Source organism: Amphibalanus amphitrite, unplaced genomic scaffold, assembly GCF_019059575.1.
Source record: "Amphibalanus amphitrite isolate SeventyFive unplaced genomic scaffold, NRLGWU_Aamphi_draft 000769F_arrow, whole genome shotgun sequence".
Classification (NCBI taxonomy): domain Eukaryota; kingdom Metazoa; phylum Arthropoda; class Thecostraca; order Balanomorpha; family Balanidae; genus Amphibalanus; species Amphibalanus amphitrite.
In genome coordinates this window covers 213,256-342,828 of record NW_024882263.1, presented here as the reverse complement: position 1 = coordinate 342,828, position 129,573 = coordinate 213,256, and the positions used below count along the sequence as shown (strand labels likewise).

The 129,573-nt window shown below is 50.8% G+C and overlaps 9 protein-coding genes across 23 annotated transcripts; 7 read left to right on the top strand and 2 right to left on the bottom strand.

The window, feature by feature from the left end:
• Nucleotides 1-13,475: 13,475 nt before the first annotated feature.
• On the top strand, nt 13,476-56,527 carry LOC122365869 (NADPH oxidase 5-like). Of its 6 annotated transcripts, none has more exons than XM_043337456.1 (21): nt 13,476-13,596; nt 32,181-32,275; nt 32,594-32,705; nt 32,968-33,059; nt 46,217-46,337; nt 46,704-46,854; nt 47,159-47,369; nt 47,666-47,889; nt 48,098-48,286; nt 48,548-48,753; nt 49,027-49,227; nt 49,747-49,867; nt 50,261-50,444; nt 50,985-51,151; nt 51,369-51,504; nt 51,688-51,781; nt 52,269-52,304; nt 52,734-52,955; nt 53,536-53,745; nt 54,970-55,173; nt 55,441-56,527. In XM_043337456.1, the coding sequence occupies exons 4-21, from the start codon at nt 33,028-33,030 to the stop codon at nt 55,636-55,638; spliced, it is 2,907 nt and encodes a 968-aa protein (XP_043193391.1). In that variant the 5' UTR covers nt 13,476-13,596; nt 32,181-32,275; nt 32,594-32,705; nt 32,968-33,027; the 3' UTR covers nt 55,639-56,527. The 6 variants fall into 6 exon arrangements, with proteins under 6 accessions (XP_043193391.1, XP_043193392.1, XP_043193387.1 ...); XM_043337452.1 differs by lacking the exon at nt 13,476-13,596 and adding an exon at nt 30,511-31,027; XM_043337457.1 differs by lacking the exon at nt 52,269-52,304.
• Nucleotides 39,964-41,671, bottom strand: LOC122365870 (chymotrypsinogen A-like). Its single transcript, XM_043337458.1, has one exon. It carries the CDS (start codon nt 41,651-41,653, stop codon nt 40,322-40,324), a length of 1,332 nt encoding a protein of 443 aa, XP_043193393.1. The 5' UTR covers nt 41,654-41,671; the 3' UTR covers nt 39,964-40,321.
• Nucleotides 56,528-59,461: 2,934 nt separating the features above from the next.
• LOC122365868 lies at nt 59,462-66,469 on the bottom strand. The gene is made up of 9 exons (XM_043337451.1): nt 66,260-66,469; nt 65,430-65,612; nt 64,448-64,612; nt 63,846-64,025; nt 63,336-63,473; nt 62,757-62,896; nt 62,000-62,144; nt 61,552-61,689; nt 59,462-60,976 (listed from the first exon to the last, which is right to left on the bottom strand). The coding sequence occupies exons 1-9, from the start codon at nt 66,321-66,323 to the stop codon at nt 59,928-59,930; spliced, it is 2,202 nt and encodes a 733-aa protein (XP_043193386.1). The 5' UTR covers nt 66,324-66,469; the 3' UTR covers nt 59,462-59,927.
• Nucleotides 66,470-74,149: 7,680 nt separating this feature from the next.
• Nucleotides 74,150-79,839, top strand: LOC122365879 (tachykinins-like). Its single transcript, XM_043337476.1, has 2 exons — nt 74,150-74,303; nt 78,648-79,839. Exons 1-2 carry the CDS (start codon nt 74,296-74,298, stop codon nt 79,123-79,125), a joined length of 486 nt encoding a protein of 161 aa, XP_043193411.1. The 5' UTR covers nt 74,150-74,295; the 3' UTR covers nt 79,126-79,839.
• Nucleotides 79,840-83,437: 3,598 nt separating this feature from the next.
• LOC122365867 (MFS-type transporter SLC18B1-like) lies at nt 83,438-102,437 on the top strand. Its single transcript, XM_043337449.1, has 15 exons — nt 83,438-84,546; nt 89,361-89,448; nt 89,715-90,246; nt 90,969-91,092; nt 91,607-91,702; nt 91,885-91,958; nt 92,193-92,320; nt 93,231-93,319; nt 93,590-93,680; nt 94,095-94,243; nt 94,762-94,878; nt 97,194-97,366; nt 97,743-97,817; nt 98,466-98,559; nt 102,005-102,437. Exons 2-15 carry the CDS (start codon nt 89,388-89,390, stop codon nt 102,140-102,142), a joined length of 1,941 nt encoding a protein of 646 aa, XP_043193384.1. The 5' UTR covers nt 83,438-84,546; nt 89,361-89,387; the 3' UTR covers nt 102,143-102,437.
• Nucleotides 102,438-103,546: 1,109 nt separating this feature from the next.
• LOC122365862 (tetraspanin-13-like) lies at nt 103,547-110,608 on the top strand. 3 transcript variants are annotated; one of them, XM_043337444.1, is made up of 5 exons: nt 103,547-103,705; nt 105,929-106,318; nt 106,587-106,736; nt 107,461-107,566; nt 109,353-110,608. In XM_043337444.1, exons 1-4 carry the CDS (start codon nt 103,646-103,648, stop codon nt 107,533-107,535), a joined length of 675 nt encoding a protein of 224 aa, XP_043193379.1. In that variant the 5' UTR covers nt 103,547-103,645; the 3' UTR covers nt 107,536-107,566; nt 109,353-110,608. The 3 variants fall into 3 exon arrangements, 2 of the variants coding, with proteins under 2 accessions (XP_043193379.1, XP_043193380.1); XM_043337445.1 differs by lacking the exon at nt 107,461-107,566 and having other exon boundaries at nt 103,548-103,705; XR_006253806.1 differs by having other exon boundaries at nt 103,554-103,705; nt 106,587-107,566.
• A 1,602-nt stretch (nt 110,609-112,210) lies between these two features.
• Nucleotides 112,211-114,303, top strand: LOC122365880 (solute carrier family 22 member 7-like). Its single transcript, XM_043337477.1, has one exon. It carries the CDS (start codon nt 112,424-112,426, stop codon nt 114,047-114,049), a length of 1,626 nt encoding a protein of 541 aa, XP_043193412.1. The 5' UTR covers nt 112,211-112,423; the 3' UTR covers nt 114,050-114,303.
• Nucleotides 114,304-116,623: 2,320 nt separating this feature from the next.
• On the top strand, nt 116,624-124,880 carry LOC122365873 (sex-lethal homolog). Of its 8 annotated transcripts, none has more exons than XM_043337465.1 (6): nt 116,624-116,644; nt 120,953-121,125; nt 122,342-122,517; nt 122,741-123,009; nt 123,336-123,769; nt 124,205-124,880. In XM_043337465.1, the coding sequence occupies exons 2-6, from the start codon at nt 120,967-120,969 to the stop codon at nt 124,277-124,279; spliced, it is 1,113 nt and encodes a 370-aa protein (XP_043193400.1). In that variant the 5' UTR covers nt 116,624-116,644; nt 120,953-120,966; the 3' UTR covers nt 124,280-124,880. The 8 variants fall into 8 exon arrangements, with proteins under 8 accessions (XP_043193400.1, XP_043193399.1, XP_043193398.1 ...); XM_043337464.1 differs by lacking the exon at nt 116,624-116,644 and adding an exon at nt 117,280-117,553; XM_043337463.1 differs by lacking the exon at nt 116,624-116,644 and adding an exon at nt 117,300-117,432.
• A 1,001-nt stretch (nt 124,881-125,881) lies between these two features.
• Nucleotides 125,882-128,689, top strand: LOC122365878 (inositol oxygenase-like). Its single transcript, XM_043337475.1, has 6 exons — nt 125,882-126,034; nt 126,223-126,402; nt 126,679-126,882; nt 127,281-127,417; nt 127,588-127,722; nt 127,955-128,689. Exons 1-6 carry the CDS (start codon nt 126,026-126,028, stop codon nt 128,157-128,159), a joined length of 870 nt encoding a protein of 289 aa, XP_043193410.1. The 5' UTR covers nt 125,882-126,025; the 3' UTR covers nt 128,160-128,689.
• The last annotated feature ends 884 nt before the right edge of the window (nt 128,690-129,573 follow it).

Here is a 129,573-nt window from a genome sequence, read left to right as displayed (position 1 = left end):
ACAATTCAGATAAACAATTAATGCCATTTGCTCGTATAGACACAAAACTCACAATTGACAAAATTATATGCTTAACACTCACCATGCGGTGCTGCCGGTTACAATGAAAAGTGGCGATTCTGCCGGTATTCCCGACTTTGCCGATATTGCCAAGCTGTGCCGGTTTTGCCGACTACACGGGCCGCTCAGTCTCGACAGCGAGAGGTGTGACGAACCCGGCCCCCTTACCAGCGGCGGATTAGCGCCCGACCCCGACCCATCGTCAGCTCGTGCTCCCGGCTCTCACTCTGGTAACTGACCAGCGTCCCCGAGGGTGGAGACCGGCCCCCCGGGTCGATCTGTACCTGGAGGGTACGAACGGCAGGGTTTGATTGACATTTTAAACCTATGGCAATCCTCGATCTGTTACACATTTGGTGATAACGAGCCAAATCCCCGAAATTTCGGACCCCTGGAGCGGTTTCCCAGGCTCGGAGTGTGGGATATGTCTCGAGGAAGTAACAGAACGCTCTGGAAGGGGGTTCAGAGGGGCACAGTACCCCAGTTGCGCTCGTGCTGTCGAGGAGTGAGGACGTCTTCAGTGTCTTGTGGGCGTTCATATTTGAGTGTGGTGCATCTCAGACGGCAAGATGGAGAGCTTGACGGACGTGTTCCAGTTCGACGTCGACGATTTCTTCAAGGTAAGACTGCGTGATTGACATGTTGCTTTTTAACCGTAAATCCCGGGCCGTCAGCTCCTATCTGACTGTATTAAACCAGTTATCATTGACAAGCAACATATTTTGCATGACGTTTTATTTTTGTCGGTATATCCATTCGATATGTTGCACTTAAATCTGCACATCTTGATTATGTGTCACTGGCGGCTTTACTCTCCGCAAACTGAAATCTAGCAGTAGAACCTGCGACAGCGAAACTAACAAACTGTTCTCTTTTCTTTGCAGAAGCTGCGCTGTTGGGGGAACAGCCCTGGCTTCAGCGGTGACGGGACCGGCGAGAGCTCCTCCCAGCTGCCACCGCCGCCGATGTCACCTCTCCGTGAGGACAGTGAGGACTCCTGCCAGCTGCCGCCGCCGCCGCTGTCACCTCTCCGTGAGGACAGTGAGGACTCCTTCCAGCTGCCACCGCCGCCGCTGTCCCCTCTGTCTGACGCTGGTGGCGAGATGGAGGGCAGTGGAGGCGCAACGTCGTCTGCATCATCTTCTGAGTCCGACTCCGACTCTGACAGCAGCAGCAGCAACAGCGGCAGTAGCAGCAGCAGCAGCAGCAGCAGCAGCAGCGGATCATCCTCAGAGTCGTCCTCCAGTGGTGATTCTGACAGTGACTCTGACAGAAGCAGCGACTGTGACAGTGACTGTGACAGCGACAGCAGCGGCTGGTCGTGGTCGACGTCCTCTGAGGAGGAGCAGCCCGAGCCCTGGGAGCCGGACGGCGACGAGGCGGCAGAGGCCTACGAGAGGGCCCGACGCTGGATGCTCTACGTCTACAACAAGAAACTCGAGCAGAGGGTCAGAAGGAAGAGGAGGCGCTTCGCCCGCTGGCTGCGGAGAGACATCAACCAGCGCTTCGCCGACTCCAAGGTCAGGTACACCCTGCTGGACGAGGTGCTGCTCAGGGAGACGTACCGCCACTCCTACAGACGCGAGTGAGGTGACCCGCGGTGGTGGCGAGCTTGTGATTGTCAGAATGGTGTGGCCTCGTTTGCTTAGTCGTTCTTTATAGTGTGTGCTTCGGTATGAATGTCGCTGTTTTTCAGTCACGATTTTCAGTTTTTAGCGCCCTGTGATATGCGTAACGTAACTTTATCAATTGTCATTTCGGGTTCATTTGCAATTGCCGTGTCAGTAAGGCTACTCCCGTGATAATGTGCATTGTGCAATGATGGGTGTGCTATACGTGATCGAATCGATCTCATTTTATGTGCATTTTTTTTTTGTACAGTGAGATGTGTAGGTGCCAGGCGCATTTTTTAATTTGCAAGGATTTATAAGTCAAGCATTTATAAGCTCAGGGCATCTGCATTGTGTGCACTGATCTAGATGAAGTGTCTAGAGGCCTGCTTCATGCCTGCCCACCTGTTTTTAGCCTCAGACGAAATGTCCTGTGATGAATATTTGTGATACAATAAATGATAATATAAGAAACTTGTTTGTTTCTCCAGGGCCCAATCTTACCAATGCCGTGAATAGGCAAAATGCCGTGAATGGAGCCCATTCACGGCAACGGCATATTACCAATGCCGTGGATAGCTATTCACGCCATCTCATTCACGGCATGCGGTCGATGTTTATCCACGGCATTTTGGCAGTGCTTTAACATGGGCAGTGGCACAAGCTGCCGCGAGAGCGGCAGAACAAACGCAAATAATCAGCTGTTTGCGCTATCGGTGGCCGTTCCATTCACGCCACCTTTTAGTGCCGTGAATGGCGGGTGTTGTGAAAGGAATAGGTCGCTGGGAGGATGTTACTATGCAATATTTGACACTATTATTATTTTTTAAGTAAAGAATTCTTCATATAATGCCCTTGACATCTTAGAGCGACGATTACACGCATAGTTATTATTTCAAAAACATGTATTTTCCAGGGATAAAATCACACTCAAATCCATAAAAATAAAAATGTTTTTTCATTACATGGTCTTATTTTTCAAATCCATACGAGATCGTGGAGGCGATTTTAGCACCTGGGCCCAATCTTACCAATGCCAAACCTATCTATATGCTATAACATGGGTGTTTCAGTGTTCACCCCGTCCGGACGTCTCACAAACATACTTCATTATTTCTAAGTAAATATTTAAAACAATTAAATACCGTAAACTTGTTAACCCTATTCCTGGCGGGGGGGGGGGCCTCAGGAGCCCCCCCCCCTGAGGTTTTTTGGTTATTTCTCCCAAACGCGTTGAGCTAGGAAGCTCAAATTTTCTGACTTTTCCTAAAAGGCTTCTACGCAACATGTCTGAAAATTTTGAGTTGATCTGACCTCAGGTCAGGTCACCAGAGGCGGTTTGGTGACCCTACCTCAGAAAAGTTTGCAATCACGCCAGAGCTAGAGTTTTTGACCGATCAATTTCTTCTCTTCAGGGTTTAGTTAGGGTACCAGTATGTGCAATTTGTATATCTCGGAATTTTGATATCGGTGACCTAAGGTCAGGTCAATTTCGCGACCTCCCCATTATAAGTCAATGGGGGGAAAATCAACTCCCTGTTCTTACCACTAAAACGGGTCGGAATGGCCCCATATACCATACATGACTTCATATACGATCAACCTTCACTACCTTGAGGTCTGTTTTGCTGTTGGGCAGCTGTGAGGTCATGTGACGTCATCAAAGGTCACCAAAGGTTTTTGGCCAATAACTCCGTACAGGAACAAGATATAGACGCGTGGATGGTCTCATTGTGTTCAGCTCGTCAAGACGCATCGAATGATATACATGATGACCTCGAGGTCACGTGACCTGAGGTCAACCTTTGACCTTGACCTTTCGAGGTCAACATATATATCATTCGATGCGGATTGACGATAGGATCACGATGATGCCCTTAGTTTGTTCCTATCTTGACTAATTCGAAAGTTATTCGAGAAAAACTCTCCATATCTAGCGCCGCCATTTTGACTTTTTCGACCCCTGTGACGTCATCTTTGACCTGACCTGAAAATGACCTTAGTAAAAATTGTAGATCTTGGCCGTGCGTATCCGATGCCGTTTACCGCTTGTCGCTATCTTGCTTCGTTCTCGAGATCTCAGGGGGGGGGGCCGAATCGGCCCCCCCCGCCAGTTTCTTGTCCCGGCGGAGCCCGCCAGGAATAGGGTTAAACAATTATATCAGCACTCACAATGCATATTTTACCACTTTCTGTCTGGCACAGACAGCTACGAAGCATGCTGTCTTCATGCGTCTCAATCTGACTTCTGAACTGGAAGCCTTTTTCTTGATATGGTTTTGAGATGCAGAAGAGTTTCTTCAATATTTTGAGAATTCCTTTTGTTATCATGCTTGTAAAAAGCAGAAAAATAAGGCTATAGCTTGAGCTGGCCCGGTGCATGAACCCAAAGTTTAAACTTTACAAGCTGCATTTCAATTGCATTATTCCAATGACTTAAAAACAGCAGCGGAGCTATCATTAGGTCGTTACTTCAATAATTTTATCTAAAATTGTTGCAATATCTTAACAGTAAGTAAATAGAAATGACTAGGGTTACCCGCGTGCTCCGCAACGCTAAGGGGGGATTTTTTGACCCGTGGGTTGGTCTGTGTCGATTTGGTTGGTAAATATCCATTTCGTTCGATTGCTTTTTGACGGCCAAGCATTTTAATAAGAGATATTAACCTTACTCTCATATTAGCCATATTTACTCTCATATTTGGCTAATATGAGAGTAAGGTTAATATCTCTTATTATATTCATAATGTCTCTCAAAACTGTGCTAAAAACCGGCCAAGCATTTTGTAAGAAAACAAAAAGATACATCGCATCGAGGTGCCCGTGTCGTATTATCATGCGTTCTACTTTAGAATGATTCGAAAACTGGCGTGAAGTCTTTTGAGGGCCATCGATGAATTTCGCTAAAAATGACAATGTAATGGTTTGGAACATTTACATTTTTAAGGATACTGTTGCTAATTATGCAAAAATGAAGAGTGAATATTGGACAGAATTGAATGCTCTATCCAATGGTACCATATTCAATTGCCAAAGGTATCAGGTTATGCAGCAAACCCCGTGTGATTAATAAAGTGGCACAAAATTGACAAACACCATTTTCTCCTGTGATTTGCACCACCTTGATTTGGATCAATCAGCTTTTCATAATTTTTATATGAGAGGCGGTACCTTTCTCTTGCAAATAGGCGTTGATTCAACTCGCTCCATTTAACGGTCACCTAAAATTAAATTAATTCCAAAATCCCTCAAAAACCGCAATTTTTCAAATAAAAGTGCCCTCTACGGTGCACGTGGCGCGTGCTATCCTCTGCATTGCACACCATTCAATAGCCCGTTCAATTCTGTACACGATGCTGTTTTCCCCGTGCCGGTCGGATCCCTGGTCACCAAGATATTGCACGGGAACTGGACCCGTGTCGGCCAAAATTAGCCATTTTCGCCCGATTTCGCACGCCGATTTATACATGTAAAGTCTATGACGCGAATTTGCACTTTTTGAGCACGCACCACGCGCTCCCTATCGACCCGATCGAGCTGAGACCCCTCAAAGGCACGTCGCGCATCCTTGATCTATGAGTTGTGCAAATTTCACCGGGCTAGGTGCAACGGTCTGGCCTGCAGTCCACGCAAAGCACCACCAAGTCGGGACCTCGGTAACGGACAGACGCACCCTCCTCAAATAGTAATATAGACAAGCGGCTGCGCCACTTGCTTTGCTGCGTGGTAGGAAAAAATTGCGGCACCGGCCAATTTGCTTTCGAATGGTGTTCGATTCAAATCGATGTGTCGTCTAGAAGCATAGATATGGACGGAAATGTGAAGAGAATAAAAAAACTGTTCTGAGGGCTTCGTTGGATGAAAGTGGGGTGATACGGGGTCAAGACGGGTCAAAGGGGTCAGCCCCGGTCACTTTGGGTTAGGCCAGGTCACCTAGGTCACCTCTCGTCCGATGGGATCAGCCCGGGCCACTGTTTAACTTTTGCCTCCACCACTACCCCTACCACTACCCCTACCACTACCCCTACCCTTACCCCTACCACTACCCCTACCACTACCCCTACCACTACCCCTAACCCTACCCCTAACACTACATCTACCACTACCACTACCCCTACCACTACTACTACCCATACTCCTACCTCTACCACTACCCCTACTACTACCCCTACCACTATCCCTACTACTACCCCTACCACTACCCCTACCCCTACTTCTACCCCTACCACTACCCCTACCCCTACCACTACTCCTACCACTACTCCTACCACTACCACTACCCTACCCCTACCCCTACCCCTACTACTACTACTACTACTACTACCCCTACCCCTACCACTACCACTACCCCTACCCCTACCACTACCACTGCCTACCACTGGGTCATGTCAGCTCACATAATAATTGGATCCATTTAACTTTTTTTTAAATCAGACTTTAAAAGTGCTTCTAGCCCTGCTCCTATTCGTGCCATTCCATTAGCCTTAGTCGAGTTTGTCGGAAATGGCGCCTTGTGACAAAAGTGGCGCATTGCGGCAAACGCGGCGCATTTTTACCCGGTGGATGAGCATGCATCTTTGCACCAAATTGCACCCACATCGGACCATATTTGACAAAACTGTGCGATTCGGGGCAAAATGACGCCCTGTGACCAATGTGACGCCTTGCGGCAAACGCGGTGCATTTTTATACTTGTATCATCAACTGTTCCCATTGAATGAAAATCACCACATTCTCTCGCCACTTTTCATTCAAATTAATAACCTGCCCATCTGCCAATGCGAGGCACCCGCCACCGATCGGCATGCATTTAGTCCACAAAGTTTGTCGACCCCGGCTCTCAGTGAAGATCGGGCTACGAACCGATCAAAATTTCATTGGCGTTCTTCCGGCGCCCGCCACGTGCCAACCGTGCACCCCAGCGAGTCGAAACCTAGAAAAGGCGCTGACCCGTGACGTCACCTAGAAGGTGTGCAAATTTCAACCCCCTACGCCGTACCATCTGCCGTGTAGGTGAGGTTAATTGAACCCACTACACGATGTGCGGACACACAGACTCACAGACAGACGGATTCTGTTTGAATAGTAAGTTAGATGAGTAGCGACACGAAGTTGAAAACTAATCCACTCGATTTTCTCAGCGCAAGAATGTCCTCGCGGAAGTTTATTAGGCCAGTAATCCGCTTTTCAGGAGAATTATTTAGGCAGGCTTTAGTTTTTCATAGTTTGCTATCACGTTTTCCACAAATAACTTATCCTTCACGCATATATATGTCTCTAAAACAAATAAACGCCCGACAAAACTTTAAATAGAGAGCTATACCTGTTCACAAGCAATACGCACAATTTCCAACAGCGAAGGTGACAAGAATTGACCAATCACATTGCGTGTTTTCTGCTGGCGCTGAATTGTACCGTGGGCAAAATGCGGTGAATAGAAATGCCGTGGTACGGCATTGGTAAGATTGGGTAAATGGAGTGCCGTGGATCAGCCGCCGTGGTTGGCATCCACGGCCTCTGCATCCACGGCATTGGTAAGATTGGGTAAATGGAGTGCCGTGGATCAGCCGCCGTGGTTGGCATCCACGGCCTCTGCATCCACGGCATTGGTAAGATTGGGCCCAGGTGTCGCATATGAAATCACAACTGCCCATGGTGCGAATGTAGAAAACAGTGAACACATTGAGACGAGCTAGTAGTGTGGGAAAACATAGTGAGAGAGAATGAGAGGGAAAAGGAGAGAGAGAGAGAGAGAGAGAGAGAGAGAGAGAGAGAGAGAGAGAGAGAGAGAGAGAGAGAGAGAGAGGAGAGAGAGAGAGAGAGAGAGAGAGAGAGAGAGAGAGAGAGAGAGAGAGAGAGAGAGAGAGAGAGAGAGAGAGAGAGAGAGAGAGAGAGAGAGAGAGAGAGAGAGAGAGAGAGAGAGAGAGAGAGAGAGAGAGAGAGAGAGAGAGAGAGAGAGAGAGAGAGAGAGAGAGAGATAGAGGAGAGGAGAGGAGAGGAGAGGAGAGGAGAGCAGAGCAGAGGAGAGGAGAGGAGTCTGAAAAGTGTTCAGCGTTTGTCAGCTGTAGGACTAAGAAGAATATAGAAGCTAATGGGCTTCCAATGGGAGCCGACGGCCGCCAGTCGTCAGCGCCTCCTTCCGTCCCAGTGAGAGCTCAGGGGTGCAGAGAGGGCGCTGATGTCGCGCACCTCCCTGCCTACACCGGCCGCTGGGGTGGCCTCTGACGCTTCCCGTCACCTATTGAGCTCTGTCTGTAAAGTTGACTACAGAATGATGTTTCACTTTTCACAGGCAATCAGTTGCCCTGGAGTGGTAGGCTGTGCCGCATCGCACGGGCCAAGTTCATGCTGTGACTCAATGCTCACTATCGACACACTTAATTGCGTGATAAACGGCACAACTTAGTGTTCCAGTAACTGATAGCTTCTGAGGAGTGGAACATCATTCTGTAGTCAACTTCAGTTCAGCAACCTGCTCCGTACCAGCAGTGCCCACTGCCACCGCAGAACAATCCGCGACAAATCTCAACGAGAATGTGAGTGGAAATGGGAATTGGGAAGGCCCAGCTGCGTCCACTGCGGGTTCGCTGAGTCCAAAACACAGAGACCTCCGCCGCCCCTAGCTTCCAGCCGGCCCAGGGCCTGCGACGTCGCAATGAGCGTCTCTAGACTGGGACGGGGTAGCGGTGGGGTTGGCCTTATCATGGAGGCGTTATCGGCGTGAAGGCGGCGATCCCAACTGGGGACAGAGCTGGTATAGCTTCCCTAACACTTCAGGTCCCAAATGCTGGTGCGCAGAAGATTGCGTTCAAATTACTACTTACAAAAAATATCCGGCTGGATAGGGTTGGGACCAAGATTAAACATATACTTAATAAGATGTTTATTTATAATGAGCATACAACATCGTTACTACAACGCAACAACCATATAACTAAATAAGCGCCTAAATAGTTTCAGCGAGTAGATATTTAATTTCACAGTGAGCGAAGAGCAAGTCTACCTGTGTAAGACGTTGCATATTGTATCGTCATGTTCAAAATCGCCTCTTCCTGGAACCAATAATTCACAACGATTCATTCTATGTGGCTAGATACCACTACCTCGGTAGCGGAAATTTACTGTGATACACAACACCGTCACACGGTCCGAATTTTCACGCGTTATGCCAATCCATCACTGCGCATTACAAAAGCTAAAAACACCATTTACCCGGTCAAACATTTCATCAGTGGAAAAATCGGTCGATTACGTGAAGCGCGCGTAGACTGCCCGGCTTTCCGGTTGGTTGCAGACGGCGTTTTCACCGGACGACGTGGCGCTCCCACGATACATCAGACGGCCCGTGGAGCCGATCCCTTCCCTCGGCTGTGGATGGACCGGTGAGACAGAGTCCCCGGGCTGTGGGTGGACCGGTGAGACAGAGTCCCCGGGCTGTGGATGGGCCGGTGAGACAGAGTCCCTGGGCTGTGGGTAGACCGGTAAGACAGAGTCCCCGGGCTGTGGATGGGCCGGTGAGACAAAGTTCCCGGGCTGTGGGTGGGCTGGTGAGACAGAGTCCCCGGGTCTGTGGATGGGCCGATGAGACAGCGCCCCGCGCGGCCGATGGGATTCTGACGCCCACATCGGCGCCCGACCAGGCAGGCGCGCGATGGATCACCGCGTGATCCGCCGGTGGTCGTGCTGACTGGAAATTGGCCATTTCGTGTCAACGGTACGGATTGTTTAGACTGCGTTACTAAATCGCATATTTCGGACATATTTCAACCATACCGCGTCAGTTTAGCATTAAAGAGCTTATCAAGAGCTTATCAAAGCTCTTGCTGCTATTATTAAAGCTCTTGACGTAAATATAGTTTTGTTGGAGACAAGGATTTGATGCTGCCATGTCACCAATGGACAGGAAAACGGTTCGGGAAGCACAAAACATCAGCGCTACACGTCGTTGTTCGACATGGCATAACAGATGCATGGTTACCGATTCGTGTTTTTATTTACCAACTCTTGCTGACTATATGCCGCATTAACATACTTAAAATTACCTTTTTGAATTATCCATCTTTAACAAGGCTGGTAACCTGACCCACATTCCAGCGATGTTGGGATAGGCTCGGTTATTGCCCAGTGGCTGTTGGACACAGCACTATAACGTCCGAAACACGATCTCGGCAGGTCATACGACCACTATGACTGACTTTACTGCGCCAGACGTCGTTAGGGCCGGCATTTCAGAGCTCTACAAGCACCAGTTGCATGTTCCTGGCAGACCATAGCGCTCTGGAGCGCAGTTTAATCCACACCTCCGACCTTACCCGGCCTTTACTTCTCTCCGGCAATGGAAACGGTTTATACGCGAGTTTAATGGGCTAACCCATCACAAACAGCCGGCCAACTGCTAATGAAAAATTTAATGATGGCTGTAATTAAATACCCAGTGTGGAGCGCCACGTGATCATCATAAATTACCCACCGTAAGGTGGCGCGGCAATCGTCTCCCTGGAGCGTCAACACGGGCCGATTCCCCGGGGACCTTGGCTGGGACTTACACAATTATTCGGCCTCCCGGGCCGCTCGTGCGTTTACTCAGCGCGCCAAGTCACGATCGTAAACGAAAAGGTTAGAGCAGACGCGTGACCCGTGGCGCTTTACAAACCACGGCGCCCTCCGAGCCATCCACCTGGAAAAGGAGTCGTTTTGCCGATATCTGTGATATATTGATGGCGGCGCCGGGTCAAACACCATGAAAAACGCTGCGTAACGGGGCGCTTTTTGGAAAAACCGATTGATTTTACAAGCGTGAGTCGGTGGATTTATCCAGTGCGTCGTCAGGATCCAGGGCGATGAAGAGTATCTAGGTGTAACTAGATAGCCAGTACCTACAGCTCTCCACAATTAGCCTTGCATCAAACTTAAATAATATCATTTAGTTCGCTATCTTCCAAGGAAAAACAAAGCGTTCAGGAAGAGGAATCGTTACTTCGAGCGGTGCTCGAACCCATACCCAGCTTTGTAGCTCCACGTAGACTCATTCTCTGTAACCTTCGACCCCACGTCGCCCCGAAATTAATCTGCGCCACAAGCGCAGCAGAGTGACAAGGTGGCGCACTGCGCCGTTACGTCACTGGCCCGATCCATCAGCGGTCCCGGCGCGGTGACACGCCGCCGACACGAGCGCTCGTGACCGACGTGGGTCCGCCAGCGCCGGGAGACGGCGCCGCGCCGATCCGGCCGCCCAGGAGGGGTATATCATTAGCGACGTGACGAAACGCCACAGAACGAGAGCCAGAGGTGGGGGGGGGGGGGGGGGAGAGCAAACGGCACCGTCAGAGAGCATGGATGGCTGTAGGGGTGAGGGGTGTCGAACGGTTTAAAATCGTGGGTGTCAAAATAAAATCAGAAATACATTTATGTTTGTATTGTAAGAAAAAATGTCTTCCATAAAAATTTATTACCGAAAGATTTGCTGAATCATTTAAAGATTAATATAGCAAAGTGAGAGTATCAATCCAGTCCTCTTCTTTGGATTGAAAAAAATTCCAACGCTTTGTTATAATTGACGATATGTAGGATGGCTAGGACAATCGTTTTATTACAAAGTAATTAAGTGCTATCTGCATTTGCTGCTATTACAAAAATAAAACAAATACAAAAACCGCAAAAGTGGCTTTACCTTGCCAGCTACCAACCAGGGGCACCCAGCTTCGATCTCAAGTTTTAGGCATCCAAGGCCCATTCAGAAAAAAAAATGCATGTCTAGGTCACCGTCAAAATGCCGAGCGATGCCAGCTGTACCATACTACGACGATATTTTGGGGTTTGGCTTTGTCTGGCGAGACAAACATAATACGAAATATATAAAGGAACTCCGTAGTGAAAGCCGCTGGTTTGATCTCCATGACTGTCATTTACACTCAATTAGGTAACCTCGCATTCTGGCACTGTGAGATGGCTAAAGGCCGCCCACAAACGACCCTAATGGAGGAAGCCATCGGGGTTTCGGAGAAATAATCGACCGCCCGATTGCGAAAGTCGTCTTCGGTGACAGAGGTGCCCTCGGGAGCAGCGCACAACAGCCTGGCGTTCGGCGGTGGCTGCGCTGCGCCGTTAGCACAGCTCACGAGCAGCGGCGGAGTCCCATGGGGAGACAGGTCGAGGCAGAGCTGTCCTCGTCTGGATTGGATCAGTGTCTCACAGACTCGTCCACCACATGGCGCGCCCTCCGACCTCACCAGTGACCGACACAAGATGTGGGCTCGGGCGACAGATAATGGTGCCATATGGCGTCCAGACGAACCTTCGAAACGAGCACCAGACGCCGAGCGAGCCATCAAAGAACTCGCCGAAAGGCCATACTATTTCAATACAGCTATACATGTCGAGATACATTACGCTTCGATAAATGGTGATACAGTATAAATAATTGCATTGCGAAATACGTTTTACATAAAATAGATAAAGAATGTCTTCGAGGAAACAAAGTTCCCTCATGGCAAATTATTATGGTTAAATTTTATATATGCCGAGATACACATTTTAGCAGATAGCAAGAGAAGCACGGGTCCGTGTTCGTTGGATTTACCTTTGAACTCTTTCTTTAGAAGCAGAAATGACTGGCAAACTTTTCTTCCGACCGCTTGATAATATCCGTTTTGACGACGGCTATCTGGTACAAAGTTGGTGCAGATTATGTGCAGCTTTGGTGCAGATTTGGTCAAATTAGGTCCATTGTGTTTCTTAGAAGTTGTCAGTTTGGGTCGCACAGATACTTATTGACCTCATTTTTCAAATTATGACATTATTTTCGTTTAAAACACTGAAATAAATTTATGATATGAAAATATTTGTTGTAAAAGAGATTTGGTGTAGATTTGGTCAAATTACATGCATTCTCCAGATAGCCCGTCGTGAAAACGGCTAGTGTAAATGCGGCGTCAAATGTCTCTCACCTCAAAACTGAGCGAGCCAGCACTCCATCTAACGCGGACCGGCCTCTCCCCACTCGCTGCACAGGGGAGCAGTGTTCGGTATCCGCGGTTCACCACCGAGGGAGCGGCTGGACGGTTCACCGGTCAGAGGTTAGGCAGCGCCACAGGGGCTCTCATTTGTCAGTGGAACCGTTCGGTCATCCCAAGCGCGTCTTAATCGTGCGCCACACAACTTAATTAGGGCCTGCTGAGACGCGCGCATTAACTACTAGATCTTATATTAATTGAGAGGCTCCTGAACACACTCGATTGGTGAGCGGCGCCTTCTTGCCTAACCTCCACGCACGGTTTTTTATATAGCTCGAGGATCAACATTCAACGGTACTGAAGAGAAGCATCGAAACGGCTACATCCATTGCCTAACAAAATGCTTTTGTGTGGTTCAAGACAACAATGTTTCTTTATATTCAAGCCGTTTTTTATGTTCGCTTGTGCCTATAAGACATTTTCCAATCAACCCAATAGTGAGTTGGTTATTATAACCAGCATTTTCATTCGCTATGTAACCACGTAACCATGCTAGAATTTAACTGCAGGGCTCGTAACCACTGGAACGTAGAGCTAACCAGCTTTTCATAGTCAACTCAACCACATCAACCACACGAACAACATGTCTAGCAACGGTCACCACCCACACAGAAACACACAAATCTCAACTCCCAGACGCCGCCATTGCTGGATCCCCTATAACACTGCCCGCGATTCCAGACCCACGGAAGGTCACCGTCGCCGCAGCCACCGCCGCCGCCGCCGCCGTCGCGCCGGTCGACGGTCGGCTGACGGCGGCCACGGCTCGCGGCTGGCGGCGGTCTCCAGTCGTTCGGCAGCTAGTGTCGAGTGCGGGCGTCGGAGTCGCCGGCGACTGGACGGCAGTGCGGCTGACGGCGCGTCGGGCGGGGAGCGACCACAGCAGGGGCACACGGCCACAGACGACTGGCCAGGTGAGTTATCAATGTGGCCTGCTCGGCGGTGTGCGTCCGAGCGGACCGCGCCGCCCGCCGCAACGGCCGATCGCTGTCACTATCACCGGCTGCCCGAGCCGCTTCACCGACATCGACATTCGACAGTGGATTTCCATGGGTGCTGAGTGATGAGCACACACTAGTATTGATAGTAGATTGATAGATAGATGTAACACAGCATGGTGCTCTTATATCGGTGTAGAGTAGTTCAGGAACATGGTGGTCCATTGATTTATTGAAGAAATGAGTCAATAATGTAAATATTGTCAAAAGCAGTGCCCGCACCAATAGCTCTGTTGAAGCAGTGCCCGCACCAATAGCTCTGTTGATGAAGCAGCTCCGGATTCTCAGTGGTTGTTACGGTGGTCCCATCGTTCCGACTCTCGATTGGAATATGAGACTCCTAACGGGATGGTCTGCGGTTGGTGGGAATGGTCACATTCAGTTGAAGTCGATCGAGTGGGTCATACCTTGCTCGGCTTCGATGGGCAATGGGCATGCTAAACTTATGTATCAAATTCTTCCAACAACCAGGAATTTTTGACTGGGTCAGGAAGGTCGGCGCACACGCAAAAAGCTCTGCATAGTCTTGCAATCACACGCGAAACATTCGAGCTAAAAAAAAAACAAAAAAAAAACGTAAAATGAGAATGAGCAACAGGCTGAGTCAGGGCAACACATACAAGATGTGAAGATTCCAAAGGATTGTCTCAACACCACTTAGCCTAACTTCAGGCACAACGGCTATTACAGTTAACAGACCGAACACCCCATTAACAAGACACACCCATCCCACATCACCTTTCCGTCTTCCTCAAACACCTTCTCTTCTCTCCGTCCCTTCTCTCTCCTCCCCAAATCCAGCAGCCCCGGCAGTGCGCACTGTGTTTATTTGTACCTATGTTTGCATCATAATTCCATATAAACTCAGCCCGCGCTACGCCATACAGGCTGCAGCAAGGGCTCCGACCACAGCACGGCAGACCGGCACGGCTCAGCCGGGGGTGAAATGGGGCGCCCACCGGCCGCACAACTAATCACCGCACATTTCAGGAAAGCCACTCCGATGCTCAAGGGCAACCTTTTGGCCTAGATATCGGCGGTGCCGCAGGCTATCACCTTCGGTGACTCACGGGGAGCGTCACGGAGTGGTGACCTGGTGCGCAGCGCGTGGGCTGGTGGTAGACCCGATCATGAGTTGGTGATCAACGTATTCATGGGATTTGGCGGCTTTTGGATTGACATTCATGGATCAGTTTGTTCATAAATAGGTGATCAGTTGGGGTATTTGTTGTTGACCAATGAACACGCAACTGAATTGATGATAAGTTCATTCATGGGAAGAAGATCAGTTCGCCTATTGGTTTATAAGATCGTTGATCATTCAGCATTGATGAAGCGGTTTGTAATTGTCCCAATTTAACTCATTGATGATAAATTTCCCGTAACACTGCTCAGGTTTATTCCTGACCTGTGATCAAGGTGACCGATGACATTCATCCACTCATGATCCACTTATGAGCAAACATCCGCTCCATTCCACGACACTAATTGACAACTTTGCTTCTGTAGCGAGACCAGACACCCGTTCGCCACCGCGTGCTGCCGATCGACGATCAAAGACTTATAGGGAAATGTAAGTGTCAATGAACATTTTATTTTTATGTATTCTTCAGCGTATCATTTAACAATTGGACAACGTAAAGACTTGTAAGCTGTCTAGCGAGCTTGCCACGTCGACCTTCTCAAGTCTAAGGCATAGTTCACACTCACACTTCACATGCCAGTTCCACAAGCATGCGCTTGCCTAACAGCGTCTGGTCCGGGTCGAGGCTCATTTCTCTTTGTAACAGCCAGAGAAGCGCGTCTGTTTGTAAACACTCAGTCAGAGACAGCTGGAGCTGTTTGTAAACGCTCAGTCAGAGACAGCTGGAGCTGTTTGTAAACACTCAGTCTGAGACAGCGCCGTGGGCTGGCGAGTTAGGTGTAAACTTGGAGAGTTTGGTACCGTTCCAGCACAATCGTGTCGTCCGGACGTAAGCCGCCTGCACAATATGGGACGTCGAAAATAACCCGCACATATGCGTGTTATTCATGCGAGTCAACACAAATTCGGCGATATGTGACTTATCTGCAGTATAAATGAAGCCCTCCTGAATTTAATTGTTGTTGTGTTAAATTCGGCTCGAATGTCGAAAATGAAAATGTGCTGGGACTATGTGTGCTGGCGCCTGGCAGAAGTGCTACAAAGGAGGGCTAATAAACAAGAGCTAAGACAGAAAAATCAAAATCTCGTCAAAATAGACTCAACGCTATCAATCAATCTAATCACATAGAGCACCTGAGCTTCATCAAATACATGCTACCCTGTTGACACGACAACTAGGCACAATCCATTACCAAACCTATTGCATTCCTCACAGCCACAAGCCCTTACATAACCGTGCAGCACCCAGACCGGGTACTGAGCCGAGGCTGCCGCCGGCCCTGGGCGTTCCCGCCTCCAAACAATTAACCCTATTAGTGGCAGGGGGGGGGGGTTGTTTTTATCCACCCCTCAGGTTTTTCAGGAATATCTCCGAAACCGCTGAAGCTACGATGCTGAAATTTTCTGACTTTTCCTAAAACTAAATTGGGCACATTCCCTGAAAATTTCAAGTTCATAACTTTACCAGGGGCGGCTCCAGAGCACTGGGAATTGGGGGTCCTATTCGTGAAGCGAGTCATTTGGGCGAAGATCACGATGCTGCACCAGTTTTACGAACAGTGAATGAAAGGTATCATGTGATAACATATACAAAGTTATTGTGCATCCTCTTTTGACACGTTTTTGCTATAATAGGCGGATCCAGGCGTCCAAAAAGGGGGGTTATTTTTTACCTCCCAACATAGGTGCCCTGACACCGCCTATGCATGACCAATACAATTTTAGTCGTTCTCTCATAAGAAAATTGTAACATAACAAGACCATTGCTACCCTTTTTAGAAACAGTACCAACAAAAACCTTATTAACTATACTTTTTGTGTACCCCCAATCTCAATGATCTGTATCCGCCTATGATTTTTGAAAATGCATATTTTTAGGATCCATGTGAATTCCTGGTTCATTCTCTATCGATCGGCAAAAGTTGCGTTAAGGTTGGTTCAGAAACCTGGCCGTGATAAACAGTCTAAAATGTATCTGCAATTTGCCCGTTTTTACCCCCCTCTACCCCCCTATTGACATTTTTTAATTTTATTTTTTTTAGAAATGTAGATCTCGTTGAGCCAAATCGAATGCCGTTTGAATTTTGAAAATCGGCCGGTTAGATCTCGAGATATCAAGGGGGGGTCGTAAACAGCCCCCCCCCCCCTGCCACTAATATGGGGTAGCCAGGAGCCTGCCACTAATAGGGTTAAAGCTGGCAAAAAGCGTGCTCCCTGGAGCCGAGAGAGTTCCGCTCTGTTAACGACATCGCATCCCATAAAACTACCTGGCGGGGGAGGCGTCCCGTCCGCGCCAGCCCAGTGGGTGCCACGCGACGCGGCTCCGCTGCGCGGTGGGTGCTGTGGCTCCAGCGCGGCGGCGGGGTGGTGGAGCGCGTGGGTGGTGTTGAGGGAGCCGTGGTGTTGGTGGTGGCGGTGGTGGCGGCGGGGTGGTGTGGGTGGTGTGGTAAGGGCGGCGGCGGCGCGCTCAGTCGACCGAGCGTGAAGTGCCAGACCACATGGAAGTCCTGCCACCGCTCGTAACTGCAGTAATTGTAGCGCGGCAGAAAAGGAAAACAACACACCACGGCAGACGACCCTGACCCACATGCGGCGGTAGGAGCAGACCGACAAAATAAATCAACGATCTTACATCCTGAGACGGAGGCACGGTGATTGGTTCTTTAACAACCTGACTATTGTGATCGGTAAAGACGCAGATAAGCCGTTCAAAGTAGTACTGTGCTTATACTCCGATATGTAAGCTTTATCTCAAGACGGAGGCTTTTGACCCAAACGTTCAGCTGCGAACTCATCTCATTTCATGCCAGCTCATTGCTTCGACAGCGTCTCGGGCTCAGCGTTATATACCTACTCCTTCATATCGAGCACAGCAGAGAAACAACACGTTCAACACTTTCAACAGCCAATCGTTGGAGAGTGGAGGGACACTATTCATCTAACCATGGACGGCCTGATTACGCCTCCAGTCGATCGCTCACATCCCACACCTCGTCGGCTTTAAATCAGGCTCCCAGCCGCCTCAGTGCGCCTCCCGAGTCGGGTGGCTCCCACGGCCGTCTGGCGTCTGGCGGCCACTCAGACTCTCCTCCCACACTCCAGCACACACTCCAACACTCCCACACTCGCACACACTCAGTGCGACGAGTGGTGCGCCCGGCATTCAACAAACATCCCCTCGGGACTCGGCTGGCACCCGACTCACACCCGAAGAGAGCTCGCGGCGCGCCTGGCAGGCGGTGCGTCTGTGCGTCTGTGAACACGTCGGACCGAGCCACGGCTCACTGAGCCCGCCCCGGTGACGGCTCCTATGAGCCATCAAGGCCGCGGGAGATGAGACCACTAATTTGATCGGCCCAGACGCTGCTCGGCCGGCGGCGGCGGCGCCACTTTACGACATGCGTGCGCCCATACAGGCCCACGGCTTACCGCTACGCTGCGGGTCATTTAATAGCTGAGCGTTTAACCGCGCAGCGAAGGAGAGAAAGAAAACAAGGGTGCGGCCGCTTCTAAAAAGTTTAAATGAAAAATACTCTCTTGTAAGAAACTAGACTAAGATACATAAAGAATTAGGCAGAGCCTTCATTACATCACTGCCGCTTCTTAAATGACCAGGGTTTCGTTACAATAAAGACTGAGAAGGAAGACTGAACACTGAAATGTGCCCCTTCAATCTTCATCTGAACGAAACTGAAAGCAACCATGGGAATCCACCCCAACGTGGTGTTTTCTTCTCTCTTCTCTCAATCCAATTAGGCTCACTTCTCTCCCCAGCTTGCTTATCAGAACTAAAACTCAACGAGCTGAAAAAGAACGTCGCAGATGCAAACTACATATATTTCCTCATCCAACCAACAGAATAATTACTTGAATCGCGTTAATTGCGGGCATTTCCGAGGCGCTGTAATTCAGTTTTGTTTTATTCATGCCGGCTGGGGTCGTGGTGAGGCGCCGCTCCACCCACGTCCATCCGTCTCCGGCGCCGTGCTGGAGTTTACTCAATCCGCCGATCGACTGCGTGTTCACATGCTGCTGACCGCTCGTGAAGCGTGTTCACTTTCGCCCCACGGCGCCCTCTTGGCCTTGTCACCTCCGTCGGATTTCCCTGATTGGCTTCTGACTCGCTTCTTTTCTTCTATCCTCCAGCTCGTCCTCTCTCCTCTTGTTTTCCCTCCCTTTCTTTTCTTTCTCCATCTCTCCCTTTCTCCGTCAACGATCTTCTGCTACACTTTCATAGAACCTGTCCAAGTAATGCAGGTATATATACTCATTTCTGGCTGCATTTTATGCTGTTTTTCATTAACTGGCCATTTATTTTCATGCACTTCTTTTCAAGCCAATGCATCTCCGACTGTAATTTATTTCACTCATTGCAAACATCACTCACCAGAGCATTATTGCACTAGGCGTTCAGCAATAAATCCCACTAATTTCCCACAGTCTCTCCCCAGCAAACCGACGTCTGTCCCACTGAAGCAGTCGTCAGTCGGTGCCAACATTTCCATAATTTCACCACGATCCTTGATATCGCCTGGGGCGTTTTCCCCGGCCACCCTCCCGACCGCACACTTCTCAAGGAGAGCTTTCGACGAACTGGAGCGGCGCATGTCGGCACCGTCAGACCTCCCGCAGTGTCACCCTAGGGTCTCCAGAGCTGGGGTCATCGGACACACAGGCCAGGTCACCAGCCTGTCAGCGGAGCACGTGACCTAGAGGTCAGGTCAGCTGAGAGAGATGATAGGGGTCAGCTACACAGCATGTGAGGATAGTTCAGAAGTGTCGCGTCTCTTTTTGGCTGTCAGGAATGATAAGTCAGGGGCGGATCCAAGGGGGGGGTCACATGGGTCATGGCCCCCCCTTGAGGCCCGGGGGCCCAAAGACCTGCCAGGGGCACCACCGGCCTATCAGGGGTATCACAGTCCTGACAGGGGCACCACAGGACCGCCAGGGGCACCACAGGCCTAGCAGGGACACCACGGGCCTGGTGCCCCTGGGCCCTGACAGGACTGTAACGCCCCTGACAAGCCTGAAGTGTCCGCGGTAGGCACGTGGTGCCCCTGACAGGCCTGAGGCGCCCCTGCAAGGGCGGTGGTGCCCCTGGCAGGCCTGTGGTGTCCATGGCAGGCCTGTGGTGCCCTTGCTAGGCCTCTGGTGCCCCTGACAGGCTTGTAATGCCCCTGGAAGGACTGTGGTGCCCCTGGGCCCTGACAAGCCTGAGGTGCCCCTGACAGGCCAGTGGTGCCCTTGCTAGGCCTGTGGTGCCCCTGGCAGGCCTCTGGTGCCCCTGACAGGCTTGCGGTGCCCTTGGAAGGACTGTGGTGTCCCTGGGCCATGACAAGCCTGAGGTGCCCTTGACAGGCCCGTGGTGCCCTTGTTAGGCCTGTGGTGCCCCTGGCAGGCCTCTGGTGCCCTTGCTAGGCCGCTGGTGCCCCTGGCAGGCCTCTGGTGCCCTTGCTAGGCCGCTGGTACCCCTGCGCCCGGAGAGGACTGGTGCCCCTGAAAAGTCTGAAGTGCCCCTCGGCAGGCCCGTGGTGCCCCTGACAGGCCCAAGGTGCCCCAGCGAGGCCGGTGGTGCCCCTGGCAGACCTCTGGTGCCCCTGGCAGGTCTGTGGTGCCCCTGGCAGGTCTGTGGCGCCCCTGGCAGACCTGTGTTGACTGGTGCCCCTGCTAGGTCGCTGGTGCCCCTCACAGACCTGTGGTGCCCCTGGGCCTTGACAAGCCTGAGATGCCTGGCTATGACAGGCTCGTGGTGCCCCTGATAGACCAGTGGTGCCCTTGCTAGGCCTGTAGTGCCCCTGGCAGGCCTCTGGTGCCCCTGCTATCCCTGCGCCCGGAGAGGACTATGGTGCCCCTGAAAAGCCTGAAGTGCCTCTCGACAGGCCCGTGGTGCCCCTGGCCCCTGACAGGCCCAAGTTACCCCTGCGAGGTCGGTGGTGCTCCTGGCAGACCTCTGGTGCCCCTTGCAGGTCTGTGGTGCCCCTGGCAGGCCTGTGTTGACTGGTGCCCCTGCTAGGCCGCTGGTGCCCCTCACAGGCCTGCGGTTCCCCTGGAAGGACTGTGGTGCCCCTGCCCCTAGGGGTGCTCATGGGCCCAACAGGTCCGTTGTGCCCCTGACAGGCCTGTCGTGTATACTTGCTAGACCTGTGGTGCCCCTACTTCCTGGCAGGCCTGTGGTGCCCCTGGCGGGCCTGTGGCGCCCCTACAAGGCCGTAGGTGCCCCTGAAAGGTTTGTGGTGTCCCTGGAAGGACTTTGGTGCCCCTTACAAGCCTGAAGTGTCAAGGACAGACCCTTTAGACGCCAGGGTCAAGTTCGTCGGACTGACAACGATTTGCTTACCTGATAACGTTCCTGGTAAGTACTCACTACTCAGCGTCCACAACATACATATATACACATAGCATCTATGCACATAGCACATTCATATATACTTGCTTACAATTGGTAAATGTGGTTGTGGCTAAGAGTTAAGATACTGACTAAAAATAAAAAATAAAAGAAAAAACTGAAAATGGGGGCACCACCAAAATGAAGTGGACGAAATCCGTTGAGTTTTTAATTTTGGGTATAGGTAGGGGCACCACTTCGATTCATGACCCTCCCCTTGGAGTTTTCCTGGATCCGCCCCTGTGATAAGTTGAGATGCATAAGAGTAACCACTGGCGTGCTCACTTTCACTCCATGAACTTGAGGCTACGTGTTCAGCTTCAGCTTCATAAAGATTGCACCTTGTAGACTATAGCTCATACTTAATTAATTCCAACAAGCGGTCGAGGTGTATGCAACCACATCGCGGTTGACCAAACCACGGCAGTTGCACTGTGGCATCCAGCAACCAGCCCACCATGACCACAACTGACCAGTGTGCTGGTTCAACGCTGAACTGATAATTCGTTTCACTTTGTTCCCAGTCGTGTTTGCTATGAAAGCTGAACTGACCTGACTACAGCGCGCTCGGTGCCTGTATTGAAAGCAATCACATAGGCCGACTTGACGGCCTGTGTGTGGCGGCATTGTGGTGAGTTCTGACATACTCACAATGTGCGCATCACCAGTCACAATGTCAGTCGCGGCTCAGCAGTAACAGTGTTCAGTGGACCATCGACGGATACGGTAATTACGTAATTGGAGCGTAATTGGTACCCACCACAAACAGTCCCGGCAGAGCATTGTATTCTGATGTCATCGAGGTCACCAGACAGAATGAATAAATGAAACAATTTGCCTGAGACCGCTCAAACAGCTGTCTTTCAAGAAGCCATCTTCCTTTCGAAGTCGACCAGTGATCTTGGAAGAGCCCCGGGGGCGCTGTGAGCTAACTCACCGACCTCAGGGCGCCCGGCCCGCTCACGGAGCCTCGGGAGCACGTCAGTGAGGGGATAATCACACGGGAAAATGTCACGTTCCGAGAAAATTTCTCAGATGTGACTGGCGAACAAGGAGCGGAGTTGACCTGTGCGTCTCAGGTCACCCGGGGTGCCTCAGACCGGCGATTAAATGATGATCAAACGGAACGCCGACAGACCCTCTGCGTCTGCTGGAGGGGGTTCTAGGATATTTGTCAGCGCCGAGGCCTATTTCAACAGAAAAAAACACCAACGCACCGGCTGGCACTGGAAGAAAGGGGTGAAAGCGAGAAGAGAGGGCGGTGCATTACCCTAAGTAGTGGCTCCGCATGTGGCTCTTGGTTCTCCCGTACGTGAGAGCCGCCTTTCCTTATACATGCCCCGTATGATCACATGTCTCTCAAGCCGGCTCGAAGCCCGAATAATAGGACGTCCGACTCCGCCCTCCGGATAATTGGGCATATTGCCTCACTGAGGTGCCGCTAATCGAACGCGATGCGCTTTAATGCGTTGTGGAGCCCCAGTCCGTCATCCGACCTCCATCAGCACTGAAACCGTCATCAGAGGCGGCCGGTGCATCCTTTCGGATCCGGCCTGATTGTCATTGATTGTCAGTGACGGAAAATAATGGCCTGTAGGTGTCACAAAGGTTCACTGATCTAACGGATAGTGCAAGAAAAAAGTGTTTCGAAGTTGGAAGTCAGCGATAACAGTAAAACGGAGCATTCTTCGCACGAAATTACGTTACGCTGGCTATACTATCAAGCAAACATCGCGAAAAAGACGTTCAACAGCAACACAAAAACTGATCGGTCACAGCCAGACGTTTTAAGCAACATAGGAAATGTAAACTAGCGTTACTACGTCACCTTTATGCGATGGTTCAAACGTAAAAATCGACTGAATTGTTTGTTGACCCAATTCAACCTGAGATGTCCGTTTGTTTTCTCACCGAGAACAAACACCTTTTGAGACTTCACAAACGATGACCGCTACGAAACAGTATCTCCTCTCGAGTGGACTGCTTGTTTACCGTACAAACTACAAACCCATTCACCAAGCCCCACCTCCTATGTGTATGTGTGGAAATGGATGGTGGGTAGGGGGGATAGAAATGTTCCCGTGTGTCTGTGTGTCTACGTCATCCACAAAGCTGCGCTCGACCGCCGGCACCGGCCGTCAACTCATAATTAGTCGATCGTTTTCACAGCCGAGACCTGGCGCACCAGACGTCAGGATTCACTCGAAATTTCCAACCACATGCAAATCGGACTGCATTAATGCGTAGGGCGGGGGCGGGGGCGGGGGCGGGGGCGGCGGGCTCCGAGGAGGTGGGAGGTGAAACTCGATGGGTAAACAATGCGCCGTGCAGGACGCCCGGCGCACGCGCCACGGGCGCCGACAGAGCCGTCGGCCGCCGCCGGCCGCCGTATTAGTGAGGCGTGGCTCGTTACAATGCGCCCGGGTCACGGCGGCTGACCCGGCCGGCCGGTTACGTCATCACTCTGAGACGTCACTGGCGCAGAACGCGGCCCGAGACGGCCTGGAAATGGATCAATCAGAGCGAACTGACCGGGCAGCGTCTGCCCGTCACAGTCGGCCGGCACAGTCGACAACCGTGACCTTTCCATCGCGGCCGATCCAATTCTGTGTAATCCATCAAGTGATAGGTGGAATAGAAATGAAATGAAACGATTAATTGATGTCAAATGAAGAAGATAACAAATTAATGTGGGATGGTGGATGATCCTATTTCATAACTGAAATGAATAACCATGAGCCTCGTCTATCTCTTCATTTAGGTATGTCTGTTACAAACCACTTGGTGCTTTCAGCTTTGCAGGGGTGCAGTTTTAGATACCTACGCCCTAAAATCATTATCAAATCAATCGCAGCCACCTCAGCTCCATCATCACCCAGCATTGTTTCCGCTCGCTGGCCGGCACGTGCCGACAGCGGGTCCCGTTCCGCCGACCCCCCGCCGGGAGAAACCCAGCGTGTGGGATCCGTGACGCATTGAGACGCACCCCACCTGTCTACACAGGAGAGCTAAACACGACCGCTCCATCCCAAGCTGGCAGGCGAGAGGAACGAGAAAAGTGACAAATACTAGCGAACGGCTCAGTTACTCTTACTTTGGTCAATGGCAGTAGAATATTTCCTTTCATAAGAGCATGCCTAAAGCTGAATGTTTGAATCCAATGAGCAGAACTTTTGAATGAACAAGATGTCTAACGAACAGCACTGTATCTCATCTGTATCTACCAATGCTGAGAAGTCTAAGCTCCCGTTCCACAATTTTAACACATTTTTTCGCCCTTGTCACTGATGGCTACAAAACGATCCCGTCAGTCTGCGTTTCTCATTAGCTGTCGACAGAAGCCCGACTGGCGCAGCGGGCTGCCACCAGGGCGGCCGGACAGACATGTCTGTCTGTCAGCCCGACTGACATGTCTGTCTGTCAGCCTGACTGGCTGCTGAGCTGTATGCCCAGGTAGCTGACAGCTGAAAACAATAACAGTGAGACCACCGTGACGAGTCCCCTGGCATTGACGGGATACGAGGAATGACGGTTGAGCCTGAGCCCGTGGCGCGCTATTACATATCACAGGTAGCGCAAAATGTATTTATGCAAGTTCTCCGTTCATGAAGCCGTAAGTCGCAAGGAGCATGCGCCAGTTGGCTTCAGTGATAAATCCAGTTTTGCAAAAACCTCTGAACAGCAGTGCGATAATTACCTATTTCGGAGTTGGTATTAATTAACTGAAGAGCTCGTCGCTTGTATTTTTCTTTTAAATTGAGAGATGCTTGACACATAGGCGGCGGGACCGGGGCACCGTGTCCCCCTTGATTTTGCCATTTTAACATTAGCCCTATGGACGTTGCATGGCAAGAATGGGAACAAAGGTCGGCAGTGCCCCGCCCCCTTTAATTGAAGGTGTTCCGCCACTACTGGTTTGACATGCTTTACCATATTTTGTGTGTGTGTGTGTGGGGGGGGGGGGGGAAGGCAGCTGAAGTCTGGACACCCATGTCCCGGGTCACTTCTAGAGCTCCATTTTGAGCACCAGAGCTGAAATCACGTTATTGACCTCAGACCTTACAAGGCAACGTAAATGCCCTCGCCTCTCAGTCCGTAAAGATGCCGAAAGACAAAAATGCTCGTCATTAGTGACAAAATGAATGGTAGACCTATAAAACGTTCAGTGATTGCTAGGAATGACCGGCTAGGTGAGGTGAATAGCGGGACATCAATACCTTTCCTGAGCAGCGTGGTTGGTCTGGGTCGTCTGGGTCGTGACATGTCAACGCTGAAAAGATCACCCATTCGGTGGTCGCCAGTGTCTTAGACGAGCTGAGGCCAGCTTCAGGCCAACAGAAAAATAACCGCCTGCCGGAATTTTTTGCCTAAAGACCGCTTCACATACGGCGCGTAAGCGCGATGGGCACTTCAGCGGATAGGGCTTTACCGTTTACGCTCCGTCTTTAAGCAAAAAATTCCGGCAGGCGGCTATTTTTCTGCTGGTAAAACTGGCCTCAGCACTGTACGACGGAGAACAGGCCAAGCCTAGGTTCCGACCACCGCCGCGAGGGGCGCTGTAGTCGCGCAATGCTCAGCCAATGCCTCGGCGTTACTCATTCTGCGACACGGGGCAATGCTGCCTTTCCGAACCCATATGCCTAAACAAAGCCACACAATCACACGGATGTAAATCAAATTGCTCATTATCTGCATGTGTCGTGCATGACACCTATGCCTTTCTCGCAGTGTTTCCCCATGTCGCTCGCAGCTCCGGGTGGAACGGCGCGTGGACGGCGCACTGAACGTCGGACCGGAACATGGTGCCTATCTGTGCGGCAGCCCCATCGGCAAGGGCTGCCGGTTCTTTGTACAGCCGTCTGAGCTCTGACGCAGGCTTACAAGTTGCATCAGTTGGTGGGATAATCAGTTAAGGCATTTATTGCCATATTCTGCATAAATTCGGTATCTCTGCACAGTCCAACTAATCCCCTATGTTTAGGTCCAATCCTAGTCTCAGTCATTCGGCTTTCATCAGTTTTCGGTAAAACCCCGATCGGTAGGGTCTTAGTCGTTGATATATTTCGGCAATGCCAGTCTTATCCACCTACAGGCATTGCCCAGTCTAAGACTTTTTGATCGCTGTACTAAGTAGTACCTACCTGCATCCGTTTCAAATAATTGCTAACCACGTTTCACTCGAAGACGCTCACCCAACGTTCGACACTCCCGACACCCCCCAGCCCTCCCTAAGGTCGCCCGGGACATTGGTCCGTGTTGGGTCGTGGTGCAGGGGATCAGGTATGTTGATTCAGCTCCTATCTCCCCTGCGACTAGCCGCCCGTCCCGCGGCCGCACCGGCCGCCCATTGATGTGTCGCACGGATCCGCGCCGGCCGAAGATACCGTAATGCCGTTCACGGAAGCGGCGATCACCGTTTGTGCGCAGGTCTCGGCGTTGGAGATAGGTCAAACAGGTGGACATAAACGGAGGGATAACCAGGCTTTGGGACATTGTGAAAGCCGGTCGTAAAAGATGCATAGTGATGATTCAGACCGTCTACCCCAACTGCAACCATGGGTATTTTTAGCTAACCGGGCGGCATAAGGAACAAAGAAGTTAATCCTCACCCAAATAGGGGGGGGGGGGGGTCGAACGAAACCCCCTCGGATTTCGCGAATAACTCGCGTAAAAAGCGGCAGATCGCGACGACACTTTTAGTACCCTCGCATTGATCAATTCTACACCTACCCTGAAAATTTCATGACCCTGACCCAAATGACCTTTGTCCTGTGACCTACTTTCTGAGACCATATTTGGCCGGAATCGCGATTCGGCTTAAGTCGGCTCGCATTAGCCGCGCGTTTGCAAGCTTTTCGTGGTTTCAAACGTTCAAACATGTGACTTGATGTTGCTCCCATGCATTAGGTTGGATTTCAAGGTCACCTGAAGGTCAGGTCATTGACCTTTGGTGACCTCGGTTCACTTTTTCGAATTTTACATGTTTCTAAGCTAGTTTTTGGAGCTGATTTCGAATTTAGCAACAGAGCTTAATTCGAATTTAGCAACCATTTGAACATTTACGAAGTAGTTTTGGTGCCTTCGTAACATGTTACGAAGCTGTCAGAGGCGGTTGACACGTATTACGAATACCCGTCGTGACCCCTACCAGTTGACCTGACCTGACCTGGCCCGACCTGGTCTAAATGCTTAAAGAATCATCTCTGATCAAAACTAACACGATATTCGTGATCAGCACCCCGGAAAACCCCACAGCAGCCACACTTAACGACTCTCTAACAGGTCTCGATTTTCCCGATTTTCGGGTCATTGACCTGACCTGGAAGGTCACCCGATGACCTAGGGCCTTAAAATTGGATATCATCGGCTTCCTCTCGTGACGGGCAACACGGTCGTTTTTTTCGCGAAGCTCTAGCTCGACCAGGGGCCAAACGTAAGGGGGGGTCGTATCAACCCCCATTGTGCCGTCGAAGGACGCAAAATGGCCTGTGCCGGCCGGCGAGGTTTAACCCTCGCCGGCCGAGGGGGTGGGGCGGGTGCCGCCCCCCCCCCATAGGGTTTTTTTCGCGATAGCTCCGAACTCGCTGGCGATAGAGAGCTGAAACTTGGCATACCTGACCTTTGATTCAAGCCGGATCTTTTGACACCAACCGCATTTTTGGGTCAGGTCAGGTGACACTGACCTATGACGTCATAAGTGAACCTCTGCACGGTCTTCAGATGTCGCAAATTCGCAACGCCCTCACTGCCAGAGGAGATGTCACAGGGAAATGAAACTTGCAGGATCTAGTATCCATTGTGAGTCTCACAACTTATATATCTCGGATTTTTCCTAAAGGTCATATGAGGTCAGGTCATTTTCGTGACCTCACCATTATAAGTCAATGGGGAAAAATGAAAACTGCTATTCTGGCGCCGGAAACGATCTCCAACTATCTCAAGCACACAGAATCGTGATTTGATGCACTCCTTGCAAGGTAAGATGCGTTACTTTTGCAATGTTGACCTTGCGTGACGTCATTTATGACGTCATCAAGGTCATATTAGTTTTACGTCAATAACTCTTGATCAAATTGAGCTAGCGCGTCGGGAAAGCCACCAATGGACTCAGGAAGACCTGCCGAATCGAATGATATGCGACATGACCTCTTTCGACCAGCTTCGTGACCTGGGGGTGCTGACCTGACCTTGACCTGAGGTCAACACCTTAAGTTGACCTGACCCGAACAAAAAGTATATCATTCGACGCGCCTGAGCGAGGCGAACACGATGCTGCCAAAATCGCGGCTCTGCAGCCGTTTTTTTGCGAAGTTATTCACCAAAAACTGAACCGTACCTTGGGGCACTTGACCTGACCTCAGAGGTCACCGGTTGACCTAGGACCTTAAAACCGGGTACCAATCTCTGCGTCTCGTAACGGCGCACACGCTCGTTTTTTCCGCGACGCGCTAGCTCCACCAGGGGCGAAACGGCGACGGGGGTCGTACCTGCCCCCCCCCCCCCCCCTCTGCCGGCGCGTATGTAGAAAACCAATAGGTCCGGCGAGGGGGGGGGGGGTGGCATCAACTCTGGGCAGGCGAGGGATAATAGCTAAAAAAAATATCAAAAGTTTTTTTTTAATTTGGAAAAAAACTGGACCATATGTGATAGTCCCTACCGCCTTCTATCCACATGCCAAATTTGAGATCGTTACCACCTTTCTTTAGCCAAGTTATAACGAAAAACTGCTCAAAATTGATGACGTCAAATTTTCAAACTCAATTTTAAGCAAATCTAGACCACGTAGCGCAAAACAACGACCACAATTAGACTCGCCGTGACGACCTGCATCGAACCAAAACGCAATACATGCAAAACTATCAACTTTGAAATTGGACCCTATTTGACCTGACATTGACCTGACCTCCACCAGAAAGTGACCTAAACCGTACCTGACGGTCTTATAACCAACACCATCGACTTGGAAATGAAAAATGGGCCACAAAACATGCATCGCACAACCTTAGTAAAGTTGGGTTCATGTGTTGAATGCTGATCCCCTTGGTGACCTGACCTGTGATCTGACCTGGTTTTATCAGTGACCTCCCGTAGCAACATATGTATTAGGCAGCTTACACCCTACCGCTGATTTTCGACAAAATGTGCTTTACTCGATGTTATAGCGCATTCCCTAGAAGACCCGTGAACAGTGAAACATTTTATCTTTGACCTGACCTGTGACGTCATCGGTGACCCCGAGGTCAATGAAACTGTACTTCCTTCGACCAATTTGACAGGGCTATCGAACGCCGTTTGAAATTTACGAATTCGTCCAGTAGTTTGGGAAATAGAGGGGAGAAATTCACCGCCCTCTTCCCACACCGCGCGGAAGGTGGCCGGGAGGCCCAACGCCTGCCAGGCCAGGCTGAAGTAACGGACACATCAAAATCTCACTACCAATCACCCTGACTAATTGAGTACCTATAACGCTGGTTAAACTTGCTCCTCGCGCCTTCCGATTTGGATGTCTCAGGCGCGTCGCATGTAGTGACCACACTGGCAACCACACATATTTAGTATAGCGACCCTTTATTCAGCAGCTGGAATTGATGTCATACTAGTGAGCAACGTCCGTATATGTACAGTCTGTCTTAAAAGTACCGCGCAAAGTGAGGGTGGATCCATGAAGCCTGACCAAGGAAGGGCCTGCTATAATTTGAAAGTCACCGAACCAATTGACCTGAGGAATGAACGAGGATGTCAATTACTTCGGTGACTCAAATTTAGCAGCCCTCCCTCGGTCAGGCTTGATGGATCCACCCTCACTTTGCGCGGTACTTTTAAGACAGACTGTACATACACGATATACATTGCTAGTGTACACACACCACACATGAATCGATCCGCCATCTGTCGAGGTAATCTTAAAACTCATCCAACATCTACCAAACATGACGCCACTCTGATGTAGCTTCCGTCCAACCTGGTAAGCTAATATATATATATTTTTTTTTCATTTGAACGCGTCGTAAAACTGATGAAGCAAAGGGGACTGAAGTTTTTTTTTCTTTTTTGTCGAAATATCTTTCGAAAAACGAGAAACGAAACGAGAAAACGAAGCAGAAAAACGAGAAATGCTTTTGCAGACTGTAGAGTCTCCTCGGTCAAACGAGGGCTAAACGATAGTTACCTCGGATCGTCCCTCCGAACCGCTCCCCCCACCACGGGGGGAGGGGGGCGGGTGATCCCTGTGCACGCCGTATCGCCTCTGACGTCAGTCAGTAGCCGCGGTGCGCTGGCTGCCCCTGCCCCTGTCAGTGCGGCTCGTGCAGTGTGGTCGAGGACAGGGACCGCGCACCATGGCCGGCGCCGCGCGGCACCTGTCTCTGCGAGTGGACCTGTCGACGCCCCCCGGCCGCGGCGGCGCCCGGCTGTACCCGGCGCCCAGCGAGGGCAGTCTGACGGAGCCCGAGACACCCAGCCCGGCTGTGGAGAGGCGCGATGCCTTCTCCGCGCCGTCTGCGGCCGAGCGCGGCGCCCGGGGCGGTGACCCGGCCGGTGACCCGGCCGGTGACCCGGCCGGTGACCTCGGGGACCGGCTGGGGGAGCCTTCCCAGCTGCGCCGGCTGCGCTGGCTGCCCGGCGATACCCCTCCCATGCAGAGAGCGCTCTCCCGGATGGAGATCGAGTCTCTGCGGGACCGGAAGAGACTGGCCCATCTCAGGGAACTGGAGAGGCTGCTTCGCCTGGGGGCGCACCAGGAGCCGAGCAGGAGGCTGTCGATCCGCCACCGGCCCGAACTGACGGCCGACCAGTTTACAGAGCTCATGCAGCTGTCGGTGAGCGACGGACGCCGCATCAGACCGGTGGAAACAGAACAAAAATAGAAAAATGTGCTGCTGACGAGCTGTGACGTTTTTTTCTTTCTGAGGTTACATGATAATATTTATCATGTACTCTCAGGTCATGTTGTCATCCTATCTCTGTATTCCATTTCGGGCTAAATTGAAGTAAAAAAGGTATTTGAGCTTAGGTATATAAAATTGAATTGCCTTGTTCAATGCTTCGATCATATTACGTGATCAGATACCTCATATCATTCATAGATTGGAGGACTTCATATAAAAACGTATAAAAAAACAAGAGCTCAATTTATTATAAAAACAAAACTTCACAAACTTTTTTTTACAAAACGTGATTCGGTCTTCTAGAAAATCTGAACAATAAACATGAACCAATTATAAGTTAAATATCGCATGCCTTTATTTCAAGCAAAAATGAAAAATAGGGACACAAAAATACAAAGCACTCGCAAAACAAATATAACAGAACACTTTTCACAGAACTTAGCAATTGGTCTCCCTCAATTATCCTTTAAATAATGATGCAGAACAAAAAGTAACTTATTATCAGCAAATTGTACAGAAACTTTAGGGCATATCCGAGTGCTGAGACAGCCAAATTAAATTAGAGAAGGTCATCTGGGTGCATAGGAACTGATAAAACTAACTAACAACAACCCTTTGTCCCTATGCCTTATCAAAACCACCTCTCTTGCTGTCAACGGAACCAAAAACTCCAATATTTCAAAGCCCTGACAGCCACCTATCTCTGGCGACATCAAACGACGAGAGAGCCTATCCAAGGCAAGATACTGCACACTACAAATCTCCCTGTCACTGTCATCAGAGAAGACAGGCATTAGCGTTGTCAAAACACTCCAAAGCTGCAAATCTTCCGGATTAACTTGGATCCGGCGGTCCTTCCGCTAAGAGCTTCCAAGTATTGTTATCGCTATTTGGCACATGCTCGACATGCCTAAATGCGTCTTGCATCATTCGGGGGCATTTACCGACCGTGCATTTTTTTGTGACCCTTCATGTCACAACCACTGGACGATGCCCTTCGCAACAGAACCACTGGACAAACTACATATACGGCAACTTACGACCCCTCGCAGGTGTCATCACAGGCTGTCTGTGCGTGTTTCAGGAGACGGCTGACCATTTATTTGGTCTGTTCGACTGGGACGGGGCCGGCTTCCTGGACCAACAGGAGTGGATCGAGTTCCTCAAGGAGAAAATCGAGTGAGTTAACAATCAAGGGAATCAGCAGCCGTAGATAACTACGTTTATTTTCAATAGTTAACACTTAATCTGAATCATTAACAGTTCTTGTGGAACAGAATTAGGACAGTCTCTCATCCGTGTATCTTACATTTGTTTCTGCACTTAAACTTCTCGATTAAAAACAATATTCGCACTGCAGACGTATAACAGCGTAACAACAATCGCATAACAGCTCGTATAGCTCAACACATGCACGCTGTTCTTGAGCTGCGTATATGGCAGCATCACTCACCCCTCGCAGACAGAAATGTTATGGCCGTCTGACGTTGTCGGCAGCACCGGCCATGACCGGGAGCTGGTCGAGGTGATCGAGACAGCCGCCTACCTCGTCTGTGGACTGAGAAGGGTGGACAGAGACCGCTTCGGACTCATCGTCGCAGCCAAGGGCGTGAGTAACAGCCTGCGGGGACAACCAGGGGGTTGGACCCGAGGAGCATGAGATATGTGATGGTAACTTCAGAAGGGGGTGATAAGGAGTAGGTCGATTGATGTTTGCCGGAAACAATTGCACCAAATCAAGCCCTGCCTTTTCAAGCGATATTGCATTGTCAGCTCATGTCAGCTCGTGTTTCCCAATATTTGAGTGTTTACTTCGACCAATGTCGATTTGTTGACATGCATCCTGCTGACATATACCGCTTGTTTTGCAGGTCGGCCCGAAACTCTACCGCGCCGTCCAGGAGCGAGGGCATGTCACAGTGAAACGGATCATGGAGTTCATCGCCAACCTCAGCAACGCCAGGTCAGTTCAGCGCCAACCTCAGCAACGCCAGGTCAGTTCATCGCCAACCTCAGCAACGCCAGGTCAGTTCAGCAGGCCGACCGTACCCTGATCTGTTGTCGGATTTGTTTTGGGTATTATATTGATTGACAATTATCGGTTGCCTCATCAATCGTGCGATAAAGGCTAGTGATGACGCACGCCGGTAAACATCTAGCTGATAGGAAACAGTTGCTACCTTATGCAAGATAAAATTCTTCGTTCACATCAACTGCACAAAGCGTTCGACAAAAAAGATAATGGCGACTGGCGAGGGCTGAAAGAGTCTGCACTCAGCTGTACCTAAATTCCTTTGCACGTTTTTGCGTGACAATCACCTAATTATCACCCAGATCAATAAGTACCATAATATTTACGACATCAAGACGTTTTCCCGTTCCATTCAGCCGGCACCCCTAGCTGTGGGGTCGCCGGACCTGGCCTGGACGCCGGGAGCCGATAACTGCCCGAGGCGCTCGCTCAGTAGCCCGCTGGCGGAAACCGACATCGTTACCGCTCCAGTCAAATCACCTCCCTGCCACCACACTGTCTGTCGGAGCCACCGGTAGAGAGCGATCCTGCAGAGACAATGCACCGTCACGGACCGTCTCTGTTGGCACAGTCGTGTCCCATCGGACACGAGCATACCCCGGCCGTGACATCTGTCCGCCATTGTTCGTGATACGTCCGACAGTCATGAAGACGTGATCAGAGCGGGCAGACGTGAGCGGCTCCGACTGGAACTGACATCCGATCCCCCGCTCTGCTCTGCACGTGCTCAATCACCGCCGCTCCCGACAGTCACCCGGCGGAGCGCCGCTGTCGGCCCGGGCACGATTTATGGCGGCGCCATAACTCACTCACGACTGTTCCATCAGCGCCCGGTGTCCCTAACAACAAGCTCACTTATTTCACCTCAAACCGTATCGGAGCATTAGCCCAGTTGCGACAAATTGTGGCTGGCGCGCGCGCTCCGGAGCGGCCGTTCACTCGTCACGATAACGCGTCCGTAACGAGATGCCCCGATAGGCACCCCCCTGTCACAATGGAGCCCACCACATGTTGACGAATTGTGTAACGGCCGGCGCGGGCCCGGCGCGCCGCATCTGACCCCAATGCGCCGTTTTTCTCTCCCGGGCCGCTCTGAAATATGACGCACGACGGGGGAGGCCCGCTGCGCGCGCTGAGTGTGTGTCTGTGTGTCGGCGTGTGTGTGAGCAGGTAAATCACCGCCGTGGGGTGAAAGGCGGGCCGGGCAGAGGGCCGCGCCGACCCGCCCTCGCTTCCTGCCCGGGCACACCCTCCGTCGTCTGCCCGACAAACGGTTGGGAAATATCTCACGCACGGCGCCGACAAACTCCTCAGTCGCGTGCGGCGGGATGTGACGCGTTATTATTTAATGGCGGGTGGACCGGAATTCTAAACGGTGCCACACTGAAACACTGAAACACTGAAGGTGTTCTGCAGACCTGCTACTGTGTCGTGTAAATCTTCAGCGGACAAATATTTCCAACAACACATTCATTATTGGCATGCATGCGTTCACAATTTAACGATAGGTATGCAAGCAAAATACATTGCTTAGGGATAAACAATCTCGAAATGTATTTAAAATCAAACACTTACAACTCTTAGAACACAAAGAAATTATATGCTCTGTAACTGGTTCATGCGCCAACAGCGGCAATACCATGTCATTACGCCTATCCAAACGTCCATCTAATCTCCACGGAGTCATGCTTCAGAGAGCGCACACCTGAGCGCACGCCTATGTGTCTCCGCCATGCCCCCTGGGGGTCATTATCGCCTCCGTGTTTGACATGTACCGCCCTTTAATGGCACGGTGCTGTATTGGTTCTGGCTGCAGTTCTATCGCGTTTAGCTCTGTGCCGCCGGCCGAAATGATTTGGTGCGCCCACCCAACTCACGGCCCGTTCAGCCAGCTGATAGCTCACAGAGACACGATAGACTCGTATGTTGTCGTAATGGACCTGTAAAATTCGCTGATGATACGCTGCCTTCGAGAGATACCCGATCTGGGACACGATTTCCAGGCGGTTATTACCGCTAATAGCGCGATCCTGCATGAGCGACAGCAATACCCGCTCCGGTCGACATAATGACAGGTTGTGACAATTTAGGTGAACAGTTTCGGGAAGGCATACGTTTATCTAGTTATCGATCGTTTTCGCTATCTTTTCCAGATCGTGGTTCATGAAAAATGGGATAGCTTTATGCATAGACCGGCCAATTTATCTGGATTAGATTAAACAAATTTCATGCATTTACGTTCGGTAAATCGCCAATTCCTTTTATCTGTCTTAGATCTCAAGCCGAAGCACTGATTGATGCATTACAAACACGTTTAGCAACATATCGCAATGGAGTTACAATTGGAACTACCACCATCCCTAACAGATGACCGGTCGGCGGTCACGCTCCGCGAACCGTCAAGCCGTTTCATTATGATGTGAACATTCGGTGAAACATTCGTAACCCAGGACTGATGCGACAGCTTACTGCCTCCCAACTCTAATGAGGCCGTCTTACCGGGATTGACAATGTGCGAAAAACTGACTCGTTTCGTCACATAGTTACTTCATCCACTGTACTGGCATGGGAGGGTGGATGAAGGTGTGAAGTTATGTGACTGTGTTTTTGTAAATACCGTGAAGAGTTCATGTTGTAATGAAGGTATCCGGACCAGGTAATCCTGTTTTACTCTCCCATCGAATAGTTTCCACTGTTCGATGGAACAGCAACTCGAATAGGTAATTTCAATAAAGCAAAACCCGGTTACGTGATATAAATCGAAGTTGACTGTTTTTTCACTTCATCAGGCTACAGATCAATATTAATAAAGTCATTGTGAATAATGTCAATGAGAAAGAAAAGCGATGGGGTTCGCATTTTGAGCTTGCTCCCACCATTTCCCACAGTCACCTTGACACGATCAGCCGAGTCTCTCCGAGTCTCTGACCAGTCGTCTCACACTCGCTCACATGATTCCGATCACACTCGTCCGATCTCTCACACACACGATGATTCCCGGCCTCCCACATACACACACGCGAGGATTCCCGGCCGAAAAACCGACCCGTCATCGGGCACGCATTGGTGACAGTCGCCACGGCGCGACACCGAGCTGGAGGTATCCGCTGTCGGCATCATCGGTATGGCGCGTGCACCATCGTCGGCATGGAGCGGGCACCGGAGCGCAGCGCCGTCGGACGCGGCGCCGGTGAAAGTGCCGGCCGGCTGAAGCTGTGGGAGCCCGCCGCCGCAGTCGGCACCCGACGCGCGCCGACATCGGCGCTGACACCGCTGCTGACATTGATACCAGCGCTGACACTGACGGCAGTGCTGACATCGACACATCGGAACGGGCTGCTTCCGGAGATAGATCGGAGCTGGCGGTGCTACACTGGATGGGGTGCTAGTGGTGAGGAGCTCGGAACTTCTGGACGTCATCATCGGAACGAGTCACGCGCAGGAGGAATCTCCAGCCCCCGGTCTTTCTCGATGCTGGTATCAGAGCGCCGAAGTGTGCGCTGTCGTGGAGTTTTGTGGAACCGGAGGTGAGGGTCTGTGATCATTCGGTGCGTTGTTCGAAACAGGATGTGATGATCAGCGAACAGAGCTAGATATTGTTGTGGAAGGGAATAGTTGGTGAATCGTTTCGAGTAAACGCCCCAACCTGTGCTGAGCTCATCAATAAGAACGTGTGAACAAGAACGTACAACCGCCGGCTTCTGCCACATTCGGACCGCCGTGAATCTGTGCTCATCCTCGCGACAAAAACTATCGACTGGAAGGAGCTGCAGCCCGCCGGCGGTGCCTGGTGACCTGGGTCGGCGCCCGGGGTCAGCTGAGGGGTCAGCTCGCTGCCGGGCCGGCTCGGAGGGCTGGCCGGCAGCTCGGCGCCGGCCGCCGGCCGCCGGGGCGATGTAGATGTCCTCCGGCTGTCCGAGCGTGCGGGTGACCCGGCTGAGAGCCGTGCGGGCCGGCGGCGACGGCCGCTGGTCGCCCACCCTGCCTGAGGCAGTCACCAGGTGAGCCGACACACCACAGAGCAGGGGTCAAACAAATGAAGGGATACAGATAGAAATCAATATTAACAAATTTTACCACAAAAATGCCGGACGCCCCATAGCCATACTAACCCGCTTCCTTTCCCAGTAAAAGGTTCTGTGGCATCGTTTTTCTTTTTTCTTTTTGTATAGTACCGGTGGGTAATGCCAAGTCTTGTCGTCGTCGAAGTGTTGCGATCATTGTTCAGGTGAAAGTTGAACGACGTAAAAAGATGCGTTTAACATCCCTCAAAGATGAGCTACGGTCATGTCTGGATTCAGATTCTCACCGAATACCATATTATTCGAAGACGGTTAACTATTACGATCCAGGTAAGGTGGGAAAATAGCAGTGCAGCCATTTTCTGCAGGTGATCCGTGAAAATAGCTTTGTTTGTGCGCCTGGCTGAATCTGAATCTGATTCCGAGCGAGTAGGTCGTACGAAAAAAGAAACAGAGTTAAACGCATATGTGAGCGTCTACTCTTCGTTTGTCGCACACCATTGGAAGTCATAACAAACAATATTAGTCACTAATCAACATAGGCGGCGGAACGGGGGGGGGGGGGCACCGGGGCACCGTGCCCCCTTTGATTTTGGCATTTTAACATTAGCCCTATGGGCGTTGCATGGAAAGAATGGGACCAAAAGTCGGCAGTGCCCCGCCTTAATTGAAGGTGTTCCGCCGCTACTGCTAACCAAAGCCTGTCGAGTGTTCCACGGCCTTTTTCATGATGATTTATGAAGATCTCGCAGTTCCAGATTCAGGCAGTAAGCAAGTTAACTGCTGCCAAAGCCAAAACTTACGCTATTTTCATTTCTAAAATCGCATTGAAATGTGAGCGCCTGAGCGTCTTGCATCAAAATTAAAATTCTATCATGGAATAGCAGCTGAAACAGGCATCAAATACGAGTTTGTTTCGTCTACTTGATAGCTATCGACAGCACTTTGAACCATCGGGAAACAGAGCTAAACCTGAAGCCGTTATAAGTGAAGCAGCTCCTGCTCCGAAAGAGATGTTAAATTAAGCAGCATTGACATGAATTGAAGCATTGTGCATGCTCTTGACTTGGTATATGGTATGAAATGTCGCAAATTTCTTAAAAATCCGAATAATTAGAGACACAAGTAAAATGCCATCACCGAATAGCGCTAGCAAGACAACGACACTGCGGTACCGGCCGCAACAGCAACCTTTAGCAGCTGGTGGGTGTCGTCCTTCTCTCATTCTCCTCGCAGTATTGCTATTGCTCTCCTTGCAGTAAGCTCGGGCCAGAATAAATGAGGATCCGTTTCCCGATTGGCGATGGCCGCATTGTTTCACGGCGCTGTGGTCTCGCCAAGTTGGACGCCGGGTTATTCATGTTTTCAAATATGGGCTGATTATGTTTGGGAAGCGAGAAGCAGGGGCCTGAGCCAGCCGAGCAGGCTTATCTTGCCCGGAGCGGCGGGGCCAGAGTCTGAACCGGGGCCGGCCCGGAGGTATTCGACACTACGGCTCCGAATTCCTGCTCCGCACCTTACTGAATTCAGCGTTATTATATGTTAAAAGAAGGTCTGATTCCCGAAAAATATGAGAAATTCCGATCTAATTGATGGGCCCCCATACATCAACAGCAACAATGGCGAATAAATATGGCTTTCTCGCGGCCGTCGCGCTACGAGGTCAGCGCCGAGACAGAAAGCTCGCGGCATGCTCGGATCGGTGTGACCAAAAGCCATTCCAAGCGAAATCTGTAACCACTGCTATTTCAATCATAATTTATTGGCCTCCCTGACGCCTGTCACCAGCGTTCAGCTCAAATTAGGCCGGGCACGGTTGCGCAAAGCTATCGTTCGTGCCCCTTTGCTGTTGTACGGGAGGGATGCAGACCAATTATACCAGACATACTGCAAGTGAGACCTATCTCACCGAGAGCTCATTTGTAGCTCGTAGCCGGCCCGGTAATCTTATGAATATGCATGAGTCGCCTTAACTGCACCCTTCCGTGCCCTATTTCATCATGATTAAACCATGGAAAAGCGCTAAATGCGCCACTCGGCCGCGGCAGTAAAACTAGACGTCAACCCCGGCCGGCCGGCAGACCGCCGCGCCGCTGCAGCGGTACGCCGTTTGGGCCGTCAAAGTGAGAGCGGCTCACGGGGACGCCGGGCCGCCCCTCGCCCGTCGGCGGCAGCCCGTGTCGTGACAGCCGTCCCGGCTCATCACGAGCGCGCCGGATCCGTCGCCGGCGCGCCGTGATGGCGCTGTGCGTCACGGCGGTTCCCGAGGCCGGGTCGTGAGACGGCGCGCCCGGCCCGCCTCGGGCGTGTCGGCGGCCCGGGTTAAGTGCGCGGCGCTCCGGATAATGTCTTCCTGAGAACTGCGCCGGCCGCACGGCGTGTGTCATCACTCGCCGAGCTCTCGTTGGAACTGGTACACCCACCTCCGCGCCGGCCCCCGTGGGTGAACTATGGTCGGCAAGGGCGCCCGCCCACATCGAGACGAGCGAAATTAAAACGGCAGTTTGGCAGGCACTCTCATCGGTAATGCAGCTGGTTTGCCATAGAGCACTGAACTAGTTACAAAATAAATATAGCTATCGAATAGAAGTATGATGTGGTCGTGCAGCGGAAAATCCCAAGCAAGAGTGCTTGCATCGAAATGTGACCGTGTGTGTAGAACAGAGGCAATTGAGTAGCTGTGAATAGTCATTAAACCGTTCCACATCATTCAAAACATTCTGATAGCAATGGCAATGCTGCTATCATATATCTGGACTCGGAGCCGATTTTGCTTGGTTGGTAAGGGTCTGGCAGTCAACAAATCCGTCAAGTTTCAAAGCTTGAAAGTTTATTAGAGAGCAAATAAGCGTTGGAGAGCAAGTGTAGAAGAGCTATGCCAGTAGCTATGCTCAATGCAAAGCTCCAGCTCATTACTTCACTGCGGACATCATCAGGCATCATCGCAGTGTCGTATTCTCCTCCCCCAACCACAATAGTTGAAAGGAACAGAATTGAAGCTAGAAAGTTGATAGAGGTTCACACATAGGAGTCTGAATGACTCCATGACAGTCGGCAAATATTCGCTGGTCTAATCAGGCATGATGTCGATACTCGGACAATCGCCGAGTACCGTGTGTAGTCGGCGTCAAGCGTCTGTAGTCAGCGTGAAGGGTCTGGTCGACTTGACATCTAGGCGCTGCAGTACTGTGCGTCGGCCGTGTTGGACTGGATCCAGGTGAGCGCCTCCGACACGCGAGCGAACACGTCGGGCCAGTCGGCCACGGCGCACGGCTGGCCGAACGAGACGACGCCGATCAGACGGTAGCTGCCCGAGACCTCGGTGACCAGCGGGCCGCCGCTGTCGCCCATACAGACGCCCTCGCCGCCGGTCGACTTGCCGCCGGCGCAGATCATGTTGCTCTTGATGGTGGAGCCCCAGCGCTGCATGCAGTCGGACTCGGACCAGACGGGCAGGTCGATCTGCTGCAGGCTGGTGGCCTGCGGGCTGGTGGCGCCCAGACGGCCGAAGCCGCTCGCGGTGGCCGTGGCGCCGGCGTACGTCTCGCCGGCCTCGGCCAGGCAGACGGGCGAGATGGTGCTGCTGTAGGTGATCTCGCGGTCCAGCTTCAGCAGCGAGAAGTCCCAGCCGCTGCCCGAGGCGTTCGTGTACTGCAGGTGGTCGATGATCTGGACGACCGAGTAGCGCTGCTCGCCGGCGTCAGTGGTGCCGATGTTGTGGTCGCCGAGCAGGACCTGGATGTCGCTGGCGGTCTGGAGGTCGGCCGTGCAGTGGGCCGCCGTCAGCACGTAGCGGTTGTTGATGACGCTGCCGCCGCAGAAGGTGCGGGTGCCGCCGGGGCTGACGAGGCCGGCCTGCCACGGGAAGGCGCCGATGGCAGCCTCGGTGCCGCCGACCACGCGGCCGCTCTGGCGTTGTCCGCAGCGGCAGCCGCCGGTCGAGGGCGCCTGCGTGGTGACCGGGGCCTGCGTGGTGGCCGGGGCCTGGGTGGTGACCGGCGCCTGAGTGGTGCCGTCCACCCTGGGCACGGTGATGGTGCAATGGAAGCCGGTAGACGTGCCGGAAGAGTCGGTTCTGAGCTCGATGGCGAGCTGCGCCGCGGTGATGGTGGGCACGTCTCCGGAGCCGCAGTAGCGGACGTTGTTGATGGAGAGGACGTCACGCCAGCAGAGGAAGGACCACTCCAGACTGAAGGGAGAACAGCTGATGCTGACGGCCTGGTCCTCGGCACCCTGCACGGTGACAGTCAGCCGCAGGTTGTTCGGGTACTGGTTAGGGAAGTTGGGCGAGGTGAAGCGGTAGTTCCCGGCGTTGAGGACCTGCACAGCGCGGCTCGGCTGCAGCGTCAGCGGCACCACCTCCTGGTACGGCACCGCCTGGACCTTATCGCCGTACGGCACCGCCTCGTCCTCAGCGTCGTAAGGCGCCGCCGCCCGCAGCTGGCCCGGCTTGGCCACGGCCACGCCCAGGGCGAGGCAAGAGATGATCAGCAGCCGGTTCATGGTGAGTTGATGCCGACCCTCCGAGACCCGGCGCCTTATATATCCCGCCGCCGGCGGGCACAGGTGTACCCCGACCCCTCCGGGACAGCAGGGCTCGGCCGGGCCGTCCGCCGTCCCGCTGTCGGTCCGAGAGCAGCCGACGACACCCGTCCGTTCGCTGGACGTGGACCGCTTGACGATGCAGCGGCGGGTCGTCAGCAACACAAGTGCGCCTGTCGAATGCTCGCGGCCACATAGGCGGCGGAACGGGGGGGGCACCGGGGCACCGTGCCCCCCCTTGAATTCTGCAAGGGGGGCACCAATAGCAAGGTGCCCCCCCTTAAATTTGATGTATTAGTACCAGGAGCAGATTCGGGAAAACTCCAAGGGAAGGGTCATGAATCGAAGTGGTGCCCCTACCTATACCCAAAATGAAAACCTCAACGGATTTCGGCCACTTAATTTTGGTGGTGCCCTATTTTCAGTTTTCTATTTTCTTTATTTTTGGTTAGTCGTGTGATGACTGGTGCCTCTGCTAGGCCGCTGGTGCCCCTGGAAAGATTGTGGTACCTACCTACCCTGCCCCCTGACAAGCCCACGGTGGGCCCTGGGTGCCATGGGTCCTAACAGGCCCGTGGTGCCCCTGACAGGCCTGTGGTGTCCTTGCTAGGCCTGTGGTGTCCCTGGGCCTTGGCAGGTCTGTGGTGCCCCTGGCGAGCCTGTGGTGCCCCTGTTAGAACGCAGGTGCCCTTAACCCTCGCCCGCACATGCTATTTTCCCATCCTAGAACGCACATGGGGGGGGGGGGGGGTGGTTGCCACCCCCCCCGCGCCATTTCGTTCCTGTTGGAGATAGAGCTTAGCAGTAAAGACCAAAAAGATTCTTTGGGAAGAGACGAATCCAATGATACCCAGTTTTACCTTCTCAGGTCAGTCATTGACCTTCCAGGTCAGGTCAAACTAAAAAATATTGCTGTTTTGGGTCACCGTTGGATATCAAGTGCGCTGCTTATCAAATACCGATGACGATGCTGTTTTCTGGTGCCAAGCCAGCTAGAACCTCTTTGTCACACTACCCGACCAGAATTTTGCTGCTGAGGTCATTTCAGGTCAAGTTAGGTCAAGGTCAATTATATGTGTTTGTATGTCTGTGTGTGTCTGTGTGTATACTTATGTGTGCACCGATTGTTTTTGGGTCCATATTACATGAAATCATGATCTGAGAAGCTTTTACCAAAAATGCAGTCAAAAAACTTCACAAAAAGTAAATTCAGCTTGCCTAAAACGCAATTATCTTAGATGACCTAGGTTGACCTTGACCCTGACCTTGACCCCTGTACATCGTCGAACAACATGTTCCATGATAGGTGGGAGGTAAGACTGGCAAAAAAGGCCGAAATCAGGGTGTCAAAAGCTCACAAGGCCCATGGCAAGCGAAAGATGTTGAGAATTGGCCATTTGGGTCATGACATGACCTGAAAAACAAGGTCATATCTCCTAAACCAAAAATCACAGAAACTTGAAATTTTCAGTGGACATCAAGAGAGGATAGAGGAGCAGCTATACGAAAAATCAGCCTTCTAGCTCTAAAAATGTTGAGTGCAGAGCAGAAAAACTACCTGGGGGGGTGGCAACCACCCCCCCCCCATGTGCGGGCGAGGGTTAACAGGTTTGTGGTGCCCCTGACAATCCTAAAGTGCCAACGACAGGCTTGTGGTGCCCTTGACAGGCCCATGGTGCCCTTGCGAGGCTGGTGGTTCCCCTGCAAAGCCGATAGTACCCCTGGCAGGCCTCTGGTGCCCCTGGCAGGTCTGTGGTGCCCCTGGAAGACCTGTAGTGCTTTTGCTAGGCCGATGGTGCTCCTGACAGGCCTGTGGTGCCACTGACAGGCCCGTGGTGCCACTGACAGACCCGTGGTGCCCCTGCTAGGCCTGTGGTACCCCTGGCGGGCCTGTGGTGCCCCTGTCGGCTGTCAGGCCTGTGATGCTCCTGGCAGGCATGTGGTGACCCCAGGCCCAAAGTCATGACCCATGTGACCTTCCCCCTGGGATTCGCCACTGATAAGTACTGCAATGGCTTCTTGGTAATTTGATACATGTAGGATTAACCCTCGCCAGGCGAGGGCCTTTTCCATAACACGGACGGCGAGGGGGGGGGGGGGTTGGTACGACCCCCCTCGCGATTGGCTCCTATGGCACTTAGAAACGACAAATTTACAGGGTAGGTGGGTCCATGGGAGATCTCGCCCCTAGGAAAGTTTGGTGACTCTAAGTCAATATTTAGGGGGTTTTGGGGGTATGAATGCAAAAATTTTGCTAAAACATGTTAAAAATTTTCGCTTATAACTTTTTACCTAGCAAAGATAGAGCAAAAATAAAAGCACCAGTGAACTCAGGACGTCAGTGCGCATCGAATGGTATACTTTGTTACCAATTTTAGTGAAGTTTGGAATTCAGTTGCCGCTAAGCTAGTCCAATTTTCCCCTGACCTTGTACCGGTTTTTGTGACCTGGTGACCTGACCTGAAATGACTGGGACTTCAAATTTTCAGGAAAGGTGCGAAAATGTTGCCCCAGAAGGTATGCCCGCGCCGCCGTTTTTACGTTATTTGCGAAAAACTTTGGGGGGGTTGCATCAACCCCCCTCGTCGGGCGAGGGTTAATGGAATTTATCAAACGAGAATAAGAAAGAGACAAACACATAGGTACTTGAGGATCAGCTTCAAGTTAACCACACATACAGGGGTGTTCTGCCATTTTCGTTTAGTAAAAAAAAAAGAAAAAAATCATCGTGTCAGGGCTGTGACGAAAAATAAGTGGCCTAAATCCGATGAGAAAACAGGATTTGGGGGTACCCTAGGTTTGGCTCCTTGAGCTGGTGCCCCCCTTGTCTCAAATCGTTCCGCCGCCTATGCGCGGCCATGTCGCTTGAGCGAGACAGCCGCAGGGCCATGACGTCAGGAATAGCGCCTAGATTGGCATGTGCCAGGACGCAAGTGGCGGTGGTGCCTGCATGGCAGTTGGCCCGTCCGCTTGCAGAAATTGTGCTACGGTGAACTTCTAGTACCATTGAACATAAGTATTACACGGTCGGTACAATAATCTAGCAAGAGACCATGATTTTCATGGAAATAAAAAAAAGTTAATGAGTGACAAGAATTTAATGACAAATAACACTTTTTTGTTACTCAAGATAAAAGTAGCCGGCAAAATCGAGCATCTTATCATACCACTTGGTTCACTTAAAATGTTCTGTCTTCATTGAAAGTCGCTGTTTCATTTGTTTCGCTTGTCGCGTCTCGCATTTAGCGCATTCAGCAACAGCAGAATCAGATGCATGCAATGCAAGGCTTTGGCAGAGCTGCCAGTCATCAGCTCTGATGACTCCTCTGGTTTGCGCTACTGTAACTCATACCTACTCAACCCCAAACCAAGCGCCGCGCTACTATCGCTCCGGAACCCGCTTTTTACCCTTTTACCGAAACATCAGCCGTCAAGCGACCAAGGCACACTTATTGCTCCATGAGAACATTGCAAAAGGGCAGCAATGAGCAAACTGAGTAGTGGCAACCGGCCACGGTTCTCAGAGAGGGTCTTACACCAATAGATAGATCCACACTGAAGAGGAGCACGTGACGCAGCTGATTTACGCTGCATGTACTACTGGGAAAATTACGTGGCCCTGCCGACCTTTCGGCTATGAAGCGTGGAAGGCGGGGCACGACGTAGTCTGAACTCGCCGACACACGGCAGCTGGGTTCTGCACGTCAGCTCCCGGAGATGATGCATGGGCGATAATGTCTATATAGAGCTGCATAAAAGCTGCAATATTTTCGTGGAGGAGGCTATACGGGGTTTTAAGTAATTTCCCGTGACACATATTGCTTCACAGCACATTGTTGCACATCCGGTAAACGTCGTCACACCTATGTAAGGCAGTGGTGAGGTCATGCCGGTCTCATTTTCATCGATACACGCCGCCAAAGTGTCCACACCGGTGACCCCCACGTTTCTCACATCTTGCGTTCTCTGACGACCTGTCGTCCCTGTTCCCAGACACCCACTGCGTAGGATGTTCTCTCCCCGTCTCTCCCCGACCCTCCCGCGCTGCGCCGCCCGCTCGTGAGTTGGCTAATGACTCCCACCGCCGGCTCCACGCCGTGCACGGCCGTTGCCTCAGCTTCCGGGCCGTCCCGGGGCCGGTCTGGTCTGACCCCGACCTCTGCTGGGCTGCTGACGGGCGCCGTCCCACCGTCTGACCGGGGAGCCGGCCCGGTCCCGGCTCTGGCGACCCCACCGCAAAGGGTGTGGCGTCTCACAGACTTGGAAAGCGACACGGTCCACTCTCATGTGATGTCACCATAAATTGACGTAACGCCACAGTGAGCCGCTGTGACGCCATCGTGAACAGACGAGATGAACAGCCGAGACACTCTCAGCATGCCAGCTGCAGGATACTGCGTCGCTGGTCAGCCAGGAGGGCTGCAAGCGCCACATCAATGATGGCAGAACTGACAGAACTGAGTCCTCCTCCCCGATGTTCGCAGCCTACTGAACTGACTGGGGTGACGTTTGTTCTCTGTGCAGGCCGCGCAATGGGTTCGCGAAGGAGAACCTGGAGTGGCTGGAGGGCCTGTTCCGCGACCAGCTCGGCGACTCGGAGGAACTGCACCTGGAGGACTTCAAAAAGATCGTCCAGACTAAAAACGTGAGTAGTTTCCGCAGTGGCAAATGCAGGCTGGCAATATAATGAATAAGTCGATTATCTGATGGTGACAGCGTAAACAGTGAACTGTTTGCAGCATGAACTGCGATTGAACAAGAGGCTTGGATAGTTTTGGGTTAAAAGGCGCAAAAGAAAGTACGAAAGGCATAACCAGACCAGCACAAAACACGCAACAAAAATTGGAAAAATGTGGACGAAAATGGGTGTGATTTAGAGACTTTGAACAGTACCTATCCGCCTAAATTGTCGAAGAAAATGGGTATGATTTGACTTTAAACAGCACCCGCCTAACCTACTTAAACTCACTCTCACACAATGCTGACCGCACGCTAACCGATGCCACCGCAGCCGTTTTTCGCGGAGCGGGTGTTCCAGATATTCGACAAGGACAGCAGCGGCACGGTGTCGCTGCAGGAGTTCCTCGACGCCATGCACCAGTTCGCCGGACAGTCACACGACGACAAGATCCGCTTCCTCTTCAAGGTCTACGATCTCGACGGTAAGTGCTGTTTCCGGAGAGTGCTATTGAGCTTAGCCCTATTAGCCTAGCCCTAGTCCTAGCCCTACCTCGGTCGAAACGCTATCCGAATGCATCTGTTATTTTAATTTTTCTTTCATGACAATAAACATTAGGAAGAAAAGAAAAGACAGCCCAGCGGCCAAAAGATCTTCGTATTATACAAATCCTATTCGTAATTTGCACTTCCATTATACTTAGCCAATCAGCCATCACTTTCTCAATCAAAAGTCGCCTCTTGGCACCAACCCTTGCAATTCTAACACCCGCTCTCCGCTCTGGTCAGGTGACGGTCTGATCCAGCACCGCGAGCTGCAGCACGTGATGCACGCCTGTATGGAGGAGAACGGCATGAAGTTCAGCGAGGAGCAGATCGAGGACCTGACCGCCGCGCTCTCCGAGGACGCCGATGTGGAGGCCCAGGGCGCCATCACCTACGAGGCGCTGAAGGCGCAGCTGGCCAAGCACGAGGGACTGCTGGAGAACCTCTCCATCAGGTGGGAGTGCGGCACGGCGAGGGAGGTCGGGTTGGAGGGGAGGGGCTACTCAGGGAGGTAAGATGGGCCTGGGTGTGAAATCAACTCATTTACCATGGAAAATATTAATAATTAATATGCATCAATCCCCTCGCGTTGTCTCGTATTTCACTTCTAATGAGCTCCTAAAATAATTAGCCCTCGTTTGATCATAAATCATCCTGAGATGAGAGATTACCACGTAACTGACCGAAAAGAGATGACTGAGGTGACTGCGAAGAGATGATACTGAAAGATGAACATATTTCCTCTTTCAGTATCGACCGCTGGCTGGTGCCGCCGCAGCCCAGGAACCGGCTCTCGATCCTGCGCAAGCTGAGCTCGGTGAAGCCGTACCAGTTCTCTCTGCCCTACATCCGAAACAACTACGCCTACCTGGCCTTCCTCTTCGCCTTCATCGCCGTCAACGTCGGCCTCTTCGTCGGCCGCTGTGTCGAGTTCAGGGACTTCCCCGGGTTCTACATTTTGGCTAGGGCCTGCGGTGAGTCATAGGGAAGGACACGACACCGGACACAAAGCTATGATGTCGGACACTCAGGTGCTGTTACTTCTCATAAGTCTCCTCGTGTTTATAAATTATAAAACGATATATACCTAAGATGTCTCATTTTGATGAATCCCAACAAATCAAATCTACCCAGAGTCGTAATTACGCCCAGCGCTCACTTTTACCATCACTCCAACTGCAGGCCAGACTCTGAACTTCACGAGTGCGTTCATCATCGCCGTGATGCTGCGGAACGTCATCACGTTCGCTCGCTCGCACGGCCTCGGCTCGATCCTGCCGCTGGACGAGCACATCTACTTCCACAAGATGGCCGGCATGCTCACCTTCGTCTACAGCCTGACACACACGTTCGCCCACCTCTGCAACCTTGGTGAGTCTGAACGGCGCTTGCCATATGCCATAGCATGTGCTCGTTTAATTTATTGACTCGGCTGAAAACAGAAGTCATCGGCTACATGCGCAATGGGAATTTCTCAACTAAAGTCAACATCAGGTCGGGTAGCACTACCAGTGCTATACATTGTACCACAAAGCAACCTAAAACCTATGGAAGAGACCGTTAGAGTGTCTGGCTCACAAGCCTTCCACTTTCCACCCACAACGCCGACACCTCATTTTCCTCCTTCCGCAGCGATCAACGTGGTGCCGCCGGACGGGGCGCTGCACGCGCTCAACGAGGGCAACTTCACCTACGCCGAGTGGCTGCTGACGATGCGCCCGGGAAAATTCGGTCTGGTGGCGGGCATTGCCAACCCTAGCGGCGTGGCCCTCATGGTCATCCTCACCGTGATGGTCATCTGCTCACAGCCGTTCGTCAGGAAAAAGGGCAACTTTGAGGTGAGCGGGATTGAACATGGGCTATGGAGCGTAGTTTTAGGTAGCATCTAAAGTTGCGTGTAAAAAGTATTTTGTTTCCTACGTAATGTTTTTATACAAAGGCAGTTTTTTAGCAGCGGTGTAACCTGAAATGTCAATGTTTTTGTTCATAAGTTAATCGATTAAATTCGGTAAAATGTAGCTAAATTGGTTAAATTATCATGTGCGGTTTAACCTCTTAACTGTACAATTAAGCCCATTCTAACCCGAAGTGTGATACCGCACATGCCGCAGGTGTTTTACCGGACGCACCTGCTGTACGTGCCGTACATGATCCTGCTAATCCTGCATGGACCCAACTTCTGGAAGTGGGTGATCGTGCCGGGGGTCATCTACCTGCTGGAGCGGATGGTGCGCTTCCTGCGCTCCCGGACCGGTCAGGGCAGGACCTACATCAGCTCCGGCATCCTGCTGCCATCCAAAGTCACACACCTGGTGAGACTATACAGACCCCTGACTTTTACCGACAACTAGCCAGACTTGCCGTTGATTGGCCGTTTTAAATTTTCATCCAACAAGTTTAGACCTAACTGTCTGAAATATGAATGACAGCTCTCAGATTTACATTTGCTTTGTAAGCATGAATTCGCATAATTATATTGGTGCAACAAATGTGTGCACATTACGTAGGCCCTGAGAAGCTGTTAGTTCCCACGCGAAACACGCTCATGAATTGTCTGCCTGTTGTCGCTGCTCGTATATCAGACCACTTCCGTGTGCAATACACAACTCATCGCAACCTAATCCATAAATATCGGACCTGTTGAGTGTTGACCATTATTATCATCTAAAGCCAACAGAACGCTCATCACTAGTGCAGTTAACGCCGAACCGTCTGGCACAAAATGCTATCCGCAGAAGCTGTCCCAGTCAGACTGCCGGTCAGACTGCTGCCCCAGACTGCTGTCCCAGACTGCTGTCCCAGACTGAGCCCGCACCTACTGCCGTTCGCAGGTGATTCGGCGTCCCTCCAGTCTCGTCTACCACCCGGGCGATTATCTGTTCGTCAACATCCCGGTGATCGCCAAATACGAGTGGCATCCGTTCACCATCAGCAGCGCTCCCGAACAGGACGGTACGCTCACCAGAACACTTATGCGTGTTCGATGTGTTCTGAGAAAACTGCTGTTGTGATGTCATGATAACAAAGTGCTCGAATCGATCTATACATTGACTCATCTATAGACACCCTGACCTAACTAGACGTCCGCGGAACTTTTGATCGGAGATAGCTGATAGCGAGGAACATCTTCTCTCGAGAACTGTGATTGTGCATCTTCCAATAATTATCATTCTTCATTGTCGGAACAGGTTGTTTTGCGCCACTGACTCCTTTTTTGCGCCACTGTTTTGACCGCTCTGCTGACTCCTGTTTTCGTCGAACGTTTCTTTCTCTGCAGGCACGTTGCGACAAGGGACATGCCCTTACCCCACTGATGACATTTGTTCATTAATTTTTTCTTCTCAGACACCCTGTGGCTCCACATCCGTGCCGTGGGCGGGTGGACGAACCGACTCTACGACTACTTCGAGGAGGAACAGCTCAAAATCGAGTGCATGGAGGAGGTCAAAGGCGGACCGGAGAACTGCGCCTCCGAAAAGTGCCAGCGGATCCTCAAACCGGAGGAAACCAGCATACAGAAAATACAAAAGTGAGACAACCTTTCATCGAAATGTATCTACGCTGAAAAAGAAACAAAGTCGGAATATTGAGTATCCATGACAGATTTGATAATGATGTAAATAATAAACCAATTAGTACAAATCAAATATATTCAAAAACACACAAAGCTTTCGGCTTCGAACAGCCTTGGTCACTGTGTCATAGGTAAAGGTCTAATGACCTTTACCTATGACAGACATTTACCTATGCCTATGACCTTTACTTTAGACCTTTACCTATGACACAGTGACCAAGGCCGTTGAAGCCGGAAGCTTTGTGTGGTTTTGAATATATTTGAGTTGTATTAATTGGCTTATTATTTACATCATTATCCAATGTCGAAATAACTGATGATATCTCTGATTAGACGGATCGATCGAAAACTTAATCAACTACAATTACTTCTATGTCACCTTCTTGACTTGAAACTACAGCACATTTGTCTAAGCCAAAAATTACCGTAATTATTTTGCCCCCCCCCCCCGTTTTCTTCTATTTCAATTCCGTCACCATCCCCGTTTATCGCCAGATCGATGAAGAAGCTGGCGATTACCGGAGAGAAGGAGCGGGAGCGTCGGATCAGTTTCAGCACCAAGCCGCCGGAGATCCTGTCGGACGGAACGGAGAACGGCGCCTTCACACACGACCAGGAGCCCGTCAGCATGGAGCCCATCGACGAGGAGGAGCCCGGCCAGGGTACGGAACAAATGGGTGCCCGGTGGCCACGGGTCTGACAGGTGACAGCTTGCCAAATAGGACTTATCGCACAGCACCACAGAATCCCATATTTTTAAGAAGTCCATTCCCCCGCCCACACAACTTTTCTTGAAACGTGGCATTGTTGTATCGATATCGGGATATCCGATGATAATGGAGCTCCGTACAGAGTGTCATTTCTGTTTTTTTTTTTCAGATATTACCGATCAACATATGACGTCACTGGACGAGACCAACAACGGTCTGTTCGGAATCAAGAAAGTGCCGCTGCTCAAGGCCATCTCCCTGCCAGACATGCAGCATAGAATGAAGACGAGGGAAAAACTGCTGGCGTAAGATGAACTCTGCAGTTGATAATACACTTCATGGTAGCCATTCATACAGTCAAATACTGTCATTTTGAATCTATTCTTCGTCCTTTGACTCTTGGTGCAAATATTCACAAAATATCTCAACCGTAACGATATTTTCTCGACAAATATTATAAACAACAAAGTTTTCGTTCTCGTTCACAGACTCCGGAACCAGGTTCGCTCCAACTCGGAGCGCATGTTCGACGACAAAGCCATGCAGCGAGCGCGGGCCCAGCTAGCAGACCTACCCTATCTGGTATGTATGACGTCATATGTTCATAATGCAAATATGTCAGTAGATCACATCGCTGATTACATCTTTGGTGATAAGGTGCTTCTTAGAGAGTTCTTAGACATGAATATGTGCATGCATTACTGGGAATTGGGTAAGAAAAATCACAATTATCCTGTTGATTAGTATTTCAGCATCGTTTGAATCACTCATGACGCAAAATGTTGCCTTGCATGCATGCTCCATTTGCTAGACACCACAAAGCTGATGGGCTGCTTGAGGGCGACGTAAAGTCTGAAGTTTGAATGGTGTGGTGGATATTGCACCGTGGCACCACTGTAAAGGCATGAAGAGATATTAATGCACCTCGACACGCCATGCCTCCGCGGCAGCCTGCATGAGAATCGCTCCTTAGAAGCTACAGCTGCGATGGCATGCGCTCACTAACTACCACTTTGGGTCCTATGTGTAACGTGCAGGCATTTCTGTAACTTGGCATGCTTTCTTCCAGAAACGTGGTGAACCGGTACTTAAAAGCGTATCTACGGTAAGTTCCGGCCCCGGACAATGTAAAATTGGTGTCGGTAGATGATTAATACGAGTATATGAATGAATAGGATTATGTCTATCGGAGTGAGGAGTAAATGGAGAGGAGTACCCTCACTAAACCAAGTCAGCAAAAAGAACCGTGTATCATAATATTGCAAAAGCAATCCGTCAATCATGTCGGTTGATCATCAGGTTCAACCGAAATAAGTCTATTTTCATTGTGCGATATCTTCGTTTGAAATGTCGTGCGAAAATGAACTTCTCCGTGTGATAAAGTGAAGACGAGTGTACCTAATAGCGTCATTTCGATTTAACTTTGATGTCAACCAGCAGAGTAAAAGCCCCTGACCTCGAATTCAACTTGGTACTTAGCTTATTTCATCATTTGACCGCACTCCCTGTCTCCCCGTGCGGCACCAACCCGCAGAGTCCCCAGAACAAGTCTGTGGCGCGCAGTTTCCGCTACATGCGCCGCAAGCCGACCATCATCGCGTTCAAGACGCCCTCCCAGGACAGCCTGGAGCTGGCCAAACGGGAGCAGGAGACGCAGGAGGAGCAGGAGCAGCGCCGCGCCGAGGAGGGGCGCGCGCAGACCGTGGCGCTGCCCAACGGGGCAGAGCTGAGGTACCCCGTCGGAAAACCGCTCGAGGTGAGCTGGGTTACCGCTCGAGGTGAGCTAAGGTACCCCGTCGGAAAACCGCTCGAGGTGAGCTGGGTTACCGCTCGAGGTGAGCTAAGGTACCCCGTCGGAAAACCGCTCGAGGTGAGCTCTACAGGTACCGCTCGGGGTGAGCTCAGGCAACGGTCGAGGTGAGCTCGGGTACCGTCGCGAGTTGAGGTACTCTGTCGGTAAACTGCTCAGATTAGGTGCGGAGCAAATGTCTCTCTCATGGGAACAACGATAAACTGGTGCTAGAGAGCTGAGGCCAGTTTTACCAACAGATAGCCGCCTGCCGGAATTTTTGCCTGAAGACCGCTCCACATACGGAGCGTAAACGCGATGGGCACGTAAGCGGATAGGGCTTTACAGTTTACGCTCCGTATGTGAAGTTGTTCTTAAGCAAAAAATTCCGGCAGGCTGCTATTTTTCTCTTGGTAAAACTGGCCTCTGATGCGCTGAAGCTATGCCAATGAATGCTTCAGCTAGTTCAATAATTTGTCTTGCCATTCTGCACCCATTTCACCACCCCCGCCGTACACCAACTGATGAGCCTGTCTACTGCTTTCAGATCTACCTGGACGGTCCGTACGGCACTCCGTCCAGCCACATTTTCCGCGCGCAGCACGCTGTGCTGATCGGCACCGGGATCGGCGTCACACCGTTCGCCTCCATCCTGCAGTCCATCATGTACCGCTACTGGAAAAACTGCCACCGCTGTCCGCGCTGCCAGCACGAGTGGACCGCAGAGCTGCCCGCCTCCGTCATGAACCTCAAAAAGGTCGGTGGGCCTGGGAATGTGTCGTCCAGCCCGTAGCCGTATGACCCGCTTAGTGCTTCGCGCTTGCTCGTGAATCGAGAAAATATAGACTTACAAAAATATATAATATAAATAATCAGTTATTATTGAAAATGTTTAGTGTTCTGAAGAATAAACTCCCGAAAATCCTGGCTCCTACAGGAGCTGTCAGGAGCTGTGAGGACATTAAGTCCTAAAGTCAATATCACTATTGTTTGTGATCGAAAGTATGTTGAAGTGTGTGCTGACTGCTGATACCGGCGAGGAAACTCAAGCCGGACTTACCTGTAAGAAGAGCAGCTGAGTTATTCCAGCGCAGGCCGGAGGCGCCGATGTTAGCTCACTCGGTATAGAAATATTTGAAAACATGGTTGCCAATAACAGCACAGTACCCGAGCGTAGCACATTGACATCCCCTGGTAACAACTGTCAGGCGCTGTTCAACTGCTGATGCCTCACCGTTTTGACCCATGACTGTTCCCTCTTTCAATCCCTGCACTTCGTCCACTAATAATGCTCTCACGCAACCACGCGCCACACCACCGCGCTGACGCGCATCTGTTTACGACTGACACGCATCATGGCGCTCGGTAACAAAAGTCGGACGACGACCAGTCACGTGACCAGCGCCGCGGGGCGTTGCGCTCCTGGCAATCTGCCAAGGCCTCCGTCCAGACGCTGCAAGACGCGTCTCAGATTACCCATGGCGGAATTATCGTCACCGAAAAGGGGAAGAAAGATTCGTTAAGATACTGAACATTGGTTAGTGTCAGCAATGACATTTAATGTTCAGTAATACAATGCTCGATAACGCATTGTAAATGATATTGCGTTATTTTATCATATATAGGATTTATTTATAAAGTTACTGTTTTTAGGCATAATCCCGAAGAAGGATAGTCAAAACAAGCATGTGGATATTTATTCATAACTCAAGATTGTTTTCCCCAAAAACCTTATCAAAATACCCGAGCTATGACACAAATGACCCGAAATTAATCCTAGTCTCTCCCGCCGTTTGCCTGACTGAAGGCAGCAGCGACAAAAAGATACCTACACTACAAAATATATCGCTCAGTCGGTATAGACATGCAAATACATATGCCTTTAAATATGGTTTGGATAAATTAGTGCGGCCAGACTAATCCAGTAGCCGCCGTAAAATAGACGATCACTCAACACTTTTTATTTTCGTCCTGCCTCCAGGTGGACTTTTTCTGGATCAACCGCGACCAGCGTTCGTTCGAGTGGTTCGTGAACCTGCTCTCTCAGCTGGAGATTGAACAGGCCGAGCAGGGAGGCGTCATGGACCGCTTCCTCGACATGCACATGTACATCACGTCGGCGCTGCAGAAGACGGACATGAAGGCCGTGGGCCTGCAGCTGGCCCTCGACCTGCTTCACAAAAAGGTGGGGACCACGGGAGGGACGGGAAAATTCTTCATATGATAAATATCACAATGTCTGGCACGATACATTCTTCATATATTGAAAGTTTCAAAACAGCATAACAGTTTCGAAATTCAAATATCGCTTCCTTACGTCGATGGATGGATGGCTAAATGAAACTGACTCTTAAGCATTGTTGCTTGCTTTATTTTACTTTGAGAGCACCATATCCAAAGAACGAGATCCCGTTTTTAGAATAACTGACGCTCTGATCTACCCGTCCCTCAGGAGAAGCGCGACATGATCACCGGCCTGAAGACGCGGACGATCGCGGGCCGGCCCAACTGGAACAAGGTGTTCCGTCAGATCCAGGAGCAGAAGAAGGGCAAGGTGACGGTGTTCTTCTGCGGACCGCCGCAGCTCTCCCGCACGCTGCGCTACAAGTGCGACGAGTTCGGCTTCAAGTTCCGCAAGGAGAACTTCTGAGGGCATGGCTCAGACCGACTCGTCAAGTTCCTCAAGGAGAGCTGCTGTTGCAGGCTCCGCGCCGTCTTCCATGTGTTGAGCTGTTCGGACTCCAAGAGCTGCCCGCTTGGCGTCAGGTTTCTTGAGGACAGCTTTAGTGATTTTCCTTTCCCTAAGTTATTCACACTCCGATCAACGATGAGAAGATGAGAAAAATGCTTGATTTCCTTGCCACGTTTATTCGGCAATTAATTTCAATTACGTTTCTAGATCGTAATCCGCCCAAGCTTAAAGCTATCAATGTAGCATGACGCATTGTAGGATCATGTTTTGCGCGCCAATCATAAATCGAAGTCCACATGTTCATGGTTATATACAGGAAGTCAAACTCCGCAAGTTCGCCGTGCGTAACCAGGCTGAATAAGGCTCAAAATGTTGCAGATACGAGGGAGTGCATTTTCGTACACCCCCCACTACTCGATAAGCCCCATCCTGCCGGACATTGCTGCCATTGAACGAACATCTTCTATCAAACAAACAACAGACCCGTGAGGCTTCAATAGTTACCAAGCGTGTGCGTGGGAACTACAAGTTGAATGAGTTTTGTGTAGGAGCGATAAGAACGTGAGTGTATGACGCTGTAAGGAATGGCCCTATATTTATATGTTAGGAGTGGTGTTATGAATGAGAGCCTGTGTCCGATTACTGATCGACAAACACGAGCGCAATGCGCCTGGTGATTGCCATCGTTTAGACGGATGAATGACGAGCAGGCCGTATCAGCTGGATTGTGCGGTCTGAGAACGTATACCTTTTTGAGATATTATACCTCTTTGATATTTTCTCGTTGAAGGGTATGCTGTAATTACTAATATAGTATCGTCTTTGAATAATACAGTATTTATGAAAAGGCGAGTGTTTTTACTTTTTATGGTTGGGAATGCACTACGGCACTTATGAACGCTGATCGTTTAGCCTTTGACCAAGAGACGTAATACGTGTAAATTGTAATAAACGGATAATAAGAAACAATATAGATAAGTGCATATAATAAGTGACGCAGACGTTGTCACTGTTCAGAAACGGGCGAAAAGTCGGCTCACTTGTAAGCTATTGATAATCAAGTAATGTTCTTACACCTAACAGATCAGAAGTGCCCTTTGACCCGGCAATATATGAAATTAGTCGAGCGCCGCCGTAATGGTAAAATAGATATCAAGTCTATTTTTTTTCACCGACGACGGCCGTAAAGCAGACCAACCACCAATCTCCGATTGACCACCAGCTTACACCTTCATCTGAACCATAATGACGAAATAGGTGAGCACAAAGGCGAACAGGGAGAGAACCGTGCTCTTCTGGGCAACAAACAGTCCCCCGCCGTGAATCCCCAGTGGCTGGCGGGCCTGCTCGAGTAGCATCTGCAGCAGGAACTGGCCCTCGGTGGAGGGCGGCTCGCCGGGCCGCCAGGTGACGGCGGCCAGCGCGGCCAGCAGCTGCTGCCGCTCCGCCAGCAGCCGGCTGCCGGCGCAGCTGACCGCCAGCACGCGCAGCACGTACAGCCCCAGGCAGGCGCCCGAGACGAGCAGGCCGCGCGCGGAGCCCTCGCGGCTGTGGAGGGCCACCAGCGTGACGTAGCCGCCCAGCAGCAGAGACGTGATGACGCTGGCGTACAGACTCAGCACGGGAACGGAGCAGACGGAGGCGACGTCGGCGGCCAGCTGCCGCACGGAGCGGAGGACCGAGCCCAGGCGGTGGAGGTCGGGTCCCGCGGAGGACGGCGGACGCTCGGCGGCCGGTGAGGTCCGCCGCACGCGAACGGAGATACGGGAGTGGGTTGGCAGAGATGAGTGCTGCCGTCGGCCAACATCCTCGTAAGTGAAAGCTGGTGATCCTTTGTCAGGTTCTCGAGCGTCCAAATCAACCAGCTTTACATTATCCGTCTGCTTGTCTTCGATAGCTTTCTCTTCTGAGCTTTTATCCAGGGAGGTCCAAGAGAAGATCCCCCCGTCATCCCCCCTCTCGACCTGGCCGCGGAGACCGGTCAGCATCAGCGCCACCATCTCGGTCAGACAGATCACCAGCAGGTCGGCCACCACCTGCATCGTCACCTGCACCAGCGCCGTCACCACCTGCAGGCTGGTGATGACCCAGTAGCCGGTCGGCGTCTGCAGCGCGGCCGGCACCACCAGCGGCAGCAGGTAGCGCGGGTGGTGCAGACTCCCGCTGTCGAAAAACGACGCAGTGGAGACGACCGCCACGGTCACGGTCAGCCCCACGACGCCTCCGACCCGGCAGCGGAGCGCGGTGAGCGCGCCGGGCCGCCGGTGGCCCCCGGTGACCTCCTCCAGGGCGGCGGCGCGGCGCAGCAGCCCGTGCAGCCGCCGGCGGTGGCGCAGCAGCCAGAGCAGCATCAGCAGGCTGTGCAGCACGCCCGACAGCACGGCCAGGCTGTACATCAGGGCCGGCACGCTGTCCCGGGAGAGGGCGTGCGCCAGGTTACCGGTGACCCCCAGCAGCAGCAGCACGGTCAGCGGCAGCAGGCGCGCCGCCCGCCACACGGCCGAGGCACGCTCCTGCGGCTCGTGCAGCCCGCTGAGCGTCAGCAGGGAGCCGACCAGCAGCAGGCGGCTCAGCAGACGGCTGGGGGGCCACATCTATTCAACAGAGAGAGAATGTGCGAAGGAGGTGACACCGATCGGTTTGAACATGATTTAAAGGAAACAAAATACTGGTGAACATATTCGACACAGGCAGATAAGCCATCGATCATTTTCGTACTAATTCATTTTATACCTTACCTTCCAGAGATAATTAAGCGAAACTTGCTCCTTATTCTGTCGAAGCCAATTTCGGCGAATAAGTATTTACCACGACTGCACTAAAGCAAGCAAGGAGCTTCCTGCGCTGTCTACCCGTGCTATAAACTGTCTGGTCGGACCCGCGCCGCTAGTTTTATGGGTACCGGCGCAATTTGATGCGCTGCATTTTATGCCTTACTGTGTTGATTGATATCAGTATCTACCACGTAACATGTAACCACCAGCCTGCTTTCAGTCTTGTCGCTCGATAAGCAAGTAAGTACATCTACTTATTACTGTTTTCTTCTATAGAAGCTGCGGGCTTTATTTAGGGGGGTAAACTGAGTACCTACTGCATAGGAAACGATCAATCAGTCGCCATTGGCTGTCTGCTAGGTAAGCGGATGTGTATTTAGGGGCATGCAAAGAGTAATTGCAGTGGAAACGATGGTCGTTCGATCGTTGCTGATATAGAAAAGGTCGCCATGACATTCCACCACCTTGGTAATTCGAAATAACCCGCCGTTCAGCACTCTATAGAACAGTGACCAAAGACCACTCTTCACAGTTTTGATGATCTGTCCATGTCGTGCTGACCATCAACTCGCCGTATTTCTCACGCTCAATAAAGCCAACTCACAAAAACCTTAAAAGTCCCGCCTGTTTAGCGTTAAGGTATTATAGGACTGCGTTTATGACATTTCTCGGATACGAAAGTATCTTATGTCTAAAGCTGACGTCCTGGCTATTTTTGTCCACTATAGATAAAAGCAATGGCCAGGTAGAAATGCTTAGAACTCAATTTTCGTTTACCTTTCGTGTTAGTTGGATCTTGCCCATTGCAACCTTTTGTACCTATTCTAATTTTATAACTTATAGTACCTACCGTTGAGGCCTTTATTGTATCGTGCATAAAACCACAAAGCAGAATTACGTGTGATTTTCACTTGTGATGTAAAATACACACGCCAATACCGACTAAAAAATAAACTAGATAAAACAACTTCAAGCATTGATAGGCCAGTCTGTAACCTACCAGAGAATGACACGATATCGGTATATTTCTTACAAGTCATATATTCATACAAACCCGGACTTCCATTGTACAGCGAGCATGCATGGAACGCGTCAGTTCTTCTGCTGACGAAATTATGCGAATGCATGTTTGCACACTAGTTATAACTATGCATATGTGGCAAGTGGTGTACCTACGCACGCCCACTGAGCAAATCATGCACACAAAATGGCGTTGAATCAGATCCTTCAACAGCTTTGAACCTTGCAATCGTGTCAGATCTCGTTAAAACGGAAATGATGCCCGGATATCGTTACACCAGCAACATGGATTTTAAGTGTCATTGGTGAAAGGGAGCCGTATCACACTGAACAAAATGATGGTCCCCGCTCGATCCATGTTCTGTGTAGGTATAACACCTCGCCAGAACACCGTGCTCTGCTCGTCCTTGCACAATGAGTCTCGTAACCTCTCAGCACTGCGCAGGGCGCCGTCTAATTGCCAGTGAGTCGGGTGGTCTCGCTGTCATCTCCGATGTCTTCCACTGTGAACTCCCCCAGCTCGGCAGAGTCGGCGCGGGCCCGGCCGGCCGGCGGCGGTGAGGGCGCCGGCCGTTTGGGCACCGGCGCCTCGCGCGTCTGAGGCCGACAGTCGATGGTCGGGTCAGCGTCTAGGCCAGTGAAGAGGGTCTCCAGCTCGTCTGCATCACTCAGCCGGGACGCCTGGCGGGGTCGACAGTAGCGCCGCCCCGCGAGCGCCGACAGAACTGCAGCTACCAGCAGGACGCCGCAGGCGATCGCAGCGATGGCGTACATCGGTAGTCCGGCACTGCTGCGAGAGGAGACGGCCGCCGGCTGGCCGCCAAGCTGGGGCAGCGCGTTACCCCCCTCCCCGGAGGGGATGGGCGGCGGCAGCTCGTTGGGGATGTCGGTGGAGGAGGGAGGGAGGGCTGAGGTGATCGGTGGACGGGCGCTGGGGGTGGCAGGGGGCGCTGGGGTAGCGGAGGAGGGCACCGCCGGGACCGGGGTCGGGTGTGAGGGTGTTGACGTGGTGGTGGTTGTGGTTGTGGTGACTGGTTGTGGTGTGGTGGTCCGTGGTGGCTGAGTCGTTCTTGTGGTGGGCTGTGGTGTTGGAGTCACCACAGCTCTTGTGGTTGTTGTGGGGGTTGTGGTGGTCGTTGGCGCCACGGTTACCGGTCTCGTGGTCACCGCTGTCGTTGTTGTTGTGGTTGTTGTGGTGGTTGTGGTTGTCCTTGGCGTCGTTGTCGCTCTGGTAGTTGTCCTCGTTGTTGTTGGTCTGGGTGTTGTTGTGGTTGTGGTTGTTGTGGCTGGTCGTGTGGTTGCGGCCGTGGTCGTGGTTGTAGTGCTGGTTGTAGTGGTGGTTGGCCGTGTGGTTGTCGGGGCCGCAGTGGTCGTTGTTGTGGTAGTTGTGGTTGTGGTAGAAGTGCGCGGGACAGCGGCTGTGGGCGCCGGTCGGGCGCCGCTCTCCGTTGAATCAGGCTCGTCAGTTTCCTCCTCGTCTGTGTCACTCATTGTCGAATTATCTGAAACAAGACGGAGACAAAAACTCACTCACCTAGTAATGAGTACGACCATGTCATTCACAGATCCTTCTCGCTGAAGGGGCAGTGGGAAGGCATTGCCACATACACTTTCTTGAACTCATTTATACCTTTTCTTTTGAGAGCTAAAAAGAAAATGACGGGTAAAGATCAACGAAACCTTGTAAGTCCCAGCAGAAGTAAATTGATAATACGTCCAAATGGATAATTGTCAAAATAAAGCATAAGCAATCTTTCTAACTTAATTGTGAATGAGCACGACAAACCACGTCATGATGATGCTCCATTTATTGACGTGCATCTTATGTCTGGAGTCTGGATATCGTGAAATAGATATGAAGTTTATGCAGCACTGCAGATTTATGGACCAGTTCATCCAATTTATGTAGACATGGCCTGATATTGCATTTAACATCGGCCGCAAATCTGACAGATTTGCGGCCGTAATGTACATAAATTGCGCATCAATGCTGCTCATAAACCCGGTGCTGCCATAATTCACGAATAAGCTGTTTCGGTGAGTCGCACATTCTCCCGCCGTGCGTGTTTTGTTTTACCGTCTGCCACGCCGTCCTCCTCGAGGCAGACGCGGTAGTAGTCGTTACAGCAGCCGCCGTCCAGCTGACAGTCGTCAGTGCAGCTGCAAAACACCGCCGGGTCGCGGCGCTCCCCGCACCGGCCCTCGCACGAGTTGGCTGCGGAAAACACAGTCACAGTCACGGTGAAACAATCACAGCCACAATCACAGTCACATGGGGCTTGGCACATCACAATCACAGTAACACAGCCACAGTCACACAGTCACAGAGCTGGGTTCATTCTTTCCCGACGGATATCTGATCAGACACGAGAAAATAACAATTGGCGGAGATGCTTCCAAGCTCCGAGGATCAATAGTCAATACCAACTGAAGCATGTCCAATGCTAAGCTATTCATGCAATAGAGTAATTAGACACCCATCTCACCCAGCCGACCCCCCCCCCCCCCGTCCCCCGTGATCGTACCTTCGTCATCGGTGGCGTCTATCGGCGCCGACGGCAGCAGCGGCGGCCGCGCCGGAGGGGTGCAGGCGTCACCGTGACGCAGGGCCACGTCATCGATGGCAGCGTCACTCATGTAGTTCTCTCCTCGCACCCCTTCGACAACCACCTGTGGTGGCGGGCGGTGTCACTCATAGAGACGGATCATTCATAAAGATCGGTCTGTGCAGCATGCTCCCTTCAGAGGCCTCTTGCACCAAACTACCTAGCTAGGTAAAATCGAAAAACCGGTTTCAGAATAAGCTAATCTAACGGTGGTAAATTTGTTTGCAATAGCCCAATACATAATCCTACATGTGCTTGCTAAATTTTGCACGCAAATTGTTACATTTGAGACTTGGACTGGGTATACGATGCAAAATAATCCAAGCATTGGTGCAAGAGGATTTTGGTGCAAGAGGCCTCAGCAGTCATTGTTAGGGAGGACAGGAGACGTGACTATTGAGTATATTCATCCGTCATGGTGTCTCAAGTGAGTTTCTGCAGGCATGCGACATGTCAATGAGCACGAAAGGCAGGTGTGCAAGATCAAAGGAAGATATCAATTCTAGGGTGGCTAATGACTATGCATGTTTTGTCAGTTGATACGTTACGGGTTACATAAAGCACATAGGCGTTTGTCAAGCACTTACAAATCTCATCATTACATTCGGTGTGATATTTGAATAATCAAATTAATCAGGTCAGACGCAGGAGCCTCATAAGCTGCCCTTCAACTCACCTGAAAATGAGCCGTCTGCTCAGGTATGGGAATAATCTTGTTGATCCAGCGGTTTCCCATGCTGTGAGTCCTTTCCCAAGCCGGTCCATCGAGCTGATCAAATGACTCATCCACCGGCAAAATGTATACTCGAATGGCACCTGAAAACGGGCATACCTCGGGTGAGCGAATAGCGATGGTCAACACCATTCCTATTCATCATGCATTTACGTGAATGCTTACCAGGCTGTACTTTGTTTAATGATAATGCATTGAATCAAAATAATCAAAACTTAATGATTAATGAAACCATTCTCACCTAGTATACCGGAGTCCCACCCTTCCATCTGTAAGTGAGCTGCCCCACATATTCTCACCTAGTGAGCTGCCCCACATAATCTCACCTAGTGAGCTGCCCCACATATTCTCACCTAGTGAACTTCCCACACGTTCTCACCTAGTGAGCTGCCCCACATAATCTCACCTAGTGAGCTGCCCCACATATTTTCACCTAGTGAGCTGTCCCACACGTTCTCACCTATGTAGTGAGCTGCCCCACACGTTCTCACCTATGTAGTGAGCTGCCCCACATGTTCTCACCTAGTGAGCTGCCCCACATGTGGTACCAGAGTGAGAAGCACGCGTCCAGGCTCTGAGAGGCGGCGAACACGGGCGAAAAGAGCCGGGCAGTGTCGTTTTCCACCCGAGGGTCAGACGCCTCGATATACATGTAGTTGCCTGAGAAAACGGCACGGGTTCGTGAAATGGTAGGTGTTAAATTCAAAATACCGTCTTTGACCGCTGGTTACGCGCTTAATCCACCAAATAAACAAAGGCAACGCATAATATAATTGATATTGAGGAGAATGTACAGCTAATGACCATTAGCACCATTAGCACAATAAAATAAAGTGTGCTGAGCAAAGCTGAGAACGTCATTTTCTTGTCCCGTGTCTTATCCGCGAGTTCGCCAAAAATCCACACACATCAATCATTCCACATCGTCCGCTCGTCTGTCAAACTGTTCCAAACTTCGCCTGCAGTGACCAGACAGCCCCACACTCCTCTCTTCTGTCCTTCCCCTTTTCCCCCTCCTCTCCCCACACGCACCCCGCTGACCCTCGCCGAGCGTGTGGTCGTACGACGGTCCTGTGAACATGTCGGTGGACGGGGTGCGGCCCGAGTGTCGCGTCCACTGAAACTCTGCCGCCTCGCCGTGAGTCCAGCCGCACAGATCGTCCTCAAAGTCGCACTCCACTTGCGTCTGGACGCCGTTCGCCAGCGACTCGGCTGTGTAAGGGAGAGAGAGGATGGGGTGTTACAAATGCACAGGGTTGAGAGAAATAACTGTATGGACTACTAGATACACGCCATTCGTGTCCAAATATCCCAAAGGTATAGGTGGTCGTCGGTCGACTTATATCTGAGGTGTCACTCAATTCAGTGCATCTGAGTTTTATTCTTCATTGAGACAACTTAGAAAAGAAAAGACAACCTAGAAATGATTGCAAAGAATACGTAAAGAAATGTGACTTATTTTATACGACAAAATGAACGAAACAAAGTAATACACAAGAGATATATCGATACAATTCAGTCAAATCACGGTTCCTTCAAAACATAGCCGTCCATATTTTGTAAGGAAGGTCCCACTGGCGAACTCCCCCATCTCACCCAGTGACCTCGTGTCCCGTTCCCGTCTGTGTCCTTACGCTCGCAGGTGGGCACTGTGCCGTTCCACTGCAGGCCGTTACAGTACATGGACGCGTGCCCGCTCAGCTCGAACCCGGGGCTGCACGTGAAGGTGATGACCCCTCCATTCAGCAGCTCCTCCTGCTGACCGTGAGGAATCTCTGGAGGCGCCTCGCAGCCCGCCTCTGAAATAGAAAGACGTCACACGAGTGGTGGTAAGAGCCTGAATGTCACTGAATGATCTAAAAGTGGATGAGCGAAATATTGGTGTACCACCATATGATTTCTTAAGAGTGGAATGTAATACTCGACCCTTAGTAGGCATTGGAACTTCTTTTAGTTGAACATTCCCAGCGGTTAGGTTTGTGGTTCCCTGCACCTTGAAAGGTATGCATTTTTCCACACGGAACAAATTTATAGTTATCACTTATGCTGGGCCATGCGCCTGTCGTTCTTACAAAGAGAGCAGAGGACATTGTGATATTGTGTCGTCGGAAACGTGAAGCCTGTTTTGCCGGACACAGGCAGTCGAGCTACCCACGGATGTGGCTGCAGACCCTGGGATGGAGCCTATCGCCGACCTGTCCGCTCAGGAAGGACAGGACGACAGATAGACAGGGATGGAGTCGGGGAGGGGCGGGAGGGGGATCAGAGTCCAGATTTTCCTGGCTGAATCCAGAGAAAGCAGATACTCGACCGGTGCTATCTGCTTTTTGTTACCCGACCCGCACAGTGATGCTGACCACATGGGTCTTATCGGACGATGTTCCTTTTGAAAGTCCAATTCCTTGGATAGGTGCATAATAACATACCTACATGGCTAACACTATCAAAACATTTGCATTATACTTTTTTGTGTTTTGACTTATTATTCAAACAGTGGTTTCAATATGTAGAACATCGGTTCATTGAGTAGTTGAAATTGTGCACATGCATGCAATACAACCACGACAAACGGAGGAGCAATAAGTGCGCACTAATGTGAGTCGCCGGAGTACTTACTGACGCAGACGGAGTGTGGCTCGAGCCACTTGCGTCTGACGCAGGTGTTAAACCGGCCCGGGTACAGGGTGAAGCCGCGGTAGCAGCGGTAGCGCGCCACGCGGCCCCGAGACCTCATCCTCGCCACGCCGTTCTCCAGCTTGGGTCGCCGGCAGCGGCCGTTACGCCGCCAGGACCGGCCTCCTGGGGGGGAGGAGGGGTCATGGGACACCTGAAGGAGGGGCTGTCAGCCTCCACTCGCCAAGACAGTCACGGCTCTAAAAGGGGATACACAGTGAATGCAGGTTCTTTTATTTGCAGATTTAACTCGCAAAGGTACATGCATGCAGTGTTCGGCGGGCGGTACGCATCCGACTGGAGGTTAGGCTAGCCCGCGCTACACGCGCCGCGTAGGTAGGCAACCCGCACTGCTCGCGCCGCTGAGGTAGGCAACCCGCAATGCACGCCTCGCTCCGCGGGCGGCAGGGCTGCGGTTTGGCGCGGTGCTGCGGTCGGTCCCGCAGATTCGGAGGATAAATGGCGTTTGTTTAAAACGAATTAAAAACCAAACGGTAAACAATGCTTATAAAGTACAATTTTTTACAGTTAAATACAGATGACTTATCGAACAGCCAGGTCTTGTGCATCTACATATGGAGTAAAGGCACGCACAGGAAACGACCATCTTAATTAAATTTACTCTCGCTATGAGATGAAACGGTGGCTGGCAAGTTAACATTAACTTTTTGATTAATAAACACTGCAGTAACGGTGTTTACCATCAATTTAGAATACTAGTAACAAATAACGCGTCCATCGCCCATCTGTGTTTAACGATCACCCCAGCTTACCATCGGCGGCCGCGATGAGGCACACCAGACACACGAGCGCCAGCAGCAGCAGGCCGCACCTCATCTTGTCTCGTGGTCCGCGCGCGGCAGCAACTGCCGGAGGTCGCCCCGGCTCCGGACGCCGCCGATCCCGGCCGGACGTCCGGTCCGGCCCGGAGCCGGGGTCATCGTAGCCGGCACGCGAGCCGCGATTTCTGAGAGGGCGAATCAGCAGTGGTTTCTGACATCCCTCGCGCGCGCGCGGGTGGTGCGGGCGGACGTTTATCTGCGGAAATGGTGGCGATATTCACAAGACGTGAGCTGCAGAGAGCAGGGGCATCCGGTCACCGCTGACTTGACCACATGTGGAACAGAACGAGAGAGACAACGAGACTGGAACCGGAGCGGACTCGTGGCATGGTCACTTGGCGCGGTGGATAAGAAAGAAAGAGAAAGAAACAGCGAGAAAGAGAGAGAGAGAGAGAGAGAGAGAGAGAGAGAGAGAGAGAGAGAGAGAGAGAGAGAGAGAGAAAGAGAGAGAGAGAGAGAGAGAGAGAGAGAGAGAGAGAGAGAGAGAGAGAGAGAGAGAGAGAGAGAGAGAGAGAGAGAGAGAGAGAGAGAGAGAGAGAGAGAGAGAGAGAGAGGTGGATTGAATTTTCGATTGAAGCATAGTTTTATGCTCAGTTATTATTTCAGTTCATTAGACGAACTGGATATCCGACCATCCGACCACTAGACATTGCTTCCCCTGCGCGATTGTAAGCATAACGTGTCCTTCTTGCTTATGTCTACCGTATGTGCGTGGTCGGTGGTGATTTCCGCCAATCCCGTGTCAAAAGGAAACCACAACGACCACTGCGGTTTCCACCAACAGCCTCCGCAACCGCAGAAATTGTGCGAGACCCACCGGTCTCATTCTACAGAGTCTCTCTGGAACTTATCTTATTTGAAGACAGAGGAAACAAATCATCGAACATTTTTAAGCAATAAGAAGAGTATCGTCCGTTTAAAATATCATACTATCGAACCTAGGCCTAGCTTAAGTAGGGGATAGTGTCGGCAAACTAGCAATAAAGCTGGGACTGCTAATGGGCACCTCGCGAGACCTGTCAGGACATTGGTAATGCCTCATTGCGATAAAAGACTTGGACTGCTCGTCACCCACCCAGGCGACGGCAGCCGCTGTCACCAGCTGAGTGGGCCGAATCCATCACTGACACAGAGCCCCAGCTGGCGCCAGCAAACGAAGACAATGAGCCCATTAGGGCCCACGTGCCCAGCGTCGATGGCACTTACAAAACAGGGGACCCTTTCGGGGACTGGGGATCCCCATATGTCAGAACCAAGAGAGCAGACTGATCGATAGGGCTGCGAGTGTGACCATTCGAACTGTGCTGTGAATACTGGGCTGGCTTTAGTTTTGTGATTTCAAATGTTCATAACTTCATAACTTTAGCTGGTGGAAACATATGGAACAGCAAGAAATATGTGACGTATTTTCTATTCAACTTGGCGATTCCAGGCGATTCGGTGGAGGGCGCCAAACTCGAGTCGCTCTGGGTCCGGATCGGTGGTGGTCCGCGTCGGGTCGTCGTGTGCTCGCTATACCGGCCCCCGGTGCAAACGGTAGCTCGTGTCACCGCTGACCTGGACGAGCTGGAGCGTCAACTACAGCACGTGCTCGCCGGACACGACGGGCCGGTTGTTCTGGCCGGCGACGTCAACATCAACTTAGCCAGCGTCGACAGTATGGCGGCCAGACGGATGCGGGAGCTCCTCACCACCTACGAGCTGCGGCAGCACGTCCGGGGCCCCACCTTCCAGCCGTCGGGATCATCGATAGACGTTCTCTGCTCCACCACTGAATCCGCCCGTGCCGGCACACTGCCCTGTCGCTTCAGCCCGCACAGATGGCTGCGTGCCCTGGTCAGTGTGCCTGGGCACCGTCTCGCTCAGTGTAGCCGCACTGACAGGTGCTGGCGTAAGCTTGACGCCGTCGAAGTGAACCGGTGTATGGGTGGTGTGGACTGGGCGCCCGTGTTTGACAGCGCGGACCCCGAGGCGCAGTGGAGATACTTTGTGAGCAAGGCACTGCCAATCTTGGACCACCTAGCCCCGATCAGACGCATAAAAATGCGTAACCCCACCGCGCCACCAATCACCGAAACCACGAAGGAGCTAATTGTCCAGCGGCGGGCGTACCTGAGCGCGGGAGACCGGGACATGTACAAAGCTGCCAACCGTCAGGTTAGAGCCGCGATACGCCGGGACACCAAACAAGACCTACAGCGGCGAATCCAGGAGAGCGGCAGGGGTGAACTGTGGCGATGCATAAAACCAGTTATCTCTGGTAAACAGGCGGCCAGACCGATGCCCAGTGCGGACTGTGACGCAGTCAACAGGTACTTTGCCAGTGTCGGGACCGTGACAGCGCGGCAGGTGAACCAGTCGGGCCCCGATCTGCCGGTGCGTCTGCCTCGCGTCACGACCGGCGGATTTCAGGTGCACACAGTAACACCTGAAAGAGTATTTACCACCGTGGCCCAGATGAGCAACAGTTCGGCTTGCGGCGCTGACGGTCTGTGTCTCAGGTTCTTGAAACTGTGTCTTCCAGCCGTATATCATGTAATCACCCACATTGTTAACTCTAGCCTGGCGTCACACACGGTCCCTCAGCCCTGGAAACTTACTGTCATCCACCCTATTCAGAAAACCCCAAAATCTACTGAAATGACCAACTATAGGCCAATCTCGATACTCCCTACGATTGCAAAAATCACGGAACGCATCGTTTACGAGCAACTGTTTGAATATTTCACTTCGCATCATCTATTTACCCCGCATCAGCACGGGTTTAGAACCGGGTTCTCCACGGAGACCGCCCTGCTGACGATGACGGACCGTGTGTTCGAGGCGATGGACCGGCGGCCAGGTAGCGCTACTGTGCCTATTAGACCTATCGAAGTGCTTCGATGTCATCCCCCACGACAGGCTGCTGATCAAGCTAGAGCAGTATGGTGTCGACACGAGATGGTTCGCGAGCTACCTATCTGATCATTACCAGCAAGTGCTGATCCGCTCGCAGAACGGTCGCAGTGTGCTCTCGCGATCAATTCTGAATCCTATTGGTACCTATCAGGGATCGGCCCTCGGGCCCCTTCTTTTCAACATATATGCGACTGACATGTCTCTGTACCTTCCCGACTGCGCCAATCATGACAGGTGTCTGGTACAGTATGCGGACGACACACAGTTGGCGGTGATGGGAAGCCCTCGTGATGCAGCAGCGATAGTTCAGAGTGTAGAACAGGATTTAGCGGCTCTTTCAGTCTGGTTCCAGAAAAACGGTTTAAAAGTGAACGCTAACAAAACGCAACTAATAACATTGGGTACCAAGCAAAATCTCCGTCAGTTACCGCCAATAGAAGTTGAATTTATGGGTGCTAAGGTTACGGGATCCCTCACTGTTCGAAACTTGGGGGTCACGTTTGATCAGAGTCTGTCTTTCTCAGATCACGTGACCGATGTCGTACGGCGTGGCACTGGTATCCTGAGCGGTTTAAGCCACAGTAGACACTCGCTGCCCAGGGACACACTGACAATACTGGTGCAGGCTCTGGCGGTGTCTATTGTCCGGTATTGTATCAGTGTCTATGGCTGCTGCGGTGTGACCCAGCTGTCCAGAGTTCAGAAGCTACTGAACTTCGGTGCTCGGGTGGTGTCTGGCCGACGTAGGTATGACCATGTCAGCGATGTCATGAAGACCCTGAAGTGGCTCTCTGCTGAGAACTTGTGGCGGTTTCATTCGGTGACTCTGCTCAAGAGAATGCTAGCTACGGGACAGCCTGAGTCGCTGCGTGAAGGCATTGTTACCCGCCGCAGTGTTCATGGTGGGGAGACCCGCCAAGCTGACTTTTTCGAGACCCCAGCGATCCGCACAGAGTCAGGCCGCCGACGGTTTCTTTATTCAGCCGTGACAACATACAACTCACTGCCACCAGCCGTGCGAGGCCTGGGGCCGCGGCAGTTCAAAGCCCAGTACCGAGCACTGCTACTCCGAGAGCAGTAGGTATGGCGATGAGGACCCGTGAGTGTGTTTTGTATGCGTGTGCTAAGAGCGAATGTTTTATCCATCACATCTTCCAAATGACATGACGCCCGGAATAGCCGTTCTCGAATGGATGGGTTTGTCGCGACGTGAAATAAATAAATAATAAATAAATAAACAACACAACAAATGTTCCTCCGTACCTCAGTTCGCATTCAAGCTCAAACTTCGGGTGCTAGTCCGCCGGTGCATAAGTAATGTACAGTTGATCCCTTCGAAATGAGAACTGTCTTTGTCCATAGGCTCCTCGGACCGGGAGGCTCCCCCTGTGACAGCCAGACGCTTCGAAGCTGCCATCCCGCGGCCACCTCCGGTGAATCTCCCAGATACCATGAGCCTCTGCTTACGAATTCCATGGCAGAAAACTGCGGCTGAATGGGATACACTCACCGCAGATCACAGGCCAATAAACGTCAGTTTCACTCTCTGTTTGCCGGGTCAATTAGCCCTCCCAAACAGCGGCGCGTTTTTGGCCGGTGACGTGTCCGCGTGGGTGACGCCCCCCTCCCCCCCCCCCCCCGGGTGCGTCCCGTTCCGGTGAATCATGTCACTCGCCGCCGTCAGTGGGGGCGGACCCCCGCGGCGGGCCACGAGCCGGACCCGTGTCGAAGCCACCTCCGCTGTAAACCGGACTCTATTTCGAGAGGTGCCCCGGCCGCAGGGCGCAACGGTCGGGCGGCGGCTATTCTTGAGAGGGCCTCAGCTATGTGGAAGCCAAACAGGGCGACCTGAGACCGTTTCGAGCTGACTTCCGAGAAATAAACACATTCGGGGGGGGGGAGGCACGGCCGGACCGACGAAACGACGGAGAGGGGGTCACGGAGTTGAGACGGCCCCTGGCCCGAGGGCACGTGCCTGCGCCGTAGTCACCTCCCGAAAGATAAATACGTCATCATATGACGTCATTGTTTCGGGGTCCAATATAGCCACCAATGGAAAATAGAATGGATTGGTGCTGCTCCCAAAATAAATTCAAATAGGGCTGACTGATTGACCGTAAAGGGCTATAGCATGGACAGAGAGATTAATTGTTCACTTCTGAGCATCATTAATTGAATGTCGGCGGGTGCGTATTTACTCTCGATAAAAAATAGGTATACTTCAGTGTGATTTTAACAGTTATGTAATCCATATACCAATCCTGGAAATGAGGATAGCCAGACAGGCGTTTTTCATATGTCCGTTTTGTCGTTAGCTCTGGATATATGGTGTGTTGATTTGGATGAAGCTAGAGTCTATCATTTATGACGGCTCGTTAAAGGTGACTTTTTTTCTGTCTTTAATATTTTTGTCTATCTCTCTGCGTAATATAAGCATGACAAGTTTCGTATGCCAAATTTGTTGGCGCTCCGAAACGTTTCCGTTACCTTCTTGTTTCTATCAACGAATGCCTCAATGGAAATGATTGGGTAGGGAGGTACTTACATAAACATATATAACTCAGCCATTTTTTGTAACATTAAACCTTTCGTCTCTCACACAAGCCTGACTGGTAGAGGTCACATACGTATAACTGACTAACCAAGATTGACTTGCTATATACTCATAAAAATGAATGATTGACAGGCGGCCGGTTAGTCCTTTTTATGTGTTAGTGATTCAGCAGTGACTGAAAAGCATCGACTACCCACATCCTGAAATATTTCGCGGATCAGCGTCACAGCAGCGGTCAGCTACTGGTAACTTTGCCTCTTCTTAGCTAAATGTATGGGCCGCTGAATGGTAACTATGTCAGGCCATTGCATATAGACGCAGGTTTCAATATCGAGTCTGTCACGACCGGCTATATCTTACTGCTGCATCGGGCCGTTCTCTCGGGGACATTCGCCGGGCGGAACTGAGAGCTTCCGCTCAGTCTGATAAGCCTGGTGATATTCCAGCCCTGCCCGGGCTTCAAGTGTCCATAGCCAACACCTGCCGTGGGGCCCAGACGCCGACAGTGTCTCGATATTTGCAGTCGGCGCGGTGACGGACGGGCTGATATTGCACACAACGGTATCTGATGATTTTCAGATCGTTGGTAATGGGTTCAGGTCACGGGTGAGGCTGAGAAGCGACTGCACAGCTGCTTTACTGTTTATACCAGCTGAAATTGTGTTACTGCACATTCTAAAACATAAAATAAATGAGTATTGTATCTACGTATCTCCTTCGATCAGTGTAGATTCAGTCGTCGCAAAGCATCACATTGCACGCCACGACATTGCAAAATATAGGCAGAGGTAGAACATTCGCCCTAAAACCCCACGTTATCCATTCAAAGAATTTTTAAGCCGGCGCTCGGCAGTGAAAATTAAATAAGTTCCTTAATGCGATGTGTCAACAGCATCCTACAGCAAACATCAGCGGGGTCCACGCGGTCTTCCAGACGACGTCGATGGCTGATTTTTGCATCGGACGCTGCCCGAGCCGAGGTCAATCGAGACTGTGGACACTCGTGGTCAGACGGAGTGGCGGTCCGTCCGCTCCCCGCCGGAACCACTGGAAATGGTACGTCCCAGCGACATCGCCCGGTCAGGAGCGCCATGGCCGTGTCCAGGGCGCACACCGGGTGGGCTAGCTTCAATCTATGAAATCCAGAGATAGCATTTGTGAGGAGTGGGTAGCGACAGCATGTATCGGAAATGTTTTGAAATGGGCATATGCATTTTAATTCTCAACAGCACTAACTCATGCACACCATATAATTCTACGAGCACGTGAGTCTTATTTACGCCACTGCTCTTTCCCTAGCTCCCTCACCCTGCTGCAATTTCTGACGACATTCACAATCATTTATTCGTGACTCTCCACGTCGTCTGCGCCGGTGTGCTCCGGGCAGTCTGCTGGTGCGCTTCGGATAGTCTGTTGTTTTACTCCAAACAGTCTGTGTTGCTGTGCTCCAGGCAGCCTGCGCTGCTCCCTCCGGACGCTCTGTGCTGGTGTGCTCCGGACATTCTGCTGGTGTACTCCGGACAGTCTGCTGGTGTGCTCCAAATGCGATAAGCTGCCCCGTGTCGCGCCGCCACGCCGGTTCAAAACTATGAACTTCTTCCGCCCGTCTGATAGTCTCCACAGCAGCAGTCCAGACCCTGTGACGTCACGAATGGAGTCTGTGACGTCACCGGCAGAGTCTGTGCAGACTCAGCCTACCAGAGGGCTGTCAAGGACCTTCATCTCCTGGCTGGAGCGAGTCCAGGAGCTCATCAGGTACATTGACGAGAGAAGACGCGACTTTGACGGCATTCTGATGGATCGCCTTCGTCGACAGTACGAAAGCTACGCCCCACAAACTCCGAAAATAAAGAAACGCAAGAGGAAGCGAAAGGCTACAAAGGTAATGATTCTGTGCTACTGTCCAGATTTTGTACCGTATTATTGGTTGATTGTTATCAAGGTGACGCTTACAGCCTGCCATCTGAGTTGAGCCCTCTTATATGATTAATTTGTTAGCACACATTTTCGTACGTAGTTCTTTAATGTTAAATAACTTACGTAATTTCCTCCTATTTAATTTTATAAGTTTCCAGCAGATGAGTTGGTGGCGCAAGTCACGTCACTAGCTGGGATGACAAGTTGAAAAGGTTCTTTGGAAGTGGCGGCTGCGTCCGCTCCCGTCATCATGAAATGAGCACGCGTGGGGAGGGGGCTGACCAAAGTGGGTGAACCGGGGCGGGGCGGGGCGGGGCGGGGCGGTATCTCTGGCAGCTGCGTGGGCACCTGGAAAAGACCGGCGCACTGGAAGCTGCGCCCGACCGCTGCGTTCAGGAGCGGTCCGGGGGGGGGGGGGGCGACGGGGCCGGCGGGCCGCCGTCGGCCGTCAATTGAAGGTGATCGACTCAGGGGAGCGGACACACCCCGTCCGGGAGGAGAAGGAGGCATCACTGCGACAACAGTGAGAACGGGAGCCGCTCGACCACAGGGAAACGCGCTCAGCCGTGCGCCAACTGAACTCAGAACTCGACACAACATGCAGAGGTATGGTAAATAACGCAACGGATCCTATATATTTTATTAGGCTGTGATAGCATATCCCGCATTTGTCATTTATTGTTCGCTTTTGGGGAGTCATTCGACAAGTTCACTGATCCTTAGTTGTTTATCCTTAGTTTGTAACTTACTTGCTTTATTGTAGAGTTCAGACGACTGATCTTATGTTTTGTTCATTTAAAGTTTACATCAAATATACGGAACTGAAATAAATTTGAAACTTTGTTGAATAGTGAAGCTTAGTGTACTCGTCATTTGTACCGTTTGTTACTTGTCAGTTGCAACTCTTATATGACATCAATGATTGGGCAATTGCCATGTACCAACTAACGGTGCGATCTAGGCATAGGCATTCTCTAACAACCCGGCGACGTTAAATCCGCGCCGGGCCGGGAAGGGTATTTGAACGCCCCTCCCATTGCGATTTTCGCAGATATCTATAAAAAAACGGCGGCGCTCCGCCACGCCGTTTTTGGCACATCTGTTTATGCATCTTGTCCGCACACGTTGTAAATATTGCAGACCCAGGTCTCTCAAGGTCAGGTCACCGAGTCACGTCAAGTGACCTTACCTCAGGAAAAGCTAGAATCATCGTCATAGCTACACCGACTAAACGATCGCCTTGAAACTTTCAGCGCTTGATAAGAGTAATAGTAGTGCACAATAAATATCTCGGAATTTTTCATTTCGGTGACCTGCCAGGTCAATTTTGCGACCTCTCCATTATCAGTCCATGGGATAAAATTTAAAAGCGACTCTTTTGGACAAACGTAATTCCAAACACAAAAATATCGGTTTACAGGTAAACTTGACAAGCTGAGCCGAACAATGGCACCCGTGACCTCTTTATGTCCCTGAGGCCATATCACGGGTCATGAAAGGTCCCCAGCAGTTTTGACAATAAGTTCTGATAGAGGCATGCTAGAGCGGTGAAAACACCTCCTCAGATGTATTCAGCTCGACGAGACGGATCGACTGACACATAACATGACATTTTCTGGTCAGGTCATGACCTTGACCTGTGGTCATATTTCCAAAATGACCTTTAACCCTCGCACCGACGGGGGTACCTTTAACCCTCGCAACGACGGGGGGGGGGCGGATATCCGCCCCCCCCCCTGAGGTTTTTCGCGAATAGCGGGAAAACCGCGGCGCGTAGCGCCGCGAAATTTGGTACGAATATAACCTCATCAATTTTACACATGGTGTGCAAGTTTGAACCTCCTACCTTTTAAGGTCAGGTCACCAGGTCACTTTGAATGACCCAACCTCAAGTCACTTTTTTGCAACTTTGTCACCGTGCCAGAGCTACAGTAGTTGTCGGAGGCCTTTGAAAGTCGCAGGATATTATTAGGTCATTAGTAGCTACAATTTGTATATCTCGGAATTTTGATATCGGTGACCTAAGGGTCAGGTCAATTTCGCGACCTCCCCATTATAAGTCAATGGGGGAAAAATCAACTCCCTGTTTTACCACTAAAACGGGTCGGAATGGCCCCATATACCATACATGACTTCATATACGATCAACCTTCACTACCTTGAGGTCTGTTTTGCTGTTGGGCAGCTGTGAGGTCATGTGACGTCATCAAAGGTCACCAAAGGTTTTTGGCCAATAACTCCGTACAGGAACAAGATACAGACGCGTGGATGGTCTCATTGTGTTCAGCTCGTCAAGACGCATCGAATGATATACATGATGACCTCGAGGTCACGTGACCTGAGGTCAACCTTTGACCTTGACCTTTCGAGGTCAACATATATATCATTCGATGCGGATTGACGAGAGGATCACGATGATGCCCTTAGTTTGTTCCTATCTTGACTAATTCGAAAGTTATTCGAGAAAAACTCTCTCCATATCTAGCGCCGCCATTTTGACTTTTTCGACCCCTGTGACGTCATCTTTGACCTGACCTGAAAATGACCTTTGTAAAAATTGTAGATCTTGGCCGTGCGTATCCGATGCCGTTTATCGCTTGTCGCTATCTTGCTTCGTTCTCGAGATCTCAGGGGGGGCGGTCATCCGCCCCCCCCGTCGGTGCGAAGTTGGCGCAGACCCCCGGGGGGTTAAGGTTAGATGCGCGGGTTAAGGTTAGATTATAGTTCAAGCGACGCCTCTCGACGAGAGGAACACGATGCTGGCAAAATAAATGTCGTCACTTTATTGTGTGAACATTTATTGCGGAGAGACGTTTTTTATCAAACGGCTATTTTTAGACCTTTTGCTCTCTGGAGGCTAACCGTTGACCTGAGGTCAAATTAAGGCGAGGTTGGCGCAGAGCACCGGCCCGTTGCGGGTTAAAAGGCAGGGGTTAAAAAGCGAGGGACACACATAAAAAGAATCAAAATTACTTCAGAAAGTTGTAAAGGCACTGATCATAAACCAGTGAGATTTTGATATGAAACAGTTAATTTCACTACAGACATGGCTACGGAAATGACTGATTGAATTGTTTGCTTGTTTTGTTGGGTTACGGCTTGAAATCCTATTCAGAGAATTTCAAAGTCATTGCATGATAATTAACGTGATTCGACCACCGACTTGTGCCCCGAGGTGGCGGGACCATCCTGTTGCAGCGGGAGTGACCAGTTGGGACATCCAGCCTCTCGAGCGATCACCCCGGAAGGGCTTGTGAGGTCTGCAGACTGCAATACCCTACTCCCTGTGAGTGTTGTCTAGTTTGGGGCGTCCTTCAGCCAAGAGTGGGGGAAGATCATATGGAGACGATGATTGGTTGTTCTTCGGCGATGAAAAGAGCCGATGCGATTATTAGCTCGAAATGTTGCCACGCTGCTTGTAAAACAGCTCAGCTATCACTTGCTTTACCATTGCACTGAGCCCTTTGGCAAATATAAATTTTCTTATGACTTCAATACTGTAATAGCTGACATTCAGCTGAATTCGAAACACTCATCGCTATTTGCTTGCCATCGTTCTCAGCTCTGCCTTCACTCCCGTTCAGAGTAACCCGACTTCCCAAGCCGTCGAAATACCTAGCCTAAGCGGCTGGCTAAGGGTATCGATGGTTATTTAAATTGGAGAGCCCCAACTTTAAACCGCTGTGCTCGTTAGTCCAAAACGCAACGCAGCGGCCTCGAGACACGCTTTACTAGACGACCACTCTCGACTTTGATAAATTTAAAGATTAGCTTCCCAGCTGGGCAATGCGTTCCTGCGTTGGAAACGGCATCTCCACACATCTCACCAAGCTTTTGCAGTCAAGCTTTTAAGAACTCGCAACACTATGGGGCTCAAGTATGCCGTGAGAACCTAATCTCGCCCCTAAGTACATCCGCCTACGGCACCTGTCCCATTGCCACCGGTCTGTGGGAACTTCTTCAGCCTCCTCCGCGTCTCTCGGATTGGACCAGCAGCAATATCCTTTGTGATGTATAGGGACAATTAACCGTAATGGCCATTAATGCTGTCGTCAATACCAATATTGGACGAGCCTAGCCACAGTGACCGCTGACGAGCGTTATGAGGCCGCAGGGCACGGGCCAATAAACGACCAATGATTTCTATTATGATGTCTCATATGCTCCTGTAACCTCACAAAGCAACAGCACCAACTTTGATAAGTACAATGAAAATGGTTCGAGATTCCATTGCACGCGTGAAGCATTATAACGGGACGAAAGTTTGCTAGCTGAGTTGATTAACTTGCTTGGATGATGCAATAGTCATGCAATCGCTTTGACGCGATTTTCCGAATGATAAGAAAAAAAAAAACTAGTCGCCACTTTCTTCCCGTTACATGCCGTTACTGAATGAAAGGGTCAGTTCCAACTTAACTCATGACGTAGGGGATAGATAGACCCTCGAAACGGGAATAACGGGAATGTAGACGAGCGTTCCTTGCGCCCAGGGAGACGCCACTGCCAGAAAGAGAGATAAACGAACTTTTAAACCTATTCAGTTGTGTCCTGACCATGACTTGAAGTCAACATCCATGTTGACCTTTTGCAGACTAAAAGTAATAGGACAAAAATCGTTTTTCTTCTACCTCTTTTGCCGAACTTATACCGCCCCCAATGTATTTTAAATGGACGATGTTTTTTTCGACGTTTACCCAAGCAGATAGAAGGAGCGTAGATAAGTTCGTGACGAATGATGCGTCCGACCACTGGCCTGTGAGTGACGATTCCACAATGCTCGACGACACGGGCGGGCGGGTGATTCGACCCAACCCTCTATTTGCTGCCCTGCCGTCTGTCAGTGTCAGTGTCAGTGTCAATTTCAGTGTCAGTGTCAGTGTCAGTGTCAGTGTCAGTGTGTCAGTGTCAGTGTCGCTCTCTGTAATCTGACCGCTGTCCTTCCGCCCTCAGCGTGTCGCCGCTGCCGCTGCTGGCCCTCAGTCTGCTGGTGCTGTCTGCCGGTGCCAGCGCCGCCTCGCTGCGCCGGCCCCACACCGGCTTCCTGGGGATGCGCGGCAAGCGCTCGGCGCCGGCGCCGACCGAGCTGCAGCTGCCGTCCGTGACGCTGCGGCAGCCGCTGCCCGGCCAGCTGCCGTCGCCCCAGCAGCTGTTGCAGCTGTTCCGCGCAGCCGGCCCCTACAGCCGACAGCTGGCCGCACGGATCGCCGACAAACGGGCACCCAGCGGATTCGCCGGAATGCGGGGACGCAAGAGGGAGGAGCTGGGCGCACGAGGCAGTGAGGACCACCTGGAGAAACGCGTGCCCAGCGGCTTCGGAGGCATGAGGGGCAAGAAGGCCGACGTGGTGGAGGGAGGGGAGCACAAGAGGGCGCCGCAAAACTCCTTCCTCGGACTGAGGGGGAGGAGAGAGGAACAGGGACACCCCTAAACCGTCTCCATTTTTGTCTTCTCCTTTCACCTTTCATTTTCTCATGGATGTGATGAGCCTCATCGTCTTATTTATTACCTAATGAAATATTCTAACTATGTGGGTGCGCACATCGCTGTGGGGGAACACAGACTGTAGCTAATTTTTCAATGAAACTAGATGAGGTAGATTACGCATACCTATATAATATAGAACTGAAGACAGCGCAAATGTAACAGAAGTATCACGCTTTTGACTCGCTAATGATTTTCAACGGGGGGGGGGGGGGAGCATGCACCTTCACTCCCTATCCTTCAGTGCCTCTGCCTGTCTAGGGGCGCGTGAGCTGCCATTTCGCTGCGGGGCTGCCATTTCTTTCTCTCCACCAGTCCCCAGCGCCATCGATGTGTTTTTCTCTACGACCACGACCGGCCGGCTGCCGAGGGCCGCGCCGAGGGGCAGGGGTCAACATGGGCGACAGAGGTCGACAGGGGGTCAGCAGGGGGCCGACAGGGGTCGGCAGGGGCGAGTCGAGACGCCCGACACACGGCGAGAGCGAACGAGCGAACGACTGTCGCGGATTGAGAACCAGCCGCGCCGAGTGCTGCCAACTGCAGAGAAGGAGGAGGGACTGCAGTGAGACGTGGAGGGATTTCCCTTCCCGGTGAAGGAATAACTGCACTCAATGTCGCACTACGTTAGTAGTGACGTAAAACGAATAAATAAGAGGCTGGACGACGTGTTTATAAACTGAATGATCGTATCGTCGAGACCTGTCATTGGATAGGTACCACTGAGTACCTATGTTGCGCCACCTACTGTGGACGTCAAATCGCGTGGGACGCGACTTTCTCGCAATAACTTTTGAATGCGTTGCCTCTCAAGAACGAAACTTCGGCAATGGACGTTTTAGACCCCGGCCTAATTTTTATTACTAAGGTTTTTCAATGTCCGATCAATATTTAGGGCACTTCCCGTTCACTCGTAATGTTAAATTTTGCTCCTGAAACTCTCTCGGTGAGCTGAGGCTACTCCACAAGGGGCGGAGCCATAGTGTGACGTTGGAGCTAAGCTCCGCCTCGGCTGGCCGTTGCCTGAGGTGCTACCTGACCCGAGACCGGTCAGTCGCGGTCCGTAAGGGTTGGTACTAGAGCACTTCACGGATAGGCTTTTTGGGATCCGGCCCGGCCCATATCCGGCAAGTCATATCCAGATCCGCCCATTATCCGCCTTTCTTTGAATATCAGAATCCGGCCCACCCATGGCCCGTATTGCAGCCAAACTTCCAAAAAATATCCGTAATAATCCGTTTCACCAATAACTGGTTTCACCCAAAACTGGACTAACAAATTCAATCTAAGGGACCAGACAGCCATACATCTCATAGACCATCATGGTTCCAAAAAACATGCATACATTGCATACATTATCCACTTGAAGACAAGTCTTGTGACAAGTGAGTGTCATAAAATGGTGCCTATTACTTTAAGCAAACCTCTGCTGCCGCTTAACACATTAGGTTAATTTTTAACTTCAATGTTGAATGTTAAAATTTTGATCCGTTTTGATCCGGGTTCAACCTTCAATTCCCAAGTCCGGCCCGCCCATATCCGTTCTTTTTTAACAAATTTAGAATCCAATCCTATCCGGTCCGCGGATTTATCCGTGGATAACGGATTTATCCGGCCCATGAAGTGCTCTAGTTGGTACGCGGTGCTTCCTGCCAACATACCCAGCCGCATGGCGCACGTTATTTATGCTTGCCCTAAGGGCTGCAAGAATGTATTTGCAATGCGCCTCTTGTCGGTATTTAACCGTGAAAGAAGCCGCGATAAACTGCTTATCAGCGTACGCCAAATATGATTTAAGAATAACAGAAAATAATTAAATGATTATTTAATAAGTTTGTCAACGTAATTACGTAAATGAGATACATAATAATATAATATATTTACACAGTCAAGTTAATTTTTTTTAATTAAAATTTTAATTTTAGGTTCTTGTAGATATCAAACCGCCAGGAACGTTAGTACACTTCGTGTTATCCTGCCAAGCCCCAATATGCCCCAACAAGCCCCAATGTTTCCGTAATGCACCGGTACGCATAGCCGGAAGGGAGCCGGATCCGCCGGAGCCGTCATATTTTGCCCTGAGTGGGAGCCGGAGCCGGAGCCGTATTGCCATTTTACTCGGAGCCGGAGCCGGAGCTGGAGCTGACTCAAATGTTCAAGGCTCTGCATCCCTGCTGCTAAGTCAATAATTCGTAGGCATAGTTAATTTGGTAAAGGGCCATACTGAACAATCTCGTTTTTTTTCTCGGATTAAAAAACCTGGTAAAAGGCCATACTGAACAATCACGGTTTCGAGATGTCCGCCCATCTGAGACCCGACGCACACAGCATGCAGAACCGGTTCTGAGTGAGGATCGACCGACAGATGGCAGTCGTGTCTGAACGGTAGATGGCAGGGAATTCGTAGTTAGTAGGCGGGGCTTCGCGAGCAGCCTGACGATAGCCGCCATCCGGGCTGATATTTCACTTAGCATTACGAGTGAACGGGAAGTACCCTAAATATTTATTTGACATTAAAAAACCTTTATAATAAAAATTAGGCCGGGGTCTGAAATGTCCATTGCCGAAATTTCGTTCTTGAGAGGCAACGTATTCAAAAGTTATTGCGAAAAAGTCGCGTCCCACGCGGTTTGACGTCCACAGTAGGCGTAAACCTAACAACAGTGAATCACGAGCTACTGTAGGTTTTTGTTTGTTTTGTTGGGTTAGGCCCTTTCGGTCCAATTAGACCATTTCAGAGCCGGGAGGATGATAGGATATAGGGGGAGATATTGGTCTGGGCAGGCACCCTAGTGAGTCGCCGGGGCTGAGCCCGTCCAGAGGACAGGCCACCCAGCCCCAAGGCACTCACTGCACCCGCGGCTACGGGGTGCGCTCCCTCGGGAGCAGCGGTGCCGCTCCAAGGGAGCAGCCCGCATGAGATAAAGTTGCCTGTCCAGCCCGGAGGGGGTAGCAGCGTGGAGGAGAAGGATTTCAGTTTCCTGAGGATAGAAGCACGGAACGGTGTACTGTAGGTAAGTAACAGTAAAGAGATGAGGGATACAATAGGCATGACTTTGGGGAGGGCTGCGGCCTGCGCCAATTTAACGGTGCGTTACGTTACGGTACAAATTATGCTGACAGGCAGTGACAACCAGGGTGTCAGTTGACTTGAAACCACTCTGACCATCTTCCTACATCGCAATTTACAAGCCTAGTGCCCTCATCTTCACCGACATCCAAGTCCTTACTTAAAGGGACCCTCCCACCTTCAAAAAAGTTAATGAATTGGCATGAAAGTGATGTCGCTCGGTTCAGAAAGAGCAAAAATGAATATCTACCAAATTTCATCGAAAAATATTCACCGGTTTTCAAGATATTAGACTTTTACTTTTGTTTACTTTTTGGGATCTCCGCTGTTCCTAGCGACTTTATTTGAAAGTGCGGCATTTGTTGCGCGCAAAGCAGCATATACCACCGCGTGCTGCCAAACGTTTTAGTAAAAGATTTAAAAATCGTTAGATCTCCGCTGACGTCACAAATTCTAAGGGGGCATACCAATGCATTAGCCCCTTAGAATCCGAAAACTGCAAGTTTGAAATTCCATATCTCCGAATTAAAGCATTTTTCGATGTTGTGAATGCCCAAACCGGTATTTTCAGGCCATGGCCACCAATTTGGCTATCTCAACTCAAAACTAATGTTAAGGTGGGAGGGTCCCTTTAAAGGGACCCTCCCACCTTCAAAAAAGTTTATGAATTGGCATGAAAGTGATGTCGCTCGGTTCAGAAAGAGCGAAAACGAATATCTACCAAATTTCACCGAAAAATATTCACCGGTTTTCAAGATATTAGACTTTTACTTTTGTTTACTTTTTTGGGATCTCCTCTGTTTCTAGCGACTTTATTTTAGAAGTGCGGCGTTTGCGGCAGATGTTGCGCGCAAATAGCATATACCACCGCGTGCTACAAAACGTTTTAGTCAAACATTTAAAAATCGTTAGATATTTGCGCTGACGTCACACATTCAGAGGGGTATTCCTAAGCATTAGCCCCTCTGAATCAAAATGCTGCAATTTTGAAATTCAATATTTCCGATTTAAGGCATTTCTCGATGTTGTGAGTACCGAAACCGGTAATTGTGAGCCGGGGACCCCATTTTGGCTATCTCAACTCAAATCTAATGTTAAGGTGGGAGGGTCCCTTTAACTTGCCTTCTTTTTGCAGTTGCCAAGTGTGTGTCAAATCAATGTCCATCTTACATGTTTTTTTTTTCTTCAACAGGTCTGTCCTCTATAGCCGAAGTACGGCCCATTGTGACTGGTGCTGCCACCTGGCTAAATGCTTTCTGCTGAAACTAGAACTCGCTCAGTGCTGCTATCTGGTGGTTGCCCCTGTAGGCACGCTTCTAAACAGCAGCTATTTTTAGAATGAGACGACGGCTGCAGGATAATCTGGACTGCCTCACTCAACTTAAGCAATCAGTTTGCAATATTCGATACTTCTGGTAGCAGCTAGTTCTTTGCAACAGATAAGCTTAAAGCTGGTTAGGGCATTTCGAGGCTGCCAAGAGCCGAGCTTAGGTAGATGCAATAAATACACAGCTGATAAGTAGGTAAATAAACGTCCACAGTAAAAATATTTGCATCACACATTTCCACCGCGTTTTCATACGACAGACTCCTCAACACCTCTCACACATCACTGACACTCATAATGACGAGCTCATGCGTAACTTAATTAGTTGATATATGGTCAATGGCCGTCATTATACCTACTCATGACATCAGTTGGCGATAAAGTGTTCTAGCCGATCTCACTTGGTGCGAAATCTCGGCGTTTTTACATCATTTGTTTACATAACAAATCGCACAATCTCGCCCACACTGCCGAACGACGCAGCTAAAGTTTACAGGTTTCCCCGCCAGAGGCGCTACAGTCACATCAATAGCGCGCTGTATCTGCCTCCGGTGTAGCGCCCTTGGAGGGCCGGCAGCGGTCGCCGGCCGGTCGCCGGCGGGCAGCGGGCGAGCGCGTGCTGGGGCGGAGAGAGCGCGGGGAGGGTCTGAGAGAGGCCGGGAGGTGCGTGGCCAGTTGGGGTACGGCCGGTGTCGTGCTGGCAGGGGGTGTGCTGGTCGGGCGGAAGTCTGGGCTCAACTGGCTGTGCCGGGGGTGTGGAATGGTGGAGCGCTGCCCTGACGGTGTGCTGTGTGCCAAGCCGCGGCCGGCGGCCGGGACGTTGCAGAACCACGTGGTTGGGTTGGTGACTGTGCACGGTCGCGGAGCTGGTCCTGTGGCGAGTGACCTGAGCCCGCGCTGGGACGGGAGCCGCTGAGAACTTACCGGTAAAGGGCCGAGTCACCGAGGCTGGAGACCGGCGTACTCGCGGTCAGGTGAGTTATCGCCGTTATCGCAGCTCAGTTGCATGGGCTGCACGAGTTGCATCATACCACCCTGGGAGAAAGGCGGTTTTTTCTGTTTTTGTACTGCACGCATGCATTTATTTAATCGATTGGTACTGGTACAGCTAGTATTTTGATGTTATCGATTAAGCGCTCCATTATACACATTGTTAGTCGACACTGTCACGAATGTAATGCGACTATTCAGATTTCAGAATTCAGCTTGGCAACTTAAGTGACAAGAGCGCTCCTGGAAGATTCCACAGAGATCCAGTGGATGTGGAGGGACTTGGAGTTCCGAGTTGTCATTTTTATTAAAATAGTGAATTTTAATACTTGTGTAGCACTATAACCGTACACAGAATGAAGTACCTACGTTTAGAACGGTTATGTACCTACCCTTCACATTTAACTCTTGCGACAATAAAGTAATAAAGATGTACCACTGCTGGCATAGGTCAGGCCAATCGATCGCCTGACGCCAGCGATGGCCCCCATGCCAGCTGACATCGCCAGCATGCGTGCACCCGTTTCTAATAAATTCCACGGCAGTTCCTTACCGCGTATCGTTACATAACCTCAGCGTGTCATCAACCGGTTCCTGGCCACTCGTCGTACTGCTGTGACCGGGGCGCTGCTGCGAGTGACACGGGAGCCGCATCCTGCGCTGGCACGGCACCGCCTCGGTGCCGGCGCACACCGAGCTGACGGAGCCGGATACAGCCGGTTACAGAGCCCGACCCGCCCGTTACGCCCGGGGCAGGAGCATGCAGGCTGCGTGCCACTAATGACTAACGACACGCGGGCAGGCTGGCCCCAGAGTATAAAGACAACGACTGGCCCACCTGTGAATCGGTGCTCAGCAAGATATGTGTTATGTAATGTTAAATGTATCAAGACTCAAGTGATTTACCTCAAATATCGTTTTCTACGCTGAAAACCGTTTCTTCCGGTTCTTGCTGCGGCCAAGCTTTCGTCGTATGACGCATTCATGCCCGATCTACTCATAAGTGCTTATTTTTCTTAGCGAAGATCGAGGTCATTCGAATGTAAACATTTCACTGTATTATCTAGCCTCCCTCTAGATAAACAGTGTAAAGCACGTGCGGTCACCGATAGCGCCATGTGCGTCAACACGTGAATCCAAAGAACAGACCCTGGCTGCGAGTTGTGTGAACACCGCACCTTTTGCTAACCGTGTATTACCCACTTAGTCAAGTTAATTTTGCTACAGCCCCTGGCAAATCACCATTGAGCTAATATGCCTTCAAATGAAGACACATAATCGGATTGTTTCATGCTCTTAGATGAATGCCTTGTAAACTAGCCAAAACTTGCTATGCAAGTTAGCATAAAACACGTTCTGCAGCACTTTGTCCAGTCACCACTCACCTCTGGCAGTCTGTATAGCGGGACGCACTCTGGAATACTTGTGTATCGTCTCGATCGTTCTTTCAAACAGAACCTTCTTAGTTCTTCCTGCAACATGTACGAAGCCTGGCTGTACCGTAAGGTGCACCCTCTCATAATAAACAGACATGGCAGCCGGCAATGTTTGGCTTGTATCGATCATATGCCAGAAGTCCAGACGGCGACCGCATATAATCGATAATGCTGAAGACCTTCTCGAAGCCCGCCACCAAGGTTGTTCTGTTCCTGTTTCCCATGTAACCTTTCACCTGGGAAAATATTATTATACCTAAGCCTGAAAGTGAGATATAAACTCAATTATTGCAAGCAGGGATGCGGAGCCGGAGCCGGAGTCGGAGCCGGAGCCGCCGGAGCCGGCATATTTTGCCCGGAGCCGGAGCCGGAGCCGGAGCAGTGAAACAATATAGCCCGGAGCCGGAGCCGGAGCCGGAGCCGCCAAAAAAGGGGGCGACTCCGGCTCCTTTTTATTTTTTGAAGAGGAAAAAAATAATTGACCTATGTAGTTCGGTTTGACAGCATAAGGCAGTAAAACATATGGTAAGTACGTCATGGGCCATCAAGTGAATGAAAAAAGCCGAATATCCCCAGCATCCCACAGGACGCAATCAACTTCCTGTCTGCTCCTCCCTCCCCCCCCCCCACGTCTACTGCATCGCCAGAACATGAGGACCGGTCATCAGGTGACGGCCATTGTTTTGAAGCCAGTGCAGTGGACTGCGACTCCCAACACCGTCTCTTCCCACCCCACCCTACCCCCCCCACACCCCCACCCCCCAATGCAGCCGAGACGGGTGTCAGCTTACGATGGTTCAGTGAACTACGATTCGCGGCGACTGCGTTTCCAATGTCCTTTCCAATGCTTTCTAGTCTTTTGTTCTGCCAGTTCTCTCCGAGGTGCGTTTGCGCGGGGACGCGGTGAGCCGGTCATGGCAAAGAGTAACGCGGCCGTATAGTCATAACATTTCGCCACGTGCTTATATACCCTGTTCGCTGATTGCATGTGCTGTTGAGAAAAATAGCCTTAGATGTTAGTTGTTATGCAAATACAGAAGCTACGTGTACCAATCCAATTTTTCTTCCACACGTATTTAATTGATTGCATAGGAGATGTACTGAGTCGGAGCCGGAGCCGCCGGAGCCGGAGCCGCCGGAGCCGGACCATTTTACTCGGAGCCGGAGCCGGAGCCGGAGCCGCCATAACATTTCACCCGGAGCCGGAGCCGGAGCCGGAGCCGATTTTTTCTCCGGAGCCGGAGCCGGAGCCGGAGCCGTCTGAAATTTCCACGGCTCCGCATCCCTGATTGCAAGTCGTAGTTGTTTTAAAAAAGTTTCTTTTCAAATTTCAAGTTTGTGAATTTTTCTGTTTTTTTGCACCAAGTTAGTTTTCAATTTTATATCGATTCCATAGTTTCTTTCCAGGCATATTTTGAACGTTTTACTCATAAGCCATGAAGCAAAGAGCATCTGCCAAAATGAAGTTCAGGATATAACTACAAGCAATGGCATATATCCGTTAACAACATATGGACTGAAAACGAAACCAAAATGAACAAAATTGCGTTCTGAGGTCACGTGATCAGGCCAGATGTATTCACTACTCCATGTTGCACATCAAAAAAGGTCACGTATGCGTGAAATGGACGTTCACATATACCTACCACGCCAGGTAGACGGTAGCATATATCACAAAATAAACGGTCTGATATACCATTTCAAATAGACGGTCACGATTATACATCACGTCAAATAGAAGGTCACATATAACACGTTAGATAGATGGTCACATACATATAACAAGTTAAACAGACGGTCACACATAACGCGTTAGATAGACGGTCACACATAACAAGTAAAAAAGACGGTCACACATTTATAAGCCCGGTCACTAGAGATGTCAATCGGATACCAACTTTTTGGTATACCGATACCAAACCGATACCAACTTGGTATTTGGTATTTCAATCGTAACGTGTTTTGGTATTTTGTTGGTATCATAAACCGTCACTAATGTATAAGAGGCTAATAAATCGGTAAAAAGTAGGTATTTCCCTCAGTTCCCGAAGTTGGTTTGGTTTCGGTATTTTCCCGTGGTTTTGGTTGGTATTTGGTTTGGTATCGGTATTCCGATTTTCCGTAATTGACATCACTACCGGTCACTTATACCATGTCAAATGGATGGTCACATAACTATAACACGTTAAATAAATGGTCACATATAACTCCTTAAATAGACGGTCACACATTAGATAGACGGTCACATATAATACGTCAAATAAACGGTCACACATACCACCTCAAGTAGACAGTCACACATAACACGTTAAATAGACGGTCATATGCAACCCGTTACATAGACGGTCACTTGTAACCCGTTAAATAGACGGTCATGCATTTAGTAAACGGTACACGTCAAATAGTCGGTCACCTAAACCACGTCAAATAGACGGTCATATATAAAACGTCAAGCAGACGGTCACGCATTAAATGGACGGTCACATATACCGCGTCAAATAGACGGTCACAAATACCACGTCAAATAAAAGGTCAAATAGACAAGTAACACGTTAAAATAGACATGTAACGCGTTAAATAGACAGTAGCATGTAACCCGTTAAATAGACGGTCACACATTTAGTAAACGGTCACATCTAACACGTCAAATGGACGGTCACATAAACCACGTCAAATAGACGGCTACGCATTAGATAGACGGTCACATACACGGCATCAAATAGACGGTCACATATACCGCATCAAATAGACGGTCACATGAGTAACACGTCAAATAGACGGTTACATATATCACGTCAAATAAACGGTCACATATAACACGTTAGATAGACGGTCACATATAGCACGTCAAATAGACGGTCACACGTTAAATAGACGGTCACATATATCACGTCAAATAGACGGTCACACGTTAAATAGACGGTCACATATAGTACGTCAAATAGATGGCCACATATAGCACGTCAAATAGACGGTCACATATAGCACTTCAAATCGACGGTCACACGCTAAATAGACGGTCACATATAGCACGTCAAATAGACGGTCACACGTTAAATAGACGGTCACATATAACATGTTAACTAGACGGCCACATATAGCACTTCAAATAGACTGTCACACGTTAAATAGACGGTCACATATAACACTACAAATAGACGGTCACATAACTATGTATAGCACGTCAAATAGACGCTCACACATGCTGGTCACCCATCCAGGTGATCTCATAAGGTATAACGGCATCCCTTTCTGGCTATTAAAATATGTATGTTTTAACAGGACATTATGACGCCATTCGTGCAATTATTTTTTAAAATGATACGCGTTTTTAATTCAGCGAATTGTCGCATTTCTTTCAGGTTGGGTTTTAAACAGCGGCAGACGCCATGGGCAAAAGCGCCATCGGAGGCGTTGTGCCTCCACCGAGGGCCTCTATCCTGCAATCAGGTAACGCTGGCCCTCTCTTGAACGCTGATGCAATTGACCGTGACTGATGGTTTGATATCGTAAAATTTGCGGAACGTTAGGAGTTTTCTTGTGGATCGGGTTAACAGGAATTATTTTTAAGTAGGTATGTGTGAAAGTGGCTTTCTGTTTCTATTTTTTTTTTGTGCATTTTTTTTTTACGTGCAATTTGTTTGCATTTTTCTCACGAAGAATCCTGTATTGCCTCCTTCGGTTACCGACCAGCTCTCTCGCTCGCTCCGCCTCAGGTCCGGCTCCCACTGTCGCCTCTGATGTGGCCGGGGAGGGTTCCCTGCAGGCGTCCGATGACTCGGGCTCCCCTCCCACCGAGGAGCCGCCGCTCCGGCCGGAGCCGCTGGTCGGCTCCTCCTCGGAGAAGGACCCGCTGCTGGCGCTGCGCCCTCCCCCTCCCGTGGCGCCGGCGCCGGCGTCCTCCGAGCCGACTCTGGAGGACGAGTCGCTGCAGGGCGCGGCTCCGGACTCCGGCTGGCGGATAGAGTACCACCTGCTGCCGCACTCGGTGCCCGCCGACTCGCACTACTGGCCGGGCGAGGCGGACGACGCCGTGCTGCCCGTCGAGGCGCTGTTCGAGGCCGTCTCCGAGGCCTCCCAGCCGTCCCAGCAGGGCAGCAGCGAGAGCCTGCCGCCCCAGGTGAAGACGCTGCACCCGGTGCGCCGCTACCGACGTATGGTCTCCTACAGCCGGACCGGCCTGACGCCGCTGTACGGCGGACCGCCAGAGAGGAGCTCGTCGATACCGGTCCACCTGGACCAGATCAGGTCAGTGAGGGGTCAGGTCATGGGTCAGTGAGAGGTGTAGAGAGTCAGGTCAAGTAAGTGAGAGATGCAGGAGGTCAGGTCAGGTCAATGGATGGGTAGGGGTCAGGTCAGGTTAGGTCAGGTCAGGTCAGTGAGAGCGACAGGGGCTCAGGTCAGGTCAGGTCAAGTCTGATGGATAGAAGGTCAGGTTAGGTCTTCCTTCGGTGTATCTTTCGGCTCATCCCTCCTCCATCGGTCGCTAAGCGCTCCCGTCAGCACCAGCTCAGGAAGCTCAGTGTCCGTGTCTCGGGATGATGTTTTATCGTATCTGGAGGGCCGTGGCTGATCAGTAAACATACTTTTGTCAGTTATCTTTAACCAGTAAGCAGCCGTCGTCAGTTATCAGGTTACGACAGACCGTGGGCTGTCTGTGACTCAACGTATCAGGGCTGAGTAGTGAGTAAACATCGTTCCTCGGTCGTACCTCGATTCTGCCCAGTCGTAATGATAGGGCTGATGGTATGTGTCAAAGTCGATGAAGTTGCTAAGCGAAACAGGCAACGGTCGGATGGTGGATCATCTCACCAGGCATTTGTTGATAATAAAGACACATTTCTGTTAGCTGTTTTGAATTACTATCGTGCAGCATCGACTGGTTATGGATTTTCTGTGGGTTAAAAACCCTTTTCTTGCTATGCTAGCCCTCTGAGATGTCATTGATATCAGTTTTGTTCTGTTTTCAGTCAAGATCCGTCGGCGTCCTCTCGCTACACGGCCACCCAGAAAAAGCTGCTCTTTGGTATCGGCCTGGGGGAGCTCCTATCGGGCTGCAGCATAGCGATACTCATCCCCTTCTTCCCCACAGATGTAAGTCCGAGCCATAATCCGCACTTCTCTGGGGAGGCGGAGTTAGCGTCTTTTGTTTCCATTTTGCGGGGTAATATAGACATTAAATATACAATGCAGGATGCAGGTTGACTGCAAAAGCATAAAACATAGGATGGTTTTTATGTACATTACATGATCACTGGTCAAGATGCATAACATTGTTTAAATGTTACACTGATCAGCTTATGTTACACATTTATTCTTGGGCTCGCGTCCTGAAATGGGCGTTTCCGCGTAGTACAGGCTCAGTTCGTCCCGTTATCAGACCTGTCTGAGTCTCTGCGTCTTCCACAGTCCCAGGTCGCTCCTTCACGTCGGCTGACCCGTTCGTCCACGTCTTCCACAGTCCCAGGTCGCTCCCTCACGTCGGCTGACCCGTTCGTCTCCACGTGTTCCACAGTCCCAGGTCGCTCCCTCACGTCGGCTGACCCGTTCGTCCCCGTGTCCCGCAGGCCCAGGTCGGCTGACCCGTCCGTCCCCCCGTGTCCCGCAGGCCCAGGCGCGCGGTGTGTCCGACACCGTGATTGGCTTCGTGTTCAGCTGTTACGCTCTCACTCATCTGGTTATGACGCCTGTGGCCAGCAGACTTGTAAGTTACGATACCAGAGTTACGAACTAGCCAGATAGTACAACGATCCAACGTATAGGAGCGCAACTGACCCAAGAGCGCAAGGGCGCAGTGGGAATATCCGTTTGAGTAGCATTTAACTTCTTACTATCGGCGATATACATCAAATATAGGCAATTAATTCGATATACCTATGCCGACAGATACCAAGGTTCGGGATGTCTCAGGTGCTGTATCTTGGCCTGCTGCTAAGCGGCCTCTCCACAGTTGGTTTCGGGTAAGTTAACGAGCTTCAGTATTTCCTTTAGCAGTGCTACGAAAATATTATAAAAAGGACGTCTTATAATTATGGGAAAATGTATGATAATTACAGCATGCTTTTATCCATTTATCCGATCACCATGCTCTTTATTAACTATCTTTTACCATTCTGTTACCCTCAAATTCCCTATCTCAGTTCATCACCTCCAATGACGAACGGACACGTGACCGGCACTTTCGGTCGTTTCAGCGCGCTGGATTTTCTGTCCAACGACACCGTGTTCATAGCGCTGTGCTTTATCGTGCGCATCATCAGCGCCGTCGGCCAGGCCCTGTTCGTGACGTCATCGCTGACCGTGGTGGCCAGCCAGTTTCCCGGTGAGTGACGTCATCTCCAAGCTGCACAGATCACTGCCGCTACACGCGTGATTCCGCGTCTGCAGCACGTCAAATGTGAGAAATCGGTATACGCAATTAAATGGTGTATATTTTATCATGATCATAGCCCATTATACTGTCATCTAAATGTTTATTGTAATTGATTGAGGCGTTTCACTCGAATGCAAGTGTGGCTTTTCAAAAATTATTTCGGCTTAGTCGGCCCGGCTAGCGTTACATAATACCCGTTTTCACGAAGGGCTGTCTGGCGAATTCACCCAATTTGACCAAATCTGCACCAAATCTCTGAGAATAAACATCTTCATATCATGAATTTATGTCAGTGTTTTAATCGAAAGTAATGTCTGATAATGTGGAAATTCAGACATGTAAGCAATTAGTGCAACCCTAGCTGATAGCTACTAAGAAGCGCAATGAACCTAATTTGACCAAATCTACACCAAAGCTGCACCAAATGTGAAGCAACTGTGCACCAGACAGCTGTCGTGATAACGGCTCAAATATTTTTGGGTGCACTGACCTCACTTTTAATGTAGGTACCACCGGTTGTACTCTTTCACTGACCTGATCCGACCTGAGCTGGACTGCTGCTCATTAATCCCTTGACCTTACATGTTACCTCCCTGTTTTCACCCTTAGCTCCTCTAAACTTACCTGACCTTACCTGATCTGACCTTACCTGACCTGACCTAACCCTACCTGACCTGACGGGCCTCACCCGACCAGAAATAACCTCGCCCGACCTGGCTTCACCTGATCAGACCTGACCTCACCTGACCCGACATGACCTCACCTGACCTCACGTGACCTGCCTACCCTGAAGGCGTGACTACTTCCCCGTTGCCACTCTCTGACCTGACCTGACCTGACCTGACCTGACGTTCCCCAGAGGACATGAACACAGCCGTGGGGCTGGTGGAGACGTGTAACGCCGTCGGTGTCTCCCTGGGGCCGGCCCTCGGCGGCGTGCTGTACGAGGTGAGACGCGGTCACCGCGGCGAACTATAGGAACGGAGTGAGGGGTAAACACTTCAGGGTGCGTGTTTTTGTGTAACTTGAGATCGTTTTTTTGTGAACGCCTAGATAAACATAACTTGTCACGTATTTCTACAAAAAATAACGATTTTTAGCGCCATTTATATATTTTCCAAGTTTCGAATTTATTAGAAGGTGGACTATTGTTTATCAGTTTAAGTGGCTTTTTGCAAGTAATTGTAGAACTGAGGCTCCCGTTGTTTCTGGTTCCAGCTTGGAGGCTACGGCCTCCCGTTTTATGTACTGGGCGGGTTTTTGTTGCTGTGCGCCGCCCTCAACTTTTGGCTGACGCCGTGGGTAGAACGTAAGTAAACAGATGCAGTTAAATGTATGTTTTTCCATTTAATTGATCAAAGCCTGACACAACTCTGCGCTATTGTTTGCTCTACTGGAGAGGGCTCTCTTTTTGTGACTTGATAACATTTGGATTGTTTCATTTGTGTCATACAAGTCCCGCTGTCAGATAAAACCATTCAGAACCATCGGGTGGCCACCCGAAGAAATTATGGGTCACAAGCTGTGCTCCGTTACTATTGCATTTTAACTTCTATGCTTTTTCAAAGAAAGTGTTTTACAGTCATCTTCACTCGCCATGCTCCACTTCCCAACCGTGACGCACCAGTCCTTGACTTCCCTTCAATCACTTTCAGCCTCCTCCACCCCTTCCCTCTCCGTCCACCTTTGCTGCACCTGTCTGAGTGCCGGTCCCGTCCCTCAGGTGACTCCAGCTCTCAGTTGGACTTTTGTCGGATGGTGCGGGCAACCCTTCGCTCGCCAGAAATATGGCTCTGTATGTATGTGCTGATTACAATCTCAATAGATTGGTCGGCCATGGAGCCCGGCATCCAGCCGTACGCTACAAAAACGGTGAGTACGTGAGGAGAGAGAGAGAGAGAGAGAGAGAGAGAGAGAGAGAGAGAGAGAGAGAGAGAGAGAGAGAGAGAGAGAGAGAGAGAGAGAGAGAGAGAGAGAGAGAGAGAGAGAGCGAGAGAGAGAAAGAGAGAGAGAGAGGGAGAGGGGAGAGAGAGAGAGAGGGAGAGAGGAGAGGGTAGATTTGAGGATAGGGAGTAGAGGTACGGTAGGGCTTGGAGGAGAGGAAGGGGTGACTACTGACTGTTGGCCAACGAGTCGGATTGAACCGGCTCGAACCGGCTCAAATGTCTCGGGGTATCGGTTTCATTGACTGTTCTGATTGGTTTCCGGATATGACCTAAGTATGACGGCGGTAAGGTATTTGTTTGCGATAACAATACGGGCCTATCGCTAACGGGTTGAGTCGGCCACATATACGTATGCAATGTTGAGGCATGCTTTGAATGTAGCGTGAATATCACAGTTACATCCCAAAAACGATCATGCCGAATCTGACCTTTCTCTTATTTCAGTTGGGCATTACGGTACTACAAATGGGCCTGTATTTTCTGGTGGCCTCCGGCGCGTACGCGCTGGTCAGTCCCTTCTGGGGAAAGCTGGCTGACCTGACGGTCAACACGTACATTCAGGTCAGTTGTCGGATGGCGCCGCTCGGGTAAATCAGGAGTGTGCGACTCAGAGGGAGGTTGGTCTAGGTTTGAAGAAAGTAGTCGAGCATGTAAATAACTACATTCGGCATATAAGACAAGATCTTATATGTATATTGCGGATGAGAACTAAGACGATTGAGCCGTGACGTTTTAATAACATGCATGTGAACCGGCAGAACATCTTTACAGGGCCGCTCGTGAGCGTGACATTGACTGTTTTCCATTTTACAAACATTTATCGGTATATATTTTACACGGATTCTGTCCTGGACGGTTTTTCGAGCGTAGTGTTTGGTGGCTGTCGCTATTCACCCGGGAGGCCGAGTATAGTACGGACGGAAATGTTTATCTCGGTTCGAGGTGTTAACGATCCGTCTACCGCCACGGCAATGGGCGAAGTGTCTAAGATAAAATAAACTCTCGAGTCTGGATCATCCCAGCTTACACTCAGCATCCTCCTGTGTCGGGTAGATGACATCGTGGTATCTAGAGACCAGAGCTGACAAAGGTCACTTCGTGTGGTCTCGAGTGGTCCAGAGATGGGCTTTCATCGGCGCCGTTGCTGGGGGCGAGCCCATACCATCTCCGCCCGCTGCCAACGAGTTGCCAGCCGACTCTCTGGCATCCTTCACTGTCGGTTGGGATCGTGTTGCGTAGCGTGATGGAAATTTACTGGGCTCGCTGCACTGAGGTCGGTGTGGCCTGTGGACGGGTTTGTTGTTCCGTGCCTTCTGTTTGTTCGAGACGCTTTTACGGTGTGATCAATTCGGCCGGACAAAGGGCTGACAATACATTCCAGGGTCGGGTGATTTATTGCGACATTGATGAGTTTAGATGCTAATTAGCGATTGATGTTGAAATGTTATCCTCTCTCGAAGTTCTCAAACAGCATTGCTCACATGCGGGTCCCCCTCGGGGGATACGCTCGGACCGTTACATCGAATGAGAACTTCAGTGGTTACAATTGAGACCAGCTGGGAAGTATTTACGATGGCTCAGAGGTTTGTACCTTCGTAAACTGTTTCAAACTAATGAACTTATTCCATAACATTTGCCGCATTACGATCTCAGGTAGTCGTATAGCATGCACAATATTGAACTCTGGTTCTTAACCCTAGTAAAACGAGAAGAGCGGCGAGCACTCGGCACGAGTCCCTTGTTCTGACTAACTCGCCGCGGCGCCATGAGCCGTGGCTTTGTTTGCTGATTTACCAGTCCGAGGGGTCTGGTCACTCGTAACATAATACCACGGACGTGCTCTCTGTTTACTTTGTACCGTGGGCTGGCGTCATCGTTATGTTGTTTCGTGTGAATTGCCCCCCTGGGATTGTTAAACCGTGCCTGCACTCATGTTCGTGTCAAATTGCTTAATTCGCGCGACCTATTAGGTACAGCCCTCTGCAAACTGCGTGGTAGGTATTCTTTTTCCGACAAAACCGAGAATAACGCGAATACTATGCTATCGTTCACTCGAAAATTGTAACAGCAAGACGCGCGAGACACCGCACCTTAGATTGGCTTTATCATCGTATTCATTTTCCATCGAGTTTGGCAACAAAACCCAAAAGTTTATATTTGCCTCCAAAACAAACTTTTGCATTTTGTTGCCACACAAGCCGTATACTTTCTTTAGCGATGGACCCAATCGAAGGAGTGGGGCATGGCGCATCTAGTTGAAGTGAGTTCTGACCGACTGTTGACATAGCCTTTGAGTAATTACCGGTTTTGTCGAAATAAGAATACCTACCACGCAGTCTGCTGAGGGCTGTACATGTGCTTAAGCTCTCGCCTTGCTTCTGTTGCTCTGCCCCCCCCCCCACATGCCCCCTCTTCACACAATCCCTAGGTCTGGTGGTCAGACCTGCCCCCCCGTACCCCCAGACGTCTCTTCTGTGTCTGGTGGTCTAACCTGCCCCCCTTGTCCTCAGAGATCTCTGTGTCTGGTGGTCTAACCTGCCCCCCTTGCCTTCAGACATCTCTGTGTCTGGTGGTCTAACCTGCCCCCTTGCCCTCAGGCATCTCTGCGTCTGGAGTAGTCTAACCTACCCCCCTTGCCCTCAGACATCTCTATATCTGGCGGTCTAACCTACCCCCGCGTCCCTCAGACGTCCCTATGTCTGACGGCCTGACCTGTCCCCCCTCGTACCCCCAGACGTCTCTTCTGTGTCTGGCGGTCTAACCTGTCCCCCTTGCCCTCAGACATCTGGCGGCCTGACCTGCCCCCCCCCCGTACCCCTAGACGTCTCTGTGTCTGGCGAGTGGCGGTCTAACCTAACCTGCGCCCTTGCCCTCAGACATCTCTGTGTCTGGCCGGCTCGGCGGTCAGCCTGCTGCTGCTGGCGCCGTCGCCGCTGCTGGCGCCGCTGCTTCCTTCCTGGTGGCTACTCGGGCTCGGTATGACCCTCAATGAGGTGTTCACGGCCGGCGCCTTCATACCCCTCTTCGGTAACATGCTCACCTCGGCAGTGTGAGTAGCGGGCAGGCCCAGAGGGGGATGCAGGTGGACTGGTTTATTTAGATGGGACGTGGCGGGATATCACAGCGAAAGTCTCAAAACCTTGGTCATCTCTCGAATAGCAACTTCTAAAATGCTTACTTGTGCATTAATGTTGTTGCTGAGACAGGAGGATATGCCCTTACTTTTTAAGTAGCGTCAATGTTTTTCCCTATCCAATGACATTTTTAGTGTGAAACATGCTCACCTACAGTTTGTCATATTTGTTTATATTCGTCGAGTCACACCGGGTGTATAAGCGGTTGTAATACGTAATAGGTACGTAATCCGTAACCCGTCGATTATCTCCTCAGCTGGTGTGCTCACCCCACCCCTGTCTGGTCCACAGGGCGAGCGGGCTGCCGGACGACGTGGCCACCCAGTCTTTCATATCGGGCCTGTGGTGGGCCGTCTTCTCAGTAGGGTACGTCCCTGGCGCGGCGCCCGTATTCGTTAGAGACCCGGGGAGTTTTCAGCAGCGGGCTCCGGTGGCGGACACGGCGATTGGCGTGTGATCAACACGTGATACCTATGACGATCCATCCAAAATTCCGGAGCGCTCACAGCTGATGATGATTCAGTATCATACCAGACTATTATTCCTCACTACGTGCCGCATTTCTTTCCCCGTTCTGTTCAATTGTTCCTCCGTCATTCCTGTCAGCGGGGTCATTTCGGTAGTGACAGCCACCTACAGGTGGCTCTGGCCTCCACCAGCGGAACATAGACGCTGCTCTCGACGAAACCTATCTGTACACTATTCGAGGGAACCGATCTGCACACTATCTATACAGAGTACCTAACTGAGATACTAAACGAGACACGTCATTGCGGGCCAGACGCGGGTGCAGCCGGAGCTGCCTGGATGTGTCTCAGGATATTGTGTGTCAGACGGCACACCGTGCATGGCTGTACAATCAAATAGTTACTGTGCACGGAGAGCTGAGGAAAAGCCACAGTGTTTCAGAGTTCAGTTATGAAGTATGCATCCGTTCTCGACATTCTGCTACCGATTTGTCCCGTGAATGCCGCGTTCTTTTGACGACATTGGTGTATGTGTGGTTTGTTTCAGAAACGTCGCTGGCCCGGCGTTTTCGGGCGCTGTTACTGAAGCGTTTAGCTTCCCAATCACTATGACGTGTATATCCGTCAACACACTGTGCTGTGTAAGTTATTCCGCTCTTCTATTCGATACACGTTTTCCTTTCTAGAGGGGTATGCCGTATGAGTTCAGCGTTTCCCGGATCCAACACAATAATGCTGCTCAGTCCGTCGATCCCGTTTAGCCAGACGGATCAAATAAAGCCACTTATGATCATTGAACAACTCGTGCAGATGATTCTTAAATCTGTATTTGCTTAGATCTGAATGTTATATGAAGGAGCCAGTGGCGGCGGAAGGTAATTTTGGATGGGGGTGCAAAGTTTTCTCAAGGGGCCCCTCTGGAAGTTTTGGGCCCCCTTCATTTTTTTTTTTGAGTGATTATTATTGATTTATGAAACACGAAGATTTTGGAAAACTATCCCATACACAAAAGTTCTGTATAAGGTTTGAAATTGCAGTGTACCTACCTACATACCTATATCAAATAATGAAAGCATAAAGAAGCAAATGCAGCTAGTTTTTTTATCGGCTAATCTTTTAGTCTAGCCACAGTGGCGCGGGAACCGAGGGGGGGGGGGGCTAGCGGGGGCTGAGCACCCCAGCTTTTCGGCTGAGGTGCTCGTAAAGTATTTGAGCCCCCCCCCCCCCCAGCTGGAGGAATTGAAGTCGGAAATCTACCAACATAATTTCATAGATTCATATATAGGTGCGGGAACCGGGGGAGGGGCAGTGGGGGAAGCATGCCCCCGTAACTCGGCGGCCGTGGGGGCGGTGCCCCACAACTTTTCATGAGGCCAGGAACCGTTGGGCAGCTTGTCCTCCCCAAATTAGGGGTTGTGGGTCACAAAGGAAGAAAGCATGTAAAGTGAAAAATCCACCTCTTTCACTGGCTTGGCAACTCATTTGGCAGATTAAAACCTTTACTCCAGGTTGCCAAAACGGTAGTTTCTTCACTCAGCTGAGACGGAATGCCTCACTTTTTTGCATTTTTTTTCGTTTTTTTGTTGTTGAAAAGGCCAAAGTCTGAAAAATAAGTGGCCTAATCCTAAAACCGGTGATAAAACTAGATTTGGGGGTACCCTAGGTTGATCTCTATTATGATTCAGCCCCCCCCCCAGTCTGGAAGAAGTTCCCGCACCACTGTCTAGCCACCACCCGCACAGCGTCTCAAACCATTTTTCTAGATCCGCAGTGGACCATTGAGGGCCCTACGAGACCGTTCCAAGAAGACCGTGTTTAGAAGCCCCTTGGAAACCGACCACATAGAGACTCCTCCAGAGACCTACATGACTCCCCAGACTGAATGAGCCCTACGATCAGGGTCGGTCCCTTGAAAGTTGCTGAAAGGTTTCAGAAGGCAGTATAGGCTCGAAAAGTCGAAAGTCTTTTGAGGGCTCTCAGAAACCGGCATCGGACCCCAAAAAAGCCTGTATGGAGGCCCTCCAAAGCCGGGATGGAGGCCACAGGAGCCGATCTTTAGCCTAAAGAGCCGGTATGGAGGACTGAATAGAAGGAAGGGGTCCCAGTGGGACCTTCAGGGGCAAGCGTTTGAACTTTGAGCCCCAAAAGTATTGTGGGGTCTTAGAGGCAGGTAGACCCCTGGGGTATGCACGGGGTCCCAGGAGCTCGCGTGTGAGCCCAAATATTCGGCTGGCGGCTACTAGAACCAGCATGGGGATTCTTAGAAGCCGCTTAGACCCACATTTCATGGGTCAATGGTCATGAGTCCCAAGAGTCGATGTAGGGGCCATAAAAGCCGGTGTAGGACCCATGATCCCATAAGTTTGAGACTCTCAGAGGCCGGCGACGGGGCACCAAGAGCAGATAAAGTGCCTCAACAAGCCGACATGGGGCCTGAGAATCAGTGCGGAATTCCAGGAGCCTGCGTGAGCCCTCAGAGACCTTCGTATTTCGTAAGGTCCACAAAGGTCGTTGGGTCCTCTGAATCTGAACTCTGCGGGGCCCTCAGAGGCCAGCATGTCTCCTGGCACCTGCCTGCGTTGAGTTGAGAGTTGAGACTCTCTGAGGCTAGGGTTCTTCAGACGCCAGCGTTGGCCCTTGAAGCCTTCGTTAGGCCCTAGAAGCCGTCAAGAGGGCCCTCAGAGGTCAGCATAGCCCCTGGAGCCTGCCTGCGTCGAGGCCCTCAGAGGCCGTCGTGGGGCCCTCAGACGCCAGCGTGGGCCTTTGGAGCTTGCATTGGGTCTTAGAGACCATCGTGAGGGCCCAGAGAGGTCGTCGTCAGGGCCCTCAGCCCCTCAGGGACCGTCCTGGGGTCCTCAGAAGTTGTTGTGAGGGCCCTTAGAAGCCTTCGAGAGGATCATCAGAGGTCGTCATGAGGGTCCTTGGCCATAGTGAGGGTCTTCATGGGCCCTCAGATACCTTTGCAGGGCTCTCAGAGGCCTTGGTAAGACCGCTTGAGGCCATCGTTAGGGCCCTCAATAGACCGTTGCAGGGCCCGATGCCATCATAGCCCCTGCAGCCTGGTTGTGTTGGGGCCCTCAGAGGCCGTCGCTGGGCCATCTGAAGCCAAATGGGCCCACAGAGACCGTCGTAGAGGCCCTCAGAGGCCAGCGGGGCCTCTGGAGTCCTGTGGGGCCCTCAGCGGTCGTAATGAGGGCCCTTAGTAGTTAGTGGTCGTTATAGGGCCCAGGGGACAGAGGTCGTCGTGGGAGCCCTTAGAGATCATCGTAAGGGCTCTCAGAGGCCGTCATAGGGGCCCTCAGAGGCCAGCGTGGCCCCTGGAGTCTCCTTGAGGCCCTGGAGTCTCTGTCGGACCCTCAGCGGTCGTCATGAGGGCCCTTAGTGGCCGTTGTAGGGCCCCAGGGGACAGAGGTCGTCGTGGGAGCCCTCAGAGATCGTCATAAAAGGGCCCTCTGAGGCCGTCGTGGCGGCCCTCAGATGCCGCATGGAGCACCAAATGCGGCTCGGGACACTTCTAGCCGGTGTGGGGGCCCCAAAGACTAGCATGGGGCGCTCCTGACCATAATTGGACATCCCGGATGATTCCACATCAGTGTTCGTTTCCCGATCACTGGTTTTCAGGAGAAAATGTATTGGATGGTGCGATGGGCCCCTTGTACGGAATTTGGGGGTGCAAAAAGATATGTTTGCACCCCCATGTTTTTCGATGGGGGTGCAGCTGCACCCCCTGCACCCCCTATTCCGCCGCCACTGAGGAGAACCATGCCGCCATCTACCTGCTTTAGGTCAAGCTTTCGATAACACCGGTAAACGTCCTGGCATGGGTTCTTGGGAGCTTCGTGTCATTGGCAGCAAGTTATGCTTTGTGTAATTCCCGGACTCCCAAGTCACCCACCCGACTATCGGGCTCGATATCTTGAACGGCGCCGCCGTTCACAAGCGGCTTGTGCATCTAAGTTCCTACGTGTCGCATGGGCTGCTCGGAGAATATCAGGTCGGCCTTAGCTAGCCGAACGTCCCGGCTGAAGTAATGCCGAGTTTGTGCCAGCCCCCGGAGGCTGACCTGTCACCCTGTTCCTCCGGCAGGCGCTGCTGATGCTGCTGCAGGCGTGTCGGCTGAGGGACGCCTGCTGCGCCTCCTTCCGCCGGAAGCTGACCGGAAGTGGGGAGGATCCGGAGCGGCAGCCGCTGCTGGCCGGCCGCGAGCGGCGTGCCAGTGTGTAGTGTCTGTGTGCGGACACTGCTGGCTGTGCGTGTGTGTGGGAGGGTCCGGCCGGCCGGGTTCGGTAGCTCTTTAGTCACGGAGCTGCGCAGGAGTAGCTGAACACCGTTTGGTTCCGTCTTATTCTGCCGAACGTCTAGAACCAGCGGCTATCATTACTCATTGCAGCGACTTTATGTAACCACTTGTCTTCAGTGAAGCTGTTTAGGTACCTACTTTGCGATGCCCTTAGACCCTAGTATTGATATGTAAGTGCCTTGCCTGTGTTATCGCAATACATGACATCTATCGACGTTCGATGATGTGGCTGATATCATTTAGGAATCGCTTAGATACCTGATATTTGCGATACCTACTACCTATGCTGAAAGGCCGACGGTGATTGGTGAATGAGACCGGATCATCATGCATTAGCACATATACCTAGGTTGTAGGTACTTGTATCAGTTGTATCTAAGGATGAATTTCGGTTGCATTTCGGTGAATTTTGCATTTCGAATCCCACGGCCCGATAATTTAAACGAAATACCTAGTTATTTTAAAGGAAATAGTTCACTTTTAACATGGGGTTTTGAGCTGAAATAGCAGTTTCGTAGCTTGAGCTGAGACTAGCACAAATCAGGAGCTTTTACGGCTCAACGATCACCCTAGACGAAGATATTCCATTTCTCGTTCCGAAAAGAGTGCCTTGTAGAGGAATGCGTGCCTTGCACAGGAATGCAGCCACGTCATCTTCAGCCAATCAGCGTGCTGCTTACAGCCAATGCAGTATTCGTAGGTTTGAGCCACGCAATATGATTGGTCAATGCGTAATAAGCTTCCGCGTCAATCATTATTTTACATAGAATATAGTTCGTCCTATATTAAAATATAGAAAATAATTGTTTTTACAAAAAGGTTTTATTTTATTTCATGATTATTTTGAGCATAAAAAATCATAAATCAATAGCAAAATACTGATTTCAGGAAAGTGGACTGTTTCCTTTAACATGGGATTTTGAGCTGGAAATATAGCAGTTTCGTAACTTGAGCTGAGACTAGCACAAATCAGGAGCTTTTACGGCCCAACGATCACCCAAGACGGAGATATTCCGTTTCTCGTTCCGTAAAGAGTGCCTTGTAGAGGAATGCGCGCCTTGCTTAGGAATGCCGCCACGTCATCGTCGGCCAATCAGCATGCTGCTTACAGCCAATGCAGCATGCGTAGGTTTCTGGTTTGTCCTACGCAATATACTTGGTCAACACGTACTAAGCTTCCGCGTCAAACAATATTTTATATAGTGCACTACACTGTAAACATTATTCCATTATTCCATGCACTGCACTGCGTGGAAGTCAAAACGATTGAGAGTCTATGACGTCATCAAATATGAAATACGACCTAGCAGACATTTCTTCAAACCTTGACACATCCTTCACGTTTATTTCTGTTGCATGACGTGGAGGGCGCTTCGTCTCGTTTGTTGCTGTTGTTCGAATATATACCATATAATTAAGACTCAAATATGTGCGGGTCATTCTCATTTACCAGAAATGCTCTCATAGGGCTCAATATTATGTACATGGTAAGTTTTTTTTGCTCTTATGCCTATGACGCTTGACGTGGCTTTTCTCATTCTGGCTCCATTCCAGGAATAGGTATTTCACCTTCCCGAAATTGTTTTTTTTCAATGAATTTATGATTAATTGTGCTCAAAATGATCCGCAATGAAAATAAAACCTTTTTATCAAAAATATTTAAAATATTATTTTTATATTTGAACATATGAAGAACTATTCCATGTAGAATATTGTTTGGCACGGAAGCTTCTTATGTGTTGACCAAGCCAATCATATTGATATTGCGTAGTACAAACCCAGTGGCTGTAAGCTGCATGCTGGTTGGCCGACAATGATGTGGCTGCATTCCTCAGCAAGGCACTTTTCCCTCTGCAAGGCACTCATCGGAACGAGAAATGGAATATCTTCGTCTAGGGTGATTATTGGGCCGTAAAAGCTTCTGATTTATGCTAGTCTCAGCTCAAGCTACAAATCTGCTATTCCAGTTCAAATCCCCATGTTAAAAGTGATCTATTTCCTTTAACTTATTACCATTTCTCTCAAGTTTCTAGAAAACAAGTGCTTCATTGTAGGCATGTCTTTATTTGCAAATCATTTAATTATTGTTCGAATTCATGACACCTGTGGATAATTATATTGACCTTTTGGCTTTTCAAGCTATCTTAATTTTATTTTTATCTTCTTGTGCTGTGTTCATATCTGTTTCTTTGTGTAATAGCTCAATTGGTACCTTGGTAGTGTCGAAAAAGGACAAATAAATTACAGTTTTCATGAATGATCAAAGTCTTTATCTGACTGGCCTAAATAATATCCTGGCGGCCGCTGGGCCTCCACGCCACCGACGATATCGTCGCAACGCGAAGAGATAGAGAAGCGAAATTTTGCACACATCTTCCTGAATACCTAGCCGAGGTTGTGTTCAAATTTGGTGTCGATCCCATTTGAAATGACATCACAGTGATGTCAGAAGTCAAATTATAGATTTGCGGTTCTCAGTTTCCTCATGATATATCGAAGATATGAGACCGAATATAAAGGACCGATTATTGGCCAGGAACTAGTTGGAAGTGTAGGTACTTAGATGTTTTAGGATGGCAGCAGGTGCTGTCTAGTTCATTTACAGTTGAGTTTCAGGCTCAGCGACTGGCAACATCAGAAACGGTCCATATCGGAAAACGACAAAAGTTTATGACGTCACTGTGATGTCATCTTAAGTGCTACAACCACCAAACTTTCCTCAAACCTTGCCTTGGTATTTATTAGAAGCTATGCCAAGTTTCACGTTCGTAGCTCATCGAGTTTCGGAGATATTCCACAAAACGTAAAGGGGGCAACTTTTTGCCCCACAGCGGTTCGTGGGTTAACACTTAACGCTCTTGCCCCCAAAAATCATCACAGAATTAGCAGCCAATGAGCGTTGAGTATGGACTTACTCTGATTGGTCGTATCTCACAATGCTGACGGTGCTAGCTAGTGCAAATGTCACCACTTTTGGTAGGTAATGTTGAAGGGCCTGAGCGCACCCCCTGATTCATTCCAAACAATTGGCAGATCTTTCCCAACGTCTCCCGGAAGATTCTACGCCGTCCGGCCAATCACATTCACATTCATGGTCAGCGGGAGCTTGGCCGCAGTTCTCGAACGCCATTGGCCGGACAATGTAGAATCTTCGTCGTCCGGGAGACTGTTAACGCAGGGTTTGCCTTTTTGGCTTGTGATGTGTTGAATTACAATGGAACTAAATGGTAAATACATGGTGTGTCCTCTGACTCCTGAGGACTGAAACATGCAATTCTTTGATTTCCAAGAAAAATCAAAGAAGTCCATGCACAATAATAAATTCATTTAGAATTATATGAAAGAGGAAAGGCTAAAACATTTCTACGCTCAGTTGTAGTTTCTATGGCCTTAGCTCAGTCTGCAAATTGGAGACAATCAAACGGATCTAAAAGTGAGGGCTTTTGGAGCATTTTCCCTTCTGCAGCATCCAAAATTGGCTACATTTTGCAATAAGTCAGGTATATTGGTACCTAATTAACAAAAAATAACTTGTGATAAAATTCAAGCAATTAGCAGCAAATATAAGTTTTTGGAAACTCTTGAACCAATTATGGTTAGTATGCCCCCAACAGCATCCAATAAGTATCACTTTTCTGGATCTGCCAATTGAGATGAATTTCTGTGATATCAATAGGTACTATTACAGTGAACATTTATCTTCTGCCCAGGTGGTTGCTTTCCTGCTGATCGGCGTGGCGACTTACGGCAAGACGGCCAGCGTCATCACCAGCGTTAGCATCCTGGGCGGGATCGTGGCCTGCGGCGTGTTCCTGCTGTTCATCGCCATCCTGGGGCTGGTGGGCGCCGTCAAACACCACCAGGTGTCGCTCTTCTTCTACATGGTGGTGCTCTTTCTGCTGTTCATCATCCAGTTCAGCGTGGCCTGCGCGTGCCTGGCCGTCAAGGGCCCGCAGCGACGCCAGCTGGCCGAGTTTGGCTGGCGCCATGCCAGCAACGACACCAAGCGTGATGCCCAGAACCACTTTGGCTGCTGCGGCTTCGACACGACTCAGTTCAACGCGTCCAACCCGATGACCGACCACCCGGCCTGCCCGGCGGTGAGTAGCGATTCAAGTGGTTATATAGCTAATTTGAAGAGGATGTTACAGTTCAGGAGGGATGTTTACGATGTTTACCACTCATTTTTGTTTTCAGTCTTACGACGAGGATGCTGCTTTAGTTTATACGGCGAGAAGTGGGACGTAACGATTTTTTATTTTTGCTCGGCATTTGCTAACAAGATATCTTTTTACAGACTTGTGGTTCAGTGGTCTTTTCCATACCTGCGCTCAGTCACCGTTAACCGTGTTCTGCCCACGCCCGCAGGTGTGCTGTCCGGGGACGACGCCCGAGGAGTGCTGTCTGGTGGGGCCGGCCTGCATTGGTTGTACCAGCTGCGCCAACCTCATCACCGACTCGATGGAGTCGGGACTGAACGCGGGCGGCGGCATCGGGCTCTTCTTCAGCTTCACAGAGGTGAGACGGGACCTGTGGGTGCGCACTCCGAGCGCGGAGCTGGTCTCGTCTCCGTCATGGACTGGGAGTGCCCAGGCCGATGGTGCCAGGAGTATCCTCTACTGTGATCAGGAGTATGCTGCTCGCTTCTTGTGATGGATAACTCAGTCAGCCACGTGGATTTAGCAGCAACGAGGTGGATTTAAGGTTAAATATTTTATCGAAGTGGTCGTTTTGACATGTCCAATGCACCATCCAACAGAAAACAGGTCAACATTATTTTGAAGATCCCGTATAACACATTTTAGCTGGGCTGAAGTCTCGCGATGTCTTTTTTTGTCATTTTTTGGATGATTATTTTAAAGAATGTATTTGGCAATTCATGATTTAGAAATACAATCCTAATTGATCTGTATCTAGCATGGACAGATGTTATGCCATTGAAACTTGCTTGTGAACATTTGAGCAACCTAATCGTGAATACTGACAACCCCGGATCGCATTGTCGCGAATAAGAAGCAGTTGGTTTATATGCCGCTCAGCTCCCTAATTGCCACGTGTTTTATCTGCTGTGTTACAAACTGTCGTGCTGCCACTAACACTCGTGTGCTGTGGAGGTTTACTAACCCGTGTATGAAGTACCACCACCCCGACTAACACGTGTGAGACTGGAGAGCCAGCAACGGCCCCGGCTCTCCAGTCGTCCCACGGCCCACTAACACCGGGTGACGGCACGCGGTTACAGTTCCTCGGCGTCTGGGCCACCGTGCGCTACCGCCGGCAGAGAGACCCCCGCTACGTTAAGGGCTCGTTCCTTTAGAGGAGCGTGCGGGGCTCGCGGGCGACGCCAGGTCAGTGGCCAGGACGGCCAGTCCGCACCGTCGCCGCCTCTGCTGCAGACGCTAGCTGAGATCATTCGCCGCCAAGTACGATCGCTTTACTGCTTGCAGTGTTTTTACTTTCAGCTCGCCGCTGCGGATGAGCCGGGAGGTGCCCTCAGTTGCTGCAGCACGCTCTATGCTAGTTTGTGCGCATGTACCCGGTTGTCCTGGTTATTCGCCTTTTTTATTTTTTGCACGCGTATGATAAGGTGTTTCGGCAAGTGTTCCGGTATGTCTTGATCTCTAACTTTCGATGTTGGTTGACGACGCTTTTCATGATTTAGATGCGATATCGGTACTTTTTGTTTATTTTAGGCCTGTACACATTCAGCTGCTGTGCTGTTGTCAGCCGAAAATCACTCACACTATTGGCTGAAAAATTGATGACGTTATGTTGCACATGCAACATGACGTCACCTCTCTGCTGCCGGCAGCATGGGCTGACGGGCTGTGCTGCTACGAGAAAGCAAGTGCAGAGATGCCGAGCCGTCAGCAAAAGCCATAAATGACGCATTTAGACACTGGTAGTGGCGCATGAAAGCAAATCACGTGCCAGATTTTTATTGAGCACTGCAGATAAATGAAATTTGGGCACCATGTTGGCGCTATTCACATATACTTGGTTTCATAATTAATTGTCGATACAAGAAAAATACTTATTACTTTCGCACATTGTCAGTAAATATTTTGATAATATATCTAACTGCTTAAGTATTGTTTTAATAAAGAACATGAAGATGAGACGAAATATTTGTTTACAACGCCATATTTGTGAACAGTCAGCCAGTGCTGACATTTCTCATCAGCCAAATGTATACAGTTCCGTCAGCCAGAAGCGGTGGGCGGAGCCTATTTCAGCTGACAACAGCACAACAGCTGAATGTGTACAGGCCTTTTATTATATCGGTGATGTAAAAGTAGTCAATTAATTTGTACATATCTGTTGGATTAAATTTTGATCTCTTATAAACATATCGTTTTGTATCTTCGATTCATTACCTAAATTTTTTTGTTTTTCGGATTTTTTCTTTAAATCTACGTGAAAGCTTGCATTATCCATTGGTTTCGAGCTCATTGCCAAATAGCTTGATCGTATGGCTTTTCGTGTATCACGTGTCATTTCGTGTACTGGATGGATGGTATGTGCCGTCCTCTGCTGGGTAGCCGACAAGTCCGCTCACGTGTGCGTTATTTAGCTCGCCTGTTTGTCACTTCGTCTGCACTGTCCGTCGATGATTCCGTATGTTTCGTCCCGGGCTAACGTAACAGTGTTAATGTATCTACGTCGCTTCAATAGTGTCTTGTCCGGTACAGTCATCGTTTGGGTTGAGTCTCTCCCGTCGATTTTTTGTATCTTTTACATCTCTACCGTCATTGTTGTTCCTCTTCCTCTCCTTACCTCTCCACATTTCCTCTCCCGCTCCCTCCCCCCCCCCCCCTCTCTCTCTCTCTCTCTCTCTCTCCCTCCCTCTCCCTCTCCCTCTCCCTCTCCCTCTCCCTCTCCCTCTCCCTCTCCCTCTCCCTCTCCCTCTCCCTCTCCCTCTCCCTCTCCCTCTCCCTCTCCCTCTCCCTCTCTCTCTCTCTCTCTCTCTCTTTCTTTCTCTCTCTCTCTCTCTCTCTCTCTCTCTCTCTCTCTCTCTCTCTCTCTCTCTCTCTCTCTCTCTCTCTCTCTCTCTCTCTCTCTCTCTCTCTCTCTCTCTCTCTCTCTCTCTGCCCCTCTCCCTCTCCCCTCTGACTCTCCCTCGCTCCGTTCCAGATTGTCGGGTTCGCTCTGGCGCTGTGGTACCGTCGGCAGGCGGACCCGGACCGTGTCCAGGTTCTGGAGTAGGGGCCGCCACCGCACACTGCAGCCACCCCCCCCCCCCCCCCCCTGCCCGTCGGCAGCTGATCAGCCAGCGAAACCCTCCGCGGCCGCGGGCGATCAGGAGTGATTTGTAAATGTTTGGATTTGATGGGTGAAAACATCCCCGACTTGGCTCGAATCTGGGTCTGCAGCCATTAGGTGTTGGTGTCACTGGGTTAATTGTGCTCTGTCGGAAACAGGAGTGGCATTTTAAAATAAAGGTCTCAAACTGCTTGGCTGAAAAATATAAACGTTTCGACTTGTTTCTTGCCGCTACTATCCGTCACAATTAATTGCCGCCATCCTCGGATGCATCGTCCGCTTCCGTCGTGCTAACATTGCAGGGTTACACGCAGCAGCTGATTCGCCGTTTGGTTTACATAGCTCCCGGCTGTGTGCTGATTCGGTTGACGTCTGTACCCCGGTCTGACGCAGCCCCCGGACCGGGAGACGAGCTTTGTACCGGACCAGGGTCCGACCGCGGCCCCGGCAGCCCGTGCATCCTTGTGTGTGTGTGTGTGTGTGTTTGTGTGTGTTTGTGTGCGTGTGTGCCGGTGGAGGATTGGTGGTGATCTGGTGCTTTTTCTCTGGTGTTCTGGAGAAATTATTTCTCTGTACGAGGACGGCAGGCGAGGTTGCTTTGTTCTTTTGGGGATAACTAAACGATCCGACGAAGGCGACGCGATTCGACGGGACGCGGTTCGATCCTATGCGAGAAAGTGGTGTAGCTTGCTGTGTTGCCATGGTATAGGCGTGGTTTGTGGGTGAAATTTGGTGTTTGTTATCTAAATATGGAGAATATCTACAAAAAGTATTACCTACTTGTATATCAGCTGCTGTAAATCGTGTCATATGTCTATTCAGATATTATAAATGCATATTTGGTAAAACGCATAAGCGATTTTCCCAGTATAGACTATGTTCCAACATGTGATGATATATACTTAAATTTATGAAATATTTTGTGCTTAGCAAGGGTATGCGATATTATTTTGTGATACATCATTCCTAAGACGTTATCGTCTGCCTTGCTTACTGGTTTTGAGCGCTATCACCGGGGTTGCAGCTACTTGTACGAAATTATCGCGACTTTGATCCTATCTAGGGACGTATTTCCGGACTGAATGTTAACCGTACTGCGGCACATAATAAATACGATGCCTATTCGACATTTTTCTCTTATCACCCCGGTCTCTTATGCAGTGAGTCAAGGTATGTAAAAACCTAATGTGAGCAGAGGCTCTTGCAAACGTCACCGCACCGTCGTACGTTCTTTTTCTTGTAATAAATATGTCACATTTCACTTCAAGATCGGGGCAAAGTTCATTGCCACGGGCTCCTCAGCGGCACGTTAGCAGCCTTGGCTTGGTTGGCAGGTTAGCAGCATTGTATCAACAACACAGATCCGACCCTCGCCCAAAGTTATGTACCTATGTTTTGACCGAACCATTTCGAAGTGCTCTGCTTTTACGGTCCAGATGAACCGTCAATGCAGAGCATCTATAACGGGACGGTCCTACGTGGAGCCATTACTTAGAAAATTCGCCTTGATAGGCGATTGGCGGAAGGGCTGTGCCCCGTATCCTGCTTCGCCGTGATGCTTTGTAATCGGTCCGGCGTTATATAACGAGTTTTGTTGGTATCTGGTACGTTCGAGGGAAGCTCGAGCACTGTTGCATCATGCATGTTCGTAACGTTCTCAATTTCAGGAAATTCTTCGCTGAGAGCTAAAACGAGTTTTTCGTCAATAACTTCTGATCTAATTGAGCTAGCGGGTCGGGAGAGCCGCCTCTGGATTCAACGAGACCTGCCGAATCGAATGATATGCGACATGACGCCCTCCCAAGAGCTTCGTGACTTGTCGTCTTTGACCTGATCTTGACCTGAGCTCAACACCTTCAGTCATCCAAACAATAAGTACTTGCCTACCTATATCAGAAGCGCCTGACCATGACAAACATAATGCCGACCGTGCCAAAATCGCGGCTCTGCAACAGGAAAAAGCGTTAAAAACGGATCGAGGTCTGACCTGACCTCGAGAGGTCACTGGTCGACCTGAGATATTGAACTGTGGTGTCAATCACTGCGTTTCGTAACGGTGGAGATGATTTTTCCGCGACCGTCGCTGCAACTAGGGCGAAACGTCGAGGGGAGGGTCGCACCTGCCCCCCCCCCCCCCCATCTACCCTTGCCCAAATCTTCCCAGCCCCTCCCCCTTGAATGTAGTAAAGCGATAGATCCGGTGAAGGGGTCATTATCTTAGCCCGTTTGGATTGAATACGGAATATTGGCCAATCAAACGGGACATCGGTCAGCTGACGGCTTCTGACGGGCTCAGCTACGTGCTGGTATCGTGGGTCGGGCTCCCGTTACGTAACTCAGGGACAATTGGTGCGCACTGCGCACTGCGCACTCCTGCGTTTGCGCGAAGCCGACAGCGCCCGAACGCAATGACACTTGATATTATGCATAGCAAGGCGATGAGCCAGGTTAGTTACGTAACCAAATTGAACCTTCACATCGCATGGCTCGGCGTGGTTTCCCTGCAAAGGGAAGCTCTAAAGCTGTGATTTAGCACTACTTGATGCTCATGGGTGCAAAAACATCGCTGTCTTACTGACCTGTACGGCTGTTTTTATGGGCCCATGTCCGCGGCTGATTCGTGGTCTCCGAATTATACGGCGCCGTAAAGGGCCGCGGGCAGGGCGGGTCGGCTGCGCGCGCAGCAGATAAGATCTGGGAAGGTGAGTGAGAGCCGGGCGGCGGACCGGTGCGCGGGCGGCGCGCCGCCGGAGTCGTTAGTCAGTGGCGTCGGGGCGCGGCGCAGGGTCACGCCGAGTGCGTCTGCCAGGTGACTGAGGAGCGGTGTCAGTGAACGGCAGGGCGGCGGCTCGAAAACCGGTGTGACGGCCCGCCCGGCCGGCCCCGATACCGTGTGCGTGCTGGAGAGTGGAGACGGGGACCACCAGTGACGGCCGCCCGCCATGTCGGAGGAGGCTTCGTTCGAGGCACTGCTGGCTCGCGTGGCCGGTGACGAGGGCCCGTGGCAGCGGCGCACGCTGGCGCGGGTCTCTCTGGCCGCGCTGCTGATGGGCGCGCACAGCCTGGCGGCCGTGGTGCAGACGGCCACGCCGGCGCACCGGTGCGCCGAGCCGCCCTCCCTACTGCCGCTGCGCCTGCCGCCGGGCGCCTACATCCCCACCGAGGTGACGGCCGACGGCCGGCGCCGCCAGGACTCGTGCCACATGCTCAACGTCAGCGTCAGCACCCACGGCGAGCTGCTGAACGTCAGCGGCGCCGTGCCCTGCGAGCGGTTCAGCTTCGACCGCCAGCCGTACGGCCGTACCGTGGCCGTCGAGTGGGAGCTGGTGTGCCGGCGCGCGCCGCTGGTGGCCGCCGTGCAGTCCACGTTCATGCTGGCCGTGCTGGTGGGCTGCCTGCTGTCGGGGGCGCTCAGTGACGTGTTCGGACGGCGCGCGGTCGCCTGGTGGTGCAGCCTGATGACCCCGCTGGCCAGTCTGGCCGTGACCGGCGCCTCCTCTCTGACAGTGTTCCTGGTGCTGCGCGCCGTGCTTGGTCTCCTGCTACCCGGCACGTTCGTCTGTCTGCTGGTGCTGAGCACCGAGACGGTCGGCCCGGCGGCCCGCGGCGTGTACGGCATCCTCTACCAGCTGCCGTTCGACGCCGGCCTCATCCTGACCGCGCTGGCCGCCATGGGGACGGGCACGTGGCGCGAGCTGCAGCTGCTGCTGTCGGTGCCGGCGCTGCCGCTGCCGCTGCTGCTACGCTCGCTGCCCGAGTCGCCGCGCTGGCTGCTTGGCCGCGGCCGGCTGGCTGAGGCCGCAGACGTGCTGGAGACGATCGCCGAGGGGAACGGCCGTCCGGCGCCGGACCGGTCGCGCCTGCTGCGCCAGCTCGCCGCCTGCCAGCGGGCCGAGGGCGCGCTGCTCGGCGCTGGCCGCTCCCACAAGGCCCGGCGCAGCTGGTGCGCGGCGGCGTGCGGCGACTTTGTGCAGCTGTTCGCCACGCCGCGGATGCGCGCCATCAGCCTGGCGTGCTTCTGGTGCCTGCTGGTGGACGGCCTGATCGCGTACGGGATCTCCGAGGACGCGCCGCACCTGGGCGGCAGCGCGTACACGGCGCTGTTGCTCTCGGGCGGGGTCGGCCTGCTGGCCATCGTCGGTGCGCTGCTGCTGAGCGGCTGCCTGGGCCGCCGGCCCACCGTGATCGTGGCCGGCCTGGTGACGGCGCTGCCGTGCGCCGCGCTGCTGGCCGTGCCGCCGCGCTGGCGCTGGGCGCGCCTGGCGCTCGCCATGGTCGCCCGGCTCGCCGTCTCCGCCGGTCAGAAGGTGCAGAACCTGTACTCGACCGAGCTCTTCCCGACGGCGCTGCGCAGCACCGGCTTCGGCGTGGGCGCCACGTGCACGCGGCTGGGCGCCGTGCTGGCGCCGCTGGTGATCGCGGCGGCCGGCGGCGCCTACTGGGGCGCCCCGGCGGCCGTGTTCGCGGCCTGTGCCCTGCTGGCGGCGGCCGCGGCCTTCCGGCTGCCCGAGACACGCGGCAGACGGCTGCCCGAGTCGGTCGACGACGTCGAGTGCTGGGAGATGTGAGCAGGGCTCAGGAAAACACAAACGAGAAGATTCACTGCCATGCTGCATTCCTGCTTACGGTTTTGTGTAAAGGTGCTGCAGTCCGTGAGCCGGCTCGCGTCTAGGCGAGTCTAAATTCGAACGTTCAAAGGAAGACGACAACTGACCGTTGAGCGCGGAAAGCGTTCAATGTAAGTGAATATTGTAAATAAGCTGCAGTGTTGATAAGTGAAGACTGTGCCAAGGCAGCCCTGAGCTCCAGTACTCGCCCATCTTCAGCTAGTCCAGTGGTCGATAAAACTTCCAACGTGCCAACGCTCGTTGGAGCAAGATATTAGCAATACTTGGAAGAGCTGGAGACAGTCCGCCCGTCTACATGGATGCTTCCTTACGCCTAAAATACAGCATTGACTTATGACTTTCTAATCGTCCGGTGCTGTTATCGGCTGCTCGGTACCGCGTGTATGTTCCCTCATTCACTCCTGGTCACCCTTCGGTCACCCCTCGCTGGGTCGGGCCAGTCGGCTATTTTTATCCTCTTTCCGGCTAGGCCACCCGCTAAGCTCCCGCCCGCGCCGTGCCGCGCCGTCTGCGAGGGACCTGACCCTTCTGCCGGCAGAGGTTTCTCCAGGTGTCTCCAAGGAGCCATCGTAGCGCTAAGGGTGTGCTCCGCATACACATGCATTGATTTTCGCCCTTACTAGCAGGGCCGCTGGCACGCGTTGGCAGCGCCCCGCGGGCATTTTTTCGCTTAGGGTCATTTTGTGGTAAGGAGGATCAGAAAATCACCCTTCCAACTTTCTCCAGGCCTGGGTGTTTTATCGAGCGCGCCTGAAAACGCACAGTGGACCGGAATCACACTTCGATTGCGTTACTTCGTATAGGGTAATACGATCAAAAGTGCGCTCTTTTCTCAATCAATAAGGACAAGTGCGTTAAAACACACTTATAAAGTTTTAAGTTAAAAGCTTTAAAATGCTAAATTTCAACATTTCTACGCTGATGATAATCGTTAGTTGTTTCAGACTTTGGCATGAAAACGTAGGCATTCAGATCCAGCGTGTGACCGGTCACCTTATGCAGTAGTGTGATGGTGTGAGTTGGGGAGTCAAGGCCGTGTGGGGAGAAGGTGAGGAGATGCCGGTGTGCCGACGCGGCAATTGGCAGTGATTAGACAGTTGTGCATGCATTGTTCATCTAGCATATCATTTGCTTGGGCAAATTTATAGGCATGGCGCCTGTTTATCCGTCTAATTCAAAGGAAAGGTGTGAGTACCAATACTGGTTGTACTTTTCATAGTCATAGTCCAGGTCCTGAAATGACTGGCACCTGAAATTTTCAGGATATGTCGCAAGAGGCTCATTCCCAGACGTTATGCCAAATTTTGCGGCGCTACGCGACACCACCTTTTACGCTATTCGCGAAAAAAAAAACTTAGGGAGGCTGCATCCCCCCTCCCGCCAGGCGAGGGCTAAGTTGGAGACAGTGATGGGGCTAAGATGTTCGTTGGAGCAACTCCAAGCATTTTATCGACCTCTGAGCTAGTCTTTCAAGAGGTGGTGGTGGTGACGGCTGCTGTACTGATCTGATGTGTTCTAGCTCTCGTAGACTTCATAGTCTCCGACATGCAGTGTTGGACGGACTTGCTGCTGGTCCAAGGAACTTGCCGAGCTGAAATAATGGCCAGCAGTGAGCTGTTATCTGAGGCATTAGTCGAAAGGACCGGCTCAGGACCGGTATATAGGGCTGTCCGGGACAAGTGTCCTAATTAAAAGTCGGCTAGAGGACGGTGAACGCACGAGAATAGGACGACGATCATGTGTCACTGTCACTTGCCGGCCGAGATTAATTATCCTGATTGGTGGACTCGGACGGCCGACACCGTCTATACCTACTTATCCTTTCGCCCGATCTGTAAAACTGATCTGATCTCTATCGGCAGCTCCCGACCGGCCACGTCTCCTTTTACCAGAGCAGCTGAATGGACGGCTGATGCCGTCGCTATATAGGTATGGTCTGCTGTGCGCAGGGACACTTGTTGGCGACAGCGCGGCATTGTATGTATTTCTTGAGCGGAATGGTTGCCGCTGTCTGCTGTTGTCGTTGTGTGTATCGCCTTTGTTTTCCGAACTTCGGTATATTTGGCTATACAATATGATGATGATTCTTTGCAATGTTTGGCCATTTCATTGATATTGATGATGTGCTGTGACTCGCTTTTTGGATCTGCGATGAGGTGACACGCAACGCTATTGCTCCTGCTTTTTAGAAAGCGTGACTTATTGGTAGTGCCGGTGGGCTTCTGAATATGAAAATTGCCGTGCAATTGCCTACTACTGCCAGTCTGGTCAAAACGAAACAAACGTTGCAATGAACTCTCATGGCGCAGATGACAAATGTGTCCTTTCTCTGCTGTTCTATTTTCAGGGGCGCAGCCAAGGTGTGTGTGTGGGGGGGGGGGGCACACTGGGCTTAAGCCCGTCCCAAATCTAGCAGACGCCCTCTGTGAAGACGCCATGCAAAGCGCCAAAGGCGCTCTGGATGGCCCCTTCCACGATCATTTCCGGGCGCCGAAGGCGCCTTTCCAGTGTCCAACACTCCAGGCGCCCTCGACGGTAAGCCATTGCGGTACACCATGACCATGCGGCACTGGCGCTTAGGCTTGGAATTTTATATCTTTTTATGGGTAAAGATGCGAAATTTGCGCCCTCCTGACCCGAAATTGGCGCCCTTCTGAGCCAAAATTGACACCCTTACCAATTATAGCCCTCTCTGAATTTTTTCCTGGCTACGCCCATATCTACCTATTATTGCTATATACCTGCTTACTCTATCTCCGATCGTCAACCCATTTTAGGACTACCCTAGGTAGTACACACTGGACACCCACTATAACTAGTAACTAGTAACTACAAATGACAACATCTCGCATGACGGCGATGCTGTGAGACGTGCGACCTGCCTGCCGCCTTTGCACACCGCGCACAAACCTTATGGGTCTTTTCTCAATTTACCAAGTCGGAGTCCGCCATCGCAAGAATTTGTCAGGTCATAATTTCAGGTACTATATCTCGTATCTAATGCTAATGAGGCAGGTTTTGAAGTTTTGACGAAAGTAACTATTATGTTGTTTTTATCCACAAAAGTAAGCACGATATAACATTTGAATTAAGCAATATTGATTTAGCGGTCATATGTTTATAACATTTCTACGTCAATTACAGCGCAGCTTATTCGAAAACGCCGAATAATTTTCTGATCAAATATTACGGTATATGCTGCTCACGCCTAAAGCGACGGCTCAATTAACAAATTAGAATTGAGACTTTATCTAAATGAGCAGCTCCTACAGCTTAAGTGTTCAAGATTTAGTATTTTGAATACAATAATAAGGCTGAATTTTGTAAGCATTGCCCAGGAGTTTTTCCCCGGAGTTTTTTTCATTGCCCGCAGCTTGACGGATCTAGGCAAGATTTAGGAGAATTTCGCTCATTACAATTACCAATCATTTGAATTTTTAATCGGTGAGTACAGTATAACAAAAATTTTAACATCTCGAGGGTAGCTTATGCTTCAAAGTTGATGCATTATTAATGCTAGTTACTCATAGTACTTAGGTGGTACCAGGGGGGTACGCTCCGGCTGTTTAGCATTATGAAAAATGGTGACAGACGTTTGTGGAGGATTGTCGACGAACTCTTGTTCCGTGAGCAGTACTTACACGCTAGCGGAAAATTCACCAATCAGCGCTCGGCGGTACTCGACGCTGATTGGTCCGACGCTCGTGACGAAATTGCGGGGGACCGCAGTTATTCTCTATGGACCCGAATAGGCTTTTGGATTTCGGAGGGGTTTCTTTAAAATTATATGCTGTTTCGAGCTGTTTTCGAGTTGAAATATATTTCTTATGACTGTTACCTATATAATGGCACCATAAAATCAAGATTTTGATAAATATTACCGATGAAATATCGGCCGAAAAGACATGCTGTCATGGTACGGACTGCCCTGCGGCTGATGTGGGGTCCCTAATGCCAGCGTATGGTAATAATGGGGTGACGAAGGGTTATTGGAGACTCTTAGAGCCCCATCAGCATTCAGCATAGGGTCATCAGAGGCCGGGAACGTCCATCAGGGGTCTGAGTAGGCCTGTCATAGGGGCATACATGACACATCATGGCCCATGGGTCAATGTAGATCCATGGGGCCGTTGAAGGGCCATCATTGTTCAGCGTGGGCTCGCAATTACCTCTGATGGGCATATGCCGTGCCCCGATGGACTAACGCTGGCCCCTGATGAACCATCACCAGCCCCTGATAGGTCCACAAAGCCCACTGCTGGGTCTAAATTGGTCACTGATATGCCCAAATGGGCCACTGAGAAACCCGTACAACATCCCCTGACTGCACCTGCTGGACCAGTGCCGTCCTCTCATGGGCCCACCACAGCTCTTGAATGACCTTTTCAAGTCCCTTGAAGTGCCTTTATTGGCCTAAATGGCCCCTGATTGGCTTATGTGGTCCCTATTGGTCCTATATGGCCCCCATGAGCCCTCAACGTCCCTAGACGGCCTTACATTATATGTCACTGGGCCCTGTTGGGTCAGCACCGGCCCCTGATAGGCTTGCACTGGACCCACCGGGCCTATACCGACCCATGAAGGGCCTATGTCGAGCCCTCATGGGCCTCCGATGACCACACGCCGGCATGTGTGGCCCCATCAGCAGTGGTCCGTCTATCCCATGTACTTACGGTCTTTTTGGTCGATGTGACACCGGTAGTATATAGAAATGTTATGATTAAATGTCGTTATTACACAGTCAAAAGTCACAGAAAGAATATCCAAGCTCAAAAATGGCCTCAAACCCAACAAAAACTGGTATAAATCCCCTTCAAAAGCCGTAAGTCTATTAAACGCCATAGGGGAATAGCTGCAGTCCCCCGCAATTTCGTCACGAGCATCGGGCCAATCAGCGTTGAGTATTGCCGAACGCCGATTGGTCGATTTCCGCTAGCCTGTAAATGCTGCTTGCGGATATAGTTTTGAACAAAAGAGGGTCGCGGCTACTAATTATCGCTTGTCACCACTTTTTCGTCGGGAGCGTTCTACCTGGTTTATATAGCCTTGGGTGGTACCTACCTATCATCAATATCAAGCGACCTGTGATTCAAGTATTGATCCTGTGCCCATGTTTGTATAGGAACATTCTGCTTACATGGAGAAATTTTGGCTCAAGCTGGTTTATGCTGGAAGTGTGCCAAAATTTTTGTCGTAATCTGTATCAACACCGATGACTGAAGTGCGGCAACAATTTTTGGCGCATGTGCTAAATCAAGCTGAAGTTCTCTATGAAAATGTGCATTTAAATTTTTCCAGTTGGGATTGAATTGCCCTAACCACTACGTTTCCATGACACGCCTAAATTAATGTATCAAAATTCCCATAAATTTGAATGCTCATATCTATATTTGGGAGCACTGTTCCCATATGTGGGAACATACCTGTATTTGAGGATGCTTGACCCTGATTTGGCCTACACTTACAGAGTAGGTAAGTAATGCTAATACACCAGCCCCTTCCAGCATTCATGCTCAGCAAGCAGGTGGGTGGGTACACAGGTACCTACCTAACTTAAACTCATATTCTCCAGGTGCTCCAACAAACTGAGAGGTGATGTTCATTAAAAGGGTAACATGTAATTCATGGGTGGCATCATGGCCATGCTAAAGCTGAGAACAGGACCTTGCATAGAGTATAAATTAAATATATATGACTTTTGATTGTGTCTGAACTAGTTAACTTCTTCATTGAGGCTGCAGATGCATAAACCAATTAGGGTGGTACATTCTGGCATTGAGAGGCATATTGGATGTGCAGGTTCAGTATCCAAAAAGCTTTATATGCCCCAGGCCCAGCCTCCTAACCTCATTCCTCAGCATCAGGGTTGGCATTTTTGCCGGCAAAAACTAGTTTTTGCCATTTGCCGGTTTAAACCGGTTTTAACCGGCATAAAGTGGCAAAAACTGGCAAAAACTAAAACAGTCAAAACGCTATGCCTCTACATGCGTTTGAGCAGGACACGTTTTAAGTAGGATTCAGTCAATACAATATGCTTTCAAACAGAAGGGGTATCTTGACCATTTTAGTGTTAAATAGTTCCGTGAGTCCTCTATAATTAACCAATAAGGCGCCTTTTTGGTGAGACAAATGAGAAAGTGCGCCGGTGGGCGGCGAGTATTGAAGAAGTGGGAAAGGGCACCTGCCACTGACTTGTGCACCGGACCCTACGAACCGGTTCCTAACAGTGTCAGTGCCAAATTTGTGCTTAGTCGACGTAGCCGTTCTCCCAATCTGGAAGCGTCACCCCGCACGTGCGCACGTGCAAAATGGACCCCGACCGACTATGCACGACACCCTACTAATCAGTCCCTAACGGTGTCCCAATTTGAGCGCAATCGACCCAGCCATTCTCGAGGTCTGGTCGGAAACGACTCCTGCATATGCTCATGTGCAGAAGCACACCAACAGCGATGCATGAAAGTGCACTTCCTGGTGGACATCTATTGACTACCGACAGACATTTTAAGCAGCGGTAAACTAGCGAGACAATGCTTACTGGGTCCCAATGACAGACATGACTTTGTATATTTCAACCGATTGCTTTTTAGGCAAGCAACGCAGTTTTGGCCACTTGAGTTTTTGCCAGTTTCTGCCAGTTTTTGCCACCATGGTTTCTGCCAGCCGGTTTAAACCGGTTAAAACCACTGGCAAAAACCAGTTTTTGCCACCCTCTGCCAACCCTGCTCAGCATTATTGTTATGTGTACTTATTTGATATGGAGAAACGCCAGTATTTTTTACCAGATTGTTATTTATGATGCTGTTTTTTCATGCGCCCATTGTTTATTTTCTTATTTTTAAGTACCTTCTGCCAAGATGGACAATGGAAATACTGGCGGAGGAGATGGCAAGGGTTTTGTCAACAAGAATCTCATAATCAACTACCTGCCTCAGGCCCTCACTGATGGCGAATTCTCAAGCATGTTTGCATCTGTGGGGGCCATCAAGAAGTGTAGAATTATGAGGAACATGCAGGTAAAACCAAAGTTGTATTATAAATTCGATGTAGGCTAAGAAGTGTTGGTTTTTATCAGGAAGTGTCATATGTTGTTGACATAATCCATTGCTGTTTTGAGAAGTAATTGGTATGTTTGTTTTATGATGTAGCTTTTCTGGCTTATCAAAGCTCTACATTTTTACATCACCTGCAATTTTCATAAATTTGCTCTCCAACTCAATATTAATTTTGATCTGATCCAGCTCACTAGATACTGTATTTCAGTAATGAAAGGTGTGCTCCCAGCACCCAGCAGTGAGGAGCTGACATGAAAATTTGAAATACCAACCTCTAATGTTTTAATAATCCATTCTGAATTTCTATCCCATTGGTCTGTTTTTTTTTTTGCACAACAGCACTGAAGCAAAACTGAGATCACTGTCATTTGCCTTGACCTACAAAAATCCAGGATGAGAGTGGTCTCATATCTGTTTGACTTTGCAGAGCAAGTTATTGCTTTCAACAAGGAATGTAGCAACAGATACAACATTGCATGGATGCTATTCTTATTGATGAAATGAATGAAATTTTGCCTTGACCTACAAAAATCCAGGATGAGAGTGGTCTCATATCTGTTTGACTTTGCAGAGCAAGTTATTGCTTTCAACAAGGAATGTAGCAACAGATACAACATTGCATGGATGCTATTCTTATTGATGAAATGGGTCGATACATACATTCACATCTGGCTAACCATCATGCGATGTGCTTAAACTCTAACCAAAATTAGTTTGCTCTGGCTCCAAGAAAGACATCCATAATCACACTTCTAACCTACATAGGTATCTTGCACAATTTTGTAACTACAAATGAATTATTCGTAACAAGGTTTCTGCAATAGTGTCATTGGTAAATACCAAATGGCTCCATTTTCTGTATTTGGGTTGGCCTGTTCACAGGAAATTAGGACCATAAGTCGTCACTAATAATGCTCGTCGAAAATGTCGGTGGTCTGTCCCGGACGACCTCGGTTAATATGTTTTTCTGGCAGAAACACATCACCTCTCAAAGAACAAGATGCATTTGTATATCTGACGGCGAAGCATTTTGCGATACTACCGGCCAGATTTAGACCCATGTCATGTACATCTCTTTGAGCTTTAGTATTTCGCACTCGATACTACATTACCATTTTCTCTCTGACCAGTTAACATAAGACACTGCACGCACTACCCTGCTGCTTTGCCTTTCCAGACAAACTACAGCTACGGCTACGGCTTCGTCGAGTACGTCAATCCTGAGGACGCTGACCGTGCCATCGAGCAGCTCAATGGCCTGCAGGTCCAGAACAAGAAGATCAAGGTCTCATATGCGAGACCACCCGGCCAGGACATCAAGGATACCAACCTCTACATTCAGAACTTGCCCAGGTACGCTTGTTATGACTCGAATATGTTAGGTAGGTAACTAGCATACTGGAATGCGAGGGACTCGTGGTCATTTTCTCTCATTTGATATCTGCAAATCATATCTCACGAGCAGTCGGATTTCGCCCTTGCAATTAAAATGCCTGATGACGCATTCGCTAGGAATTTTATATAACCTCAGGCATACTTTTATTGATGTCTCTCATCCATTGTCATCGTTGGCCAGGAACATTGACGAGTCGTACCTGGACGGGCTGTTCTCGCCGTACGGTAAGATCGTCCAGCGCCGCCTGCTGCTCGACAAGTACACCCAGCTGCCGCGAGGCGTCGGATTCGTCCGCTATAGCCTGCGCTCCGAGGCACAGGCGGCCATCGCCGGGCTGAACGGCGTGGTCCCCGAGGGGGGCACGGAGGCGCTCAATGTGAAAGTAGCCGAGGACTTCAGCAAGAACAAGATGGGCGGTATGCAGCAGCCCGGAGCCCTCCCCGGTGCTGGTGAGTTGCTTGCGTTTGCTTGATGTTGTTTTCAGTTGTAAAGTCGACTTGTTATACAATAGGAAGCTAGTTGGCAGAACATATCGCTGTCAAATCTGGGATTTAGCAATACGGCACGCTTCAGTTGCAACTCCGCTGTTGACATATAATGTGCTTTCTGTGTCTTTGCCGTGTTGGCTGAATGTGTGGTTACTGGTTAGCTAGTGTCTTAGCCGTTTCTAGCCATTTAGGCGTTTTCAGAGAGTCGCATTTGATGCCATTATAATGCCTTTGTGGAGGAGTGAAGCCGATGTCTCCAGTGACCCGCCTGTCGGTGCCCTCCACAGGTGGGCGGGGCCATTTCGGCCGCGGAGGTGTCCGAGGCGGGGCCAGGGGCGGCCGAGGCGCCGGCCGCGGCGCCGGTCTCGGCGCCCCTCCCGCCCCTGTGGCCCCGTACCACATGATGGGTCAGGGGCCAGGCCGCGGCGGCGGCTTCCCCGGAGCCTACGAGGCGCCTCAGGCGGCCAAGCCGGGCTACACGGCTGACTTTTCGACCGGCTACGGGGGCTATTCGGCCGGGTACGGCGACTACTCGAGTCCGTACGGCAACTACTCGGGCGGGTACGGCGACTACGGCACTGCCGACTCGGTGCAGTACGCGGCCGGCTACGGCGACTACTCGGGGGCGTTCGGCGCGCCGCCGCCGGCAGTACCGGCTCCTGTCCCGGCTCCGGCGGCGGACCCGAGCGGCTGGGCCGCCGGCAGGGGGCAGCTCCGGAGGGTGAGTGGAATACCGTCCCGGTCCTAGTCCTTGGTATAGTGAACCAACACCTGCTTGTAACTGGGGCGTCCGGTTATTGGGGACCGTCAGTTAGCGTTTAATTTGTGTGGGGTTGAACAATTTCAACTGAACTTCAACTTCAGTTGAAAATATGCCTTTACTCTGAGTGAAGACCCTTCCTTCGAGTCAGTTGTGGAGGAAAGTTACGTAGCTCGTAAACTGCTGCATTAATAACAGCAGCTGCTCGATGGAGAGAGCAAATTATTTGATCCAGTATGCTAAGGAATAAAACAAAACGTTTACTTGTAGCATTGGGTTCGACCTGGGTGGATGATGTTCAGCAAGAATATCAAGTTCCTTGTGGTCCGTTGCCAAAAGAGGAAAGATTAGTTTATTCCTGTTCATGTTCTATATGACGTTTTTTCTGTTTTCCAGGGAGGTCGCGGCATGAACAAGACGATGCCGCCCAAATCCAACAACCGCTTCAACCCCATGGGTCCCAGTGTCTAGGTGCTCCACAGGTAGCTCAGTGGGCATTGGCCGGGTATTCGCCCCCGTTTTTCCTGTAGCGAGGCCGTGGTGTGGACACTTTGGAAGTTACATTGGCTTTGTGAGGCTGTCTTGCCGGTTCATTTGTAGGTGCGTGTTGGGCCGGGCCGAGCTGCCGGCTGACCCGTGCTGGTTTCGTTGTCGCTTTGTTTGTCTGAATCGCGGTGCAAAACGCTCGTTTTGTTGGCTTAATTTGTACCTAACGTGCGTTTGGTAACAAAGCACAAAGTACGGTTATGTTTATTAGCGGACGCATTCGTTTTGTGCATGATGCTTTCAACTGGAAAAGCTCAACGAAAGCGATGCTTTTGGCCAATGACTTACGCCTCTTCATTTGCATAACCGCTTCCCCTATAGCTGCTAGGAATTTCGGTCACTTGCTGAGTGTGTTACTGGTATTGTTTGCTGATCTAAAGCTAGGGCGTACTTACCAGTGTTGAACATTTCACTGTTTGATGTCAGGTAGAAAGACATGTTATGTTCCCACCAAACGGTAATCAATTTCATAAAAATCGAGCGAGACTGCCATTGTTTTGTAAACAATAAACGTCATTGCCATCTATACCAATTAAATTTTATTGTTTCGGCAAGTACGCGGGATCATCAAAACACCTCACGGGCTAGCTTTGCGTCCAAAAATAATTCATGTACAAGATACATCAACACATCGTTCGTGGTCGTGGCACTGGCAGCCCCAACAGACAGCGTACCAGGCCTGAATGATGGACTCGTTCGATTCCTGGCTCTGTACCGTTAACTAGGCATGATATTTTTATGTTTATTTGCGCTTGTATGCAGGCATCGGTAAACCCGTACCAAGAGTGCAGATTGTGCCATGCGCCCATAACGTCATTTGTTAATTCGTTCCACCGTTATCACACCGTCCATTTATATCGAACCCGGTGCGGGGGTATAGCGCTCTTACCGTGGCTCTGTGCCAAAGACCGTCTCTGGCGGCTGAGACAGAAGCCAGGACGCCCGAGCTCCGTCCGCACAGGACGACCAGCCGGGAACCTGATCGGGGCCGGAGATTTCCGGATATAACCGGCTCCGGTGGGCGTGGTGGGCGATGGTGATTTGTCCAACATACGACATTGCGTCAGATTTGTCGTGGGATGCGGCAGTGGAAACTGCTTAGTGGCCGCAGCTCACAGCACCTGTGTCCGATGACCCGGCATCGGGTAAGCCCCGAGAATGTAGCACCCGATACTCACTGGCGGCGCTGCCAGAAGACCCTGTTATAGGAGTTAGGACTAACCTTTTAAAGGAGTTTTCCCCTTCACCCCTCCGCTGCATCTCGACTCAAACCAATTATTTGACGCACGGGCTGCCAGTCGCTCTATTGCTAATGCGTTTCAAACAGTTGCGAAAAAGAGGATGGCGCCACAAATCCAGCATCAATAAATCAAATACTCGCTCAACGTTTGCAACAGTCGTATAGCTATGCGTTCAGCATGGCACAGACTGCGCGCACAACTGCGACTGTTCTGCGGCATCGGGGTCACGGCGTCACGCGTCACGTGATGCCCGTTTGGGGGCGGGGCGCGGCCGGCGATATAAGCTGGAGGTCGGCCGCCGGCGCGTCACTGCCGGCACACAGCTCGGGTCTGCTCAGCTCAGAGGTCTCAGAGGTCCGCTCGGAGGTCTGCTCGGAGCTCTCTGTGAACGGAGCTTTATACCAGCGGTGACAGCAGCCCAGCGACAGTCATGGAGACGGTACGTGGCGCTCCGGCAGCGATCGATTCCATTTTCATTTGTTTTATCTGTGAGGGAGATCAAAGGCCCCAACTTTGCAGTAATGTGTGAAGCTCTGCGCTCTGCGTTAGTCTGTCCCGTCAATACCTTGATTTGTAACGCTGAGACCGTGACCAGGTATGCCTAACTGCATCCCCTCCGTCCACCAGCGCGGCCCTGTGTGCATCATCGACCCGTCGGAGCTGTACCGACCGGAGGTGAAGGCCAAGAAGGCCAAGGGTCTGTTCCGGGAGTACAGCATCGACAAGACGGACCACATCCAGACCAGGGTGCGCGATACCTACCTCAAGATGCACACCTACCAGACCGTCGACTACGTCAAGCAAAAGGTTCGTCGTGTCGACGTTGTTCTGAAAACATCGTCACCGCCATCGAAATGTTCGTAATGTTTATCATTGCTAATGCTAGATAAGTTTATTCATACATCTGACGCTTATTTACGACGCAACTTATATAGAATGTCATCGCACCAATCAACTGAAGTTAATTAACTCATTGGTTATCAAGCCGTAGATCAGGAGTTCACCGACCGTTCAAATCATCAACCTCGCGTCATACGGACTTGATGTGCAACAGTTCCTGACCTCGCACCCATATGCACGCAGATCGCCTACTGGACGCGGTTCGACAAGTTCGAGGCGGACATTATGCCGGCGCTGGAGAAGCTGAACGACCTGGTGGACGAGTCGGATCCGGACGTGGACGTGCCCAACATCGTGCACGCCTTTCAGACGGCCGAGCGGATCCGCGCCGACTACCCGGACCTCGACTGGTTCCACCTGACCGGGCTCATCCACGACCTCGGAAAGGTGGGGGCGCCGGGAGGCAACTGACGAGTCCTTTGTGCGGAGATTGAATTGAGGCGAGGGCCCGACGCTGCGGTAGGCAGGATGGACGTTATGGGGCTTACTTGGGTGTAGTTGTATGGTTATGCCGATATTACAGTGTTGAAAAACGTCTGTCAAAGTTGAGAAACAGCCGTCTCTGAGTTGTTTCATAAAACATGATTATAAGTGTGCTTGTTCATCTCTAGAAGCCCAGCTTACTCCTCACTCCCCACGATCATCTACTTCTTCGTTGACGATCTGCCTCCCACCTTCCCATCCCATAGCCACATTTGTCGGTCCACCGTAACACGATGTGAGCGGGCGGGCAGGTGGCGCCTGGCCCGGTGTCCGTCACCTGACGCCCGCCGCCGCCCGACCAGGTGCTCGCGTTCTACGGTGAGCCGCAGTACTCGACGGTTGGCGACACGTTCGTGGTGGGCTGCCGGGTGGGCAGCTCGGTGGTCTACCGCGACTCCACCTTCCACGACAACCCGGACGTCAGCGACCCCAGATACAGGTGGGCGAAGAGCTTAGCGAATAACTGCGCAAGGCATAGAGAAATGAACAGGTTTGTCTGTCTATCGTCGTTTTCCGCGTTATAATTAGTGCTTATCCTGACATCGTCTTTAGAGACGGCTATCATTGCACTACCTCGTTACGTGATGTTGCGTCTTTCCTGTGTTTTAGCACGGAGAATGGCATCTATGAGCCCGGCTGTGGGCTGGACAAGGTGCTCATGTCGTGGGGCCACGACGAGTATCTGTACCGCGTGCTGAAGCATAACAAATGCACACTGCCGGACGAGGGACTGGCCATGATCAGGTGAGCATTACTGAGTTCTATACCGTCACAAAATAGTGAGATAATCATTGAGGTGATGCCTCTCGGAGGACAAGTGTGCAGATGAACCGAACCCAGGTGCGTTGTTAGCACGAAATTATATAGCAAATGGACTTAACGTTCCGATTTCTGCAAGAATAAATAATTGTTTGTTTATTTTGCGGTATAAAGTTTCCCGTACGCCTCCTTACACGCTGCCGCCCTCCGTCTACAGGTTCCACAGTTTCTATCCGTGGCACACGGGTGGCGATTACATGCACCTGTGCAACGACAAGGACCTGAAGATGCTGCCCTGGATCCGGACCTTCAACAAGTACGACCTCTATACCAAGTCGGACCACTTGCCCGACATCCCCGCCCTGATGCCCTACTACCAGAGCCTCATCGATAAGTACTGCCCGGGAAAGCTGCAGTGGTAGCTGGACGCTCATCCCTTCCAGTGAGCTGGCATGCCGGAACGCTGTGCAAAGTCGGGACCAAGTGCTGGCGTCTAACGCACACTTCTACGAACGTTTGACGTTCGCTCTAAGGCCTATATTAGGTGTCATTCTGTCACTTTTTACGGCATGTAGTTGGGTTTTCACTCTGTGTTTTTGGTGGCTGCCGTGTTTATCGTTCACGTTTACAGTTGCGTGTTCTAGCCTAATGTGCGCTACTGACCAATGGCGGAATGGCGCGCTTTTATGTAAACTTTTAACGGCATTATGCATTTGTACGTTTTAGGTTTTGATAAAAGTGCGCACTGTGTGTAGCGTGTCTTGTACGGCATACGTGGTTCAGGGATGCTCAGGAATTTCATGGGTCTGCATTTCGCATTCAAACGAGGGCATGTCATGATGTAGATGTTCGCTCAATTTCGCAATGCTTATCGGCATGTTATTAGTTAGTTATTACGTCTTTTTCATCGATCATGAGTAGCAAACGTATGATAATGCATATATGACTGATACATCTTCTTTTGATGACGTAAGATAACGTCGGCGACGTCGCAGTCAAGATTCTTGTCGCAGTACAGCACAGCCTGGGCCAGCATTCAAACTGAGCAATGAGCATAATCAATTAAAATCAAAATAAAGCTAGCAGCTTCCATTTCGCTGTGGTAATGACCCTTGGTCAGCAGCAAATGCTAGCTGAAGGAATCTATCATGTTTATTTGAACATCATACCAGTCTCGTACCTACATTGTCATTGTGTTACTAGAAACACCCCAAATTTTTAATAACAAATTAAACTTTTATTTAAAGTAATAAATTAAGACCAAAAGTTCAGAAATGTAGTGCAATATTTTCAGCGACAATTGCTAGCTGAACAAACGACACGTCAATGGAGCTATAGGCTGTAACTTCGCGGAAAAACGACTCGAGCATGCTGCTCTCTGCGACCAAAATCCTGTGGATGTCGTTTGCTTCAGACGTTAGGTGAATGACCTAAAGGCCCGGGGTTAGTAAAAACCTGAAAACATCCGAAACTGTTCGTAGGATAAAAAGATTCATGAAATTGCCCGTACAAATACTTGACCGTGAATGACCTTCGGGAAGTTTGACCTTGAAGGTATCCTTACATTGCTACTGATGTTCCTGCTATTTCGATCATTACTTATTTTTTCTCTTGCAATGCAAGTTAAACGCAAAAAAAAAAAACGTCCAGATAAAAAGCGGCAATTTCAGCCGAAGACAATCTTTACACCAATGCAATGTCATCGCATGGTGACGTAACCTGACTTGATATACGGCCTATAGGACCAATGGTATTTTATCAATGTGGTGAAAAGACAATGTTTTTGGGAATTTTTGTGTGCTCTGTTCATAGGTTTTGGATATACCTATTGGCGAA

Coding starts and splice junctions, on each gene's coding strand:
- LOC122365869 (XM_043337452.1), top strand. CDS start 30,548: ATGGCCGGCGCCGCGCGGCACCTGTCTCTGCGAGTGGACCTGTCGACG. Junction 32,706..32,967: donor TCATCGTCGCAGCCAAGGGC/GTGAGTAACAGC, acceptor CTTGTTTTGCAG/GTCGGCCCGAAACTCTACCG. Junction 51,152..51,368: donor CGAGGAGGAGCCCGGCCAGG/GTACGGAACAAA, acceptor TTTTTTTTTCAG/ATATTACCGATCAACATATG.
- LOC122365870 (XM_043337458.1), bottom strand. CDS start 41,653: ATGAACCGGCTGCTGATCATCTCTTGCCTCGCCCTGGGCGTGGCCGTG.
- LOC122365868 (XM_043337451.1), bottom strand. CDS start 66,323: ATGAGGTGCGGCCTGCTGCTGCTGGCGCTCGTGTGTCTGGTGTGCCTC. Junction 65,613..66,259: donor CCTCATCGCGGCCGCCGATG/GTAAGCTGGGGT, acceptor CCTCCCCCCCAG/GAGGCCGGTCCTGGCGGCGT. Junction 62,145..62,756: donor AGCAGACGGCTCATTTTCAG/GTGAGTTGAAGG, acceptor CCGCCACCACAG/GTGGTTGTCGAAGGGGTGCG.
- LOC122365867 (XM_043337449.1), top strand. CDS start 89,388: ATGGGCAAAAGCGCCATCGGAGGCGTTGTGCCTCCACCGAGGGCCTCT. Junction 94,244..94,761: donor AGCCGTACGCTACAAAAACG/GTGAGTACGTGA, acceptor CTCTTATTTCAG/TTGGGCATTACGGTACTACA. Junction 98,560..102,004: donor CCGTCAACACACTGTGCTGT/GTAAGTTATTCC, acceptor TTCCTCCGGCAG/GCGCTGCTGATGCTGCTGCA.
- LOC122365862 (XM_043337444.1), top strand. CDS start 103,646: ATGTGCGGGTCATTCTCATTTACCAGAAATGCTCTCATAGGGCTCAAT. Junction 103,706..105,928: donor GGCTCAATATTATGTACATG/GTAAGTTTTTTT, acceptor TCTTCTGCCCAG/GTGGTTGCTTTCCTGCTGAT. Junction 106,737..107,460: donor TCTTCTTCAGCTTCACAGAG/GTGAGACGGGAC, acceptor ACGCGGTTACAG/TTCCTCGGCGTCTGGGCCAC.
- LOC122365880 (XM_043337477.1), top strand. CDS start 112,424: ATGTCGGAGGAGGCTTCGTTCGAGGCACTGCTGGCTCGCGTGGCCGGT.
- LOC122365873 (XM_043337469.1), top strand. CDS start 119,458: ATGTATCAAAATTCCCATAAATTTGAATGCTCATATCTATATTTGGGA. Junction 119,582..120,952: donor GGCCTACACTTACAGAGTAG/GTAAGTAATGCT, acceptor CTTATTTTTAAG/TACCTTCTGCCAAGATGGAC. Junction 122,518..122,740: donor TACATTCAGAACTTGCCCAG/GTACGCTTGTTA, acceptor ATCGTTGGCCAG/GAACATTGACGAGTCGTACC.
- LOC122365878 (XM_043337475.1), top strand. Junction 126,883..127,280: donor TCATCCACGACCTCGGAAAG/GTGGGGGCGCCG, acceptor CCGCCCGACCAG/GTGCTCGCGTTCTACGGTGA. Junction 127,723..127,954: donor GAGGGACTGGCCATGATCAG/GTGAGCATTACT, acceptor CTCCGTCTACAG/GTTCCACAGTTTCTATCCGT.